Consider the following 144,179-nt stretch of genomic DNA (forward strand, 5'->3'; position numbering starts at 1 on the left):
TGAATGAAGCAGAAGTACAGGGTTTTCAAACCCCTACATTTGGAGTGCTTTAAGAACCATGAGAATAAAATACTAAAAATCATGTTCCTCCACCTGCTTGTGAAAAAACGCTGAAGTTTTAGCTAGCATATAGTAGTTGTATTCTTCTGTTGCCAAGAACTTCTATCACTGAGTCACTCATGTATTTGGTTTATATTTAAATTAATGTCTAATATTACTGGATGTTTCAATATTTTAATTAAAATACTTCAATTCTTATGACAGAAGATGAATACTATAGGATATTAGTGGTTTTCCCTAGCAGCTCTAGTGTATAATTTGATTCTTTCATCTCCGATAGACTCATACAGCAGGTCTCTCATGACAGAGCAATGTCTAACCTGTACCCACAGGAAGGATGGGGCTGCTACTGTGGTGAGTTGTGACTGTCCTTTTCTTCTCTTTCAGCTTGTCTAATCTAAAAGAGGCCTGATGGGTGCAAAGGACAGACAGACACTCCACCCATTTGCTGTTTTTTAAATACAAGGGCTTTTTTTTTTTTTTGAAAGAACAAGTAAAACGAATTCAGCAAGTCATCCACCTTGTCAGATAAATATTAGGCAGAATGTTGTTTTCCCTTTAAATCGAAAAACATGGGTCAGTAGTTCCTTAAAGTGATAAAACTGTAATTTATGCTCAGGTGTAAGGCCTTATATTTGTTTTCAATATATATTGTTTACTTGCTATCTTGGGCAGGCTGTTGCACATCTTTGACGGAGCTGAGATTAAGAAAGTCCTGTAATGTCCCCAAGAACAGAAGTGGGACAGGTATTCAAGACATCCGGACTCCAATGCTAGGTCCACTTCTTTCTGTGCCACCTTCCCATTGTTTTTCTTTAGTATCTGGCTTCAGAAGAGCTAGACAAGGGGTACATCATCTTCAAACTTAACAACGTGCCATATCCCAATGAGCTAGTATCAGCAGGCAAGTGAGATAACACATCGTTTCATTTACAAGAACAAATGCTACTGAGCATTTCTGAGTTGCTTGGACTTGCCTGGTTCTAGTACATAGCCTTGGTAACTTTCCTGCTCCCTTCAGGCAAATTCATCACTGATACGAAGATTAGCACATGTGTGCCTGCTTTTGTTATTCTGGGAAAAAACAAACAGTGGGTTTATGGGATTGCTTGTGTCATGTTATAGTTCTTGTTTTAACTGGCTGACAAAGTCACCTCTTAAACCTAAATGTCCTTAACTTGTCTGAGATTGAGGAATTGGCCCTGACAAGGAGAATGATGGTACGTAATTTGAGCTTTAGAGCTTCTACTGCTAGTGTAAATAGTTAAGCCATGCGATGCAGTAAACCAGGCCTTTATAAACCATTCTGCTGGTTCAGATTTGTTGGGGGGGGGGGGGGGGGGGGGGGGTGGTGTTCAAATCTGACCTACTTGGACTTGAAGCTTCTTGAAGATCCAGTATCACCAGGTTCTATCAGTCCAGTTTATGTTGTTGCGTCAGTTTTTTGTAGTTGGCATCAAAGCATGAATTCAGCACATGCACTGTATGTTCTAGGTAACTGAAATGAAGTGCAATTGAGGCCAGCCTGTGCTCCACATCAGACTGAGTCACTCAGCAACATTGCAAGTGTACAGATTGGCCACTCATGGTAGCAGAGTCCTCAGTGTATTTCCAGCCCTAGTCAGAACAGTGCTTTCTGCCCCCCCCCTGCATTTTAACCCCCAGCAAAAGGGAGGACACACACCACTCTCCTCGGTGCTGGGAGCTGGTGTGACAGCGTCAATCCAGTTCAAGAGACAAGTGTCTCTTGACATAGGTATTTGCTAGAGAGAGGCTATGACAAAACTGAATTTAAATCATGCCAGTGATTTTAAACTATGTTCATGGATGGATGGATGATACTTGTTCATTTCCCAAAGCTTTGTGCTCTGACACTCAGCACTGAGATCTCTCTCCATGTAGGATATTTCTGTTTAAAAATATATCTAGATCAATGGAAAAATCATGACAAACAATGTTATCTACTGGAGACCAGCATCTGCCGAGGTGGTGAGCATGCCTCGGTAGTGCAGTATCACTTTTTAAAAGTTTATAAAATATAACTTTTTTGTCTTCCTCCTGCAGACAATTCCCAGGTCTCTGCAAAGCAGGTTCTTGGCCTCCATTTCCCCAGCATGGAGACTCGAGTGAGCAGTTAGGACTCTGACAAGATTGCCTTTATGATCAGCTGTTGCTCAGCCAACACCTGAGCAGGGAAGCAGCACTTTGAGGACAGAGTCTATCTGAGAGATTTTTCTTCCACCTACGCTTCAGAGAAGGCCAGTCTCCTCTCACATGCTGCTTGAGCTCCCGCAGCACCACACCCTGCTTTGAAGGCGAGGATGTCAAACAGGTTGGCTTTCCCTCCGGGAAGGAGGTGGATTCAGAGCACGACGGCTCCCTCCTCATTGGGTGCTGCCGCTGGTTCTCCAGCAATCCACGCTCCCTGCCTGGGTGATAAATAGATTTCTTAGAGGGCGGGGGGCACCTACGGTGCTGCTCACAGCTTGGCCATAGCGGGGTTGTTTGCTTTTGTTGCTTGTCTTGTACTAGAAGAGGTTTTAGGGACTTCTGTGGTGTTTGGGTGTGATGGTGAGAGAACTCTTTGGACAGAGCCGCTGATTCCAAGTGTCTCCCTCAAACCTTGGCACTGCAGTTGCAACATCTACCATCATTGCCTGGAAAAAAAGACAATCAAGGCACTGCATAGAAGACAATGGGGAAACTCAAAAGTATCCTTCTTCTGTGCCTTGGCTTTCTTCTAGTCTATGTAAGAGGTAAGTGACCTTCACCTTGGCTTATTTCTAGGGCATGATTATTAAAATGAAATAAACACAACAAAAACTTAAACCCTAACCCCTAAAAAAAAAGTTTGTTTATTTAGAAATGCTTGCTGACATTATTTTTGTTACTCGTTTCACGAGAAGCATTCAAGAGTGTTTAGATAAGTACTTCTGCAGTTTCTAAGGAGATACATACCTTCTGGATGATTGCTCATAACAGCTGTGCTAGTTGGAGTCTGTTTATTTGTTATAATTTCTTATTTCCTCTGTAGTGTTGCTGCCCTAAAATTACTGACAAGCTTGGAGCTGAGTATCAACTTTTAAAATGAAAGCTGTAAAATGAGAGGTTCCAAGGGAGTTTGAAGTTCCCAAACAGATCCTTAGTCAACTATTTACTTCATGTTTATACAGCTCTTCTTAGTTATTGAAATGTGTTAGTTATATTGTAAAAACAAATTCTGATTCAGTTTAAAGGATGCTCATACCTGCATACTGGTGCTCATCCTTTAGTAATTATAAATTAATAATTTATTTACCTTAGCCAACACATTCCTGAATATAGAAACTCCACACACAAGCATACTTTCTTTTTTTCATGCAGGGTTAATGAAGAATTGAATATACTTTGTATATATTTTTGATGAATGAATAGCAGTTGGGAAAATATAGTCCTTTCACACTGAGCCATTTTTCTATATTCAAATACAATTTTCTTTTAGCAAAACATTCTGTAAAGCTTTTTTGGCTATCAGACCAAATAGGATCATCCTTGTGTGCATGTGCTACGTAGTACTTGTAATCTTTTCTTTTTTGTACATTAGCATTACTTCAGAAACTTGCAGCGCAGTGTTTGACTGCAGCAAGAAGTCATTTACTAACCACTAGTTCCAACATAGCTGCTGCTGCTCCTCCTCCCACCACCCCCGATTTAAATGCAGTACCTGGGAGACCTTGCAGTGATGGGCAGAGAAAAAACTTGCCTTAAATTAGTGCCCAAGTTCCATTTTCACAAATAAGGAATTATTTAGAGGTCTTCAGCAAGTAACGTGGTGGAGAAACAGCAGAGCAGTAGGACTGTGCTGGGCTGCCCTGCAATATGTTGTGAACAGCGGTGACTCACATGGTCTCTCACCGCTGGTATGCAGACTTTCTTGTTCTGGAGGATTGTCTTGTGTTGAATATTTCTGTTCAAACAATCTGAGCATGGGCAACCCAATTGCCCTACACTCTAGCATTTTAATTACAAGGATAGTCAGCCTAACCGTTCTTGCCTTCTACATGTGATAATTTAGAGCCAGTTCAGGCACTGCTTTGGGGAAGGAATCATTGCTGAAAGACACTGTGGGCTTCGGGCAGTCTTGCAACTGCGGAAACTATTTAAGCCACTTTAAAAAGCAAAATGAATTATTATAAGTCTATGGCAACAGTCACTGAATTTTATCATCAAAGAGTATACCCCTCCATGTTTCAGGGGACATTTTCAGGAATCACTTCTCAGTCCCAATTAAGACATGATATGAGGAAGGGCTGGCCGTGCTGGTAAAAAGCTGGTCTAAGTCCTTATGATGGGAATGTCTGTGACATGATTCATCTTTGTATACGCAGTCCTAATTCTTATCTAACCTTTAACTGTTCTAACTTCTAGAATCTACTGTACCACCACAGCTAGGGCACACTGCATCATTTCTCTTACCATCTAGCATTTCTTTTATGTCCTGCTATCTTCAGTTAGTTGGCTAGATGGCCTTGACAGACACATCTCAACAGAAACGTGACATACCCAAAGACCACACTGCACAGGAAAAGTGTGACCTGATGCAGTTCAGAAACTTACATGCTCGCTGCAGTCTTCCACACTTTTACCTACATTCACTGGCTTTTATTTCCAAGCTTAGGCAGGTTACATGAGATCCCCCATGTAAGCTGAGCTCCTACAGCTAGTTTTCTGAGTGTCTTCTAGACTAATCCAAATGAAAGAAACCTCATAGAAACTTCTTCCACTGAAGTTCATGCTAACACCCCATGTTGGTTACTGCAGCTTGGCCCACATGCAGTGTGGTAAGACACAGTTTAGGTCCTAGCCCCCCAGTAACTGAGATAATGCAGCTGTCTGACACATACTGTAGGTCCTGTTTGGGCTGTACATCTGTGTGCATACCTGCAGTGGGACAGCTGTGCAAAGGGCTCTCTGCTTCCTACACAGCTGGAAAGCAACTGAGACTCTCCCTCAGACATGACTGCTCAGAAATGCCCTTCAGGTTCCCAATAGAGATAAAACCTATACACCCATGGTCTTCAAGATCAAACAATAGATCACATGTTTAGTCAGTAACAAAGACAGTGCAAAGGTTGATGATGTTTAAGACATATTAAGTTTACTTCATGAGGTATTACATGCTTCACAGGTAAAGGGAACAGCATTTATTGCTAACTAGTAAACCATGTACTACTGTCCAGCTGAGGCTTACAAAGATGTTGTAATAACTCAAAACTAATTGTATTCTTGGTTAATTAGCTGGGCACTTTATGGGAGAAAATTACAGACCTGTTTGGATGTGAGACATTATGTGACAGTTTTATGAATAAAGTAGCTTTCACTAGAGTTAAAAGACAGAATAAGATAGATGAAAAACACAGTCCTGTTTTTCTGATACTGCTCCATCAAGCTCCAGTCCTTGCTGTCACCCCATGTGAGGTCCTTTGTGTACGTGCTGAAGCACTCACGGTATCAGAAGGTATATGTCAGACAATGAGTTCTTCTGTTGCTGGGTGCCAAAACTATTTCACTCCCAATACCAGAGCTGCTATGATCTGTAGCAGCAGTAGAACTGTTGCAACACCAGGGCTTGGGAAGAGCTTATAACTGGTGCAGTTACTCAGCTTCTCGAGTTCACTTTTCATACACTGCTGCCACATTGCAAGACTGGTAACAGTGCTCAGACTGCCTGTTTTCAGTGTGCATATCTCCATTGTTTGCAGCAGTGATTGTCAATCCTTTTCCATTGGGTAGTAAGTAAACAAATAAATGCCACAATTCTTTCAATATTAAAAACTAATAAAAATATGCCTTTCTGTGGCATTTTGCCTCGTGGTTAGGAGGAGATACAGATTGTTTTGATTAGTCTTCCTTTGTTTCCACAAGGGGTTGACATGTGTGAATGTTGTGGGAAAATACTATCTAAAATCTCATCTGTAGTACAGTATCTCATAACGCCAAGTAGGCCATCCCAGTTGAAAGAAAGGGCATGCATGGGTTATGAAAATATAACACTCCCACTTCCACTGTCTGAGCTTTGCCTGAAATCAACACATTTTTTAATTTCTGAGGAATTTCTTTTAAAAGCTAAATCACACCAATATATTTTCAAAGGGCAACAATGCTCCAGATCAAATGAAAATGAAGCCCAGAGTAGGCATTGAGATTAGCAGACAAATTAAATCAAAGTCCTTCCTTATGTCCCAGGTCTTACATCTAGTGGTGGAGGAACCAGGGGTACACACTCCACACCAGGAACAGTTCGGAGTTAATGACAACACGATCTCCCAGATCACAATCTATACCACATCAAAACTGTAACTATCAACTCTAACTCTATCAGGTTACCACCAGCAAGGAGCAGAAATTGAGATACAAGATAGGTATTTTTGTTTGCAAAGATCATACAGAACATTTTGCTTCTTTAGCATAATGGTAACAAAAGAAGGCTGGCTCTTTGTTCAGAAATCCAACCCAGATCTGCAGAGCATTCTGCATGCCAAGACTCTTGATCTCTGTTTCCTCTGAAGTCTGTGCCACCAGATCCTCTTCTGAGTCTCCTGCTTTTGAAGTTCAGATACCAGCTGATGCTCAATCACCCTCTGCTCAGGGTCATTCAAAGAGGATTCTTTGTGCACACTGGTGGCATGCGCAAAGGCTTCTTCAGCTCTGTGAAGTGAGCCTGGTTGCTTCTCTCATGTAGTTCAAATGAGATGGGAGGTGGCTCCTAAGACTCCACAGGGACCTGTGGCTGAGCAGAACTGCTTGCTGATGTCCGGCAACTCCTTCCAGCATTATTGTTTTCTAGAAAACATATTCTTGATGGTATGAAAGATAGAAGATGGAGGCCTTGCTTCTTTTTTGTCTTGCATCTTCAACACACAAGCAAAGAATGTGAAATGCCCCAAACGTCCCGTTTGACTTGGCAGATTACTAACCCGTTTGGAAGAAATGTAAATAATTATGCTGATGGCCTATGCTGACCTCAGGGGGCACAGATTAGTTATACAACAGAATCTCTGAAACAAATTCAACCCAATGTTAAGTTGCAGAATAGCCCTACTGACATCTGTCTACCCATAACCAAAGGTATTTTGCATGTATTTTACCAGTGTAGTTGGGATGATGCAGGGAAGAGGAACAATTGTGAGCAACAGAAATAGCAAAGCCTGGCATCTCCCTGACCTTCTGCATTATCTTCAGCTCCCTCTGTTGTCGCTACCCCACCATCTGGGACAGCTTGGATTAGCCAGCTGGTACTTAGGCAGTGAGTGGTCATTGTGAGAGCAGCTGCTGCTTGTGCCACACTATATAGGGCTTTAGGAGAAACACTCATCTTGGTCTCTCGTTTGAACCTATCTCATGTACAGTTCTCATGGAACGTGACCATTGTTAAGCCTGACACTCTCAGACCAAGTAGCTGAAAAGGGCTAGACAGCTTCCTGAACCATGCAGGAACAGGTTGAAGCTCTGGGTGAGCAGCCCATGCCATGGCCTGATCTCTGCTTCCTTGTGACACAAAGCTGAAAACATGAGGTGCTCAGATGAATGGTGCTGCTTCATGGGAGAGCCCTACTTTTTTGCTCTGCCTGTAATTTTACAGCATACAACAGCTTCTTCCGCACTCACTCTGAAGCAAAACATAGAAAATTATGTATGCTCTATTTTATGTATGCAGGATATATCACATCATAAAGAATGACAGCTACCTTTGAACAGCTATTGTTTGTCCACAGCAAAGCAAACACCACAGAACTAGAAGATTTTCTTTCATGTTGGATGAAACTATGCTGCACAGACCTAAAGCAGTACTGCCACTCCTGCTTTATTAGTGCATCTTATTTGCTGGTGATTATTTAAATGTGTTCTTGTATGAATAAGTGAGGGAGACCTTTTCATTTCCCTTGAATTCAAACTGTAAACAGAAGTGGCCTAACAAAAACCATGAAGCCAATTATCAGGTCCATATGCTGTGGTCTACAGACTGGAACTTGGATGCTAATTACAGATTTTAAAGCAAACTCAGTTTCCACCCTAACATCAATGGTCTGTAATGGCAGACATTGTTTATGGGATGAAAGGGCCATGATGGAAAGGAAAACTACAGTAGCCTCATCAGGAAATATGGATCATGAGTGTATTGCATCAAAGAAATAGTACCTGTTCGAGATTTTGTCCAAAATGTCCACTCTAGGGTATAAGCCTTTATGTTCTCCCACAACTTTTCTTACATGAGTAATTTCCTTTAAACAAACAGAGTTCCTGAATAAAGTTGAACCAATAAATGGGTATGTTCTGAATCACATACCTGGGAGGAAACATTCCATTTTCTCATTACAGGGGAAGTATGTCTCATGACTGTATAATAATCAGAAATGATCTCTGCAAAGAATAACTTACCATTTCAGCTAAAAAAAGAACATAAAATGGGTCCCATGAGCAACTTTGGCAACATATTCTTCCTTTTCAGAAAATTTTTGGTCTCATCTGTGAGTCACTCACTTCTTCCTCAGTCTCTGCCAGCTTCATAATGATTTAAGCTCATTGTATTCACAAAGCGATTCATATTTAATCACACTGAAGGGATATTTTTGGTCTTGTTTTAAAATAATGTAAATTCAATTTATTTTTCCTTTCTATCTAGCTCACATTTCTGAGTTAGTTGCTTCTAATTTATTTGTAACACAGGTAGTCTTAATGCCCTCAAAGCCCATAATTTAATCATGTTAATGAAAAAGGGATTTATCTAACACACATGTGCATATATACATTTAAGATGTATGTCCACACATGTATATACACATAGAAACACATTTTCTCATGGATCTTAGTTTCATTCTTAATACCAGACTATGCATATTAAATGCATCAGAAGTTAATTTCATTTGTCTCATAACCTGACTCTTATTTAGCAATATTCATGATGCCCTATTTAAATGTGGGTCATTTTAATAGCCACAAACTGTGTTCATCTTTATCCAGTGCAGGACTGAGCCTGCTTACAGAGATTGTAAAATTGCAGTGTTGCCACAGTAGCCTTTCATCAAAAAACTTTTGACTACATTTGTAATGGTGAATAGGTGACATCCACCTGCAGAATCTAGCCTTCTTCCTCATAAATACTCCTCAAAGCTGTGGGACCTCAGGCCCTTGTCATCAGTCAGCTACACGGGTAAAGGGTGATGGATCCATTTAACATTTAGGTCACAAATGAAACCATAGACAAAGATGCTGCTGTAGGCATGTTAGTGACTGGATATGTGGGACACGTTTTCAGAAAACTAATGTTGTAAAAAGTTTGTGGACATTAAATGCACACGTGCCTGAGGACATGACTTTGTAGAGTGCTGCTTTGGTGGGGTGGACCAGCCTCACTTCCATGATGCTTCAGCAGGATGTGTCTCATATTCAAGGAAACTTATTAAAAGCTGGCTTAGGATCTCTGCAACAAAGAGCAACCATAATAGTCTCCACAGTAGAACAATTAGACTAACAAGGATTTTATGTCACTGGGCTTCCACACACGGTATTATACAGGCTTATAGAAAGTATGGGCATTAGTGAAAGCAAACATCCTACCTGGAAAAATCATGCCTGTAAAAAGAAATCTAGCAACTTTGACATTTAAACTACCATGTTTTGATGTTTGGCTTTATGGAGTCTATTTTCCCCTGACTGGCTGCTACAGAGGTCTACTGTTAGCTGTGTAGGCCAGATCTACTACACAGTTTTTTACTGGCGGTTGGGTGGGGATGAGGGAATTACATCCCAAATAAGGCTGGCAGCGCCAGCAGAAATCCTTCTGGTAGTTTAGTTCCTTGTGTTTGAGCAGCTAGTATAAGCATGATTAAAACAGGTCCTTTTTGCCATACAAACTGTGTATTCATCTGGAAGGCTTGCTTTCTTAGTTCAGTGCTTTCTTATTTGTAGATAAGGACTGCTCTGTGGTGTCAGGCAGGAGCATATAAACATTATTCAGATTCTCTGCTGTGAATCATGGTGGACCACCCAAGAAAAAACACCACTGCAATAGTTCCATTTCTTTGTAAAAACAGGGATACTCCCAGAAGAAAGGCTGGAAGTGTTGCCAAGAAATAGCATACCAGCCCAAAGCAGTAATAACAGATAACTGAGATAATGCCTCCTGCATAGCTAAACCTCTTAATAACTTTATCCAGGTTAAAAAAAAAAACAAAAAACAAAACAAATAAAAAGAAACCCCAAACCCAAAACAACAAAAAAACCCAACCAACCAAGACTACACACACACACACACACACACACAAACCAACAAAAACTGCACACAAAAAAAACCAAACAAATAAAACCCCCAAAGGAACAAAGCTGTTTTCTCCTCACTGAAATTCCTTTCATTCTCATTTTCATAAGTTTCCAGCTGTTTCTATTATGGAAGCTCATCCAAGGAAAAAAAGGGCCATTTTTGTTTGTGGAAAATTAATTTCTTTCAGTCTGTTTGTTCTGTGAAACAGCTTAACTGATCTATTTCCATTGTCATTCATCTTCATAGTTCCCTGAAGTATCCAGTCCCTATTGAGCTAAATATTCTCTGAGCCTCTAAATGTGTTTTTGTTTGTAGACCCACCATTTTGTGGATGAAATCTGGGCTGTTCAGCTATTTAACCATCTGTTATCCTCCCAAATTACATTCTTTAAATGTCTAGGTGCAATGGTAATGAGCATTTAAAATTCAGCTCCACAAAATCTTACTCCTTGAGGTTGTTTGACGTTATTACCAGAAGAAGCTGGGATGGAAGTCCAAGGAATCTTTTGGTTTATTGGAATATCATTTAGCATGGTGCACAGATGTCAACAGACAATTTGCCCATCTGTCAAGGTTTATATTTACACAGCCAAACAGATTTCAGTGTAGATTCCTGTCTTACTCCCAGTCAGTCATTCTGTGCTGGTGTCTGGGGGGTTTTATTACTTGGTTTATCATCAGATATAATTAAAAAACCTCAAACCAATATGAATAATTCCTGCAGATTTTCAGGCTTCTTTTTTTCTATTCTTAAAAATCCTGTAGTTGTCTTCTGTTTCTCCTTTGCAGGCTTAAAACATCACCTCTTGTCTTTTCTCATCTGTTTGATAACAGAGCAGACATGACACACAATAGGGGAGGGAAATGTTGGTATCATACAGAAGGGCAGATATTAGTAACTGTTTCAGTCTGCTGTTTTGCTTTGGTTCTCATATAATTGGGAGTATCTGCGTCATCTTGCTTGAATTCCATAATATCTTTTGATGAGGTCCCTCCTATTTATTTATTTTTTCTTTTCCCTAACTTCAAAGAAATATTTTACCTGGAATTTTTCCAGAGTCTTCCTTCAGAAGACAAACTTGTCACATTCTCTTTGCAGCTCTAGGACCTCTGTAGCTGCTTTCCATATCGTTACTTCCTGCATGTCAGGACCTGCCACAAAGGAGCTGCTCTGGCCAACAGCTCCTTAGTGTTACAGAATGATTTCTCATGACTCACTCGAATGCGCAACGGTTTGAGCCCTGCCGGCTGTGCCCTGCAGCAGCAGGGCTCAGGTCAGATAACCTCTGTCAGCGCTCGGGATGCTGTCGTGGTTTAAACCCAGTCAGGTAGCTTGTTCACTCCCAGTGAGTGGTGCCGAGCTGACAACAATTGAGGTCCGTGTCCGTCTCCCCCCCACACACACACCTGGGCTCTCCCCTTCCCCACTCCCGGAGGAACAGGGAGGAGGATCGAGAGAGTGCAACTCCTACGGGTTGAGACAAAAACAGTCCAGCAACAAATCACCACCGCTACTATCAGCTACAACAATGATAAGGGAAAATAACAAGGGAAGAGAATACGATACCGCCGGCCAAGAAAACGAGTTCCACCCGGAAGCCCCTGTCCTTGCGGGTAACTCCCAGTTACCCCTCACCCCGGGCATGACGTGCTGTGGTATGGAATACCTCCCCGGCTAGCCCGGGTCAGGCGCCCCGTCTCTGCTTCCTCACAGCCTCCCCTCCGCCCTGGCAGAGCATGAGCCTCACAGAGTCCTTGGTCAGGGTAAACATCACTTAGCAACAACCGAAAACATCGGCTTCACCAACACTGTTCTCAAACTGGAAGTCAAAACACAGCACTGCACCAGTTAACACAAAGGAAAAACATGACTGCTACTGCTGAACCCAGGACAGATGCCTATGAAGAATGAAGATTTATCCAGAGGACAAACCCAAAGGACAGTCAAACTTCTCATGTTGCTGGCACTGAAAAAAATGCTTCAGAGAAATATAATTTGACCAGATTAGTAGAGGCAATGCCATGATGTCATCCTGCGAGTAGGGGAATATAGATCAAACTAGCAACCCAGCTAAGGACCCAGTCCAAAGGTTACTGGACTTGGCAAGGTTGGCTGAGCAGCCAGGGCAGGGGAAGGAGAGATTGTTGGATGAGCTGGCACTCTAAGATCAGTTCAATTGTATAAGAGATGAAATGCTACACTGCTAACATTACAGGGAAAGCCTTACTCTGTTATCTGCTTTTCCCTTCCAAGCACAGGTTTGTCATAATGTTTTATAGGGACAGTTTTGCTTTTAAAGTCATTCACTATTCTGCATTCCAGCCTTGTTTTAGCCTTTCTGTAAGACATCAGCTATAATTAAGTTCACAGACTTACATGAAAATCCTCACAGGAATCAAGACATTCCTACTTTATGCTCCCACACTGATTGTTATTTGAAGCTGACACAGTGTTTTGCCACTGACGATTAATCTTCCCAGGAGCTGTCTGACACAGGTGAGAGCTATTAATCAGGAACAGTGATTAGTGCGAAGATGCCATGAAGACAGCACCTGTCAGGGCTGAGCTGAACTCAGAGCGTTGCTGGAGAACCTCTGACAGCCTCTCTCTGTTCCTCAGTTTCCCTTCTTGAGCAATGATGCCTTTCTTGGGGGCTGGAACCCAATGACCTTTAAGGTCCCTTGCAACCCAAACCATTCTATAACCCTTGCTGTGAAGTGTTCAAGCCTTACCAAGAAAAACACTTTATTGAAGAATTAGGTATTAAGCCACTTAGATGGGATAATAAACAGACCCTGATCAAGAGGCTTACTCGATAGAGCACAGTAAAACATTTCTGCTTAGGGAAGCCATGGCACACTGTGACTTTTTGTGGGTTTGTACAGGCTAATCTTGTATTTGGTGTGCAAACACGAGGATGATGAAATTTCAGCCTGGATGAAAATTAATGGGTATGTACTCTGCAAAGAGATGTTTCAGGAAGGCTGGTTAGTAAAGGGAAAGTGGCAGATTGTAGAGAGTTGAAAGTAAAATTCACATGAATAGCTGTGTTTGTTTATTTCAAAATCATATATTTTAGTTTATACATTTTGAATATTTTCCAGTTTCATTTGCCTGCTAACTTCAAATGTCAGGATGCTAGTTGCCCCCCTGTGACATTTAGTGACATCATTGTCACCTAACACAGGACAGGAAGGGCTCTTTTCTCCACTTTCAGTTTTTTTATGGTACAGTAGAAAATAAATTAGGTAAATACATCTTTATAGCTTTTACTTGCTGGCACGTGTTATAAGTGAAAGAGTTATAAGAAAGAATGGATCCATGTTACAAGTGATCACAAGGCAGACTTGCCAGTAAATCTGAGCTAGTAAAACAATAATGAAGACATTAAAAATTCTCACCTAATGATTCTAGTTTGCAAGTACCGTGCTGAATGCTACTTTCAGCAGTCTCCCAGCAATAGACCTTGTGACCCTGTGCCCTGTAACAGGCAACCTGTGTTCTTCAAAGGCATGTTTGCACAGCCACTGAATATGGATAAGAGAAGAGAACAGCACCTCATTGCACTACCTAAACAAGTAGTTTCTTTGCATTAGATCAGCCCATTTCTCATGGTCGTTCAGGACTACACGGTGCTGGGACAACAACTGACATCTTGCTCTGTGCCTGCTCCTGTTTGGATGGGTTTTTGTTTTGTTTCTTACTGGTGTTCTGGCTTTGTCCAGAGCCCTCAAACCTGAAGGTCATGGAACCTGCCCTCTGACTTAGTCTCTTTCCTCCTGTCACTTTCCTCCTAGGTCAACGTGATTTTGATTTAGCTGATGCTCTTGATCACCCAGGTAGGTAAAACTCCTATTCTTATTTTACCATGGCATTTAGACCCAATAATATAACTTAAGTCCTTTTCCTTGAAGACTGGAGTATGAAGTAGCTACTACTGAAGTTAAAGATACAAAGAACTGAGAAACGCTAGAGTTCAATGTTTCTTTCATAAAATTGAAAAATTCTTTAAAACAAACAAACAAGAAAGGCTTTGAAAACATATCCCTTAATTTTTGGCTTCTGCTGTGATACATAAAGGTTTAATGAATGAAGCTGTCTAGATTTGCAGATACCTTCTTTTGTGAAGTTGAAAAAGATTAGGCTGTTATTGTTTATTGGTATATCATTGTGTCCCACAGACGACATAATTACCAGGAAGCCTATAGTGATCAGAAGACCGACAAGGCCTGTGCTGAGTAAGTAATGAAGACAAAAATGGTCATAACTTATTTTAGATAGGTAGAAACTGTCTCCCATGAGATTCTTGATCATGTCTGCTAAAGTGCCATAGCTGAGATCATTTGTGAATACAAACTGTCTTCTATATGTAAAGTAAGAGGGTTATTTTGACAATTACCAATTACATCTCTTCCAGTAAGGAAGGACATGCTGCTTCCAGTAAGGCTTTAGAGTGTAACTGGCCAGTGATGGCATTTTATTTCCTGAAGATCTTCATGCTTTTCCAGCCTGTATTGAACTCCCTGGGCAACTGTTGCCAAACATGGGTAACTGTTCTTCCACTCTTTACTCCATTGTCTTTTAGCATAAATATTCATGCGCTTGATAATGGACTTGGAAAAGAATCAGAAGGCATCTGGGTATTCTTTCTTCTCCCCATGTATTTGCCTAATATTACCTAGTATTGATCACTACAAAGACCTGTGTCAGAAAGGAAAAAAAGGTTCTGAACAGTGGAGAGAACCAAAAGGTTTATAGCTGCAGTCCTGAGAATGATGATTTTCAGTTAACCTCATTATTGTTAAAAAAAAACAACAACAAACTCCAGACAAGAAGAAAACCACACATCCAGTTGTGACGGAATTTAATGATAACAGAGTTTTCATCCAAATTATACTGGAAGAATTTCTGGCTATCAAACAAAATGCCTGAATTGGGAGATGCAGGATAACTTTAGCCCACACAACAGTGTCAGTCTTTTTCTGGATAAAAGTTGCAGTAAGTCTTTAGGTACATGAAAGCAGTTACATTCTCACATGATTCTCTGGCTCACTCTTTGAATAAATGAGCAGCTTTTTGTGAATGTGGCAGCTGCTAAATCCTGTGAAGGTTGCATTTTTCCTTCCCACTTAGTTTTTCAAAGGAAATCTGTGTTTGGCCTAGGTTAGAAGTGTCAGTTGTAAAATACTGCTAAGCCACTGAGCTTACTGTCCTGACTTCCTTCAAAGTCAGTGGAGAGAAATCAGCATGTCTAGGGATGGTCATATCACTCTAAATGTGGATTTGTTCTTATCCTACTATAGACATTTCAAGTAGGTTACTTGAATTGTGCCCTAAAACACTGTCCTCAGTTGTGTTTGCAGGTAAGCTGGAGATGCCAGTATCTACAGTGAAGCTGCCTCAGTCAGGTGAAAACAATTTGATTTTTAGGGACTTTAAAATCTGTTAGAGGTATGACTATGAGATGATTACCTACCTGAGTCAACTTCACTGATTCTTGGGAATGAAGAACTTCATGTTTTCCAGCCCATGTCAGGATCTCTTTCAGCACTGAAGAGGATTACAGGGAGTGTAAAAACAATTAAAACTATTAAAAAAAAAAGTGCTAAAAATCAATTATTGGATTTGAGAGTGCAGAAATATAATACAAAAGTATATCTTAGTATCTGCCTAATGCTGCTTCTTAACCTGAGGGTTTCCTCTATGTCTCATTCAGCCAGTATCATTGAGAAATGAGGCTGGCTGAGATGATGATTTTGGCTCAGCTGAAGCAATTTACTGTAGAGGCTGTGTCCTCCAGGCATCACTTCCCACACACCTCTGCCTGAGATGAAGCTCTCCTGTAGGCACTTGCCATCTAGTGTAACAACATTCAATACAAAATTTAGTAGAAGGTGATGTTTATTTACAAAATCTAAAAAAGCTACCCACTCACATTCTTGCTGCCATTGATTTAATTCAGCCATATGCTCAAACCCACATACTCATGAGTGCCAAGATGTGTGTGGTGGTCTGTTGAGCTGCTGATGTGTGTGGTGGTCTGTTGAGTGTCGTGTGTAGCATGCTAGCTACTGAATACTTATGCCGTCTCTGTGGTTATTCTAGATCAGAAATCACAGACTGGTTTATGTACAGATCTTTTACACCTCTTAAGAGTCACCAACTAGAGGTCATTTGCTTCATAATCTTGTTTATTTCAGCACTCTGAACCCTAGGCCAGGTTGCTGCCTGGTGGTTTTGCTTATTTGGGGTACACAGACTATATCTATATTGTGGGTGGGTGAAAAGGAGAGGTAGTGGAATAGGTGGTATGCTGCTACCTTTGGCTTTAGAGTGCCCTTCTGCTTTTCCTCTGATGACAAGTCATCTGTGCTGTCATCAGAGCACAGGCCTGGTGGTTTTGACAGACACGACACATTCCTCAATTTTACAGCTGGGAAGGGTGACCTTTATTGTCTGTTCCTTTAACCCTTTGCTCAACTGTTTTTCTGGTCCCTACAGACATGTGCATTTCCATTTGTATTTCATAGCAGCCTGACAATTTCTGAAACAAATCTCTGCATGAACCTTCCAGAGCAGAACCCTACACTTTATCTAACTTCTTCATCTTGACAATAAATTGAACCCAGTTTGCAGTTTATTGCTTCTTATTGTTAGCATTTGACAGGTATTTTTGAAATGCAACTTTCTGCTGGCCACATATAGACAGAAGCAATACCTGACAAGAACAAACCCAGTCATGTAGTATGAATTTGATCATTTTCCTGCCAGATTTCCTGGTGACATCAAAACATTTAGAAGTTGTTGCATAACTGAGACTAGATACTGTTCAAAATCAGCTTCCCACTCCCTCTGGATATAAAGAACACAAAAAGGCAGAGTTCTGCTTGGTGTTGTATTTGGATGGATTTTACTGGGTTTTGGGAGTTCCGGCACAATTATAATGGAAAAAAAAAAACAGTTGAGTGTCTATCTAATTTTCTGTGGCAAGAAGCATCGGTATAAAAATTTACGTAGATTTTGCCATCTCTTTTCTTCTGATTCATTCTACCACTCCACATTTATAATGAGAAGGAAAGGGATTCTTGGAGTTATGACATTCATCTAACATATTTCTGCCTATCACTCAGTGACCTTTCAGAGCTCACCGTCATTCCATACACACCTTACCATGTCACCCACATAGTCGTACCCACACCAGCATGTTGAAATGGAGTTCCTCTTGTTTATGCATCTCCAGCTCATAAACAAACTGTTCACTGAATGGAAGTTCCATCCCAGGTACAGTGGAACACACGTACAGTGCTGGGGGAATAGTCATAGCCTGTTTGTTCACTGAGTAACATGCACATGCCAACATCGAAGTATATGTGAAAACCTTTATAGCTCAGCCAAAGAAAAGCAGTCTCCCAGCCAAACTATCACATAAGATTGCTTGAAGCAAAACTTTTTATGTCACCATGACCCTTACAAAAATTAGTTGATTCAATCTCGCTCCCCAAGTAGGTTTATTATTTCCCAGTGTTTGTTCTGAAATGAATAGTCAGTTTTTGCAGTTCTACAAATCGGACTTAAGCCAAACATGCATACACAAATTTTAACAACAGACATCATTGTTAATACTTAAGTATATTTAAAAAAGATATATTTTAATATTTTAACATGGCTAATTTCATTTATGCATTTGCAGACATATTAAAGAGTTATTGATCTTACTTCCATTATGATATTTATTCTGAGCTTATTTAAAGCAGGCAAAAATCTTTTGTATTTTGAGTAGAAAATATTGTTTCATTTTTCAGTTACTGTGTGGACAAATATTAAATTCTATAAGAGTTTTCAAGAAAAGTGTAATGCCTTATTTGCATTTGTGGGTCTGACCTGAAAAAGTTGCTTTTCATTCAGTTGTACATTTTCTACTAAAACTAACATTTCACTTCCTTCAAGAATGGTGTGTAACGCACTTCTCTACATCTTCCTCCTTTTCATTTTTAGACAACGATCTGCACTTAGGAGATGCTCTTGGTGGGGGTGAGTATTATCTTCTTTTCTCAATATAATGAAGGCTTTTTTCTATAGTCTTTTTCAGAAGTCTGCCTGATTTGTGAAAAGAAATTTAGTGATTGGAGGCAGAACTGTGGTAGTGTGAGTCATTACAACTCCTGTACGTGCAGCCCCTTTTGGCAGAGGCCATCACGCAGAGTGGGGCCAGCAGGATGGGCTGTGTTTGGTTGCTAGCAATGGGACCTTGAAGGCTGGCTACCTGTGTGTGCTGAAGTCAGCTCTGGTTTACTTTACCATGCCAGGCTGCCACAGTCATGGCTGGGGAGCGGATGTGCTGCCCATTCAGCTGTGCAGCACCATTCAGGGTGGTGGCCTCTGACAGCGGGTAGAAGAAATCAGGTGATGGCAGTCATTCCTTCGGCTGCCAAAAATGAGTCTAAGGTCAGCAATCAGAGGTAACAGTGGATAGAGGGAGGCATGAGCTTGTTGTAGCTCTGCTGATCAGAAATCAGAAATGCAGGAAGGAATGTATTAGAGATGAGTGTTTATGGCACAATATAGCTAAAGCTTGAAGCACTCAAGCTGTTGTAACATGCTGCCACTTCCAAGTGTTTCTATAACATCCAGACCTGACGTAGGAAGAATTCATGGTGCTGTGCTGAGCTGTGTAGGTATGGGAAATCCTTGACTTGGGGAATTTTTGCATGATATTTTGCTTAGCATGTTTAGAGATATACCAGGGATCTGAAGTACTCTGGTACATTGAAGTTTCTGGTACACTGAAATTATCTAAAATGCAAGCAGCATTGAATCAAAGTGTAAAATTCCACTTGAATCAAGGCTACCCAAAAGAATTACTTCTCAGCACAGATCCTCTGAATTATGATTCCAGTTGCAGTGGTTTGGTTTACTCATGTTTCAGTCTTAGAGAATCATACTATTTACACTATTCTTTCCCATTTCCATGGTTTTCACATTTCCAGGTTCTCCTGGGGCTTTTCATACCTGTGTTTGAATGACATATTAGCCTGCACTTCATAAAGCTGAATCTAATTTTCTTTCTAATTCTTATGTTTATATTGTCATTTCTTCCTGCCTGTACTAATTGTTCCATTCCTGCAAGTTTTTAATGAGTGCTGTTATAAGAGGGTGGGTGTTGATTCAATTGTTAATGAATATCTTAAGTATCTTCACTAAAACCCACCTTTTAATTCAGAGAATGGCAATTGATATTTTCCTTTATTTCTATTTATTTGCTCCAGTTTCAGTTCAGCTTCTTAATTGATATTCATACAGAGTATAATATGATTAATGACATCTACCTCACTATCAATAGTTCTGATATAAAATATCAGATATAAAATATATCTTCTTATAATTAGAGAAGACTGAATAAGTGCTGCAGCACCATAAAAATAATGAATAATGGGATCAGTAGTTTTCTACTTTTGTGCACTGGTGAGTCTTAGTTTGTTACACAGAGACCTGGAAGAGAACAAGTCCCTTCTTCTTTTGAATACAGTTAATTGGGCGTAGTCTGATTCAGCAAAGTTTTAAGACTTTACCTAAAATCTATTGACTGCAGCAGGATGAACTCACACGAAGTTAAGCATGTATCTAAATAATTTACTGAATCAGAATCTAAATAGTACTCCCAAACAGAAGCATTGCATTTAGCAGCTGGGCAAGAAGAAAACATGATAAAAGGGCATGTGGCATGTATTGAAGGAGAAAGAAAGATTCAAGGAGAGGAAGGGAAACTGGTATTTATTTCTGTGACCTAGTTTTAATTTATTCAGAGCTAAATTCACTGTCTGGCTCTGAGAACAGTTTAATATGTGACTGAACTGGCTGAGGAAAGGACAGCAAAAAGGTCCCAGTATGGATACACAGAGTAACAGCCCTGGATGTTAACTTTGTCAGGTTTAGACCTGAGCCAGCTCTTGCTACACCATCACTTTTAGTCCAGTTTGGAAACTGCTATTAGTTATCAGATCTCTCTCTCTATCCGATGCATCTCTTTATAATACCTTTTGTAAAAATTAAGGCCAAATACCAGCACAAAGTCCTAAACAACAAAGCTCAAGTCTGAGTTCATTTTGCACTGTTCAAGAGTAGAAAATTCATCGTGCACTAGACAAATTCAGAATCCGTTAGATGAAACTAATCTGCAAATCTTATTGATACCTGCTGATACAGAGATAACCTGTTGTCTCCTGCCCAGCTTGGAACACCAGCTTCTCTGTCAGCTCTGCTAACTGCACCCCTGACACCTACAATAACACACTGTGCTTCCCAGATGTCAGCATTAAACAATGCTTGCACTTACCAGAAATACAGGAAATACTCTCCTTCAATAGTTTTATGAATTCTTGTGTCATTTTAATTTTGCAAATGTTCTGTTTTCACTTTCTAACCAGTTTTAGTAGCCAGCTATTTGTTGATATGTTGCTTGAGACTTCTTAACTGGTTTCAAGATCCTTTTGTTAACTCACAGGAGGACAAATTAAAAATAGGCATAAAATCTCAGGTTATCATGCTCTTTATTTACAGCTTTCTGTTTTGCCTCTCCAACCATCTAACAATATTAATTATCAGTAGGTGACATCTCAAGAAAACCTTTATACCCACCTCTTCCACCACGACCAGGGAGCCATGGTATTTCTGGTAAGAATATTTTCTTCTAAGAAATCCTAGCACAATGAGCTATTCTGAGTAAATATTTTGAATAGTTTACTTTCTTATTTCTTTGTTAATAATTTTTATCACCACTTCCCTCCATCTGCCTTTTGTTGTCACTGTTCCTGACACAGTGTTTGGAAAGTTTTCCCGAGTTTTAGTGTTGGTACCATAAAGCTTTAGTGGTCTGCCCAAAATGTGGGACACTGACTCCTAAGTGGCATGAGGCTAACACTCATCTTGCTTGCCTTTTTGGTTTGGATATGTCTACACTGAGCCACGCTAAGGTTCAAATTTGACATCTAGCCACAGGGCATTGGTAAGCCTACGTTCAAATCTATACTGAGATATGCATCTGAGATGGCCGTGGGACTGGGGAGGTGGATGTAAGCTGTATTGCTTTCGAGTGTGGTCCCAGACACACACTTAATTGAAGTGGAAGTGGGAGACCTATCCCAGCTACCACCATGTATCCCATAATTACTTCTGGTATGATTGTAGTTGTGAACCATGATCAGGCCCTTCTGGAGTCCTTATGCAGGTCTTCCTGGAAAGGTTCCACTGGCTTCCTGCTCCAGAAACTGCTGAGATCTGAGATGTCCATATTGTACAAGGATTTGTGCCTCTGACAGCCCAAGCCCACACATCCCACAGGTGCCAATACAGATGCAGAAAGGCAGAGCAGCAACAGTTTTAGTACTCCAGCGTTCAGGTGAATTTGAATAGGTGACCATTCAGTGGAAGACCCTTGATCCACCCATCATGTCAAAGCTGAAATTTCAAAAGTCCCTCAGCCGTCCCCAGAACACTGCAAAAGGACCAGACAAGGGAGCAGAAGGGGTTACCAGAGTTCAGACATTTTGCAATAGAGATCCTAATCTTTATCTTGCAGGAGGTTTTGATGACTCAGATCTCCTTGATGGGAAGCCTTTACCACCACACATAACAGGTAGTATTTGCTAATTCTTCTTGCAGCTTCTCCCTAATACTTGTAACTCAGAACTGGCCACTTTCGCTTTAGCAATAGTCTGTCACTGAAGGTGTAGGACAAGACACTGCTGTTTTTATTTAGACTGATTGTCCTTCTCCACAAGCCATGACTTTGAGTCTGAACTCTAGCTTATATTCCTAAACATTTTGTAGCTTTCTGGCATATGCCAGAACCCTGCAGGATTTATCCCTTTGAATTCAGCTAGGACAGTCCACAAGCAAGGGTCTTCTTCTGAGAACTGCAAGCAGATGAACGGTGCCTATGATCTTATGCTAAATCAGCCTGTGAAATCAGCTTGATGTAGGCTGTTAAGTATTATCCTGTTTTAGAGGATAATAGTCTCCAAAAATTGTCAGGGGGATGGATGGTTATTCCTTCAGCCAGTGCAGCTGCAGTTAGGACTGGAAAGGGAGCTCCTCTCTCAAAGTCCTGATGAGCTGCCCCCTTTCACCTCCTGTATGAAATCACACTTCACTGAGTAAAGACTTTGTTGTCAAAACAAGATAAAGCACATTTCTTGATGAAATTTCACCCTCTATTCCAGGAGAAGAGGAGCACAATTTCAATCATGGAGGAAACACGGGTATAGTAAATAATGTATTCTTTATTTTTTTTTATATCATCATAAAATGTTAGTCTTATAAAAGTAATACATACACTACATTAGGCTTTAAGACACTTTTTTCACACCATCTGTAATGTAACATGATTTCTAATATTCTACTTAATTCTATTTAATGAATTTCTAATGTTTCACGAAACAATTCTCACAGTTTGGCAAAAGCATACCTTAGTAGAGAATACACGTAAGTGAAACCATTTTGATGTCTCTGAAAAAGAACTCCTTACTTTTTCTACAGATTCAGGATTAATAGCTGGAGTTACATCTCCTATAATTTCTGCTTTTGTAATACTGGTTGTTGGATCCATAGCAGCCTACTCTGCTTACAAGAACAAGAAACTTTGTTTCAAACCACAGGGTAAGACCAAATCAGTTTCCAGCTTCCCATGATGATTTAGTGGTGGGGTAGATGTGAATTTTACAGACAATTTCAGTGGGAGCAGAAAAAGCTCAGGGCTGAGGGCATTTGAAAATCTCATTCTAAAAACCCTCTGTGGTAAGAGAGAGTGGTAATTTTAATGTTCTTCATCAAGGACAAGTATAGGAAGCCATAATGTGGTCAGAAATTGGATGTAAGTCTCTTTATGAAGAAAATTACATGATGTGAAGTATCTGCCACCACAGAGGTAACTGACTATTGTGGCTCTGTTTGCGCCTCACCTGGGGCACCCCATGTACCTTCTGGCTGGGGCCCCCATTTCAGCTTTGGCCTGGTGGGCATCCTGCCCTTGCCATAGAGGTCAATTCAAACCATTAATTCACCTTATTTGTTCTATAATGGGACTAACAATTATGATATGAGTGAGACACAGGAGGTGTGTGCAGCTCCACAGGCATTACTGAGAGATATGGAATCCCCATGTGATTCAGAAAGACTCAGCCTGGAGATGCCATGGTGGGCTCTGTGCAGCCACTGCTTCCTAGGCGCTGGGGTAAAGCTTGGGAAGGGGAGATCCAGCCAGAGCATGGCCTGAGATGCCCTGGGATAGATTGGTCAGTACTGTGAAGGCTATCATCACAAACAGATTTTTGTGCCATCAGGGTCCCAACAGTTTCTTATTTTCCTTTGTCTGAATGGCCGTGGTTTAAGTAAAGCGTCATGTCAGTAATCCCATGTAACTCTGGAAATGTGAAGTGAGAAAAAATGGGGAGGGCTGTCTATACATATCTGGAGATATGAGGTTCCTGCCTGTTGTCTTACCAGAACTGAGGCAAATAGAGCCCAAAAACCTGGCAAAGAGCATCCATCATGGACACATTGAATGTTCAATCTTCATCTTTCAGGTGGGGCTACAGTCTAAATCACTGGAAGAAGAATTGCCCTCTGATCACAGTCTCCTTTGATGGGTGACATCTGGCCCACAGATCTGACAGTGTTTTTCTACTTTCTCACACGACAAAAGGAAATCTTCCTCTAATGAACGTTTTGTTGAGACCCTGCAGTCCTGCTCCCTTTCATCTGACGTCCCTCTTGCACCCTGAGCTTTATGTCATCAAAGACATGATTAAAACATCCAGGGATTCTATTGAGCTCTCCAACCTGTATTGATTCAGAAGTTATTTCAAGCAACAAAGAAATCAAATTTAATATAAGCTAAAGATGGAAATATTTTGGTTTGGGAGCATTTGAGTCACTGAACAGGGGTTTTTTTTTCCTGATATTTAAAATTACCCAAAATACTTAATACTTCAGATAGAATAGGAATAAGGAAATTGACATTTCCATTAATACATGTTGGGTTTCATTAGTATATTTAGTATATAGATGCCCACTCTGCCCCCTATCTGGAAGTGTTCAAGGACAGGTTGGATGGGGCTTTGAGCAACCTGGTTTACTGGAAGGTGTCCCTGCCCATGGCAGGGGGTTGTAACTAGACGAACTTTAAGGTCCCTTCCAACCCAAACCATTTTATCATTCATCTGATTCTATGATATTTCTGTATTTTCTATAATGTTTAAGTAAAACTGGAAGTTGTATAAAGGATTAAAAAATTGAGTGCCTTTCCTTTATGTTTATGTCTGAATTCTAGCAAAGTGAAAAGGGTTACAGGTGGAAAATTAATTCTTAATTTTAAAATATTGCATGAAAAGAACATGTAAATTGATAAACCACTGTTAAAAAAATAAAAAATGAGAGGAACACTTGTTGATTTTATTTATTTATTAATTTATTTATTACTGAAATGATGTTTAGATTCTCTCAGGAGCTGGAATCTGATGTAAATTTTGTTTCTCTTCTTGAAAACTTAGGCCTTGCTCTAAGAGCCTTCAAAAGCATTAATCTGCCATGGTTTGTTTGTTTGTTTTTTTTAAGAAAGAACCATATTATTCATAATATATGTAAAGGAGAAATAGGTACAAAGTTTTCTGAATCGTTTAGAATGAGTCTGTGACACTTTGTTCCATAAAATCTATGTCACACCAATTTTTAAACTTCATACATATATGCAAGTATGGTTGAGATAGTTTTGCCACAAGGCTGTTTCATCTTTTTCCCTTGTTCTTGATCAGCCTCGCCATGTTAACAAATGTCCTTGTGTAGACAAATCTATCAACAAAAATTAACACTTTTCCAGTCTCTGTGCCTTAATTTCAGTAACTGATTCAAAATACTAGCAAATGAATGACATACAGATGAAAGTTGGACAAACTAGTAGTTCACCAATGTAATTCTGCAATACAGGCATTTTAGAAAACTCTTCAAAGCACGGAGGGACTCCATGTGTTTATATCTCCATTTTATATGTGTAGGATGCTTTTTCTGACAGAAATTCCATTTAGATGGAGGTAAGCATGATTTTGTGTTTATTAAATTATTGAAAGACATCATCTGAAAAATTACTCTTCTCATAAAGTCAAATACCATCTTATTTAAAGTATATATGAAATGGATACATAGCAGTTACTGAGGATATTACCATAATCTTAATTTGATCCTGAAGGTAAGAAATTCTAATATACATCAGTTTAAATACGGAAGCATTTTGACAACACAAAAACCAAATGAGGAACTTTGTGGCTATCACTTTCAACTTGTGAATGAGAACATCTTTTTAATGGGGTTTTCATGGACACTTGATATTTCTTTACTAATTTTGAATGTTGAAAGTTAAAACAGATTGACGTCTATTTTGCTGGGTGGACATAAAGTTTTGATTAATGAAAAGTTAGTGTTGCCACGTCAGTTGTTTAACAATGAAAGTATTTTCTTCTTTCTCTTGAGAATTCTCAATAAACACATACTGTGTTTTATCTAAGATGATCTGAGTTTTGTTTGTTTCATTACTTTCTGGACATATGCCAGCTGATAGCTTTTACATACAAATTCACCTATGTCCTACATAGGGGAAAGAAAAAAATGCTTCAAATTAAGGAATTGGGGGGGGGATGGAGGGTGAGGAGAAAACAGCTGAAATTATTCTTTTTTTTAGATTATTTTTCCCCGCAGGAGCAGTGTCCAGAGAAGGATCTGGATGCATTACCAACATTTTTGCATTTGAAATATTATAATTTATTTAAATTTGTTTACTTTCAGAGGAATTTCTTACTTGTGTTAATAGTATTAACAAAAAAGCAGATTTTGTTATAGAGAATCTGAGCAAACCCCATGAACATGAGTTGGTCAATCCTGCCCACCCAAGGGTTTAAACCTCTGAAGCTCTTTGGTCTAATTACATCAACACACAGTCAATCAGTATACAAGTGTGCAGGCACACTTTTCAGTGTTAATTCCCCTTTTAACTAGGATGATGATGATAATAATAACAATTTTATACTAATTTTAATAATTAACATTACTATTATTTCAGCTAATTGGGGGGGGGGTGGTATGTAGGGAAGTTCTAATGCATTTAAATTGTGAGGGGAAGGAAGGAATACAAACCGGTTGTCAGACCATCAGAAGAACTGTAGCTTGTATTATTGGTTCTGACATTCTAAATCTGTTCTATATCATAAAAAGTTGTCTGGCGTACAAGTGAAACAGAAAATCATCTAAATGTAGACATTGCTTTTATTACCAAGGAAGTGCTTTTGGTGTTTATGAAGTCCCCCAACCGAAACAGATCTGACAGTAAAATTATCCACAACAGAGACCTTGACACTCATAAGTGCAGTTTAGTTGACCTGTCTATATAAACAGATGATGAACACACTTCCCAAAGTTTTTGTTTTTGTGGGATAAGTAAAACTTGATTTCCTACGCATTTAGGTCCTTCCTTCCTCAAACACCTTGCCACTACCAAAGCAATGACATCCTCTTCTTCAGTAGACCTTTAGGATACCTCCAGTGTGTGAGAGAATAAATATTACACCTTGGAATGGCAACACTGATGGCAAGTTGTTGGAAGTAATGGTTTAAATAGTTGAGTAGTATGTGCATTTTCTTTGGTGGCACACTGCCTTACATCGCAGCCCTCTGCTAAGCAGTTACTGATGTCCACAGAACAGTTGGATGCAGAAATGCCCTGGCTGAACCACATTAGCCTAAACTTACCTTGCAGAGAGGCTGTGTGTCTAAATTACATGTAATGGTTACCTCAAAACCACGTTGTGCAAATATCTGTGCATTTACGTGTGTATTTCTGAAAATATATATATTGCCCTCTGAACTGAACAATGTCTCTGAAAACATCTGTTTACTTATCTGGGTGACAAGTTACCGGACTGTGTATGTAGCCTCAGGCTTATGATGGCTCCGAAGAAGCTAAGGGGCAGATTCCCTTAACTCAGGGTGAACCCCATGTGTCTGGGTTACCATAGGTCAGGCTGGACTCATCCTAGTCATGCGCCGACATCTTTTTTCCACGCTCTGCCATTCTCTCCAGTGACGGCATCGGTGTTTTTTTCCTTAAAGGGCTGCACGGTAGAGTATCCCCCAGCTTCTCTCTGGGGAATGGAAGGGGAAGGGGAAAAGCAGAAGAGGAAGGGGAAAAGTAAAGAGAAAGGAAGCCCCCCTCAGCCCCCGCCGTGACGGCAGCACCCCGGGGAGCCACCGCCAGCGCAGGGCGGGAGGGGTGGGCGCTGCAGCGCAGCAGCCAATGGGGCGAGACATCTGCGCCTCACGGCTAGGAGGCGCCGCGATGCCTCATCCTCCCGTGGGGCTGTGAGGGTGCAGGGTGGGGGTTAGTCACGGAGCAGCAGCAGGTGCTGGGGCTGTGGTGGTTGCCGGGGCCTCAGAAGCGGGGCGCTGCGGGAGCGCACCACGGGGCAGCGGGCGAGGGGGGCACGGCCTTTTGCAGTAAAGTCAGTTCCTGGGGGTCGGGATGGGTGGGTGGGTCTTGCCAACCCTCCCAAGCGGTCTCTGCCGCTAATGTCGTTTGTGGGCCGCTGCGCAGGAGCCCCTGCGGATGTAGTTCACGTACCACCGTCTTCAGCAGGAAAGAGGCTAATCCCATCGCGCCACTTAGCGGGCCTGCCGCCAGCAGGTGAGGCGGTGGAGGTGGTGCCGCCGCGGGCTGTGCCCCTGTCCGGCTGCCCGCGCCGGCCGCAGGATGTCCGGTGAGTACCGCGGGCCCTGCCGCCGGGCTCTTGTCTCACGGGCTGCCCTCGCGTGTCCCCGCACCGCTCCGCTGTGGTCAGCCGTGCTTGCGGCGTGGGGCTGCACAGACCGGTTCCCCCCGCGGCCTGCGGTGAGGGCGGGAGGGGGTCTCCGCTGTTTGATTATCGCAGACCGCTTTGCTGTAATTAGCACTCGCACCTTAGGATTTAAACCGTCTGGCTGGTGGGATGGAAGAGCTGAACTCATTTATGTATCCTGCTTGTAGGTACAGGCTGGCCTGCCCAGGCCTCTGTGTGCTCTCCTGAGGCGTCTGCAGGGTGACAGATCAGGGTGGGCCCCCTCGGCCTGAGGCAGGCTCAGAAAAGTCCTTCTCACAGCCCATTTTATGTTCCAGTGGTACTGATTTTATTCAGATGTCCTTAAAGCCATGAGGGACTGGTTTAGAGCTCTAAACCATTTGGAGGTTATCACAGACACCTACCTGGGGCATTTGGCCTTGAGGATCCCGAGTTTGAATCTGTGTACGTGGCACCTCAACACCGTGGGAAGAGACTGGAAACATCTAACTTGAAACGTATCGAGTCCTCTGAGCTGTCCCTGGATTGCTTAGGCAATTTTAACTATTTGTTTTCAAATTGGCACGTTACTGTTTTGGGACTAGCTTTGGGTGCTGATTTGTTACACTTATTTGCATGTTATAATACTGTTGCATTTGGGTTTTCAGAAGGATCATTCAGTCTCTGCTGAAACTGCAGGGTCTTGAAGGAGAATGTAACAGTTCTTATCTGAAATATACATAGCAAAAGCTCCAGAAATTGAGAAATAAGTCCTCTTTCTGTAGCCTTCCAAGATAATAGTTGTAATCCTGTCTAGTAGAATTCAGCATTGCTTTAATAAAGGATAAGAAAGAATCTGGCTTTGGATCAGGCAGAACTTTGTTAGACCAAGAGAAATATTGCATGCCATCAAATGTGAATTTCTATTCTGTAAGAAAAAGGTCTGTGTAAAGTGTTGCTGTACCACCTTCATCTATAACGTAAATGTTTCTACTCTTGGACCCAGGCCAATAGGTAGAAACATTTCTACTTCTAGGGGAAGCATGGGGATTAAAATTGTCATTTGTTTACTAGGGCGAGAACTGCCTCTTTGCTGTGAACTTGTACAATGTTTTTTGATGGTGGTCTGACACAGGTTATTGTCTGGCATCGTTATTCATTTTACGTATTTATACTGCTCTTAAGGTTGTGGGTGGCAGCTGGAGTAAAGCTTTCTGTGCCAAATGCTTCAGTTATGGTTATGCTGGGCCAGAGGTGAGAAGGCCTGTAGCTTTCTGTATCTTTGCCGTAGTCTAACACATCTTCACTGAGATGTGCTTCTGGGCGAGGATACAGAGACCTATGTGTGGGAAGGAGTAACAAACTTGCTAGAGAACATGCAGTGAGTTGGGGCTGTGTTATGTCATTGTCACTCGGGATTTCAGAAAAGCACTTTGGGCTTGGCAGGCAGAGGTCCAGACTGCAGCCTGCCTGTACTGCAGGTTGTGTCTGAAGTAGAAGCAGGGAGGTGACAAAAGAGCAGCAGATAGTACCAAGGAGGAATTTAAGCAAGCAGTTATGCAACGCTTGCATGAATGGCAGTACATACTGGGGACCTAACCAGCCTCTTGGAGGATTATAGCTGTTGATTTATGTACTCTTATGCATAAGAGGGCAATGTGTTATTTAGAATATACTTGCAGGAAAGTCAAAGCATATGACTCTCTGGTCTCCTACTGCAATTTCAGAGTGGACAACTTGGCGTTTTTGAGTCATTACTCCAGGAGCCATAGCTAGAGCACATTTATACTTTCTCTATCAGAAGAAAGACCAAAATATGTTTTAAAAGCTATGTCTAGTGAATTATGGAAATAAACCCTACCCCACTGAAACATGTCTTGAAGCTGGCAGGTGCACAGGTGCATGTGGTTCATTCAGTGCTTGTTACTATGAGTCAGTGCTGATTCTCAGTGGGTACCTAGTGTTTATTCATTCCCTCTCTCATTTCTTTGAACATCAAAGTGAGCACCACCCTGTCTGCTTGCTGGTGCAGATTCTAAGTAAGGCTTTTGGCTGCCCTGGAATTGTTTTTCAGGCCTGTTAAAGAATTTTGTCTCTGGCAGTGTCAGAGGTACTCCTATGAGTAAGTATCATAAGAAGTTGGTGATCCTTGGCTAAAGCATCCTGTTAAAAAGTTTCGTGTAAGATCACCCTGACTGTATTGATTTGTATTACTTTTACTCTCTTGTCTTTGTTGCTATCTGTAGCTGCAGAGTGGGTGCTAAGATAATTCACCTTACTTGCTTGAAAATCCTTGGTTTGTTCCAAGCAACTATTGCTAGGTATTAAAATTGAGGAGCCACTGCTGAGAATAATGATTTCTGAATTTGCATCTTGATGTGCTGTGTGGCATTCCAAACAAGAGAATTGAGCAGATTTATAAATTCATACAACATGGGTTTAATGTGATTCTAATCATAGACTTAGTTTTCTTGTAATTCACTAAGCATTAATGGTATTAGCCATAGGGTTCCACAGCTTGAAAACAATTTGCTTGAAAACTTAATATTGTTCACACTAGGTATTTTCTGTGAAAAATCCAATTGTCATTCAGCACATGGAATTGAAAGTTATGCATAATGGTGTGCTTGACACTTACAGAAAAAAAAAACGAACAAGCAAACAACCCTCAAAATCCAGCTGCAATGAATTTTAGTTTCCTACACCTTTGGCTTTCAAACTTGAAAGATCAAATATTCTTTTACAGCTTAGTCAGTGAGTGAAACCCTATATAGATTAGATTCAACACAGTATTGCCCTTGATTTCAGTTAAATTGGAATTTTCAGATTAAACAGGGTACTTTCACAACTGTATCTGAAAACCTGATCCTTAGTTGTAAGTTATAAAAATAAAACATTTACTTACAGGGTCAGTGTTCCAAAGAACATTATAGAATCATAGAATTATAGAATAGTTAGGGTTCGAAAGGACTGTCAAGTTCCAACCCCCCCCCCACCATGGGAAGGAACACTTCACACTAAACCATGTCACCCAAGGCTCTCTCCAGCTGTTGAACACTGCCAGGGATGGAGTATTCACAACTTCCCTGGGCAACCCATTCCAGTGTCTCACCACCCTCACAGTAAAGAACTTCTTCCTTATACCTAACCTAAACTTCCCCTGTTTAAGTTTGAACCCATTACCCCTTGTCTTATCATTACAGTCCCTAATGAATAGTCCCTCACCAGCATTCTTATAAGCCCCTTCAGATACTGGAAGGCTACTATGAGGTCTCCACGCAGCCTTCTGTCTCCAGGCTGAGCAGCCCCAACTTTCTCAGCCTGTCTTCATATGGGAAGTGCTTCAGCCCCTTGATCGTCCTCGTGGCCCTCCTCTGGAGTTGTTCCAACAGTTCCATGTCCTTTTTATGTTGAGGACACCAGAACTGCACACAATACTCCAGGTGAGGTCTCATGAGAGCAGAGTAGAGAGGCAGGATCACCTTCTTCAACCTGCTGGTCATGTTCCTTTTGATGTAGCCCAGGATACGGCTGGCTTTCTGAGCTGTGGGCGCACACTGAAGCTGGCTCATGTTCATTTTCTCATTGAGCAACACCCCCAAGTCCTTCTCCGCAGGGCTGCTCTGAATCTCTTCTCCACCCAACCTGTAGCTATGCCTGGGATTGCTCCGACCCAGGTGTAGACCTTGCACGTGGCATGGTTAAACATCATAAATGAGGCAAGTCCAATTTTCTTCCTTGAAAATGGGGATTAGATGAAAGAACAATTAATGACAGAATCTTTTTTTATTTTTTTTTTTTTTTTAAATCTCCGTAAGGATTCTTAGGAGGTCAGTGATGCCCCTGTATGTTTTTAAAATGACTAGGATGTGCCTCTGTCTTTGCACCAGGAATATTTTAATGTTGCATGGTTGCAGTCCATAGTTTAATTATCTCTGTAATGGTTCATTCTATTAGGAAGGCCATAATATGTATCCCACATCTGATTCTCAAACCAGACAATTGGCTTCTTTTCTGTGTGAGGTGTTAGCCAGAGTTTCTTAGGAGCTGTATTTTTTGGCAATTTGCTTCCTTGTGGTTCTGACCACAGCCTTTGCCCCAGCAGTACAGGGCATGAAAGTATATGTAGGATGTGGTAATTCACCGTACCAGCTCACTGAACTATTTGATGAGTAGCTTGTGTATTTTTATATGTATTACTTAGGTAAAGATTTAGCTTCTCTAGCTAAAAGAATATGCAGAAGCAATAAGAAGATTATATGTTCAGTTTTGTGGCTGTTATTTAAAACAGTATTTTAAGATTTAAACTCCCACTTATTTAACAGTTTGCTTTTTGTATTAACCCACCTCCCACATTCCTCTCAGTGGCTGTTTTATTACCTTTATTTGGCTGAAGATGCTTGTTGCCAAAAGTGCTTTTCTTTGCTGACTCTTTGTGTCTTTTGAGAATAATTTTTTTGCTAAAGTAGCTTTCAGTGGTTTTGTTTTGCATTGGTTTTTATGTATGCTTAGATTATTTGCTTAACCTTTTGGAAAACTGCAGTAGAAGTGGTTTACTTGCACAACTGTCCTTTTAAAACACTCCATGTAAGCAACTCCTTATTCATTATTTCTGGAACACCCATAACTTGCTTGAGCCATTATGGTAACAGGAGATTTGAAAGCTCCCTTTTTCATTTGCTTCTTCTGGAAATTGTGATTAAAAATGTTGCAGGAGTTTGCTTAGCTGAGGGATCATAGAATCACAGACTGGTTTGGGTTCAAAGGGACCTCAAAGATCATCCAGTTCCAGTCCACTGCCATGGGCAGGGACAGCTTCCACTAGACCAGGTTGCTCAAAGCCCCATCCAGCCTGGCCTTGAACATTGCCAGGGATGGGGCATCCACAGCTTCTCTGGGCAGCCTGTGCCAGGGCCTCACCACCCTCACAGTAAAGCTATTTTTTTCCTACTGTGTAATCCAAAACTCCCCTCTCTCAGTTTAAAGCCATTCCTTCTTGTCCTGTTGCTACATGACCTTCTAAAAATTTCCACTCCGGCTTCCTTGTGGGCCCTTTTTAGGTACTGGAAGACTGTTACAAGGTCTCTCTTGAGCCTTCTCTTCTCCAGGCTGAACACCCCCACCTCTCTCAGCCTGCAAACTATTTTACGGGGTAAAAGGGACCTGTGAACTGGTTTAAATTTGGATGGATGATTCATTCTTTTTGGCCAACACTAGTGGAATTTTCATGAGGTGCAGGAATCTGCTACAGTGTCAGCAAATGTATGTGCCTGATTTGAATTAAGGTCTGGCTGGAGATGAATGGGAAGTAAGGCAAAAAAGGGTGAAGAAGACAGCATACCAGTGGGTCTGTGCTTTGCTCTGGATTTGGAGGACATGTTAGTACCCTAGAGCTTGTCAGCAGCACTCACCATCCTTCACTGCATACCTTGATGTTAAGTGAGAGGTTTGAACATGTTCATTTTGGCAGCATCTGGCTGAGGCAGCCATGAGGTCATTTGCTGAGTTCTCTGCAACTAGTTCTGTGAGATTCTTTCCTAGTGTCTCTCACAGAGCCTGGAAACTGTATGACAGGGTGTTTATGTTGTTGTTATTGTTTGGTTCCTTTAATTTATTTGTCCCTTAAGATGATGGTGGATTTAAACAAGTATTTATTGAAGGTCTGTAGAGCTCAGTGGAATTCCCCTCATCTGTGTGACCAGCTCATCTTGTTCTGGTTAATTTTGCAGCCTAGAATGCTGAAGTCTTCCTTCTGCTCCGAGGAGGCTGTTCACCTTGCTGAATCATAGGTTCTGGCTCTCCCCAGAACCCCAATAGCAGTGGTTCTGTCAGAGGTCAGAGCTGAAGCTGAAGCCCCTGGTGATACTGCCACATGCCTAGTATCTCTGCAATATACATTATGTCTCCTGTCGTGCCAGCTTGCAGCTTGCTTTCTTTTATATTGCAACATTTTTTCCCATGTGTTTCTTGACAACAAGGAACGCTTCTGATTTTCTTAGAGCTACTTGAGGTAGGGATCGTTAGCTTCTAGGTACATTTGAGCCAGCACCAGTTACTCCAGTACAAAGAGGACAGAGCAAAGAATAATGCCTGTTGTGTTGATTTAGTGACATTATGGAAAGAAAGATGTTTCTGGCTATACTTAACACGCAGTTGTTTCCTTAGCTTTTGGTACTATATAAACAGGAACATTCTCCTTATCAGTTGTATTACACTGTGTTAGTTAAACGTAAAATCTAAATATTCACAGTTTGGCTTTTTTGACTGTCACTGTATTTAGGAAATAAGACTCGGGTAATTATTTGTTTAAGGTTAGTCCAAAAACTTCATAACTGTTATTATGTAAATGAGGCAAACAAAACATAATAAAATTCAGAGACATACATTCTGCACTCATATTCACTGGGCTTTCTACTCAGTTGTGTCTTCTGGGGGAGTTTAGGAGGGAAAAGAGCTTATCACAGGAACTGCAGCTTGTTATAAGCTGCAGCCTGTGGGTTAGATGGAGGAGGAAGGAGCCTGCCAAAAGAGATGATCTAAAGTTGTAAAGTGACTCTTTTGAATATTTGCTTACAGTAACGGATCAAGCCTTTGTGACCCTTGCTACCAATGATGTGTATTGTCAAGGTGCTCTGGTTCTTGGACAGTCACTGAGGAACCATAGAACATCTAGAAAATTGGCAGTACTAGTTACACCAGAGGTTTCCAGTGGGTTGAGGTAAGTATTCATGTATTTTTCGAGGTTGATGTTATGAAAGAATAAATAACAGCATAGAAGATTTTAATAGGCTTCCTGTGGATTTCACAGCATTATGCCTTGAAGTTCCCCCTTGGCTAGTGATTTCTGAGAGGAGATCCAAGTAATGTCCATGGTAAGATTGTAATCCTAATAAGAATTCACTTGCAGAATGAGAGCTTGTGGCTGGAAGTTATCTTAAGCCCATAACATAACATAAGCTGAAAGTTTAGGAGCTACAGTTTTCGTGTTTTGCTTTGACACAAAATAAAGGCGCTACTATTCCCCCTGCCCCCCCCCCCCCCCCCAAGTGTTTCTCTTTTAGAAAGAGCAATACATAACCACCCATGACATCAGAACTCCAAAAACCCCATAGGGTCTCAGTTTTAGATGACTAATCTTCTTAAAATATTGATGCATGGCTATCATGATGAGAAATATATATATTTTTAACTTCTTTTTAATCACTTTCCAATTTGGGATGTGATTTTATGGCCACTACGGAATTGCTTATACATAAATCTCAATGGATCTGTTGAACTCAAGCTCTGTTATTTGGAGGACTGTATTGCTTGTTAAAAGGAGCATGATATGCCATAGCTGCTTAAACTCAATTCTGCTGTGGCTTAAGAAGCGTGCAAGTTCCTGATTTTTGTATGCCATGTGAAAGTATTTGCAATTGATCTGGCTCAAGAAAGGGATTTTCCCATTTTTGCTGTGATTAAGTGTGAAGGAATATGTTTCTGCAGGCTTTTTGAAGTATGGATTTTGTCAGAACACTGGAACATTCCTGGGGGAGTACTGTGTACATTTGACACCTGGGTGGATATCAAGACCATCGGGTTCTTTTCTCCCCATTCAGTGGAGAGAAAAACCTTTATAATATATTTTTAATCAAGAATAGCTTTTTTTAAAAAAAAGCACATCACGGAACTATGCTTCTAAAAATCTGTACCTGCTCTTTCCCAGTTAACTACTGCCCTTTGCAGATCAGTCAGACGAGCTAATGACTTCTGCAACCTAGACAATCAGCACAGGCTTTTATTTTTCTGTGTTTATATGACATGCAGGAACTTTAATGTTAAAAGCATAATGTAAACAAATAAGCTGAGTTTAAAAAAGTGTCTTTTGTGTCTTGAAGGAAAATTACCTACTTTGGTGTCCCCTATAAAATTCCCGTGAAAAGATATGCATAGAAAAAAGATGTGTTCCTAGAAGTCTCATTTTAAAGGATGTGTAGTAGTAAACAAGCATATACTGCCTGTTTTAAGAGATACAGTTTTGAAGCTGAGTATACTTGGGCATAACAGGTGTAAATGTCTGTGCTGGCAGTCTGTGCCACATCCTGTGCAATGTGCAGTGAACATAGTAGAGTGCTGTTACTTCAAGTCAATTGTGCAGGATTGAAGCTGCTTTAATTTTCATTGGTGTTTCTCTAGAAGATTTGGTAACTAAAATAAAGACTGGTTTCTTCTCCATATAGCACTTGTCACTTTTGAGTTGTCAGAGCTGTGCTTACAACTCAAAAGTAGAATGGTAGTAGAATGGTTTATGGCCTGATAAATTCCTATCACTTCAGCAGGCTGTTAACAAGAGCTTTTCACATCCTAACCAATCAATCTATTGTTATAATAAATGTAGTGCTGTATATCACTGTTCTCATGCCAGAAGTCAGCTCAACATCTCTCCACTGCTTGCTCTGGTAGATCTGTCCTCCGCAACGTATTTGACGAAGTAATCGAGGTGAATGTGCTTGATAGTGCTGATTCAGTCCATTTGGCTCTGATGCAGAGGCCAGAACTGGGTGTTACCTTCACTAAGCTTCACTGTTGGACTCTTACTCATTATAGCAAATGTGTCTTCATGGATGCAGACACTTTGGTGAGTAGAGCGGGAGCTGTGGAAATGTTTGTGTCTGTCTCAAAGAACTGCTCTTGAGTGTGGGATACTTCCTTGTCAAGCAGCCTGCTGTCCCATGAAGTGACCAGATTTGCTGGTGGTCCCAAGGTCGCAGGAGCTCCAGCTGGCATGTTTTGGCAATGTACACAGTTTTTCTGGCTGCATAGCAATTAATCCTGGTTTGAGAGTAGCCTCAGGACTGTCCTCAGAAGGCATCACAAAATAATTCTGTGCAAGTGGGCTTCTTACAGATGTTTATAATAGATCACTCTCATACATATTTGCTTGAATTTTGGTTAGGAAGGGAGGCCAGTTTTAAAAAGAAAATAAAACCAACCCAGAAATGTTGGTAACTTCTAAAATATATTTTTAAATTACTTTTCAGAAGTAGAGAGCTAAAAATGGCCATAGTTTGGGCAAGTACAGTCACGTCAGCCTTCACTTCGGAAGACTGTGATGCATTTTAATTTAATAAGCTTGTATTTAATAAGCTTGTATTTAAATTAGCAACCAAATTAAGTTATTCTTCTCATGGGCTGAGAGAGGGAGGCCTATGATTTCCTGCTTTAGGTTAAAGTTGAAGGAGGAAAGCATAGTTCCTCCATAGTCACAGGCCGTGGTCGTCGTGGGGGATTTTAACTTCCCTGATGTTTGCTGGAAGGACCACTCAGCAACCCAGCCACAGTCCAGGAGGTTCCTCCAGTGTATGGATGATAACTTCCTCCTGCAAATGGTGGATGAGCCGACCAGGAGAGGAGCGCTGCTGGATCTCATCCTCACTAACAAGGAGGGTCTGGTCGAAGCAGTAAGGGTTGAGGGCTGCCTTGGTTGCAGCGACCACGAGATGGTGGAGTTCAGGATGTTGTGTGGTAGGACCAGTAGAATAGCAAGTAGAATTGCAACCCTGGACTTTAGCAGGGCAAACTTTGGCCTTTTCAAGCAATTGCTAGGGGAAATCCCATGGGCAAGGCTGTTTGAAGGTAAAGGGGCCCAAGATAGTTGGTTGACATTCAAGGACTGCTTTTTCCGTGCTCAAGATCGGAGCATCCCGACACGTAGGAAGTCAAGGAAGAGGGCCAGGAGACCTGCATGGCTAAATAGGGAATTGCTGGGTATGCTCAAGTGGAAGAGGAGAGTTTACAGGTCATGGAAGGAGGGGCTGGCCACTTGGGAGGAATATAAGGCTGCTGCTAGAGGATGTAGGAAGGCAGCTAGGATGACTAAGGCCTCCTTAGAATTAAACCTGGTGAGAGGGGTCAAGGACAGCAAAAAGAGCTTTTTCAAATACATGGCAGATAAAACTAACACCAGAGGCAATGTAGGCCCACTGATGAACGGGATGGGTGCCCTGATGACAGAAGATACAGAGATGGCAGAGTTACTGAATGCCTTCTTTGTCTCTGTCTACTCTGCTGCAGGCAGTCCTGAAGAGCCCTGTACCCTGGAGACCTTAGATGAAGTCAGGTCAAGGGAGCGGTTTGCCTTAGTCGATGAGGAATGGGTTAGAGACCAGTTGAGCAATCTGGACATCCATAAATCCATGGGTCCAGATGGGATGCACCCGTGGGTGCTGAGGGAACTGGCGGAAGTCATTGCTAGACCACTCTCCATCATCTTTACCAAGTCTTGGGAAACGGGAGAGGTGCCTGAGGACTGGAGGAAAGCAAATGTCACTCCGGTCTTCAAAAAGGGCAAGAAGGAGGACCCGGGTAACTATAGACCGGTCAGCCTCACCTCCATCCCTGGGAAAGTGATGGAGCACCTTATCCTTGGTGCCATCTTAAGGCATATCAAGGATAAGAGGGTTATGAGGGGCAGTCAACATGGCTTCACCAAGGGGAAATCATGCTTGACCAATCTCTTAGCCTTTTATGAGGAAATAACATGGTGGATGGATGATGGCAGAGCGGTGGATGTGGTCTACCTTGACTTCAGCAAAGCATTTGACACAGTCTCCCACAGCATCCTCACAGCTAAATTGAGGAAGTGTGGTCTGGATGATCAGGTAGTGAGGTGGACTGTGAACTGGCTGAAGGAGAGAAGACTACAACTTAGTCTACAGGGCTGACTCTAGTTGGAGGCCTGTAACTAGTGGAGTGCCTCAAGGGTCAGTACTGGGACCAGTATTATTTAATATATTCATCAATGATTTAGATGAGGGAATTGAGTGTACTATCAGCAAGTTTGCTGATGACACTAAGCTGGGAGGAGTGGCTGACATGCCAGAAGGCTGTGCTGCCATCCAGCGAGACCTGGACAGGCTGGAGAGTTGGGCAGGGAATAACTTGATGAAATATAACAAGGGAAAGTGTAGAGTCCTGCATCTGGGCAGGAACAACCCCAGGTTCCAGTATAGGTTGGGAAATGACCTGTTAGAGAGCAGTGTAGGGGAGAGGGACCTGGGGGTCCTAGTGGACGACAGGATGACCATGAGCCAACACTGTGCCCTTGTGGCCAAGAAGGCCAATGGCATCCTGGGGTGTATTAGAAGGGCGGTGGTTAGTAGGTCGAGAGAGGTCCTCCTTCCCCTCTACTCTGCCCTGGTGAGACCCCATCTGGAATATTGTGTCCAGTTCTGGGCCCCTCAGTTCAAGAAGGACAGGGACCTGCTGGAGAGAGTCCAGCGCAGGGCAACTAAGATGATTAAGGGAGTGGAGCATCTCCCTTATGAGGAAAGACTGGGGGAGCTGGGTCTCTATAGTTTAGAGAAGAGGAGACTGAGGGGTGACCTTATTAGTGTATATAAATATATAAAGGGGGAGTGTCACGAGGATGGAGCCAGGCTCTACTCAGTGGCAAACAATGATAGGACAAGGGGTAATGGGTACAAACTGGAACACAAGAGGTTCCACTTAAACTTGAGAAGAAACTTCTTCTCAGTGAGGGTCACGAAACACTGGAACAGGCTGCCCAGGGAGGTTGTGGAGTCTCCTTCCCTGGGGACATTCAAAACCCACCTGGACACATTCCTGTGTAACATTATCTAGGTGTTCCTGCTCCGGCAGGGGGATTGGACTAGATGATCTTTTGAGGTCCCTTCCAATCTCTAGCATACTGCGAAACTGTGATACTGTGATAGTTGTTTTCAAATTCAATGAAGTAATCTTTCTCTTAGAAAGCATTTCTTCCCCTGCTTTCCACAGTGGCTCAGACTTTCAGCAGCTGAACAGCTGTCTTCCCATCAACTTTAAAAGTGATCTGGGCCTTCACCTGCTTTGATTTTTCCCACTGCCTTGTGAAGCTTAAAAAACAAATCAAAGCAAACCTCTGAGCTTAGCTTAAGTTAGAAAACTGGTAACAAGAGACAGTTTTTCTTGTACCTCTTCAGTCAGTCTGTTGCTAACTCAAATTACTTGGATTCCCAGCTTTCATTTGGCTCTGCTGTAGTTACTGAGAATAATGGACTATGGGAAGATGTGCTAAGAAAGAAGAAAATTGGGTATTTTTGTGGTACATTTTAATATTTAAAGGGACCTTCTGGAGGGTCTCTGAGGTTTCAGAAATAATTTCACAGGCTTTGTGCTTTTAGCAGTGTCATGGTTTAAGCTATCGTGACTGCTACTGCTGAACCCAGGACGCAGAAAAATCATGGAGAACCACAATTAGTGTTGCCTTATTATATTAAAAGTAGAGGTTCTGATGCCTAGCATATTTTGCGTTGTCATTGGTTTCTATGCTCTGCAAGCTATATACTTGGTCAAACTGGCAATTCACTCCATCGGTACTGGTTTAGCAACTCATGTTCCAGACAAACCTTTGCTCTAACAGTTTTTTCTCTCATCCTACTGCCTCTAAGGTGCTTTGCAATGTTGATGAATTGTTTGATCGAGAAGAGTTTTCAGCAGCTCCTGACTCTGGCTGGCCTGACTGCTTTAATAGTGGTGTATTTGTGTTCCGACCTTCTCTGAAAACTTACAACCTACTGCTCCAGTTTGCAGCTGAACACGGCAGCTTTGATGGTAAGGGGCAGGGCATAAGGTTGAAGTGCAAGACAGACTCCTCAGTAAGCTGTTTTTCCATAGCTTGTGTGCTCTCAGGCAGAATAGAGGAAGGCAGGAGTTCTTCAGGCTTTATGAGTTGTGCCCCCATAAAAGTTTAAGGTGCAGACCTTTGCGCCCCTTACAGTATACTTAAGACCCATTGACTTCTTGTGGACTGTGCTTCCCAGAAAAGGGCAATGAAGGAACATTGTACCTTAGTCTTGCTCAGTAAGTTTTTGCTGTCTGGTTTAGGAGAGAGGAATACAGCTGATCTTCAGTCTTCTGCTCTGAGGAAGACCAAACCCCTTTCCTACTTCTTTCTTCGTATCTTACAATAGGACTTCGTTTACCCTGAACTTGCATCGGAGTGGATCAGGTATTATTCACTTGTACCTGCTCACATGGCCATAATTTCAAGTCCAAGTTACAGTGCCATGAACACACCAGTCTCACTCCCATCCTTGGATTGAAATTTTCATGTAAATTTGAGTGTATGAATAATTGTAGTAATACTGGTTTGTATATTTTGTAGGGGGTGATCAAGGCTTGTTGAATGGCTTCTTCAGCAACTGGGCAACAGCAGATATTGGCAAACACTTACCTTTCCTCTACAACTTAAGCAGCAGTGCTGTATACACCTATGGTCCTGCTTTCAATCAGTAAGTAGTAACACTTCTGACTGACTGTAAACCTCTGCAGTCTGCTAACAAACACGCTATTATAAGAGACAATAATAAAGGCCTATTCTGTTGATTATAAATTACAGTAATCATAGAATCATAGAATGGTTAGGGTTGGAAAAGACCTTAAGATCATCATGTTCAAGCCCCCCTGCCATGGGCAGGGACACCTCACGCTAAATCATATCACCCAAGGCCTCGTCCAACCTGGTCTTGAGCGCTGCCAGGGATGGAGCATTCACAACCTCCTTGGGCAAATGCAAGAAGAGTGTCTGGCATCTGGACACAGAGTCCCACTGTCTCACATGTCTTTTTTCAGAGAAGCTTTTGTGGTGTTTGAACAGATGTAGATTACTTTAGCATTAGGTTCTGACACCTTTACTTTGAAAGTTGTTCCCTTCTTTTCCCAATCAGTTCTATGGGAAAGAGTCAATGTGGCTCTTTTTTTTTTTTTTGTGTTTTTTTTGTTTGTGTTTTTTTTTTATAAACCATTTCTTAAGATATTCTATGAAACAAAAATTGTGCTAGTAATTATATGATTTCTAACAGTGAAGCTGGAAGTTTTTCTGGCAGAAGGCAAGTTGGCTTTAGGGTGTCATGAATTACTATTCCAGTTGCACAAAACACTCTTGCTGGAAAGTGAACTTAGGGTGATGCATTTAGTGATGTATTAGTATGGGTTCACTAATAACCAATTTTCTTGATTCAGTGTTTAAAGTTTTATGTATTTATTTGTGAACAGCGTGTGCAGGAGGACTGTCAGTTTCCTTTGTGATCTTTTCTGCTAGAATCAGCACCTGGAAGCAAATGGCAATGCAGTTTTTTTTCTGTATGCTAAACAAGATCCCTGAGACTAATAAAAAACTATGAATACATATACTCATATTGAATTTGTTGCTGTTGCAAAATGTCAAAATTACCTCACCAGTGAGAGTAAGCATGTTTCTTTAGCAGTTTATATAGGCTACCCCCCAAAAAAAAACCTTAATGTATAGATCTGTGTGTTTAATCTCTACAGTTTTGGTAGAGATGCCAAAGTTGTTCATTTCCTGGGAGCAAGAAAGCCCTGGAACCACAAATACGACCTTCAAACAAAGAAAGTTATGCAGGATGGCACCACTGATGGATCTTTACATCAACTGTCATTTCTCTCCCTCTGGTGGAATATATACAGTGCCAGTATACTGCCTTTGTTAGAAAAACTTCAAAAGATGGAAGAATCAGAATCTGAGGAATGCAAGGTAACTGATGAGACGGTAGTGGGAATATACTGAAATGACCAAAAAAAAAAAGAAATCTGAAAATTATGTGTTTGCTGGAGGAAGGAATTACATGGTGTGGTGGGTTGACCCTGGCTGGACACCAGGTGCCCACCAAAGCTGCTCTATCACTCACCTCCTGAACTGCTCAGGGGAGAGAAAATATAACAAAAAGCTCATGGGTCAAGATAAGGACAGGGACAGATCAGTCATCAGTCACCATTATGGGCAAAACAGACTTGGCTTGGAGAAATTAATTAATTACAACTCAAATTGGAGTAAGGTAATGAGAAATAAAACCCGAATCTTAAAATACCTCCTCTCCACCTCTTCCTTTTTACTGTGCTTCACTCCCAATTTTATCTCCCTACTTTTGATCTCATATATTAATATGCTTTATTTCTTTACTGCACAATTTCTTAAAAATTATTTCAGCTCTGGTAACACAAAGGTGGGAATACCTATTAGATTTATCTCCTGGTGATGCTGGCATACTCATGAGTTCAAAAATGTAAATTGCAACATGCTTTGAATCTTGGACCGCAAATATTTTTGCATTTATTAACTTATTCCACTAATACTGCAGTTCCTCTAAGGAAGCGAAACTGTTTTAAATAAGGTATTGCTTTCTTGCAAAATTGTATTTCAGTGCTGAGATGTTCTTATTTTTGTTAGCACACTTTCAATGGAGTTGAAATTACTCTGAAAAAGGTCAGCCCTTGTGTGGCAAATTCACTGCAAATGCCTGTGCTTCCAGAGCAGATATGCGAAGTAAACTCTGTGGTGTGCTCACCTGAGGAACTAGCTTTCAAAGCTGTAAGTATGTTGTATATTACTATGCACAGTAACAAAGTAAAAGATACACTAAAATGATATTTTTAAATTATGCGTCTGATGTGGGAGATTTTATTTTCTTTACGTTAGCTGGAGGTACTGAAGTTTTTTGCTAGCATCAGGAATAGTCTAAAGAGTATTTCTTAATCTTTAGTGACACATACATGATATGTTGGGAGGTTGAATGAGTTTTCATTGAATTTTTATGAAGAAGCTAGGTATTAAAAGTTATTAGGTAATTAACAAAATGTGATTTTTGTGATTTGGGCAACAGGGAGTCTCTTAAAATAATTCACTGATGAACACTACAGGGGTCCTAGTTCTTTTGTCACAATTCTTGTATTTGAGTGTTTCTGGTGCACTGACTCTCCTTATTTTATGCAGGAATTAAGCTGGACAAAATAGCACAATGTTTCTGCAGGTGTAAGTCATTACCTGTTGTATGACAAACCATGCTGCAGCAAAGTATAATTGGGAGAATATAAAATTAATGTTCCAATGTCATCTGCTGTTGTAACTTGTGGACTATCTTCTAGTGAGATGAAGACAGTTTGGTGCTTCAACCTTTTAGACTATAGTTACTCCATAAAGTAAAACTGTAATCTTTCCCTTCTTTTCTACCCTGAGTGCAGAGAGGCTGAAGGAAAATTGCAAACTTTCCAGCTTTATAACTTAAGAATAATTTATTTGCAAAGGGTATGTTACCTTGTGTGCCTCACATGCTCAAACCAAACAGGGACACATTTTCAAGTTGTTTTTTTTGGGGGGGAGGTAAAACCCTCCAAAATATTTACTTCAGGTAGTTTAATTCAAGTGTAAACATCTTTTAATTACTAGGAATGGTTTATGAGAAGATAGTATTAATTAGAAATTAATATTCTGATTCTCTTACTGAGGAACACCATCATTCCACTTTTTGTTGCTTCGCTTCAGCTTTAGTCTTCTGGGCTTGTTTTGGTGGAAGAGACTGGGGTCTGTGTACTCTTTTATGTCTTGAAATCTGGCAAAGACAAATATTTTTGGCAGTGTTTTTTGGACAATCTCTTTTGCCTCCGTTTTGGAATGCATTGTTCTGTTCTTATTCTATGCATATAAAAGCCTCATGAGTTATAGAGCGATTATACTAAAATGAGATTTTTTTGGCCTTGTGAGTGGAGGCATCTATTATAAGCTAGCTTTCCAGGCTGTCACTGGAGAATGACAGCCACTTTGAACCTATTTTAGAATGAGATGAGATGCCCTCTGGAGGTACTTATCCTAGATTGATTTTAGTAGGAGCTTGGTTTCAATGCCATTTTGATAGCTAAATCTGAGCAAGATGAATTTTGTCTTTGGTGATAACATGTTTCATTCCTTTTCTTCTCATTCACCGCTTTCCCCTACCCCAAGACTAAAATTGATTTGTATTGTATGAGTTCTTATTATAAGGAAACTATGAAAAAAATATTATCCTAATGAAACCTCAGTGGCTGTATTTTAGCAACCTGTATGTGAAGTTGAACAAAGCGGTTTTAACGTCCATCCCTCTGAGCCTGACAGACCTTCAGAACAACTTGTCTTTCGTCCTGCATTTCAGGAAACCTCAGGACTGGTATAAGTAGCTTTCTGCACTGTACATCTGTAGATAATTGCATGCAATTAACAATAACATGCAATTGATGCTGCCAACATCATTTTGGGAAATCTCAACTAATTGTGATGCAATCTGCAAATAAATTCTTTAAGCTTTTTTAGATATGCAATTCTTTAATTGCTTCCAATACTGGAACATGATCCCTTTCTAGTTTTCTTTAAAAAACTTCTGGTTTTCTTTAAAAAACTTCTGGTTTTTCTTTAAAAAACTTCTAGTTTTTAAATGTATATTTTCCTGTGCTAGCCCCCAAGTAATAAATGCATGGTGTTATGCATGTAGCTCTCCAATACTAATATAAGCAAAGCTGTTTGGGATCTTTTTGTTCTGTTTTGGTTTGGTTTTTTACCTGCTGAAGTGATCTTTCCAAGCAAATGGAAAATAAGCATACAGCGAGTCAGGCATGGAGCCTAAGCTGCTAGGCTGTCCTTTGTGATCTTGCACGACATGTATCTTTGGTCAGTGTGACACCAGTGCCAGACTTGCTAGGGGTGACAGGGTGGCAGGGACTTGTATCTAGTACAGTACATAGCTCAACCAACATCTGCTAAACAATACTTATCTCACTGGAGATCAGATAAAATACATGACTAAAAATTCTAGGAACTTATGTTCACATGAAAGACAAAATTTGCACAGATAGATGGTTAACTTTATTGTAGGAGATGCTCTAAATAAGCTATATTTGTAACATTCTTATTATGTTGTTGCTGAGTATGCCAAGGTCTGATTTAAGACAAGTAAAGTAAATGCTTGGTATGTTCAAAGATGCTATGGCAAGTAGTAAAAGCATGGGAAAATGAGATCACATTATCAAACTAGGAATTAATGTTTGAATACTGTTTGTTTTATTGTTTTAACTGGGAGTGTACAAAACAGAAGTTTGACATTTTAAGGTTTAACTTCATAGCACTGAAAAGACATCAACCAATTGACTTTTTCTACTGTTCTTCTTCCCACAGAACAAAGTCGCACATTCCATTTCAGAGCTGTCTATTCACTTCAAACCACAAGAACCAATTCCAGAAGATGAACGGAAGAAATGGGAGGAAGGCCGAATAGACTATATGGGGAAAGATGCTTTTGAACATATCAAAAAGAAATTGGATTCATTTTTACATTAAGATGGAGTGTACTGTAATGGCCATCACAATCCATGTTTCTTTCTTAAATGCAATCCTTGAATACATGGCTATTTTCATAGTTCATTTGACACCAGATTTAGAGGTAGATATGGATCCTCATATATTCTGGCGTAAGATTAACAGATACAGACTCTTTTTTTAACTCTTAAGTGTGCCTCATCTTTATTGTTATGTGTGTGTCATTGTCATTGTTCTCTTGCAGTGCCTTCTGAAGTATGATGAACAGTACCATCTGACCTTGAGCTCTCACATTTATCATTCTTCCCTGGTCCTCCCCATAGCATTCTGCAAAAGCAGTCATGAGTGTGAAATGTTGGAAGTTGAGATTATTTCCCAAATTGAGATTATTTCAAAAGTACTTTTAGAAGAAACTATAAAACTATTCTAATGAAAGCTTTGTTCTTGAAACCAAGTTGACACTTTCAAGGGCAGCCATAGCGTAGCCTTCAGCATGAAAAAGTGAGGAGATGAAATCCTGACCTCATGGGGTCTGCAGCAAAACTTTTTAATTTAAGTATATTTAGGATTAGAGGAAATTCAGACTTCATCTGAGATCTCTAGTAGATGTTCTTCCTATTTACAGGAAACTGTTCAGCTTCATCATCAGTGTGACCTATCTTAAGATATACTGGTAATGTGTGTTAACCTTTTATATTGTTGCTATAGGATAACGTTTTTTTTTATAAATATTGTTAGTTTTACTTGCGAATTCAGTGTTGTGTAGTCAGAGGAAGAACTGCTGACACTATGGTGTAAACCTTCTGGCATTTTATGTCAGTTAGTTTACAGTACTTCAAACTGCAGCTGACAAGGGCATTCTTCTCCTTTAGCATGGTTGCCCCTTATTACAGGCAATTTGAGTGCCACTGAAAGCACAATTGACACCTGTTTTAGTAAACAGGTCCTTTAATCAGATCTTTTAAACAATAGCTGTGTGTAGGAACTAATAAATCTGAGTGTAGTTCCAGAAAAATTTACTCATGAGACTCCATTGTATTAAGGACACTCACGGGAGATTGCTTGGTGAATTTGGGTATTGAATTTGACTAATATTTGCAAGTGTGTCGTAACAAACAAGGAAAAAAAGAACACTTTGAAAGAAAGGAGCTTGACAGACCTGCCAATGTAATAACAGATTTGACACAGTTATTCATAACGCCACTCAATATTAGAATAAGAATAATGTCTTCAGTGCTGATGCAGGGCTCAAAACACATTTCAGTCTTAATATATCACCAGTTTTGGTGTACAGGTAAACCTAATGAAATAACTTTGGAAATCTGTTCAAAAAACAATGATGTAATGTTATGCATCAGAGGGATTGCCATAGATGCTAATGGAGAAATGGGAAGGGTAGGAGGGAAGGAATTTTTGTTTCTTTTTTCTCCATCAAAAAAGGGGTGGGGGAAAGAACTTGCACAAATTAGGAAAGGAAGAAAGTCAAAATGTCCCTTAAAGGAAGAAAAATGATCTTTGAGTATTTTAGAATTACTTCAAAATAGTGGATTTGCTTTTACTTTTGTGGGATATTTCTGATTTTTATCTAGTTCTTTCTCATTTGTTCTAAGCACTCTTAAAGTGGGGCATCTCTTTGATGCATCTGCTGAATTCAAGCTGAATTCAAGCTTCTAGTTCAAGTGAGATGTTTAGGGTCTCTGGAGTCAAAGAGAGAGATGTCCAGAAGATGGTTCTTCTCAATTTCTCCATTGATCATACAGGGACTCTCAGCATCCCACCTCTCCTAGGTAGGTAACCTTTGTGTGATAACACAAGTAGGTGTTACACCTCTTGTGTGTGGCCCAGTGCAGCACCATGTGGAGATTATAGCAGCTGCAGGTACTCCTGCTCATGTAGCATTTCATCTGCCAAGTATCCCTGTTCCTTAGTGAATTTGTGCACTTCTGAGAAAGTTCTGTTGTATAAGCATTATTGCTATTATAATCCAAACAGTTTGAAGACTGTGTAAAACTGTAGTCAACAATATGAACTCGTGCATCATGCAGCTGTACTTTCTACAGTAACTATGAGATCTTACAGGACACATTAATTAGATTATGGGAGAAAAATAATCGTAGCTGAAATGTTTGAAAATAGGCCTATGAATGTAGTAAAAGGAGCTGTCATGGAATACATTTGAAAATGTTAATATATAAAATGGTACTGTGAGTGAATTATACAATGTTCTGTAAAGAATTGTAGTACACTAATGTCATGGAAATAAATAGAAATGGAAAGGACATATGAAGTTGTGTTTATCAAATGGTGCTGTGTTACAGGTTGTTTATTGATGCTGGGAAGTATTATTTGTGACTAGTTACTTTAATGTTTTTTTATTTCATTTTATTAAATTGCTTCTGAGACATTATCAGTACCTGCTGAGCAGAATTAAAAGGTGTGAGTTATAATAACTTATACAGACATATATAATTATAAGCTTTAGGATCTCTTGAATTAGCACAACAGTAGTTGGTTTACGGTATTTCATGGAAAAGTATAGTGTGGTTAAGAACTCTGCCTGAGCTTTTGTGTACTGTCTTCACTCAAAATCTGCTGAACTAGTTATAAATAATGTCGTGTCGGAGTGTATTCTAGCATAGTACTGTTATCACCAGGGTGTGAGAAGGGAGAATCATCATAGAGTCACAGAGTGGTTCGGGTTCAAAGGGGCCTTAAAGATCATCCAGTTCCAGTCCCCTGCCATGGGCAGGGATGCCTTTCACTAGACCAGGTTGCTCAAAGCCCTGTCCAACCTGGCCTTGAACACTGCCAGGGATGGGACATCCACAGTTTCTCTGGGCAACCTGTGCCAGTGCCTCACCAGCCTCATAATGAAGAATTTCTTCCTAATATCTAATCCAAATCTATCCCCTTTCAGTTTAAAACCATTCCGCTTGTTCTGTCACTACCTGCACTTGTAAAACGTTCATTTCCAGATTTCCTGTAGGCCCCCCTTAGGTACTGGGAGGCTGCTATAAGATTTCCCCAGAGCCTTCTCTTTGCCAGGTTGAACAATCCTAGCTCTTCCAATGAATACAGAATTTTCAAGTGCTGTGCTTTGGGCAGCATTCCTCACTTTTCTGGACATTCTGAAATCTTGGGTCCACAAGCATATCGGGGGGGTGTTATGGGCTGTCTGTTGCCATGAACCACAGGTTGGCAAGCTTCACCTAGAATTTCTTCCCCGTTGAAGTGTGGTATAGCCCCAGGTATTTTTAGGGTAAAGAAAGTTAAGAAATGTAGGCTTTTGGTGGCACCATTCCTCCCTAAACAAAATGTATTTCACTTTGGCAATTTGGATGACACTGTATGATAATAACCTGAATGAAATGTGAAGGGGGAAAAATGACATGTTAAAATGAGCACCACTGCAGATCTCTTACCAGCTGGTCTGTGCATGTGTGTGACAGTTTTGTCAGTGTTGTTTAAGCCTTAGCAACCTGAAAAGCAGCTGTAAGGATTTTGAGAGGCCCAACTCTGACCTACTGCTGTGAGGCAGACTGTATTTAAACAGGACAGTTTGTGCTTAAAACATGCTGATTCTTCTCCTGTCATGTGCTTAGAGTTATTCACAGCTAGAATTAGAGGGTAATTTTATTTGCCATACAACAGTTTTACTGGGAGCTCTTTGTGTATAAAGAGGAGATAGTGTGGGTGTGCCACAGGAAAAATTCTTGGAAAATTTTAGACGTGGGTTAATGCAATTTCCTGGCCTACAGGAAAAGGAGATTGTTCTTGAAATATCACTACTTACTGCCTGGTGTCTTGGGGGACCTGTCCAACTGGGTTGTTCTGAAGAAAGAAATTGTCTCTCTTGTTCAGTGAGTTCATAGCAGCTGTTTTGTAAGGCTGAAGGCATTCAAGGCCAGATTGGATGTGGCTCGGACAACCTGATCTAGTTGGATATGTACGTCCCTGCTCATTGCAACCCAAACTATTCTGATTCTCTGTTGGTTAATGCTGGTCATTGAAGTAATCTGTATTTTCAGTATATTCGTTGCAAGATGCTTCAGCTGAAATTCTGCTCATCTTGTTGGCTGGCTCATAAGTAATAGTTTCTTTGATGCAGACAGTTAAAAGGGATGACGCTCAAACAATACATTGCATCCTGGTATAAACTTCCAACTTGTAATAACAGCATACCATCATTATAGCAAAGGTAGTTAAAACAAAAATACTCCCTACAAACAAACAAACCACAACAAAACAAAACCAATGATATATAATTGACTTGAAACATTATAAAACCTAATTGTTAGAAGACTGACAGTGATATACGATGAATAAAGGGGTAAAGGGAGGGGAAAAAGCTTTGCAAGCATTCTTCCTGAATTTTACTCTGATGGTTGTCAGAACCCTTTCAACTTCAATAAACTGGAGGGGAAAAAGACCCTAAAATTCACAAGTTGGAGACTGCGTCTCCTGGATTATTTTGACACTCTTCCCACTTCAGGATGGTGTGACATTAATTGTCTTGGAAAAGTGTTTGTTCCCTTTTATGGTACTGTACGTGGTTCTGAACCATAACAAACACAAGTTCTTTGCCTTTAGATGTGTAATATCATAAACAGGTGATTTATTTTAGAGAAATAAAACTTTCAAAGCCGCCTTATAGTATTAAGTACTTGGAACAAAACTGCTTGTAGTGTGTGTGTGTGGGGGGTACCTCTTTTATGATTTGTTTTGTTTAAAGACTTTTTTTTTTTTTTTAACCTCCATAAATTCTTTTTGTTTCTAAATCTTTTACTTACAGCTTTTGGAGAAATGGCAGAACAGAAGCCAGGGCTGTTTGGAACCTATAGAACCCCCTTTATTTCAGAAACATTGGGTGGGAGGGAGTTAATATTTTTTCTTGTTTTCAAAAAAATCTTAGTAATGCAGTAATTCAAAGACAAACCAGTTTTTTAATAAATTTGGTTCTTACAGCTGTTTAGATGCAATGTTACAACCAAACATTCTACAAAAATTCTGCCATATTTTATTCAGTTTAACACTACATATATGTGTGTGTGTGTATTTTAACCTACAGACTGGTAGTGAGCAAAAGTTTTTTTGTATTTACTCCTCCTTTTTGGTCATTTCACATACATACTTCTCAAATATACTCAGGAGTCCTCGGGAATTTCAAGCTGGATAAGCTTCAAGTTCAATTGTTTTTCTCAGTTTCTGTTACACAATTATTTTGTATCCTCAAAATGATCTGATGATCCATGTGCTGCCATTCTCTTTGATCCTAGCAGGCAGCAAAGTGACGTGTCTGATATTTAAACATGGTGAAGTGAGGTCTGTTAGAATTGTATTGTCACGCTACTGTGAGACTTGACTTTTTTGAGTCAGAGAAATACAGCAATTCCAAATGTCATTTAGTAATGGTCACACTATTTAGGTGCAAGTCAGCTTCATACAACATGGGTGTCAAACATACATACAGTTCAGCCACAGGTCTCTCAGTAAAAACAAACTTTATTTGTTACAGAGTAGTGCTTCCCTCTCTGTAGAGGGAACCATGTTTTAACCATATATAGGCACATTCTCCTATGGTTAACACTGCTTGATGGCTGCCTCAGGTTTTCCCAAGAAGCCATTATGCTGTGATTGCTCCCTTCTACAAAGGGAGAAAGGACAGAATATAATTTAGTTTTTATTCTTACATTCATGTATTTTGCAAAAAACTTACAGATGATTTTTCAAGCAACCCTAGGTACCTGACTTAAGAGTTTATTTATTTCAGTATTATTCAAATGCTAACAGTTTTTTACCTATTGATGCATTTTACATGGAAGTGTGCAGCAGGACAACTGTTCAGTGTGATGCTGGGTTCACCTGCTTTATCAGGAATATACATTTCTGGCAGATGAGTATTATAGATTGTGCCGAGCTTGCATGTTCTGGTTAGACTGTACATGGAAAGAGATCTGCAATCATCCAGGGCTAGGATCTGCAGGAAATGAGTAAATTAATTTCCCTCCTTTCTGTGCTTACTGCTGCACCTTTTGCTGCATCTTCTCAAAATTTGCACCTTTTAATATACATTTAGCTTCAGACTTTGAAAGGCATTTAGAACTGAAAGTAGTCTTTCTTCCTGTCCCGTGTTTTTTGAAGTGAAGTTGTACATCCTATTTGTTGATTGATTTCCCATTACTTTGCTCTCCTCCTCCCTGCAGATTCCCTCCATGTGCACTGTCTGCCCTCCTCCTCTTCCTGTCTGTGGGGAGAGCCCATTTTCCTATGCCTTGTTGAGATCTCTAACGGTTACTTGACAAAAGCCAGTCACTCCTATGCTGCCAAGCCTATTTCCTCCCCCTCCTGCCTGAAAGCCCATCTGGCTTTCCACAGATGCCAGACAAGATTAAATACTCTGTGCCTGGATATCAGGAAGGCAGCACATACATTCACCTGAGTACTTAGTGTCTGGCTTTATATGGCAGTTTAATAAATTTACCTTTCAGAAGAGTGAGATGTTGCTCAAATATTTAATGTTTATTTTTACATAGGGTAATTTTTTTCCTGTGAGGTGAAGGGCAAGCTTGCAAGATGGACATGGTATAAGCCAATCCAATTGCACTTAGCTCATGTTGCTAAATCTTACCCTAAATTTAAAATTGGGTTGAAAGCATTTTCACTGTGCTTGGAGATGTAGTGGAGGGGTTTTGCTGATGGATGGGGCTTCCTAGTCTGTCAATGAGAGCTTGGAACTGTGCTTGCGTGCTGCCTAGGTGCTTGAACACCTTCCCTTTCCCTGGTAAATGCTCTGATGGTGGCCTAGTTTAGGACTGGACATGTTCTTGGGTATAAATGGGGTGGGTGAAGTGGGTAAGTGGGGTAAACTGAGGAAAAGCTTATCCTCATGCTTAACTGATAATGTAGATGTTACTGAACTGACTGGCTTGACTCTAGAGAACAGCTTTTGGCTTTGTTCCCCAATGAGCAGTATGATTTGTTCTCCAGCTCTGAATAGGTCAAACTGTCTTTAAAATGTGTGGTCTTTTATGCTCTTTTCTTTCTGCATGAATCCAGCGAAATGTGGCTGCTCTGCTTTCAGTCCATGTCAGCCACAGAAACGTCAAATCTGGCAAGTTCTTATCAATTCTGATGTGGTTTTAAATGCTGTCAAGCAGTAAGAACAAATGTATTTTTGGATGCTTCTGTCAAGTCTGACACTGATCTGTCCTATCGGTTTATAATTTCCACATAACTTGCTTGGTGACCTTTCAGAGGAATGGTGAAACAGGAAACAACTTGAAGAAATGCCTAGACAGCTTTTTGGAGACTTGCATTTGATGCTGCATCACTGTCACAACCTGTGCTGTTTAGAACAGAGTAACAGGGATTTACCACACTGGTAACATACCAATCGAGGTGGTAAAAGTCAGGAGCTTTCCTGAAAACACTGCAAAAGGTGCATAATCCAGGTACACACATCCATTTTTCCTGAGGCTGGGGAAAAGGGCTGGGATCTGCTGTTGCAACTCAAGAGATGATAGAGCAGTGTGCTGCTCTGGGATTATGAGCTGCTATGGCCTCCTTATCCTTATCTCCTGTTTCTAAAGGAGGCAAATGAAACGTAGGCAAACTTGGTACTGAACAGAGCTGCACTAGTGTGGTTCTCCAGGGTACCTATCTTCAGGGAAACAAGTCACCTGAAGTGCTTGCTGTGCTGCTCTTACCATCCCTTGTTACTTTCAAAATCCTGGTGACCTTTAGCTGTGTGGGAGGAGTGAATACATGGTGTTCAAGAAGACATAAAAGCTTGACTTAAGAGTCTCAGGCTTGATTTAAGGTCTCTCACAACCTACTTGTTTTATTTATTTATTTAAAGCAGAAAATGTAGGAACCTCCACTTAAAAAATGGATTTGATACAAAACTTCTGCAAAAGCATGGTTAGGATTATATATATTAATATAAATTAATACTGAAAGATTAATTTATGCAACTGAGGGCAGCAAGACAGGATTAGAGAGATGAATTCCCTCCCTTTCCCTAATGACTGTATAGAGTACTGACACTTGTTTGACTTGGAGAAGATGACCTGTACACTGAAGTGATTAGTGTGTGCAGTGATTTTTTTGTTTTAACACCTCCTACTGAAAAACAAAAGTGCTGTCTCATGAAACAATGGGGCATAATTGCACTCTCATGAAATCAGGAGCATTGTCACTCAAGTGGGACATGTGGAGCATGAATTGGTCTCACAGCTCATGGAATTTGGGACCCCTCTTGTCAGGGCAGCTGAGTGATGATTTTCAATGCTCTTCAAGTGAGATGACCTAACAACATGGAAAAGGTATGTCAGCAGGGATTGCTGTGCTTTAGCATTTCAAAATAGCTAGATACTTTGCTGCTTAGCCTGAAATGATAACTTTAGCTACCTGTGTTTTAACACATACTTGCTAGTTCAGTATTTCCTGGGAATTATTTTATGATAGATAAATCAATGTACAAATGAGTAAAAAAATTGCTGTAAATAAGCAGCCCAATGTGGTTTAGTGTATTTCCAAATTAAGTGTGCAGTTGTGCTTTTAGATACAGGACAGTTTTTTCATTAAGGTAAGGCCTGAATAGAGATCCCCTCCTGGGCTTAGTCCTGTTGCCTTAACAAGTATATTACCTGTAAAAACAGTGGCAATTAAAGTTTGCTTTCTTATAATTCATAATTTACTTGAATTGAAAATCAGTAATGCAAGACATTTTGTTTCATTTGTTTGGGTATAAGATCTAGAATTATGCACTTGAGGGATAGATTATACAGGTCACCCAGAGGTGGAATACGTTCAGAGCAGTTTTATTTTTTTTTAAACTACAGGTTTATTGAATTTTTGTGGGTAAGAGAAAAGGATGGACAATAAGCAGCAATAATGTCCTTTTGGTTATTCCAGTGTAATCTGACTCATATTTCTCTATGATTGCAGTCATGTGAATGTGAAAACTATCAGCTTTTTTCAGCTGTCTGTACTTTGATTTTCAGTATTAAAGTCTTCCATCTGCGTTGGTGTTTTCTTCCTTATATCTAATCTAAATATCCCCTCTTTCAGTTTAAAGACATTCCCCCTTGTCCTATCCCTACAGGCCCTTGTAAAAGGTCCCTTTCCAGCTTATTTATTGGCCCTGTTCAAGTACTCTAATACATAGGAATTTGCGATTGATGGTCAGAAAAACCAAGGTAAGTAGTCATTGTTTTTCCATAAATATTTGGGCTGAATTCCTTATAACTTATGGCTGTAATTTGGAGCAGCGAGTGTAAAGTGAGGAGAATGGTTCCGATTCTGAAAAAGAAATTTTCTTATCACAGCTGCAAATAATTACTGGAGTTGCAGTGCACCAGGTCCTTGTTAGTTCATTCTGAAGGATGTAGTGATGTTAATTGTAATTAACCTGTGTTGGTGAGCTGAGTAGGCAGCTGGGTTACAGAAAGAGGAAAAAACCCCAACGAAGATGGCAGAAATTAGCACTGATGAAAGCTACAGGGGTTTCACTCATCTCCAAGAGGCAAAGAGGAATATGCAATTTGCCACTGAAGTAGCTCAGACACAATTTGAAGGATGCATGTGAATTTCAGGGCAACACGTTTATAAACGTCTAAGGGAAAGGAAACCTGCTTCTTCAATCCAAACATCCCTCAAACCCATCTGGTAACAATCAATCAGTTTAACGAGCAGAAAGAAATGGACTGTCACTAATAAGCCTTACTGTTCTGTCATACAGGAAAGGACTTTAACACACAGACAAAAGATTCTTCTGGCTTCAGTAAAGGGCTTAATTGATGGGTACTGCCTGGGTGATATCAAGTGACAATGGCTTCATATCTAGCCTGTCCAATAGAAGTAAATAGACAATAAATATGCAATACGAACATGGTATACTTGTAAATGAGCTAAAAGAGACTAAAATGTCTGGCAGCCCAATCAGAAGTAATGGCAGTGGGAGCAAAGAATCAGCTTTTCTGGCTTGGCTGACAGCTGGGCTGCATGGTAATATTTGATTATCCAGTCTTTCATATGCAGAACATGGTCTTGTTTTCAACACCCTTGTCATGAGCACTTGTGGTTCAATGGGGAAAAACTGCAGAAGGGCATACACAGGATATCTGAGCCATGCGCGTGGCTTCATAGGAACACAAAATATACCTTGCACCTGCATATTTCATTGTCTGTGTTACTGGTACTGTGGCCTATTGGAAACTGATCTATAGAGTAGAATAGTTATTGATGGCTTCTATGTCATCCATGCTGTGTTTGTCTGAGGGCTGACTGGGGTTTTGCTGAGGGCTAAGTCTTGTCTGGTCCCATCTGTACAATATTTTTAGTGATTAGAGCATATTAGGTATGATACTTGAGACTGTATTACAGGTTAGTCTCATCTAAAGTTATGATCTCCAAGCCCATTCCACAATGCAGCCCAAAGCGCAATGAGTGGATATACTTGAGGGATATGCTTCAAAAGTACAATTCTGGTCTGAGCTAAAATTGTCACCTATACATACCTTATATAGCCTAAGAAACCCAGAAATTAACAGGTGTTTTTAACCTGAAAATCATTTCTTCAGCTTCATCTTTTACTGGAGTATGCATTTAGCCTTTCACTAGGAAATCATAGAACAGTTAGGGTTGGAAAAGTCCAGGTAGATGACATCAGCTGCTCTACCCCTGCCCATCAGTTCAGTAGCCCCATCATAGAAGGCCACCAAATTGGTCAGGCAGGATTTCCCCTTAGTGAAGCTATGCTGGCTGTCACCAAGCACCTTGTTGATTTTCATGTGCCTTAGCATGCCTTCCAGGAGAATCTGCTCCAAGATTTTGCCAGGCACAGAGGTGAGACTGACTGGTCTGTAATTCCCTGTGTCATCTATTTTCCCCTTCTTGAAAATGGGGGTTATATTTCCCCTTTTCCAGTCATCGGGAACTTCACTTGACTGCCATGATTTTCAAATATGATGGGCAGTGGCTTAGCAACTTCATTCTCCATCTCCTTCAGGACCTGCGGATGGATTTCATCAGGTCTCATGGACCTGTGCATGTTCAGATTTTTAAGATGGTCTTGAACCTGATCCTCTCCTACAGTGGGCTGAAGGTCTTCATTCTCACAGTCCCTGCATCTGCCTTCCAAGACTTGGGTGGTGTGGTCAGAGCATTTACCAGTGAAGACCCAAGGCAAAGAAGTAATTGAGAACCTCAGCCTTCTCCAAATCCAGGGTAGCCAGCTCTCCTGATAGCTTCTGGAGATCTCCTGGCACATTTCCTTCTAGCTGGGGGACAACACTCCTGAGCTTGCAGCAGGTGATTCTTGAATATCACCCAGCAGGCTTGATCCTCTCTGCTTTCTAGAGCTTTACACCATTGAAGCTTACTAAGCAGGCTCCTGAAGAGGCTGAAGTCCACTGACCAGCTCCACCAGCCTCCAGTAGACCTGGCCTCCCAGATTAAGTCCCATGTTCTAAATACCCAAACTCCTGACTATGGCACTACTGTTATAACCATTTATTAACCTGGCCAATCCAGCTGGTCTTCATTTTCTGTATGTGCTATGGTGGACATTTGTGACCCCCGCACAGCATGGGCCTGGATCAAGCAGCCCAGCTCTCTCTCAACTCCCCTGACACCTTTCAGCTACTGACAGCGTCCCGCAGCTCAGCCACCTGCTGCAGGAGGACCTCCACCAGGGAGCACCGAGTGCAGCCCTGCCCGTTGTGCACCCTCCCCTCACCAGACCAGTGCAGGCACTCCCTACACTCCGAGCTCTGCATTGCAGCCTCCCCTCTCATCAGCTCTGTCTGGTGCCGACACTGATTGCCCACATCTCTGGTGGCAGCTTCCTGTCAGTCTCAAAATCACTGCTCTGTCAAGTACTGGATACATAGGGAGAGATATTCAAGACCGTGGCTCAGGTTTCTGCTATTATGGATTCCATGGGCAACAGCACCATGCTCCCCGGGGTACAGGCCATGTCCTGCTCTGCTGCTGAGTGTTAGCTCAAACCTCTGGCCTGGTGCTCTGGCTGCTGCTCAGGCAGCCACTAGCGGTCACAGTGCTTTTGGAAACGAAACCACTGCACGCAGAGAGGGGGCCCGGCGAGGGCTCCTGGTGCTGTGAGCCCAGCTGCGTCGGGAGCTGCCCAGAGCACAGCTCTCAGCCTGCGGAAACTGGGCTCTGCACTTCAGCTGTGAGTGGCTTTTCGTGCAGTGTACGTGGAAGCGAAAGGCGAGGCAGCGACCTGCGCCGGAGAACCTGGAAGCTTTGATTCCATGTTACCTTTTACACGCTCCTCTGCCAAAGCGCTCGCTGAGGGTCCGACGGGCTCCGCGGCGGCTGCTGTGGATGTTGGCGGTGCAGCGCTGCCCCCTGGCGGCGCGTTCTGTTGTCGGCTCTGCAGCGCTCGGCTCCAATGCTGGCTACTGCGGCAGCGCTCACCAGAGAAGGACGGCGCCCGTCCCTTCTGCAGCGGCTTCTAGCGTATTTTAGTCAAGTAAAGGTGCTTCATGAAAAAAAGAGACCATGACAGATAACCCCTAACCAAAACTGATTGCTGAGAATGTCATATTATGGCTTACTCTACAGAATGGGAAGAGGAATAGGCATAGCCTGCTCCACTGGCTTCTGCATTTCTCCAGCTGTGAGAATGAAAAAAACCTGCGTACAGTATCACCATGAATTCATCAACTTACTGTCACATCATCACATACTGTCACATCATTCAGTCACAGAAGATGAAATTAATCTCAACTAACTTTAAGTTAATGTATGTTTCTAAGTAAAAAAATGGGTGGGTTTTGTGTCTGATGTGGTCAGTTTTGGCTGCCTTTTCAGTCAGTGACGAGAAACAGGGTGACTGATCTAGCCTGGATGTGTTAAGCAGAAGGAGGTGAACCACACCCTGTAAACATCTGCATCTCTTCAGTGACTGTAAAACAACAAGCTCAGACCCAGGCAGCTGCATTTGGTCGCACAAATGTCATCCTCCGGTGTGAGCAGGAAGGAGGACTCAGGTAACCAGGCACCAGCCTGTTCTCTTTTACACTGTAATGGAGGGTGACATGAGCAAAGTCTGGGTGCTTGTTGAAAGCTCAGGAAAGTGTTACAGCTGCAGCCAGCTTGTCTAATGCCATGGCTGAAAAAGAATTGAAACAAATAACATAGGACTATAGAAAACAAACTACTGATCCAGATAAAGACCTTATGTGCGTAATTTCTTTTTCTTCAAATCTTGTGCTAAAGCTGATCCTAAATGCTTCCACAGAAAAAGCAATAGAAGCACTGCAATAACAGGGAGATGCCTCAAGCTATGCTACCCAGGAAGCAAAGCCCTTCATCTCAGGTAAGGCAGGATAGCTAACAACAGAACCATTCTGCATCTTGAAGAAGAACTGGGAGACTGAAGCAGTAAACTTACGCCAGATACATGTACACATGCTTTTACATGACATTCTATTGGAAATTAGAGGTCGTTGCCTCATCTCTGATCTGCAGGAGGGGGATGTTTATACTCACTGTCCTTTTGGTGCCACTGCACTGCATGCAGAAACACACCACAGCAGTGAAACATGAATTTGTGTCTGGAGCGCTGAATTGTCCCTTCAGCAAAGGCACAAGGTGTCGATTACCGTGACAGAGAGGATGGACTCTCCAAATTGCTTCAGAATCTCAGCCTGCAGCTGGAGTGTGAGAATACTCACTCTCCACATGTACTGCATTAGGATTTCAAGTCTCATTTCTAAACCAAGCTACTGTTTAGCTAATAAGCCCTGAGATTTTTAATTGTGTGGATGGGTGGAGGCCAGTGATTAGCAGTTACTAACAGTTTTTGCAATTACAGCTAGTTCACACATCCTGCCTGGGGAGATAAGTCACCATTACTGTAATTTTCCTGGAAGTAAGCGATAATCATACCAAAGGCATGGTTCACAGCTTTCAATTTTGCTCCCTGAAATGGAAGTCACTGAAGTCACCGATAGCTCTGGAAGCTCAAGGCTTTGGGGAAGGGAGGAAAAAAGTAAAATCCACTGGCTAACAGTTACACACCACCAGCACTTTTTATGCTTTTTGCTCGAATGGCTTAGCCCCCCCATGCTTTCTCATTTTCTGTAGAGGAGTCTAACACAGATGCTACAAATTGTTTACTATTGAGGAAGCTACTTCTCAGGTACTGGCAGCCAAATGCAGGCCACATGCCATTTGCTCCACCTTCCGTCTCATGAAGAACCAGGCATCTAGTCTTGGAAAGGGCTCTGAATATGCTGCAGCAATGAAGACTTCCCACTGCAATTTCTATTGAAATTGGATTACCTCAAGACAAAAATTTATTTGTTTTAGCTTGATTTCTTTTCCATCCCTCTGGTCTTCTAAATTTGCTTCTCCATTGGCCCTCTTAAAATTCAAAATACTCATTGTTTCAAATAGTATTTCAAAGTGAGAACCATTAAATGATTACAGATATGAAACAATGTAGCTAAACCACAAGACTGCAAGGTGAGGGTCCAGTTAGAAAACAAAAAATTGTAAAATATTGCAGCCCAGGCACCTATAAGACCTTTGCTCTGTTATTCCTCCTATCAGGGGCAGAAATGACAAGTCATTGCTGGAAAGCATTGTAGGGAGCGGCAAACAAAACTTGAAGCTGCGTTATTAGCTCAGCTAATAGATCACCAGCTTAATGATAGCTTATACTAGCTTATTGCTTTGCTAAATAGCACCCGACTTTGCTATGGAAGAGGTGTGTTCATAGTTACAGCCAAGAGGCAGAGCTTGGTTTGAAAGGCTGACAAGGTGGCATGACAGATTATAAACAGGGCAAGTCCAGCTGCTTGTGTATTAATCCTCATGCTATGTAAGATAATGGTATCTCATGCTTTGTTACTCATCAGCAGCTGTTACCATTATTCATATACATGGCTTATTTAATCCTCTTGTTTTTAATATCCTGTTAGCAACTTCAGCAGTGAGTTATACAGATATTTATGAATTACACTGGAGTTTTTAATCTAGTGGGTCATCCCCTGTTCTGCTGTATGTGGACAAAAATAGGAATGCTTTTCTGTAATTAATCTCTAAACTGATATTGTATCTCCTCTTGTCTCTAAGCAGGCATGATTTCTTTGTTGTCCTCTCACACCGAAACCTCCGTATAATCACATTCACCTTTCTTCTCCGAACTCTCCTGTTCCTGATATACTTGTTTTAGGGTAGTCAAAGTGAATCCCCTAGGTTAGGTTCTGAGCTATTCAAGTGAGCTCATTGGCCTTTTTGCATGTGCTACTGGTAAGCAAGCTTCATATCCAGAACTGAAGGCTAATATAACATTTAGGACTGTTCCCAGATGGGATCCCAGATGTATCACACATTGCTTGTATGGCTCATTAAGTAATTTAGTACTAGACAATGTGCATTTTGATGCTGAGCAAGGTCAAGGCACCCAAATCTTCTGTAGGGAAATAACTAATGGGAGCAGTTTTCATGCTTTCTTACACAGTAAGTGCCAAGCTGCCAAAGCTGTCAGAGTGGCTTTTCAAGGTTTAGTAGTCTTAAAGGCAATGTGGAACTAAAAGGGGGTACAAGTGTACTACTGGAGTCCAAGGAAAAGATGAACCGGGGGGGAATATAACAGAATCTGTTCTCTGCGGGTTGGTGAATAGGGCAAGATCTGTTGCTTAAACTGCAGCAAGGAAATCCAAGGTAGGATTGGAAAAAAACTTCACTAGCAGAGACAATGAAAACTGGATTATCTGGGAAATCATTAAAGGTGTTTAAAGAATAGGTTAGAAAATATAGCTGTCAGGAGTAGCTTTGGTCAAAGTGATGCTCTCTGGGGACTGAAAGATGAATCACTGATGTCCTGAATTTGCCTCAACCCTGCAATCCAAGATTATCATCCCAGCACATAGTTTAGTAAATATGGTCTGTCTGGATGTATTTTATTCTATCCTTTTCTTAAGAGGAAGTCTTATGCATGCACACACTACCAAAATTGCCTTTATAGATCCCATTCCACCCACCCAACTGAGAATTTCCTCTGTGAGCCTCTAGGAATCCTCCATGATCAGATTCAAAATAAACAAATGTGGTATTCTTCAAGCCTTCTTTGTCAATAACATCCAGAAGTCTGGCTATAAACAAAGCAAAACATCAAAATTATATCCAGAAATGCAGTCAGACTTTTCTTAGGTGTTGACTCAAACTTCAGGAAGACCAAGTCTTTCTATTAACCTGAATGAGTTATGAGATACCACAAGCAATGCAAAGTATAATCCTACATTAGAGAAATAACAAGAGCCCAATGGAAAACTGCTAAAAGTGTCCAAAATTTGTTCATGATGTCTAGAAACCCAGAAAAATAAAACCCCAAAACAGCTGTAAAATAATATAAACGAATGATCCTTTTATTCAAAGTACTCAGAATACTGTCAGCTTTATGCTGTAAATTCTCTGAGTTAAGGATTGTATCTGTTGTGTAGCCTCAAGCATTCTGAAAAGCTTAAGTAGTGCTTAATAGTGGTGCCTAGATTCCTAATCATCCAAAACTGCTGTGTCACACCAGGAACTGAAAAGGGACTCTGAGATGAGGCTGCACACTACCAACCAAAATCTTCTCTTGATGCCAGTGACAAAAACTTCAGACTGCAGTTCAAACCTAACTTCATAAGGAATGCTTCAGTACTGATAACATCAAATGATTATACAGGATGTGATTTATCTTTGATTGCTTGTCCTCATCAGCTTCTGCATCAAACATATTCACCAAGAACAGCTTCCATAGCTCCCTCTTGTTGAAGCAAAAAGGAGCAACAAAGTGAGGCTTAGGTTTAAAAACCTAATTGGCACTCGAGTCTGGATTTAGACTGCAGAGAGTCTTCATGATGTACTGACTTCACGCAGTTTATCAAGTGAAACTCCATAGCTTTTTAACTTGATCTTTTGACCAAGAAAGAATTCTGGCTTATGCTTCAAAGATTATTATTTGATAAAAATGAACAAGCACACAAATCAGCCACTGTATAATGTAATATCATCAGAACCATTTTGATCTTCTGAGACTAGACAGAGCTGGATGAATGTCATACATTTTGATTAACAGCACGATCAAGCACGTTTGATTGTTTGACTGCATTCAATGCTACAGCACAGGTGTGTGTCCATTAAAGAAAAAGAACAGATCCTCTGAAGGAAATTTGAGCCTTCATCTTAAAGAAAACAAAAAAAAACAACCAACACCCCCCCCCCAAACAAAAAACAAAAAACAAACCCAAAGCAAAGAGGTGTGGTGGTGGTCTGGCATCCTCTGGAGCTAACTGTGTGTACAAGGCAAAAAGAGAATTCTGTGACAACCCCTTTACATTCTTTTTCACATTCAAATGAATGAAGGATTTTCTTCAAGATGGCCACTTACCCACCATCTAGTTCATCTGCTCTACATTATCTCCATTTAGGCCATGCTGGCTTCTTCCCTGAAACTTCTCTGTGGTCATGAGAGGGTTTTGAACATGTGAAAGAAAAACAACAAGAAGAAGTTTTTTTTATGTTTGGTTGTGAAATGAAAGAAAATAGTAATTTCTCTGCTAACTCACTCAACTCAAAGTATAACAGTGATATTGTAGTGACTATCACAATAAAAATTATATTTGTGGTCTAAATCAAAAATTTTTGATTTTGACATCTGTGCAGTTTTGAGGTTTTGGGAGACAAAGTGGATTAAAACACCCCTCAAAGATGTTGATTCTGTATTAAGACCAAAATAGTAATGGGCCTTTTCTCTTTCTTGTTCCAAATTAGACATGTGTAGAACATTAAATAACTGGGAAAGTTCATAGCCAAAAGTGACAGACTCTCAGAAGCAAGGAGAACAGTACTTGCCAACATCCGGACAGGTAGCTCAGCACATGCCAGCTGCCTAACCTAGTGGTGTATGACACAGTCATGATATTATTTCTAAAAATCCTTAAAAAGGCAATACAATTTTTTGTTACCTTTCAATGAATGAAACTGCCTCCTTCAGCATATTAAAACTTTTTTTTTTTCTCTAGGTTTATCAGTTGTTCAGTGATATCGTGGTTTCTCGTCAGGGTGCAGTTCCAGTACTTAGTGAAACCATAGCTGGAGAACCGGGAGATGAAATACAGAAGACCACAGATGGCCAGACATACGATTATTTTCCATTTTACTGAGAATAAATTGGTGAGTTTTCCAATCAAAAGAGTAAGCACTGAAAGGATGATCATCTGAGTATAAAGCCAATATGTATCTTGAAAACTTGGCCAGTTCATGGTCACCTGTGCCTTGACACTTATTCAGAAGGGTGGGAGGTATGCCATAAAAATAATCAAAGCCGTGATTTAAAGGGTTATGGCAGTGATCACAGTGGGATTTGCAGTTCTGACCCATATGCCACTTCCCTGAAAATATAAAACAAAGATCTTCAATCCAGCATCGTTATTCTTGGGTGTGTCTGCCTGTATGCCTAATGGGTTGGCTGCACTCCTTGCTTAAGGTGCAGCCAAGGGAGGAACTGGTCTGGAATGGGGACAAACTCAGGGAACAATTGTGCATTGGCAATTTGTCTGCCTAGAACAGCTGTTTTTCCTCACTTATCTGTTAAAATTCCTCACAGGGCAGTGGTCCAGCTCAGAGGCTTCCCTGAATAAGAAGTTCTAATAATTGATGCTTATTATTTTTCACATTAACGGGTCACCTGATGGGAGAAACCCTTGTGCCAAAACAAGCAGCTAAGCACAAAAATATGAAATAATTTATGCACAAATTCTATCTGACCTTCGCAGTCAAGGAACAGATTCCGAGAAGAAGGTGTACATATTGGCTCTGTGTGTCTATATTCATCCTGAAATGAGTAACAAAAGTAGGCCATTCCAATTACCCAGTACAATTGGACATATCAGAGTATGTCATACGGTGATGATCAACCTTAATGAAGTCATATTACAGAGCAGTGTCATTATCCTGACATTGAAGGCTGGATAGGCTTAGGGACTGTTACCTAGATAAATAACTTCTGAGAACTGCTAACCAGTTCTACACTTACGTATTTGAATGTAGTTTACAGCATAAGCAATAGAAGACTGCAGTGAGCTAGGGAAAGCTCACCACTTTGCGCAAGCTGTTGTGAAGTCAGCATATCACAAAGGCTGACTTCAGTTTAGGAGCTAAATGACACCTCAGTGTGCTGCAGCCAAGTAGAGGTGTGAAAATCATGGTAATTACAATTAAGCACATGACATCATTTACATCAAAAAGTTTAAAAATGACAAGTGATTGAAAGACCCAGCCTTTAATTGCTGTTCAGACAAATTTAGCAAAGAGTGAATAGAATTATTCTTCTTGGACTTGTATTCTGACCGGATTCCCACTGAAGTCAATGCAATTCTTTCAGCTGTTCCTTGTCAGAGTCTCATTTTCAGAAGTAAACTACTTTTAGAGCTAAACTGTGACAACAAACAGGATGTATCAATAAGCAGAAAATGTAGCCAACAGATACGTTTAAGACCAATGTGGTATCTGGGTACCAGACAACATGTTTCTACCATAATGGATCAGTGAACATCTCTGTTCTTCCTAAAGCAATGTGTACTGGGCAAAAAAGATTCTTTCCTTTGCATTTGTTCGTGTTTGCAGTGTACATCTACATATTCCATATATCTCCACGTTGGATTTTTCAGATATGCTGTGCTGACACTGGGGCTTGCGGATGGTGTTATGAAAACCCTGCTGATTTTGAAAGTTATGCATACAAGTAATTCCACTTCAAATGATCCTAGACATTTTGGCAAAGAAAAATATTTACAGCAGCAGCTTCATTTGAATAGCAAACAATAGAAAGGCAGCAAATTGCTATGTCTCTTACCTACAAGTGCTGTAGAATAACCTTGCTGGTGCAGTATCCTGCTAAAAGCAATTTCATTTGTTGGGAGCCCTCCAGAACACCCCTTCCAAAAGGGAGCCCACCGGTCAGTGCAGGATGCTGTGCCTAGGGAAGAACAGCAGTCTTTAAAATAAAAGAAGCAAGATTTCAGATTTTCACTCTTCTCAGATTGAAGCCTATGCATTAGCACAAACAGTTACCTAAGCATAGAGCCTTTTTATAAGCCATTTAGTATGCCCCCAGATTGATTCTGATTGACCCCCAGAACAATGTTTCCTCCAAGCCCTACATAGCAGATGCCTCAGCTATGGTAGTGTGTCTACAAATGGCACTAAGATGGCTGTGTTTGGACATTAGGCATTACAACTGAAGTTCTATCAAAACTTGAAGTGCTATCAAAGATCAAGACCATCTTAAGAGCCTGAACGTGCGCAAGTCCATGGGACCTGATGAAATCTATCCGCGGGTCCTGAAAGAGATGGAGAATGAAGTTGCTAAGCCACTGGCCATCATATTTGAAAAATCATAGCAGTCAAGTGAAGTTCCCGATGACTGGAAAAAGGGAAATATAACCCCCATTTTCAAGAAGGGGAAAATGGATGACCCAGAGAATTACAGACCAGTCAGTCTCACCTCTGTGTCTGGCAAAATCTTGGAGCAGATTCTCCTGGAAGGCATGCTAAGGCACATGAAAAACAACAAGGTGCTTGGTGACAGCCAGCATGGCTTCACTAAGGGGAAATCCTGCCTGACCAAGCTGGTGGCCCCCTATGATGGGGCTACAGAGCTAATGGATAGGGCAGAGCAGTTGTTGTCATCTACCTGGACTTGTGTAAAGCGTTCGACACTGTCCCACACAACATCCTTGGAGAGACATCAATTTGATGGATGGACCACTCGGTGGATAAAGAACTGGCTGGATGGCCGCACACAAAGAGTTGTGGTCAATGGCTCAATGTCCGGCTGGAGACCACTAACAGGTGGTGTCCCTCAGGGATCAGTGTTGGGACCCGTCTTGTTCAACATCTTTGTCGCTGACATGGACAGTGGGATTGAGTGCGCCCTCAGCAAGTTTGCTGATGACACCAAGCTGTGTGGTTCGGTTGATACCCTGGAGGGAAGGAATGCCATCCAGAGGGACCTTGACACACTTGTGAAGTGGGCTGATGCCAACCTCATGAAGTTTAACCATGCCAAGTGCAAGGTCCTACAGCTGGGTCGGAGCAATCCCAGGCACAGCTACAGGTTGGGCAGAGAAGAGATTCAGAGCAGCCCTGTGGAGAAGGACTTGGGGGTATTGGTTGATGAGAAAATGAACATGGGCAGGCAGTGTGCGCTTGCAGCCCAGAAAGCCAGCCGTATCCTGAGCTGCATCAAAAGCAGCGTGACCAGCAGGTCAAAGAAGGTGATCCTGCCCCTCTACTCTGCTCTTGTGAGACCTCACTTGGAGTCTTGTGTACAGTTCTGGTGTCCTCAACATAAAAAGGACATGGAACTGTTGGAACAAGTGGAGAGGAGGACCACAGGGATGATGAGGGGACTGGAGCACCTCCCATAGGAAGATAGGCTGAGAAAGTTGGGTCTGTTCATCCTGGAGAAGAGAAGGCTGCGTGGAGACCTCATAGCAGCCTTCCAGTATCTGAAGGGGGCCTATAGGGATGCTGGAGATGGACTATTTATTAGGGACTGTAGTGACAGGACAAGGGGTAATGGGTTAAAACTTAAACCGGGGAAGTTTAGATTGGATATAAGGAAGAAATTCTTTACTTCAAGGGTGGTGAGACACTGGAATGGGTTGCCCAGGGAGGTTGTGAATGCTCCATCCCTGGCGGTGTTCAAGACCAGGTTGGACGAAGCCTTGGGTGAGATGGTTTAGTGTGAGGTCTCCCTACCCGTGGCAGGGGGGTTGGAACTAGATGATTTTAAGGTCCTTTCCCACCCTAACTATTCTATGATTCTATGATTCTGTATGGATACTGGGGAGGGACTCTTCATTAGGGACTGTAGTGACAGGACAAGGGGTAATAGGCTAAAACTGAAACAGAAGAAGTTTAGATTGGATATAAGGAAGCTTCAAGTTCTTTACTGCAAGGGTGGTGAGGCACTGGAATGGGTTGCCCAGGGAAGTTGTGAATATTCCATCCCTGATGGTGTTCAAGGTCAGGTTCCACAGAGACTTGTGTGACATGGTTTAGTGTGAGGTCCTGCTGCCTGTGGCAGGGGGGATGGAACTAGATGATCTTAATGTCCTTTCCAACCCTAACTGTTCTGTGATTCTATAAAACACAACATTAAAGGAAAAGGGGTGAAAAATATAAGAAGCTTAAATAGAATAAGAGACTTACAGAGTCAGCGGTACCCACTTCTGAAGTGTACAGTTCATGATTACATTTCTCCTTTAGTAAGTCAAAAATCACACCAGAGGAGCTACACTAATTATTTCTGCCATATGTGGTGGCTAAAGTTTTCTGTCAGGAATTTACACGGCTGAAGTAAAACTGTTTTAAACTGTAATTGTGGAGAACTCTTCCATGGTCTGACACACTTCACTATGAAAATTTTGCCAGGATATTAAAGATATTACACTTAATATAATCTTAATACCACTGAACATACAGTGTTGACACGATTTTGTTTCTTTGTGCTTCTACCTCTGGGTGCTTTTCACTGTTTAGATTTTTACCCATTTTTCTGTTGTCATCTAGCCACATTGAGTGTGCTTTATGTGGGGATTTTCTCACAGAAATCAATCACTAAATCAGGTCATCTTTAGTTTTGCCCATCATTGAGATCCCAAATCCTTAGATTAACTGATTCTTAAAGTGGTTTATTCAAAGCGTTTTTTAATAGCAACAATGGCTAGACAATCTGCAGTGAACCATTAGAGAGAGGCCCAACCTGATCTGATAGGGTATCTGCCAGTCAGGAAAGCTGCTTTGCTTGGAGTACAGACAGCAGCTATAGCAATGTGCTGAGAAAGTCTCACTCTGACCTTTGTCAAGCCATCAGTATTAGGGATCTTAAAGAGAAAAATCCCATCTCTGATAAAAATGTATCACACAGAAGTTTGTAGTATCCCACTCCTAGTTTTGTCAAGGACCTCACCATCAAATTTACAAAGCTCTCTGTTTATCTGCAAAAGCTCTATTGCATATTTTTTGAGATACCTTGAGTACTTAGAAATTATTTTTCCATGGATGCATGTGTTGTTATTAATAAAATGAGTGGGCGGGTTGGCAGGGGAAGGCATTTCAGGTCTATCCCATATCTAAAGCTCATGCAACATGGTGAAAAATGATCCATTAATAGATGCAGTACAACACAATTTCCAAGAGTATAATAGGTTAAATGCAGGATATACATATATATGTATATAGATGCACAATCATTCTATCAACTAATCTATATACAGATTGTTGACTTCACTGGGGATAAATATATCACATAAACTGAGCTGTCATTTCATAAACAAGCCTACTGGAATTGTTAGATGATATTAAATCCTAGTCTCAGTCCTTCATATCTCAACCCTGGAGTTGTGGAAACTATAAATTATACGCCTGACAAGTGCAGTGTACAGACATTTGCAAAGTTCTGACTGGATATGCTAAAGATTAGAAATTCAAGAATGCTGCTCAAGCATGCTGAGTAATAACAACTATTACTCCAGCAGGAATTACTGTATAACGTTTATTTTGTACATGATTTGAAAAGAGATTGATCTACCTAAACTAATCCATTATTCATAGAACCATAGAATAGTTAGGTTTGGAAAGGACCTTAAGATCATCTGGTTCCAACCGTTATTAATGTATTTTCTAATACTAAGTGTCATCAGATTTGTTTCACTGAAATTCACCAGGAAGGGAAAATTTATTTTTTGAAACATTCTTACCTTATTGTATCATTGCCATCGCAACCGACATCTCCAATACCAAGATGATTATCCACTATCAGTAAAAAACTGGGCTTTGAATTTGATACATAGGTTCTTGGAAACAAGTATAAAATTAACCAAGTGTTTAGGCAATTCCTGAAATTGAAATTAAAGAGACAGTTTTACGAAAACATTTGTAAGCTTTATAATAGTCTTTAAGCTATTAAAGTCTTATGGGGACTCAGTATAGATGCAAACAGCTACGAAATACTGCCAGCAGATGGAGCTCCTGAATACTTACAGAAGATCTTGAGTCTTCTAAAACCAGCATTACCTATTTATTAGTTTATTTGAATTTGCACAGGAAGTTTGTGTGCGTATTGTGTGCTACACAGAGCATCTGGAAAGTGCTCCTTCAGCCATGGGACCATCTGCAAAATCAAGGTTTCAGCAACGGGCTTAAACTTAGGTTTCTTCCTAGAAGACCCTAAGAATATTTCAGCACTTCTCAGTTGCTGAATGTGTTTGTAAGAGGCAGCTTACAAATGTTCACCGTAAATAAAATACAAATTAAATCTGTAATGAAATGGCTACTAGCGGCTTACTAGGTACCTCAATGTGATAAATGCATAGTAAATGTATCATACTATGTATTATAAACAGGCACAGCTACAGGTTGGGCAAAGAAGAGATTCAGAGCAGCCCTGTGGAGAAGGACTTGGGGGTGTTGGTCGATGGAAAAACGTACATGAGCCAGCTTCAGTGTGCGCTCGCGGCCCAGAAAGCCAGCCGTATCCTGAGCTGCATCAAAAGCAGCGTGACCAGCAGGTCAAAGGAGGTGATCCTGCCCCTTTACTCTGCTCTTGCGAGACCTCACTTGGAGTCTTGTGTACAGTTCTGGTGTCCTCAACATAAAAAGGACATGGAACTGTTGGAACCAGTGGAGAGGAGGACCACAGGGATGATGAGGGGACTGGAGCACCTCCCATAGGAAGATAGGCTGAGAAAGTTGGGTCTGTTCATCCTGGAGAAGAGAAGGCTGCATGGAGACCTCATAGCAGCCTTCCAGTATCTGAAGGCGGCCTATAGGGATGCTGGAGATGGACTATTTATTAGGGACTGTAGTGACAGGACAAGGGGTAATGGGTTAAAACTTAAACCGGGGAAGTTTAGATTGGATATAAGGAAGAAATTCTTTACTTCAAGGGTGGTGAGACACTGGAATGGGTTGCCCAGGGAGGTTGTGAATGCTCCATCCCTGGCGGTGTTCAAGACCAGGTTGGACAAAGCCTTGGGTGAGATGGTTTAGTGTGAGGTCTCCCTACCCGTGGCAGGGGGGTTGGAACTAGATGATCTTAAGGTCCTTTCCCACCCTAAGTGTTCTATGGTTCTATATATACTCTTAAACTTCTATCATGTCCTATAGAAATAGGGTAAAAAGCCTTGAAATACCACTAGGTATGTCAAGTGCTTTCAAATTTCAATTCCTTCAAATAGGATTTGAGTTAGAAATAGCTAATCCTGTATTAGCTGCTCTTGGATTCTCTATGAGTTCATGAGGATAAGGTGATAGGGAAGAGAGATTAATTTGCATTTTCTCAGGCACAACCCTAAAAGACAACAAATGTCTTTTCTTACCATTGTTTGCCCTGGTAAACTTTCTGGTTTCCCCTTGTATGAAACAGGTACACAGATGGCCACGTACATTCTGTTGAGATAAAAATTAAAAAGTAAAAATCAGAGTCCAGTAGCTGTGGTGATCTTGTCTGTGAGGTTGCTCATTACCTGCCCTGCATTACCGTAATCATATTGCAAATGCCTGTGGCTGGCTAGAACAGAGAAGGGCATAACTGCTGGGCCTTGATTACATAGTCCTTACATTCCTAAACATGTGTTTGCAGAGCCTGTTGAACTGACGCTACAAGGCAGAAAGGGCTCTTGTGAGGACAGGCAGGGTCAGATAACACAACAAGCAGTTTTGCAAGTTCTGGCCTGTTCCCTGCTGCCAATGTCTCCAGGGGGACTTGTGGACATTTTTGAAAGAAGGCTAAATGTCTGTGGCTTTAAACAAGTGTTAAAGGTGCCAGTTACTCAATACGTGCACAGAACTCCTGATGTTTACCGCAAGGAAGGTTTTTACCATTTTGCAAACAAGAGAATGATAAGTAAAAATAATATCTCATTTTTACTTAACCACAAATTATCTTTCATAGAATCATAGAATACCACTTTGGGAGGGACCTCACAGATCATCTGGGCCAACTTTTCTAAGCAAAAATGGCCTAGACTAGATGTCCCTATCCAGCCAAATCTTGAAAGCGTCCAAGACTGGAAACTCCATCACAACCCTGGGGAGATTATTCCAGTGGCTGATTCTTATTGTGGAATATTTTCCTCTTGGAGAGATTCTGATTGGACACAAGAGTAACTTGTGCCCGTTACCCTTCATCTTTTCCATGTGAAAAGGTCCAGGAAAAGAATCTAACCCTTATTGTGAGCTTAGAAAATACCAAAGCTACCTCAGAAAAAGCCATCCTGGAAACTAATACTGGCAGTATAATTCTTTGGGAAGAGACTGTAACAACCTTAGGTTTGGATGACATCTAGTACTTTCAAATTTTATGAGTGGAAGCAATTTCTTTGCTGAAATAGAGAGCAAACCTAGTCACTTTGGACAAAGAATGGCTTGTGAAATGCACTCCTTTTCCTCATGAATGGCCACAGACTAAGAGATAACGTGGCACTGGAATCATGCAAACAATCATGCAGAAGTACATAGTAAACTGGTTCCATCAGGGACTGGCATATGCTCATCTTTGTGCTGTACACTGAAATGAATTAGAGATGACATTTATTCCTTCACTGTGAAAAGAGATAAGCACCTGAACTATCCCATCCATGTGAAATGCCCACTTTTCCATGCCTTTTCATTTCAAACCAGCACAAGAACAAAGATGCTGTTTGCTCTATTAAGGAATAGATTGAAGCTAATAACAATATTTACTTGCTGTTAACAACTAAAAGCACGTTTATAAACACAAAGTCTCTTCTAAACAGAGAACTGAAAAGGTCCATCTTGACTTGTTGTTTCGTTTGTTTTTTTTTTTCCCCTCCAAAATCAGCATGTTCTCCAGTGGAAAAATACAGCATGTTCTGAGAGAACGTCTTTCTGCCTTTTTGGTACATATAAGTGTTACAGCTACCTTGCAATGTCAGAGAAATTCCAAACTGGCCAGAGTATATTCCTGCTCTATGTGTTTCAAAGGATGAGACATAGGACTAAAAAATTGCAGATGTTGTTATTCCTCACAGAAAAATAGCATTAAGAGTCAGAACATGGGGTCCATGGATGACTTTTCCAAATAACATCTAGGTGCTTGTTTGCCTATGGCTGATACAATATGGTCTAAAAAAAACAAGAATAGAAAAAATAAAAAAAATTGATTCTATTATTTTCGATAAGGTTGGTCATGCTTCCCCTTTCTATTGGCAAGATCCTGAAGGGCAGTACTGAGAGCTCCTCATTCTCCCTGCCAACTGGCTGAGTTAGAGATTAATGGGGAAGCAGCAAAATCCCTCTTAGCCAAGGCATCAGCTGTTTGAAGCAAGATCTTACTGCTAATGCAGACAAGGCCAGAAGCCTAACGTCATGCTTTGAAAAGCAGGCTGTATAAGTGTGAAACAAAGGACTCACTACTAGGATCTCAAATTTTGATCAGTATGGTAGCAGTACCTCAGAATCACAGCCTGACAGCAGTTCCCCTGAAGCCTCAGTGAACCATAGCTTGTGGTTCCATAAGACAGAGCTAAGGTGATGATCAGGCAAGTGAATGAAGGCATTAACCTGTGAGAAGGAAGAAGTAGAAATGGTTCTGGTCCTTACCTGTAATGGGAATGTCTTTACACTGCTTTAACAATGGAGACAGAGCTCTGCTTTCCCAGCAACCGGTAAGCAGCATTGCATTTGATGGACTTCAGCTGCACGATTAAGCCAAAACTATTGCAATGAAACTGTTCTCAGCCTACACTGAGTAGCTGAGCCATCACAGACTTTGGAAGCTGTAGTGGAGCAAAGGAGCCAGACTGATCCGGACATTTGATAAGCTTTCCAAACTGGTGCAACAGCTCTGCTGCCTTCCACATTCTCTCCACACATTCATGCAGCAGACCCAGCCTGTCACAGCAGGCACTTTGATATTTAGACAGAGAATTTGTCCAACACCTCAGGAAAGCTATGAATTTCTAACCAGGGATGCACAGTGGTGGTATTAAAAGATACTTGGATTTTAATACCATTGGCTGTGCTTCCTGGTTTACTGCAAGTTATTTTAGGAGCTTTCTACTGAAGAAGTAGAAGTACAAACGGACTTGTTTAAAAAAATGCCCTCAAACATCAATACGTATATTCACATTCTTCTGTTAGAGATTCCTTTTAGAAAGAAGAGTTTGGAAAACCTCACTAGGATGTGATGAATCCACTACTGGGCCCCTAGGGCTTGTGCAGGTTCCTTAACTGTTAAATGAATAAAACCAACTTAATTCATAAATCTAATATGAGCTTCTAGATATCAGCAGAGTTTCTTACAGAAATCCCTTCTGTATGCTAGTAAGACAAAATAAATGACCATCAAGACTAACAGAAAAGGCCAACCCCTTTTAACAATGTGCAAAACAAACCCTCATCTCAATTATTCTTGTTCCTTTTGCTCCTTGGCATGCTGAGCAGTCCTAATCCTCTAAGAAGTGCATGGGAGGAAGCAGGCTGGGACTTGCTCCTTTTCCTCTCACTCTCCGTCCTCCCTCCCATCCCTCCTCTTTCATCTGCAACGCAGACTCCGTCTGGGATCCTTGCCAGCAAACTGGAACTGCTGCACAGATTCTACATGAATTCCAGGCAGAGTACAAAGTGTTTATTTTTGAAATACTGGCAGAACATGGCTACTGCCTTGTCTAGCTTCCCTATCCAGTTAATTCTGGGCAGATTTGTATCTCTATCTGCTCTATTTCAATGCCTCAGAAGAGATACTATAAATAACAATTATAACAAGAGGTGCTCTAAGTAATGACAATAATAGCCCTGTCAGTTTGTTTCTCATTCTGCTTTTCCAGCCTTCCAGAGAGGATAACAGGACTAGCTTGTCCTCCCCCTTCTGTCATGTTGGCTTTTCTTCTTTGTTACATTTTCAGGCAGAGTAGACCTACCTGTACTGAAGATATCTAGACAGCATTTTCTTTGCCCACCCCCAAGAACTGAAAGTTTAGTGCGTCCTTCCCCCCTCTTTCAGAACTTAACTCTTACAATAACTCCAAAGGTCTTGTGCAATTACCTGGGGGAGATCTCACCTATTTACTGTCATTTCAGTTCTCCAAGTTACTGGAATACAGTGAATGCTGAATTTAACATTGTGTTCTAGAAAACTCAGTAGGAGTCAGTAAGGTGGAAAGATGAAGCAGCTTAAACTATCAGACTCATTCAATACAGTGACAGGGAAAAGCAGGGTTCTTGGAAGTTCTTTATTCATTGACCTCCTTGAACTTACACCTATATTAACTTATTTTTACAAGATAAAATTTGTCATATTGGGCTGCTTCTACCTATACCTATTTTACCGCAATACTTGTTTTGTATGTCTGCTTACCAACTTGTTATGCTTTGTGGGGCAAAGATATTGGTCTTGAAAAAAAAAAAAAAAATTCTCAAATCACAGCATGCTTGACCCAGTACAGAGGTAACAGCTGTGATTACTTTGTTGTCTTCAGCAGAACTAAGTTTTAAACAAGACTTTTCTGTTGTTTCCCTCCTCCGCCTATTCTTAATTTATTTTTCTTTCCGTTTCACTGTTACAAAGAGAGCTTTGTAACAGAGCGGCAGAAATGAGGTCATTTTTATCTGTGCATTTTAAGCCCTGCAGTATTTCCTCCTCTGCAGCTAACCAGTTTTTCACTGTGCCTGAGCATAGGAAGCTTCTGTTTACTCCCTGCTGCATACAAACAAATTCTCTGCCAGCAAAAACTTACTTTGAGTAATTGTGTGCTATATAGTACCACTTTTTATCTGTTTTTTTCACAGATATGAGAGTACTAAAAGCACTACTGGCATCTATGTAGTCCCTTCCACCTTTGGCAAGCTTTCTGAGTGAACTTACAGTAGTGAAGAATGTATATTGAAAGAAACAGAAATTTGTGAAATTGCTTCTATGTCACCCTTATGAAAAAGCACTAAGAGTTAAGAAGAAAAGCATTAATCAACAAAGCTGGCTGACCGAGCAAGAAGATATTTCCAGGGGTATTTGGCAGGGGGAGGGAAATAATACAAAACAAACTAAAACAACCTTTTTCCATTTACTAAATTCAAGCCTCTAAAGTTCTATAAGCATGCTTATAATAAACTTTGGCTTCATCTACTCCTACACAAATACAGCTGTTAATACTGTTCAAAGCCCTAAAATCTCTGCAATTTCACTGCAAACCTCAGTGCAAAGTAACATCTCCTTAGAAAGCCTGGCTAGGATGACATTGCTGCAGGATTTTTGGTTTGCCTTTTTTGTTTGTTTGGTGTTTTTTTTTTTTAACTAGTATGGGCAACATCCCTTTTTACAAGTGACTTTTTCCAATATGACTCTCAAATGAACCTTGTTTTTCCAGAACTGGCATTGAAATAGTGGCAATTATTAATCCAAACCATTTTTATTGGCATCTCACATGCAATAAAATTGCTTTCACCAAATTAGCATGCACCAGGACCACCTTCCGAGAAGAAAAATCTTTCTAACTGTTGCAGAGGTATTCTGCACATCAACATGTTGTACTTCACGCTGTCTGTGATACTTCTTATTAGTACTCAGCTAAAGCTAAAGGTGCAGGTCTGTTCAAAAAGCTGTTCACAACTTGAAGATGATCCCTCACTAGATCAGATGCGCTCTGTGTTGCTCAGCATCTCCACAATATTTCTGCAGAGATAACAGAGCAGTACAGGAAGCAGTAATGACTGAAACTACTATACTGAGATAGCCTATAGGGGCACAATTACAAACATCTATAGTTCTATGTAGAAGTCTTGTATTTCTTACTGCTGCCTGCTCAGCGGAAGGCTAAATCTGCCTTTGGAGGTTTTTTCCTTGATAGCTGTTTAGAAGTGTAAAATGCATCCAATAAAAGTAGTCAAAACCATGACTGAGAGGATGGTGACAGTGATCATTGAAGATTCACTGTTTATAACTTGAAGCCATTTTTCTTAAGGTTTTAAAGCATAAAAAGAAAAAAAAGAGAACATTAAGGTGGACAACTCAAATAGAGCCTAAGCTAGTGTTGTTTATACCTGTTTGGTAATTAGGTAAGTCAATCCATTTTTCAAGATTATCAACACATTTCCATACACACAAAGATGCTGGGTGAAACCAGTGTTTGGTCAGGTGAATGTCATACCATAATGAGCGATCCCTGAATGATTCTGGAATGAACAGAGAAATATTCAAGATGCTTAGCTACTGAGGTGGAAAGGGTCACATAAGGATGGGTTTTCATTTGCTTTCACTGAGGATCAGGGAATTAAAGTGCCATAACTCATTGGCTTCTTTAACAGATTCCTTTCCAAACTTTCAATTCACAACTTCATTTTAACATAGAGAAGATAACTGTAAGAGCCCCTAAACTTTTAGCCAATGTTAACAAACATCTTGATCGCCAGATTCAGCAAGATGATTTCTCAAGCATGCCTCTACTCCATATAAAATGGAGAAAAGGATATAAACCAACATTTCACTTTATCCCTGGCCAAAACAGAGCAAGTAGACAGAAGATGTTGTCTGCTTAGAAAATATGCTGAATCAAAGCACGCTGAGGTTTGCTGGGTTATGTGATTGTTGAGTAATTACAGACTAGGCCAAGAAGACTACAGTTCATTAGCTCATGATTCAATGCAGCCACATCTATTTCCAGCACTTGGAGATGACAATGCATTTGGTACAGCCAGCCCGAAACCCTCTGGCTTTAAGGGACACAGTGCTTACCCTACCTACCCATTTACTTGAAGAGATCCATTGCGGAGTGTCTGATACTTAACAGTAATAAAAGCAAATGGAAGGGAAGAGATTTTCCATGTTGATTTTTTAAGTATTTGGCAAAAGAATGATGAATCTTGAAACTGCTGAGGTCTGATCAAAGCCACAGCAGGAAAGTGCTCTGGGACAGTGTTTCCCTGACACCTTTGCATTTTGGCTTCATCTGAAGAAATAACCACCATATATCCTTGGGACCTAACAGCCTCATCTATGAGATGCTTGTGCTTTGTGGGTACAAACTTTGTTCTTTTCCTTCTGCATTCTCTTTTTAGCCTTTTGCTACCTAAAGAGAAATGGAATACTGAAGACATTGTTTTTTTTGGAATAATTCCTACATTAGAAAACTCTCACAGTGGACCAACATTTGAAAAATCTTAGGCCAAGCAAAATAAATACCCATTATAAACATGAGACAGTTTTTAATTCTTCCTGTTCTCGGTGCTCTTTACTAATATTACCATTGCCTTAAAACTCTTTAGACTGCAGTATTTTTACTCATCTTAAAAGGGTTTTTTCCTTTTCATCCCGCGTTTCCCCCTCCTGCTGCCCCCACCTTTTGAGAGGATTTGTATCAGTGACAAACGGACCATTTTGAGTGAACACATGAGCTAGTTACATGAATTCCCTTCAAGGTCACACTAAAACATTTTACCTTACCTATGAGCCCAGTCGTATAGGCTTGTTGCAGCAGCCTGGCAAATGTTGTCTTATTAGGAGGGAGCCTTCTTGACCCAGTATTCCACTGCAGTGCTTGGTACCTATTGCTGGACACCATCCCTGAGAAACAGCTCTGTTCATTCCTCTGGGCCTTTCACTCTCTGCTGGCAGAGACTGGGCTGCTCCTGCCAAACTCTACATCAGTAGCTCAACCTGAAGCCAGCAGAGTTCCACACAAGATGTAAAGCCAAACATATCTTGCAGGCACTCACTTCACATTATCCAACAGCATGCATTAAGTACTTCAGGTAGTCAAGAGTCATATTTCAAAACAACTACTACTTGGCACCAGTTTTACCATCAAACTGGGAAAAAAAAATAAAAATAATCAGTGGTGACAGTATATAGTAGGTTTTATTTTCTGCCTTTCTGCGTAACTGTGTTAATTAAGTCTCTCTGTTCTCTATCTAACACAAAGAAAACCAGTTGCATCTCCCTGCCTCAGGGATGTTGCATGAAGTTAGGTGAGAGACAGTCCACCCAACATGCAGACTGATTTTGCATTTAGAATTCAAAGTAGATATCTAATTTTCCTTTATAGCACCTAGTGAAAGATGAATATCTATAAAGTCCTCCCTAAGGCATTCTGGACAAGTGAGGAATGGATCTAGTGGAGTTTTGTGACTTTCTGAAGTGTGTCAGCAATAAAATTGCCCGTTTCTCTTGGGAGCCCTGTTTCAACCCCTTACCTCTAACCATCACCATCAAGAGGGATTCCACCAGTTTGCCCCAGGCTGTGTTGCAGTGAGGAACTGACAGGCATTACTGCTGCTGGCATTTCTCCATACCTATTTATTTTCATCATTTAGATCTCCCACATCCAATCAAGTAAGCCCAAAGTTCTGTCAGCTGGCACAGAGCTTTGTGGTGGAACCTTGAGTTAGAAGCACTGTGGGTAATTTTCATCTCTGTACTTGGATAATTTTTATCTGTATACTTGGATTACTCATTTTAAGGAAAGAAGAATTTTCTATTGCCAGTGTTCCACCTCTCAAGAGTTACAGGGCATTATACTGGTCCTTCCAGAGGACGAATACATTCAGTTAGAGATGCATCAGGAAGGTCTCTAAAGGACCCTGGAAATAAGCAGACCCTGACAACCTGCATCATTCACTTGGGCATTCTTTCCAAGTTGGGGACAAGAGTAGTACTTTCCACCCCTGTCACATCAAAAAAAAAAACAACAAAAAAAAAAACAACCAACAAACAACCAAACCAAAAAGAAAACAAGAGAATGATGAAATCTACTTCTATTCATGTCTGCAGCCCCATCCTAGCACTTTGTTTTCCCATAGTGCTAAATGCTGGATATTTGCTGATCCCTGTGGTAATCCTGCTTGTGGATTAAGATAGGGTCAAGGACAAATTTCTCCTCAGGTAATGTACTGTTTACAGTTTCAAGTCTATATCCTAAGCTGCTATCTAACAATACTTTATATTATAAAATAACCATTTTTAAAGCTCAAAGTGATCATCTTTCAGGAATACATGAAGGAAGAATGCATGAGTTTAGCTACTAAACACTGATAATTCTTGAAAGCAATAGGGCTGAAAGAAGTAGGACATAAAACATGCAGACACATAGATATAAAAATTTTCAGGATTACTTAGAAAGCTATTCTATTTCTGGAAATTGTAATGTTGAAGGCATAGAAAGAGACTTCTACTTGAGAGACAGATCTTATTGTTTAAATACATGAAGACATTAAATAAGTATGTAGTTGAGATAGTCCTAAAAATCATCTGGCAGCTATTATCACTAAGTGATTTTTGCAACATCTGCTTAATGCATCATGTAAGTGCAAAACATTAGGAAATTATAGGTCACTGTATATAATATATGTCACTTTTATTTACAAGACTTTTTGTTTTGTAAATAAATAGCTTTGACAAGCTATTTACAAGGTCTTGTAGCTTTATTGACAATGACATTCAGAGGACAGGTTAGAAACCACTGGCACAAGCATTCAACTGTTGAAAAAAGTCTTACTAAACTATAAAATTTGGTGCCTGTACTTGCCTTAGAATTATTCAAGGTGGTATTATTGTACTCAGTGCACATCTAGGGAAAAGCAGCATTATGAGATTATAGCATACTTCTGTTCAAGAAATCTGCTCTTTCTAGATTTCACTGGTAAGTTACACCTGTGTAAGAGCCTGGTGCCTTAGACTACTTTTCTAAGAGCTTGTACAAAGGGAGCAACAACTTTAGAATGGTGTGGGGCTCACAGTCAGGGAGGGATAAAAAAAAAAGCAGGGGGAAAAGAGCAAAGATGACATGATTTTTAATGGAGTCATATAAATGATTCAAGAATGAGAAAAGTTGCTTTGAGAGAACAAGAGCTTAATCAAAAGACAGTAAAAGATTAATTATCTCATAAATTCATCTGGAGAAAATACAAGTCTTGGGAAAGGTCATTGATTTTGCTGAGATAGAGCCACTATTTAGAAAATGAAGTCAGACAAACAGAGCATGTATTTTCTGCAAGGTGATATATTGTTCAATTATCATTCTAAGCAGAGCATAATACAATCATGACTGTATACCTTAAGTGAAAGAAAGAAAAGTATTGTAAAGAAACACAAGTTGTGGGACTCCACAGAGTAATAGCTGAAATTTAACAGTTCACAGTAAACACGATCAGAGCAACAGTCCGTTATAAACTATGTAGTACCTTGTCCAGGACACACTTCATAAGACACCTTTTTCTAATCTACCTAAAGGAGCTCAATTAAAGCTAATTTTACGATTCTCACCTAAGGAGTTGAAATAACTTGAAAAGCCCTTGACTTGAAGAAGATGCTTCTCAGCAAAACATTTCTATTTCAAGATTGCTTTTCATTCTCACACTAATAACCCTTCTCACTATATAAATTCTGGTTCCTATAATCCCAAAGTTACCTTAAAATACTACTGCTATGGATTGATTAGTCTTTGCACAGACGAAGGGGGCTCTGAATACATGTCACAGTACGAAGTTACTCTCAACAGGACTCTTCCCCAGGCAAAGAATCACTGCAAGCAACTGTAGATTCCCTAGCATCTACTAGAGCTGATGATTTTCAAGACAAAACGGAAGTACAGTCTTGCACTTTATCACCACTAAAGAGTTCTCAAGTTTTATTATTAGCTAAAAACGTTACTTCATTTACAACCAGAAGTGCACATCATCAGTTATTCAACCTAGTACCTCCACATAAAACATCATAGGACTGTTATAATAGTTCAGTCTAAATATTTCTACAAAATGAGTCCAAACCCTCAAGACCCATACAGAGGAAAAACAGACCAGCACAATACTGTGTGGACTATTCACCTTAGTTAAACAATTTTGGTTGCCTGTAGATCTTATTCTCTCTTGGAGCTGATACTACACAAGTGCCCTACCACTTCTTTCACCAACTTCACCAAACATTAACTAAGGCTTAATTGACTTACAATACAATCCATTCAGCCTGCCAAGAATGCCACAAAGCCTTCAGCTGCCTCAGCAGTTACTTGAAGAGATTTAGCAAAATAAGCTTTTGCTTGGTTTATTGAGTGACTGAATTAGGCAGGCCTAGCTCAAATGGATTTGTAACACATCCAGGCAGTGCTATATAGCTTTATCTAGCCAGTTGCCTTATGCAGACCCTGGTTTGGGTTTTTTTATTTTTTTTTTTTTTTTTTTTTTTTTTTTTTTTTTTTTTTTTTTTTTTTTGCTTCACAGAAAGCAAGCTGCAAGCCTGAAACTGCTAGATAATTAGCCACTTTTCCTACTGCAGCTTGGCTCCAGGCAGTTCCCCATCCCCTAGATATTTCACTTGTTGAATATATTCCCAGATTAGAGTCTATTCTTCTTAAAGTCCTGCAGAGAAAAATAGAAGGCAAACATCCACTTCAAAAACACCTGCCCCTAACCAAAACACTTGTTGATGCCAGACATATTCCATGTTTTATCCTTATTGCTGGAAGATTGGCAACATCACTCCTTACAGTGGGAATCCTTCAGAGTTGAAAGGAACTTCTCATTCTTAAAAATGCTAAGAAAGGTACAACTCTAACAAAAAAGATTTGGAATAAGCTCTTGTCAGTTAAGCTAAAAGTCAGTAACCAGACACAACAAAAGAATTTACTTTCATGGTTTCTTTTCTCAGCTTCAGGTACCAAAAAAAAATTATTTGCACACTGATACAAAAATAACCCCCAAACCATTTACCACTTGCATTTAAATAGTGAATTATAAGTATTAGGACAAGCGTTTTCAAGCAGAGATACAGAGGAATGTTGCTGTTTGCCTGTGATCCAAGAATAAACACTCAATTTCAACCTTCTATAAAAATATACTATATAACAGGCTAATCAGATCGAGCATTATATTAAAATGCAATTAAACCCACAGACTTTGGCTTCCATTATGGTTCTTTAAAAAGCACACACAACACATGACATGCAACAGACAATTCCACCTTGTTGTCTTTTTTCTCCCTCTCTCCCATAGCTTCTAGGCATTAACACGTTCAGGAGAGGAGAAACAAGTAGGGAATACAAGGAAGAAAAAGCTTCCAGCTGGCTTGAACACAGTCATTTCATCAATGCTTGCAGCTGGTGAGCAAAAAACAGGTGCTGTTCATCAACCAGAAAACAAGGGATGTCCTTGCAAGAAAGGCAGAAGCCAAAAATCAGGAAATGCTCTGTGGTTTGTCTTTTTTCCTTTCTGTTCTGCACTCTCAGGCAATCAGCTGCAACAGTGGTCACTGGGAGAGCATAGTCCTTACTGTCCTGGATAGTATCAGTACTTGTTACCTGCTACTATGATTACAGCATTGTATTACTACTTCTTGTTGAGCAATGTCAGTAATCAAAACTTTAATGAAAAGCAACCAAAATTTTGTAATTTATTATGGCGATCCTGTTCTGGCCTTGCTGCTGTGCAGCACGGCACCCTGCCTTCAGAGCAACAGCAGAATGGTGTGGTCTGGCCCTAGGCTTTAAATTGTCTCATGCATTTTGACATCATGATTAGCAGTCCCTGATCTAAATGATCTAATTGTGCCTTCTGGCTTCAAACTACACCTCCTGGAACACACTGCTTTCCTTACAGCCAGGGCAAGAGCAATGCACAATTTGGAGACAGAAACAGGGCTGACAAATGAGATTAAAAGGATAGCAACTAGGAGCACTGTTGCTAAAGAAACAGAAGATCAGATGGAAGTAATCTGGAGGTAAATCATGCTTAGCGCACAGATTGTAAAACTGCAGTATCTCCAGCAATAATAATGATGAAAGCGAAACACCTGCCATTCACTACCGACACTCAAAAACCTGGAGTTTTGTTTGGAATACTAAAGAGGGAAAGAATACACAGATTGTTGATTACTGCACCCACCCCTTCCCCCATACACACACTGTAACCCTGCTCACATGTTGTTTCTGCTATTTATGATCTGGTGGATCCACTCACTGGAAGGCAGAGTCTGGGTGCCTCTCAGCCAGGGGTGAGCAAAAGCAGGTGCCAGCAAGAGCAGAGGCAGAGGCTGCCCAAGGAAAGCACAGCTCTGTGGGACAAAGTTCAGTGTTTCTGTCCAGCTTCCTGGGAAGGGTGCTGGATGCTGCCAGGATAGGCACTACCCCCACCAGCAGTACAGCCCTGGGTACTGGTGTTTAGTGCAAGGAATGAGGCATTAAACCCCTGCTCCAGAGATGTGTCAGCTTTGTCTACAGGAAGAAAGAAAAAGTCCTCTCTGAAGGAAAAATAGAGGCCACCTTTACAGATAAAAAACCCAAACCAACCCAATCTTTTACTTAGTCCATGCTCACCCACTGCAGCAGCTTTGTTCTCACTTTTCTCCTCATCCCAGGCTTCTTGATATTTGCTTGTAAAGAGGGGTGTTCAAAACCCTGTCTCGTACATTTGTATCAGAGTAATTGGGAGGTGTCACTCTCTTTTAAAAATCTGCTTTTTCTGTTTGTTTCTTTATAAGCAATTGCATTTTCCCTATATATTTTGACCTATGTACTTGTTAGCTGAAGATACGCTTATTTGACAGTTTAATCATCATCATCCAGTCCATGTAGTGTGCGCTATCTCTCTGCTTTTCTTCTCAAGAAATTTCTCAGTGATAAAGAGAGGTTTGTGGACATATAGACAGAGTTAAAAGGTAAAGAATGCCTGCACTGTTTTCCAAAAAAAAAATAAAAAATCAGATGAAACAATAACTTTGTTTACATACCTATTATTTCATTTGACTTTTTCAAGGAGAGACTTATCAATCATACAGACACTAGACTAACAAATCAGTCTCTGCTCTTCCGCAGATCTGTGTTGGATCAGCTACTATTACAGATGTGGTGATAGCATTTCTTGATGTGTGACTGGGAAACAAACGGGAAAAGCTTAAAACTTCATAGCCAAATGTGAGCTGCACAGCAGGTAAGATCCCCTGGCTTCTGATGCCTCAGTGAAGTTGTTAGTGACATTTGTCATTGTGGAACTTGCCCTAAGCAATACTGCCAGAAGTGGGAAGACTAGAAATTATGATGAGGCATTCCTGCTGGGTAGTGCAGGGTAGAGCAGGGTAGAGAGTAGAAAAAGCCTTTCCGTAGTTCATACATGGGTCAATAGCTCACATAAAGTACAATCAGATGTGACTAATTTGTTAGGCCCATGACTGAAGTGAATATGAAATACTTGCCATAGGTTGTGCTGCTCTGGAAGGCCAGCCTGCTCCTGTCTTTGGCTTCAATCATTTAAAAAGTTTAGGTCTTCTGAGCAAAAAGAATAATTATTTAAGAATAGTCTAGACAATTTTTTTTTACAAAATGTGACAGCTTTAAAAAAATTTCAGTGCTTGAAAAGAGCTAGTGAACATAGAAAATTCAGGCCTACCTTAGCTTTTGGAATGAAGGCATAATATTATCACTAATATAGAGTCAGTCTTACTTTTGAAATCTTGGCTTAAAACATAGCGTTTATTTCTCAGACATGCAAACATCTGGGGCAAATGCCCCAGAAACAAAAGTACATTTGCAAGGAAATATACTTTTAACTTTCAGTAGGTGATGTTACCTTCCTCAGAATGAGAAATGAAGTCCTTTCCATCACCACTGGTTCTACGGTAACTCCTGTTCCTGTGTCTTACAAATGGATAATGAGAAGTAAAGAACAAGCAGACCAAACCTATCAAGGCAGATGGCAGTTTTCCATCTGACTGAAATCAAGCCAGAAATGACATTTGAAGAGTGTAATTAGGCCAGTCATCTGATTATAAAGCCAGAGTTTCACACTGAAGGTTCTTAGCAATGCTGGAGACTAAGTTGTCTGACAGCTATTTACTAAGCTAAAAGGTAGTCCATAAATATAACCAAGCAATAAACCCCACATTTATTTTCATTTCAGTCTTTTTGTTTGTTTGTATTCTTAGAGGCTGCACACCAGCAGAGACTACTGCCATCTTCAACGTATAAGCTATCTGTCCTTCACTTACTGTGACCAACTGCGCCACCAAGACAGCAATTAATTCACTCTCTATTCATGACTTATCACTGGGTCTCCTGCAGAGAGAGAGCAGAAGCCTGTCACAAGGGACATGGGGATTTTCCTAGAGCTGGAACAAGAGCAAGAGCTTCAGACACTTATCGGCAATTCCTTGAAATCTAGCCAGATGCAGGGCCTGGCCCCCGTTTCGTGAAGAGTTTCAGAGGGAAATAAATGAGGAAAGGAGAGACAACACAGACCAGACTGGGGGCACACAGTCTCTCAGTTAGTTCTCAGATACGGCGGTGGAATGCACATTTGTTGCAATGAGGAAAAGATTTCCATCTGGATAAATATGAGGCTCTCAGGGCAGTGTTCCCATCACTGCAGTAACATGCAGCACCCTGAAGAGCTTTCAATGAGCTATTTTTGTTTGGCTGAAGAAAGCTTCTCAAAAGCTGTTTATCCAAACTATCATAAGTAGAGTAAAGCTGGGAGTTATGCAGTCTAAAAGGCCATTGTAGCACTTATAACACAGGGCAAAATCTCACTTACAGGCATTCTCTGTCTTTCAAGGCTACTTAGTCAACATTTTACAGTCCCAATGTAAGTGGTTCACCTAGAGTATAAATTAATGTTTTTTTTTCCTCCTTCTTTTCATGTGGCTATTTAATTCTGGCACCATTTTTGTTGATGTGTTTTGCAAAGCTTCAAAGGCTCTTTGCTCCAAGGACCCGCAATCCTGGATTATTAATATCAGAACTAGTGTTCCTGAGAATGAAGGTAACCTTGAGTAGCATAAAGCTTGGGAGCAGTAGTATTCACTGGTAGTATTTCTATCTAATGAAAATGCGTTAGTTTATATAAGACATAAGATGCCCATTGTGTCAAGATGGATGGTTTGGCTCAGTGAAACTAAGTGTTGCGTATGTGATGACCTAATTTGTAAATTCCTGAGGCTAGCAGAAATCATATGACTATTTCACATATATGAAGAGTCTGTTAAGCTTAATTTACTGTGGAGTGAACAGAGCACTTAACTTGTTATCTCCCTTTTTTCTTTTTAATATTAACTGTATTACTTATGACCTGGATTACTTTCTACTACCTGATTAGCTCACAGTCAAGAGCTCAAATGCTCCACCTGAAATTAAGCATTGTAAATATTAACTGATAGATCTTTCCATTTGCAAAATAAATTTGGATGCTCTCTTGACATGGCAAAAAACTGGTAGACCAGCAGTGAGAAGCCACAACTCTCAGTGCCATAACACCACCACGATAAATGGAAAGGGGGATAGCCTGAAGGTGAGCAATTACTCTGAAAAAAAAAGGCTTTCAAATAAATTGATGGCAAGAAGAGGTTAAAAACTGCAAAAAGAGAAACCAGTCCCACGGTATTAATAGAATGTACAGGAAACTGTACATTCTTTGTAAGTGAATATGACTACGCTAAATACCTACCTTAATCATACACTTCCTGTTCAACTGGAAAACAGTCTAACAGACTCCTAACAGTGGCAAATATTATAGATGTTAATTATACTTACTGTCGAGGAGACTATTCTGATGGACTATTTGGTTTTTACCTAAAAAAAAATGCCATTTTGAGTCTATTAAAACTGCTTGTATGCCTACATCACATTCCTCAGACTACACAATACATGTGAATACTGATACATGATACAGGGAGAGAATAACTGGCTAGGCCAGTGTCCTCTGTGTGTGTGTCTGTGTCTTTGGGATACATGTTCAGCTTCACCACTGGTTGAACCAGCAAAGGGAAAAGCAGCAGCAGTGTCCCCAGTCTGAACACAGAGCCCAGGTTTCCACACACCCAGCTGGGCTCCAGCAGCTGGGCAGGAGGGTGCTGGGCTGGGCTGACTGGAGGAGGTGGCTATGCTCCTAACGTCACTTAGTATAGACAAATGTAAGGTTATATTTCCCAATATTTCCCAAAGGAAAAGGAAATTAAACATATTTAAAAAGGTTGATTTTCTGTTGCAGCTGCACAGGAAAGCAGGATACTATCATCTGCTGACTACCCAAAAGAAAGACAGTATGGTTTTGTCAAGGCAACCTTTATTATTGTCCATGATGGTTCCACACGTAATGTCCTGAATGTTTGTTGGTCCCATGGCACTTTGCATGTCAGCAGGGCCTGATGGCTGGGCTTTCATGGGCAAACACCTCTGCCCATGACAAATTCTGGCTCAGATGTCTTCCTCTATTCTGAAGCTCCAAATGCATATCCAAGTGCTATGAAGTATTTCAGTGCAAGAAGACTGGTTCAATCATATGAACAGGTATTTCCACATATTTTTAAAGGTGTTAAAAAGTTGATGGGATGTAAAATCAAAGATACTAAACTGGCTTGAGAATGGCAGTGAGATTTTGGAAAATGACTGAGAAAATTGGAAAATTCCAGTCTGATTACAGTAATTTCTGGTAAAGAAAACACTGCACATTGAATATGAAAAACCTTTAAATCTAGCTAAAGAAAGTATCAGTGAAATCGAATACATTCAAATGAGAAATAAAGTACACACTGCTAACAATGGAGGAAATAAAACAGCAATCCAGTGCATATGAATTGATGGATTCAGTTAATCTCTTGAAGTTTTCACAGTAAGACTCAGTCCTTTTCTCATCAATAGCACTGATGGAGTATTTTGGTGAAGTAGTCTGTGAAATGCATGAAGTCACAGCATAAAAGAAAACCTTGCTTTTAAGCTGTAGGGCTTTGTTTACCTGCAGATTTCCTGGTGGCTGAATTGTGGAAAATAGGAGGAAAGAAAACCAAGATAAAATAAATACATATCAAAGGAGATTAACAAGATAAAAGCGTACTAGCAGAATAGAAAAATAGTAACAAATGTGAAACGAAGTGAATAGGCAAATTATATTGCCAGATGCCTTTTTCATAGTAAATTAGAGTTTGTTTTCATAACTAATATTGGGCATCTTTCTAAGAGTCTTTTTCTGAATTTGCTACTTGTTAGCAGGAATCAATTATAACAGATACTGGCAGCAATGTGCTCAAGTGGCTCAACTTGTCAGCCTGGCAATTCTGTGGCTCTCAATGACACTATGCCCTTGCCAGTGCTGCTGAGGGAGCTGGGTGCAATGGGACCTTTGGAAAGGGTCGTTTCCCTTTTGTGTTGTCCATCGAAAGAGGCTGACTCCAATCAGAGGAGTCCCATCCTTCCCAGAAATTGCAGACAGATGTTATCCAGCTTGTCATGTTTCCATGCTTTATTCCTCACTCAGGTAATTTCTTCTGACTCAGAAGCCTCACACTAAGCAGCTGCCATTATAACTGCTGCTGGAGGGACTAGATACAAAGAAAGAAGAAAGCTACTTTTGAAGCAGATTCTGTGAGGAACTGTGGGCAAAATTATATTTTAATTGTTTTGGAAGCCCTAGTCTGCAAATATTTATTATAGGGGCATCTTGTGCATGGCAGTAAGAAAATTAAGGGAGACCTTAGTCCAGGAACAATAAAACAAAGCAAAGCTTCTAAGTATATATTAATGAATAATAAAACCAAAGTTATATCATTACTTGTACAGCTCTAATCTTGGTCTGCTTCAGTCCATTTGAACTATTCAGTTAGTTGTCAGCAGATGCAAGTTAAAACACCTCTTCAGATAATTCTTTCTTTATCCCACTCTGAGAGTGTTCAGACTAAAACCAACTTTGACAAATACTGTGCCGTTCGATGGAACAATTCTCATAGAAAGGCTTTGTTAAAACAAACAACTAACCCACCAATCAACACCCGTAAAGAAAACACTCTGGATTTAAAACACTTTTGAGGAAGTAACTGCTCTTTCTTTTATAGGTTGGCGGGTTTATTGTCACCTTCCTTATCACACCAGCAGAATGGGAATGTCCCACAGCATGGCTGAAGCCACGGCTTCCACACGACATTGTACACGGAGAGCTGCTCTGGGACAGGAGTCAGTGTCCTGCGATGCTCTTCTATGGCTCTTCCAATCTTCTTTATTACAGTGTCAAAGAGGGGCTCAGTGTCAGCTGACAGAGGTTTGGCTTCAGAAGGGTCTTGTGAGAGATCAAACAGCAACGGAGGGTCATGATGGGTCACACCTTCCCCAAAACACGGACAAAATCCCCTATCATAACAAGCCCCAGCCCCGAGAGGACGAAAGATGGGAGTCACATAGTGAGCCTTCCAGATGGCTCCATCTGTCAAAAAAAAAGAAGACTTGCAATGATACTGGTGGTTATCACAAGGTACTAGAAGAGTGAATGTTTTTCTAGAGCTCATTTCTGGTTGTACTTCAGCTCTATACTTATTAATTGATATAATATTGCAATAGAGTTCATTTCTGGTTGCACTTTGGCTCTACACTTATTAGTTGATATAATATTGCAATTTCAGTTACAGTTAAGTGCAGCAAAAATAAAGCAATATTGTAAAATGATTTTTGACATTTTGAAATTTCTCCAAAATTTTGAGCAAGTATCAGTTAAAAAACTTTGTTTTTTATGAAGACATGTAAAAAAGGTTTGGAGTTTTCATGGCTTGCTTCCTTGTTAAGTGAGCAGAAGGACAAAGGGCTGAGTCAAGGACTTCTCCATAAGACAAATAGGGCATGGGCTCCTCAGGCCTTGCATTCATATGGGGAGGTGGATGAGACCCACCTGAGCTCCAATGGCCTGCCTAGCATGTCCTGTGTCTTGAAGCCATGATCAAACTCTTTGTGCCATACAGTGCAGACAATGCTTAGTAAGTTCTTTACAACTTTACACATGGAACTACTCAGAAAGCTGTGATCCCAGAAAAAACATGCTAGACAAATGTGCCCTCCCATAAACAGAACCTAATTCTTGGAAAAGAAGTTCTGTACTCACTGTCCTTCTGATGCCACCTTGCAGCGTGTAAGTGAATGCCACAGTAATGAAACAGGAACTCATGCTCTGAGTGCTCAACCATTCCTCGCAGTAAAGGCATCAGATCCCGGCCGTCAATTACCCTAACAGAAACAATGGAGACCATCAGACTGATGTAAGCTGTACAGGACTGTGTTCTTTCAGCATATCTCTTGCTGGAACTGGGAACTCTGAATGAGGAAAATGCTTGTAGAAGATTGCACGTAGATGGTGAATCTCAAATGCAGAGAAGAGGTGACTGGGCTCTGGTGACATTTATGAGTCTAGAAAAGGAGCAGCAGTGGAAAACAAAAATGTCAGACTCTTAGAATGTGTTTCCAAACTCGATTTTCCATCGTTATGGAGTGAAGGAAGAATAAAGCCATGGGTTTATACCTGTCTTGTGGTAGTACTCCTCCAGCCAGATTAACTACTGTAGGATAAATATCCATAAGGCTTGTAGGTTCATCGATAACTTTGCCTGCAGGTAAAACTCCTGGCCACCTAAATATCCCTGGGACACGGATTCCTCCTTCCCAGCCTCCCATAGCTTTTCCACCTTATATTAAAAAAAGAAAAAAGTTAAAACCATTTATTTTAAAATAAAGAGAAATGTTACTGTGTTATCATAAGTTAATGTTATCTTTATGAGCTTTCCTTTTGTTCTTACCACTAAGCTACTTCTCTTCAGCATCAGTGGAAGTGTGTTCACTATATGAGACCCCTTCAGTGACCTCACACACTCTTTTCTATTGTTTTACATACTGCCCCTTCAGAGCTCATTGTGAACAAATTTTTCAGGCACAAAGTCATTTCCAAGCCTAGTTCTCCTCTTTCTTTTACAATCCTATAACACACCTGTTGTAGCTAAAGCAAAGGTTCAGATGTAAGATACAACTAATATTTAGTGAGAAGTTACACAACCTTAATAAAAATTAACTTGCGATCAGTTGCCTCCGGAGGAAATGACAGTTTGAGAATTCATGCTTATAAAGAACACCTGCACAGGCTAGAATTGCCCACATTTTTAAATGCCTAATTAGAATGAGACAGATTTGCTTCACAATGATAAAACACTATTACTCCTTGAGCGTACAGTCTTACCTAAGCTTTAGGGGTGTCCTGAATACTTTACTAGTTGTCGCAGGGTTGTCAGCAAACCTGACAGCTCTTACCTCTGTATATTCCATTCCAGCCACCCAGTTGTCTTTGGCCTTCTTGTCTTTCCAGCCACCCACCATGATCAGAGGCAAAGTAAACTAGTGTAGTATTTTTCAAGCCTTCCTTGTCAATAACATCTAGAACCTGGCCTGTAAACACAGGAACATGTAAGTATTAAAACGTAAAAATATCACTTACACTGAATAAATTTTAGCCTCTGAATTGTAAACATTCATCAATGTAATTTTTCATCTGTGTAGGGATGGTCACTGTTTAAAAGAAGAGCAATGAGAAATGAGGTAAAAATGTCATGTAAATTATGATGTCTAGGCCACAGTCAGTATTTGTATGAAATTACTGGATGGATGTAATCCAGTTCTTTCCATATGTGTACCTGATTCTTATACCTTTTGCAAATGTGGCTACTTTTCCTCTGCCATGACTGGGTGATAAATAATTCTCCTTCCCCTTCATAAACCAGGCTGAAAAATAACATGAATCTAATTTCTGGGGGCATACCAATTAACATTTGGGAACATTTCTGGATTTATGAATGGGGCTAAAAAATATTCACTGTGCTCCTGAATGCAGCAGTCACAGAGAAATAGCAAGGTGGTTTGCACATAGATTTAATTCACTTGACAGTTTCATCACCTTCTGATGTGTCCTACTTAGAAACAGGTAAGACATAAGAGGCTGAAATTCCCTGATCTTTAATAATCACAGAAAACTAAATAATTCTTATTTATCTAGTAAGAAAAGCAAGAATGCTCTTTGACAGGAGCCAAGGGGACATGGCTGTAAATATGGGGATATGGTTAAAACTGGTAAACACTAGACTGAAAAAAATGAATGAACAGAAAGACTCATTTGGTCCAAAACTGGAGAAAATAAAAAGCCAACTCTGTGAGCCAACAGTGCTCATACAAGATTGACAGATGTTCATGAAAACTTTAGGACTTTTTTCCTATTTGTTTTTAATCTCTTCCTCATTCTTTTAATAACAATATTTTTATTATATATTCAGACCAAGGTATTAGGTAGTTGAAGACATCATTATTTGGTATGGTGACTTACCCACCATCCAGTCCATTTCCTCTACATTGTCTCCATATAAACCATGGCTGCTCCTCCCAAGAAACTTCTCTGTGGTGATGAGCGGGGTGTGGGAATGTAAAAAGGAAAGAAAAAGGAGGAATGGCTTGTGCTTATTTCTAAAAAACAGAAATCAATTCAATCAACACTTTGTTATTTGTGTAATCAAGTAACTGGCAGCTCAGCAGTGGGTTTACCAGGCAAACCACCACTTCCAGAAGAACATGAGCTAAGGAGATTAGAATTTCTAATGAAACTGTACATATATACATAACTTTGCTGATAATAATATCTCCATATACTGGGTGAGAATAAAAGATTTTGTTTCATAAATAATTTTGACATTTACTTGTATTTCATCAAATATTTAAAAATTAAAGCCCTTTGTTATTAGGGAGGAAGGTTCGCAATACATACAGAGGTCAATCGTAATGGAAAATGGTATTATGATTTGCATATATACACATTTCAAAAATCACTTCGGAAACATCTGACTTTGTAAGAAATTAAACCACAATGATTAAGATCTGGCTGTTAAAATAATGTTTAGCTGATATAAAATGACCGTCTTTTTTCCCTGAATCATAGCCAAAAAATTCCAGATTGAAGCTCCACTTTCTGCCATTGCAAACCTCAACTGTGCTACTGAAACAAAGGGAGTAAGTTCATCTCCTGTTAGCTGGTCCCTACAAAGCAGTCCATATGATAAGGCTACTTCACAGCTCTAATTCTCCTTCCCCAACCCACACATGTATTTCTGCCATCAGCTCTTATCACTTCAAGCTGCAATGTTGGTCTCATTGACAGAAATACATATTTACTCAATATAGCCTAGAAATATTCAATCCAACCCCTGGAAATTTGGAAATGTTATCAGCTTTAGTGAAGCTGTGAATAACAGACATCCTTAAAGCATAGTTATTTTTTTTGTTTGTTTAATAGCATTATATCATTAATAACATTACTAATAGTACTTATATAATATTACAAAATTATAAAAGACTTCACATGGAAAAGTGCCATTTAACAGCTGACATGCAAGAACCAGAAAAATTGTGATCAGTGGAAACATACTTTACCTTTCAATGAATGAAATGGACTCTTTCAAGATATGGGATGTTGTCCTGTCTGTCACCATTGGCTGCTCAGTAACTTCATGGTTTCTCATCATAATGCAGTTCCAGTATCGTACAAATCCATAACTGGAGAACCAGCATATGAAGAACAGGAGACTAAACCCAGCAAGGCAGGTGAGCATTTTCCAGCTGACTGAAATCAAGCCCGTCAGTCTTCCCAGAGCAGCGGTGAGTATAGCTAGGCCAATCATCTCAGTGGAAAACCAGAGCTTCCTTCTAAAGGCTCTGTCCATCTCCGGTGTTTCTGTTGGTTGGCAGTCACTTATTAGTGTAAAAGGCATACCATAAAAGTAGTCAAACCCGTGTTTTAAAGGATGATGACAATGGTCAGTGCGGGATTCACAGTTAACGCCTTGATGCCACTTCCCTGAAAATATAGGTTATTGAAATGTAAAGAGATAATATTAAAAAATGTGCTTTTCCTCATACAATACATTTCTGAAAAAAAAATAAAATTCCCTACCTGTAATAACTTCTTCATCCTACACATATACACTCTGTAGTAATATAATGGGATACATGTTATGACTGATGAAAGTGAACTCCTACAGATTGTAAATTGGTGCTCTATACACATATTCATGCCCTCTAGCTAGCATAAAAACCTGGACTATAAAGGGAATCATAAACTGGGGAAAATCCAGGTATTCAGAACCGAGCAAAAATGTATGGCCTTCCTGGAGATTTGTCAGGTATGTAATAGGAGGAAGAAGTCCTTTGGTAAGCACAGGACAAAATAACATTGCTCTATTATTAATGTACTATGCAGGCTTTTTTTCTGGAAAGTTTTGAATAACTTAATATCAGGACTATGGCAACAATCAGCAATGTGTTGGTGGCAGACTAATAAGGGAAGCTAGGGATAGTATATTCAAGCAACTGGCAGGTCAGTAGTGGGATTGCCAGGCAAATCACCAGTTTCAGAAGACCATGAGCTCAGGAGATAAGGATTTCTTATGAAACTGTACTTATGTACATAGGCTTTGTTTATAATAGTATCTCCATATATTAGGTAAGAATAAAATATTTGTTTTGTGAATATTTCTGTCATTTACTTGTATTTCCTTACATTTTTAAAAGTTAAAGCCACCTTCTTTTAAATCCTGAAGCCTTCATATATCAAAAGGAGCATCTCCTGACCTTTTGAGATACGGTTTGTTCTTTATTATGAACATATGTCTGCTATTATGATGAATGGCATATAAAAACCATGCTTTTGCTTCACTTCCTGTCTATTCTAATAGACTGGTTAAGCACTTACATGGAGACGTAACAAATTGGCTCATCTGACTTAAACACTGAGGCTTGTGAATATCTGAATCAGGTGACCAAATCTACCTCTTATCAGAGAGATGAGTTTAATTGCATTTTATGATCTCTGATGTAAAGTGGGTCTTGAATACCAGATCTATAGACAAAAATGAACATTTGGAATTTTACTTGAAAACTGATTTGCAACTAATTAATATTGTGGACTAAGGAACTGTGCACTTACAGAAGGATATTAACCTAAACAAACCATTCACACACACACACACACACACAGAGTATGCTAGAGATTGGAAGGGACCTCGAAAGATCATCTAGTCCAATCCCCCTGCCGGAGCAGGAACACCTAGATAATGTTACACAGGAATGTGTCCAGGAGAGTTTTGAATGTCTCCAGGGAAGGAGACTCCACAACCTCCCTGGGCAGCCTGTTCCAGTGTTCCGTCACCCTCGCCGAGAAGAAGTTTCTTCTAAAGTTTTAGTGGAACCTCTTGTGTTCCAGTTTGTACCCATTACCCCTTGTCCTATCATTGTTTGCCACTGAGTAGAGCCTGGCTCCATCCTCGTGACACTCCCCCTTTATATATTTATATACACTAATAAGGTCACCCCTCAGTCTCCTGTTCTCCAAACTATAGAGACCCAGCTCCCTCAGTCTTTCCTCATAAGGGAGATGCTCCACTCCCTTAATCATCTTAGTTGCCCTGTGCTGGACTCTCTCCAGCAGGTCCCTGTCCTTCTTGAACTGAGGGGCCCAGAACTGGACACAATATTCCTGATGCGGTCTCACCAGGGCAGAGTAGAGGGGAAGGAGGACCTCTCTCGACCTACTAACCACCCCCCTTCTAATACACCCCAGGATGCCATTGGCCTTCTTGGCCACAAGGGCACAGTGTTGGCTCATGGTCATCCTGTCGTCCACTAGGACCCCCAGGTCCCTCTCCCCTACACTGCTCTCTAACAGGTCATTTCCCAACCTATACTGGAACCTGGAACCATTCACGATGTTACCAGTACATATACTAGCAGCCAACCCTGAGTAGGTTTCAATAGAATCTCCATGCATTACAGTAGGAGCAGAAAATCTACTTCAGAGGAAAAAAAATGCTGCTTTTTGGATATAAATAAAAAGGAAGAGTGAAAATTCCACTCTAGGTAAATGAATTGCTTTCAGCTAAAATTTCTGCTCAGATTACCCCTTCAAACATTTAAAGCCAGCTTTAGAATGAAACAGGTTTATAATCAACGCACAGATGCATTGGTCATAAATACAGGTGCAGCTAAAGTGTTGTTGGACTTCAGATGTACTCCAACACCTAAATTGTCAGCTGAGGTCGATAGAGGCTTCTGACATGCTACGAAAGTTGAACTCTCCAGAAGATGAAATAAATGTATAATTAAGATAAATTAATCTCTGAGGGCATATGCTACATAACATTGGTTTTCTGACCACAAAGACTGCAAAAAGTTTCCCTACAAAAAATTCTTATTATCACATCAAGCTGCAGGTTATTAATAGGGTTTAACTTTTAAACTGTTTGTGCTCAGAGCAAAACAATCACAAACTGTTCAGGTGAGACTATTTAGTACTCATTCAACTGTGGTGACATAGGTAGATGTTGCATAAGATCTCTTGCTTCATGAATTGAATGTAAAGTTCTTATGCTTGGGTTTGTTGTTTTTTTTTTTTGCCACTTATCACTAGTGCTTTCCATCATCCCTTAGAGTGCAATTAAACAGAATCTGTCAATTGGGTTAAACTAAGTGACGTTTATATTATATTAGTGGTGTCTATAGTGTGGTTTTAGCTGAGATGCCTACAGGGAAAATGTCAGCCCATTTTGCTAGCTATCTTCTAGGAGGCATGCAGCACAACCTCCCTGCAGTGCAATTCCTTTCACAAAGTGGAGACAAATCTGATTGTTTTGCTAGTGTTAACATCTGAAACCAAGCTGAAGCACGTGGCTAATAGACATGGTCTTTTTTATAAGCTGATTAAAGCAACTAAAATTGTATCGGAACAAAACTAACATGGGAAGATTCCGTAATACAGAACCAAAAATTGTGGAGGCCTTCATTTAGTGTTGTCCTTATGGTTTTTAATTTATTCTGCTGAATGAATAAAAATCCATTTCTGCAGACACTTCTATTAGCAAATTCAGTTTATTTATGTAGCCAATATTTTTGTGTGTCAGACATAGATTCTGGATATTGATATTTAGATGCTCAGAGAGGTAGGGCAAATAGCTGAAAATTCATCTCAGGAATACTTGTGTTTTATCAGTTTGTGGAACTATGTGACGTGTAAGATGAACAATTATTTAAAATTGGAACATGACCAAAAGTTACAACTGTATAAGAAAAAAAGAAGTCCTATAAAATCTAAAGTAAAATTGTGTTTGTATTAATGCTGAAGGAGGCAGTGTTTTACGGGCTGTGCTGAAATCTTGGTGAACTGTAGTGGCATGCTGTAAGTAAAAAAAAAATACTGTTTCTGTGTTTGAAAGGACAAATGCTGTGACATTATGAACTGGCTGTTGGTTTAAGTAGCAGCTGTTCTGTTTTGTTGTGAATCTGCTCTGAGCTGTGTAAAGCATCACCATGCATATTTAAATGGCACTAATGTTTTTTTTTTAATCACATTGTATTGGAATAGTTACCATATTCCTGATAGAAAAATACTGAAGAAATATTAACATATTTTCCATTATTTATTTTAACAACCACAGCTGTGCCTGAAGGCAGGTCAGCAGTAAAAATTGTTCTCTTTATCAGATGCCTGTTCTTTCAAGAGAAATTGTTTTTGTTCAGGGTTTCATCTTACAGGATATTCTTAAATCAGGAAATAATAATATTACAACTGAGGTATGAACAGTTGCTTACTATAACAAATAGTTTGTGTGAGAAGTGCAGGACATTTTAGGCTGTCTTCAGGAGCGTTCCCATACCTATCAGTCCTGTGCTGTAGCCTTGCTGCTGCAGTATTCTGGCAAAAGTGGTTTCATTTGGCGGAAGCCCTCCTGAGCCACCATTCCAAAAGATAACACGGTAATTGTTTACAGCATCCATCCCTAAAAATACAGTAATAAAAATCTTAGTAAGAGTAGCTGGTATTTTTATGAAATACAATTTCTTGTTTCCTGGTTTTAGTGATATTATAGTGTTAAATATTTATCCTAATGCTGTTTGTTTGGAGAAATGAATCTAGGACTCTAGTCAAGATTAAGGAGTTAAGACTCCCCATTATGTAACACCTGTTCTTCTTTGTGTCTCATACTGAGACATTATATTTCATTGTATTTAGAATGGCCCAGTAGCATCCAGGCTGTGTGACCTGCACTTAATTATCATGACTGTCTGCACAGGGAGGAGGGTAGGGAGACTTCAGCCCTCCATCAGCCTCAAACTCCAGCTTGCAGAAGGCTGCATGGGAATTCAGGTTTTCCCTGTGCAGTGGCATGGCTGGTAAGTGACTTCTGAAACCCACAGGGTAGCTAGCTAGCACTGCAATCTTCTCTTCCCCTGCAGGTTTACGCCCTGCCATTGAGCATTATATAGTGGCATGACCCCATCGTATAAGACCATGTGAAGTACAATCTGTCATGGAAGTGTTGAATATCTCTGGCCCCATTGTTATAGTGGGAGGGAGTCTGTACAAGCTCATGTGCATTTTCAAGCTATCTATCTCAGTGGGAGCTGTCATGACAAAAGCAGGATGACATGTCAGCTTTAAAATGCCTTGTGAAGGAATGGATTGAAGATCATTTGCAACAGAACAAATGTTAGAGAGTTGCTGTTAGAAACATGCAGAGATTTTTATTTTTCATACCTCTTCATCTCAGGGATGTGGTTTGACAGGATAGCATTTTTTCCTCAGAAACAGAACTGGGAAAAATAATATAGCTGTCAAACTGTTATTTCATAGGACGGATGAATTCTGACACATAGGTAACAAAACTTTCTTGTAAATTACTCGTTCTGCACCTTGACTGGAGGGAATGGCTACACATCTACATACATCTAAGCTGCTCCCTGCAGGGCCAAGCCATTTCTGATATACGATGAGAAGTCATCCATGACAAATTAATGTAGCTAGTGCTTTAGAAATGTATTATTATTGTTCATATTCTCTGCCATGACTGTTTTTGAATGTAACAATTTGTGTTAACTCCATTCTGCTTGCAATCTGTGCAATAGAGCACCAACAGGCAACTGAAGTTGTGAGCTGAGGGGACCAAGCTGCTCTGCAGGGCTGGTTATTCTGGGCTCTGCCTCCCCCAGGTCGATTCATTGTACCCCATAAATATAGTTGTCACCTCAAAGGTACTAATCCTAACTGGCGTGTTTTTGTGTGCCTCAGGGAGGGATGACATATCTGTGGCACCCCTTCTATTTGCATACCCTCATTTCTTTTGTTCCCAATGTATGACATTGTTTCTTTCAGCAATAAAGCAATGCTTAAAGGCTGCTTGGTTTTGCAAGGCAAACCTGATCGGAGGGGATATCTGCCAGTGAGGAAAGCTGCTCTGCTGGGGGTGCAAAGTGGAGCTGCAGCAATATGTTGTGTCAGTTTCACTCCTTCCTTTGCCAGGCGATCAATGTTTGGGGTCCTAAAAATGAAACCAACACTGTCAGAGAGTCCTTGAGGGAATAAAGATGAGGAATAATATACTTATCCTCATTTTGCGAAGCTTATTCTGTTTCTAGATGGCTAGGAAATATTTTTCTTATTTCATTTTAAATTCTTCAAGTGATGGGAAAATATTTCTTTTCTTTCTTCATTAACAATTTCTACCTGGATACATTTCAAGCCAATCATTCCTTCATGTTTCCTGAGCCCTGTGAAGGGCCTTGCAGAAATATACCTCACTGCTCTTGAAAAGAAAACTCATGTCTTGAGCATGTTGCTGTACTGAAGTGGAGGCCCGGCCACGCAGAGCCCCATCAGCTACCTGTGATTATCAGCTATCTGTCAGAAATTTTCCAGCTGGTACCAACTAGGGTGAGATTCTGAGTACTTTGCTGGCTGAGGGTAGTGATTGTACCAAAGAAGAGACAAGCTGGTAGGAAGCCAGGAGGCAATACCACAACATGATTTTCAAAACCAAGGCAAACTCTATGTCCTTGGGTCTGAAAAGAGAAATATTTGCTAGTAACATAGCTTGTTAAAGTGGTTTATACTGTATTTTGATTGGAGACTGGGAAAGAATGGCAGAATAAAGTTAAATGAGGTACTGAGGCCTGATATGTTGAAGGAGGGATAACATTTCTATCTTTGGGCACGTGCAAGAGCATAGCTATTTCTCAATGTCAGGCAATTAAAAAATACACAAGAACAGTTGACATACACCCACAGTAAAGCAGCTCTGGAGAGAAAAGCTGGCCCTGGGAATACTCTCTAGGCTGTGAGATAATCCTGGTAGTGCTCTAAATTTACCATTAGTAGCACCCATGGGAAACCCTCTGATTCCTCCAGGAAATGAACTTGAAGACAGCTTGAATAGCTGATGATGTCAACCAGAGGCAGAGAATTGCAGCCCTATGTTAAATAACACACCAGCTCTGTTCCCTGTTATGCTTAGTTTCCTTACCTGATGGTATAATTCCCATAGCAACCTACATCCCCTATGCCAAGATCATCAGCCATGAGCAGGACAATATTTGGTTGTGTGATGATGGAAAGCTGTGCAACTTGAGTCTGCAGAAGTAGACCGAATATCAGGGATCTGATCAGGGATGTCCTGAAACAGGAGAAAGAAACAAGCCGATGACCTGGTCACTCCCCAGTACTACTGCATGTGGCTGAACACCTTCCTGCATGAGCTTGGCGGCAGACCAGATCACTCTCTATCCAGGTGTCAAAGAAGTGTTAAGTTTTAATCATTGACCCAAACAGATTTCATGAAAAGGAAAATGTCAGGACCATAACTTTAAAAACCTGCTTTTCTGATTCTCGCACTCTGTCTTGGGAATTTACATGTGACACAAGACGTATAAATGTTGTTGCTTTAGTGGCTTGGGGTGTTTTTTAGGAGTTGGTCTGAGAAGCTGAGAATGGAATCAGCTTCCTCTGACATCCTTCTTTCCCAGACTGGAACCTTTGTGTTATGAAAAAGTTATGAATAAGAAAATAACCCAACCAACCAAACAAAAATAACATTGTGAGTATACTTTATAGATAACACTACTTTTTTATAATACAATATTATGTCATTATTAAACTTTGCTCACTTTAGATCTAAGTACATAGCAATAAATCATGAACTTTTTTCTTACCAGCAAAATGTTAGTTGCCAAATCATTTCTGCATTTGGAGTGTTCAGATCCCGGAAAGCCAAAAGAGAGAGCACCTTATCATGTTTGTGTCTGCCTAGTAGTCGCTGCAATAAAAATGGATAAAAAACTTAATCAAAGCCTATCAACATTCTCTGTTTTATTTATTTCAGTGCATTGTAGATCATACCCTAAAAGAAGAAGGGTAAAGGCAGTAGAGAAGTTTATCTTAAAATAGTAAAATAATTCTCTTTTCTTACACGACTCAGCCATATGAAAAATACTTACTGTTCAGAAAGGGAGAGAAGAGCTTTATAAATCCAGTCCTCAATATAATTCATTTTTCTGTAATCACAGAGAGAGTAGCAGACTGCTGCTTATTCACGTGCCAAGTTTCCTTTCAGGCTTTTAAAAGTTATCTTTAGTTGCAGGAATTCTAGTCATCCTCTTCCAACAATGACATTTTCTTGGAACACATTGAATCTGTGACCTCTTGTTGTTTGAGCTGAGCCTTTTCCTTCTTCGTATGCGTCAGATTTTGGAGTGTGATTCTCCTTTCCCCCTCTCTGCACAGCTTTCTGCAAGGGTTTCTCTGGGGATTTCTCTTACTGGCAGGGTGAGACAACTGTTTAAAGGCTCTCAACAGTGGGCCAAATGCCCTTAGTTCAAAGGCTTTAAAATTGACTGCTTTCAAATTTATCCCTTATCTGATTAAACTGCCCCAAGAGTCCCAATTTCATAAATTATGTTGGGTTTACATTTTTGAAATGATAGTATTTAGCAGCTTAGTTAATATCCATAGTTATCACATTTTTTTTCATCAATACTGCAAGCCTCAATGGGAAAATTTAAATTTCTATGCTTAGGAAATTGTCATCCAAACAGCTCTAAACACTTAATTATGAACACCAATGCTGATGCAGCATCACTGTTTACAGAGACATTCAGTTTCCTGCATTTAGATTTGTGCTTTTGCTGCATCCTAAGTAGGTATAGGAAAGATACTGGAGGACACCTGAGCTGTTGTTTACATCCTATGTGCTCCAAAAGTGCTGAAATAAATGGGAGTTGGAAATAGTAAAATTCAATTCCGTAGTTGGTTGTCACTAACTGACTGCACTTCACAGTAGTGATACACTGATGCAAAGCACAGCCTGGAGCTCAAGGCTGAGCTTCCTCAGAAGCTGCCTGTAGTATAGAAAAAACAACTGACATTATCACTGTCAAGCCATTTCCTTAGTGAAAGGTAATGGGAATCCAGTCAGAGAAACTTTAGCAGAGAAACCCTGGTGGGAGCAAGAGGGGCAGTGAAAGCAGCTTGCCCTGTTCCCTTGCTGAGAAGTTGGGGGGAGCCCAGCTTCCCACACAGCCGTACAGCTCCTTGCTTGAGCCCTGGCAGCTGGGTCAGCAGCAAGCATCTGCCTGATTCACTCACAAGCAGTTTAGAGGATGCCTCTTTGGGACCACTTTTGCCCAAGTGGCACTTAAGGCATGCTGTAAGCAGAGTCCCCTTTCTTATCTGAACTGAATCCAGCTTCAGCTTAAAGCAAAACTCTTTTCTCCCTCTCCCATTATTTAATTCTTCCATAGCAATTTAGATTTTATCCCTTTCTTCATTCATTTTAATGATTCGGGGGGTATAGCTTGCATATCTTTCATATTTTGCTAACTCTTTTCCTTTACTAACAGGAATGTTTTAGTCTGTCATTACTTTTCTATCAAATACTTAAAAGATAATGAAATCTCCGTTCAAGCCAGTTTGCATTAGATAAAATATTCATCATTTTAGATGCACTCAGATACACTTTTCACAAGAATAGTACCAACTGTTCAGTCTGTGAAAATGTCTTTTAAAAAAACGTATTTTGTAGACTTGATATAGATAAAATAAAAGCCACACTCATTATGACAAATTGCTGCAACTCTCACTTTATACATAGGCTTGTATGAAAGTAATGTTATTGTAACCAAAAATACCTTTTAAAAAGTTTCTCAAGATATTTTTATCTACAGAACCAAAAAAAATAAAGCATTTTCCAAATGCCCACTAAAATTTTCCTGTGCATTCCCAACAGAGTAAGGGAGGAATACTGTACCTGGTTAAGTTTTGCTCAAAGCAGGCAGCTGATAATCTGGAGGGTGAACTTATTTTCAGTTGACTTAAAACTATTCCAAGTATTCCAGCACAACAACTGCTGCTACAGCACAGTGTCTAACATCTGTTGTTGAAGGCATTCCTTAAATCTGCCCTAGCTGTTCATGCGCAGTCTGCACAGGAAAGTCATGTTACACCAGAGCTTGCAGGCAGCTGGGTGTTCTAATGTATCCTGGAGATCCTAAAGCTGCGCTTCCCACTGCCGTTTGCACAATGTGACTTTCATAAGCCCAGTGAGGGCCAGGCTGGGGAGCATCACAGATGTAGCTAAAACACTTTCTGTCCAACCACTGTTTTCTCAAGGGGAGGGAAGGACCTCCTTCAAGTCTGAGACACTCCCATGAAAGGCACTATAAATAACAGCTTCCTTTAAAGCTCCCCAGTTTTCCAACGCAGAAACAGAAAATCACTGTACTTACAAAGCAGCAATTCTTTGCCTATAGAAAAAAAAATGAGCAAATATCTTCACTTCATGGCAGCCCCGAGTGCCTACAGTGATGGCGAGGTTATCTCTGCACACACAGTAAGAAACTGTTTTAGGATGTGGGGAGGAAATGCCAGCAAGAGACCTGAATTTGTTGTTCCTGAAAATTAGTCATTTGGCTTCACTTGTGAGTGCTGTCTTTTTTTTTATTCATCACTCAAAGGGACAAATTAAGACTACATGCTGGCTAATACTTGCTTTCTTGATTTTTTCTTTGAGTCCTGTTGTATCAAGTGTTTTGGGACAGCATGAAATACTATTAAACAGAAATCTTGTTTTATTGACAGAGAATTTCCTGTTTTCATATCTTAGAAGAGAGATGTTGTGAGTTGGTGGTTCATCACGAATTGCAGTGCTCAGGTTGGTTTGCTAGTGGAGGTAAATTAGAGAACCATAGGTGATCCCTCCTCTGCTGTCTCCCACCCCAACGTTTCCATGCTGGAGTGGTTACACAGAGGAGAAACCATGTGTCTGGTTTTACTTCTCTCAGTGCTTGCTTCATTATCCCCATCCATGTTACAGCATCTCAGTCTGTACCTTTCCAGTTCTCATTCCCTTTAGTTGTGCATTTAGCCCTTCAGGATTCTTTAAGGTATATGGGATTTCTTGTTGTCTGATGCCCTCTGCTGCTGTGTATTTTCTAATAAGAAAGCACCTTCTTTCTGAGGTGCTGGGGTTTCTGTCTGGGTTGCAATCAGTTCCAGCCAGGTTCTTGCAGATGGGGTCTGTGACACAGCATTCGTATTCTTGTGTTTCTCTAGGACTTCTTGCAAATTCTATGATATTTGTATCAGAGAACCACAAACTGTAATTTCTATGTTATTACCAAATTTAGAGTATAGCAGAAAATTTAATGCATGTGTACAGTTACAGCGCATGAACACTTCTTCGTTGTTTTGTACATAGCCTTCTTCTAGCACAGAGAGAGCCAGAGCAGATCACCACTGTAAATAGTACTCATTGAAATCTGGCTTCTGGGAATTACCTCATGGGCACATTTATGGTGCAATGAGGATAAAGGAAGGAGGGTAGTGCCTGTGGTCTAAAGACTTTCCTCTTACACTGACAACTTGTGCTTATTTTGGCATTTGACCTTTGAAGGAGGGAAAAGTGAACGGCCTCTCACTGACTCCACTTAAAGACAGCATTTTTAAAGGGACTAGGCAAAGCTAATTCTGTTCCCACTAACTGGGTCTACCTGTTTTTCTGTGTGGAAATCTTTAGAAAGCCTGTATTTGTTTAGGATGTGGAACGGATGGGGAATTTTGCAGAAGTGCTTGTCCTTCTCCTCATTTTCTTTGAACTGAGTACTGGAAGAAGTAGTACTGACCCTATTAAAGTACTTCAACATCTAAGAACAGAAGGCCCAAGTTAGCAGCAGTTTAATACTAGCATATGATGATTAAAAGGCTCCCTCTAGTGACTAATTTATTTTTGAAATCTTATTATTTGTAATTTGATTCACACTCTACCTTTCTAAAAGTCTTTGCACATTGATCTAAAATGGTTTTATTTCTTTGAACTCTGACTTATACTAGATCTTCAAGGCCTGAATGCCCAGGAGCAGTTGCAGAGCCTTACCTGTTGTCCTGGAGCATGTAATAGAGGTTTGTGACACTGGCAAGGAACCTAGCTTGTGCACTCCAGGACTGCTTTGCAACATTTGCCAAAGTGTGGTAAGTGGGGGTGAGTGGGAGAGTCACTTCCAAAGTGCATTCCTGGCCCGGAGTAAAGCAGTAGTTCAGATGCCCCAATTCCTGCCTAAGGCTCAACTTGGAAGGCTGCTGCTGACAGGTCTTAGAGAATGATACAGATTACCTGCACACCACCTAACCTCTCATAGAAATCTAAAAATCAGTGTATATTTCCATTTAAAAAAAAATTACTGTGTTGTCTAAGTACAATTCTAGCATGATAATTTATAACATAATATAGTGGAAAACCACAAGCCATCAGTGTCACTAAATAAAGACTAGATAAGGCACTCAACAGGGTATCACAGATTTTCAATGTTTTTATAAACTTGAGTAGTATGAAGTCAGGAATGCCTTTGTGCTATTTTACTTCATCAAAGATTTTCAGGATGAAGTATAGGAGGCTTTAGTTTCTATTGCTTATTAATTAGTAATTAATAATAATGGTTATTAATAATTGGACATTATATAAATTTCTAGTAAAATAAACAGCCTAACAACTTGGAGTATTTCATATTCAGGCCATTTTTTCTGTCTACTGGAAAGTGAACATTGAAACCCATGACACAGGAAATGGAAGCCATACCGTAGACCAAATGTTGGATACAGATTGCATATACCTTGCAGGGTTCAGAACAACACTCATATTTGTCTGCAAACAGACCCAAAGGCAAAGTCAAAAAGACACCCTGGAGTACATTTTGGTAATGGTTATTGTTTTAGTTTTATGGACATGTTGCTCCTTGTTACTACAGTTCACAAGTTGACTTAAAACTCTCATCAGTATTCTTCTGGCAACTGCCATAAGCGGCAGTTTTTGAGTTTAGCATTTCAAAAGCCATGACGTATTTTGATTTCAAGCCTTCAAATTGTAATTGTTACCACTAAAAAAAACAATGGAGATAAAAAAGGAGAACAGTGACTTGTAAATGCAGAGGATTAAAAATAGTTCTTGCTAAATCAAAGTCCCTTTTAATAGTAATTTTGTATTACAAACTTGCAGAAGAGTGCTTGTCTTTCAGAACTGGGGATCGCCTTCAGAGTAGATCCTCTTGCCTGCTTAAAATCACAAGTCACATAAATTGTCCATCGCAATTACAACAGTTGAGCACCCAAATGATCTCAGCACTGCAGAAAGGAGATGTGCAGGTTGATCACAGGGATATTGTTTGCAGTCTCATGGAATGCAGTTTTGCTCCAGAAATCAGCAGTGGGAACATTCCTGATAAAGCCACAATGAAACAGCTTTGCTGTGGAGGCTTACATAGAACAAATAATGGATTAGGAAGCCTGAAATATTTTTTTTTCCACATCTGTAGGCTTGGGAGGAAGTGAGTAAACAAACGTCAAAATACCCTTGGAATTTTAGCTTATACGTTACATGTTGTGATCTGGAATGCAAATACTATAACATCTGTAGCCTTATAAAAACACGGAGTACTACATTTTGCTCTCTATATACCAATTACCTATCAGTTTATGATGTTAAAGATTCAATTCCTTTCCCCCCATGTGAACATTTAATGTTAATATGTCTGGTTTTCCTACCCGTTCCCTCCCTCTAGGCTTTTTGTGGTTTGTAATTAAGTACTGCAAGCCCTCCTTTTTAAGGGCCAGTGAATTAAATTCTACTGCTAGTGTAGCTTGAGGAAGGTCACCGCTACAAAATATGCCCACAAATGCAATTAGAAAGTTTCTTTTGCTCCTTGTATGTATGTCTATTGAGTCAATAAGAAATGTCTTGACATTGTGAATTCTCTTTAATTTTCTTGTTACAGAAGTTTAAGTAGTGACTTTACAGCTGGCATTTGTTTCAGCAGATTTTCAGAAGCAGAACTACAGTTCTCTTCTTCCATTTTGAAATAAACAAGTCTGTAGTACTTGGCAAAACATTTCCAGAGAAAATATACATGCCACATATTTACTAACAACAGCACTCATTTAAAAGTCTCTTTATTTTCAGTTTTATTTTAGAATTTACCAGCTTGGGTTTACCAATGAAGAGGATTATATTTCCCACAAACTGCAGACTTCCTTCCTTCCCATATTGTGTTACAGGCACTGGCCATTTTCAAAATATTCAACCAAGAGTTTCCCCTGTAGTTTTATAACTTGACTGCTCTCCAACCCAAAGTGCTCAGCAATACCAGGTACTTTATTTCTTTATGTTGCCAAAGTCAGCACTTGTCACTAGGGCTCTCTGAGTTTTTGATCATCAGCAATACAGGCTACATCTACATCCAGGTTTATCAAGAACCCAAAGGTGCTCCACGCTCTTCATTTTCTCCCCTGCACACCCTTTCTCCTCTTGCCCCACCACAGACCAACAGCACTCCCTGACACAAGGCCCTTTGTTTCGGAGCCTTTACTAATCCTAAATGCTCACTTCGCTACAGAAGGCCTGGAGATTCATATGCCTCCTGAGCAGAGTTTTGACCTTTTCCAGCTCCTTCTTCCTACCCATGCCCCTGTGTGGGGACACCTTTTGGTGTTTCAGAGAGCTTGGCCTTCCCACCCAGCTGCTGTCCTGGTATTTGCTAAAATGTCTGGGACCTAACGCCCACTATGTCTGCTCACATTGCCTTCTGTCTCTGCCAGCACTGAGGCTGTGTTACATATGTCCTCTCTCTGCCTTCATCCATTCTTTTCTAGTCTGGTTAAGAAGGAAGAAAATTATGCTGTGGTTTGAAGCTCAACTTCTTTTAGATAGGTATAAAAACACTGCAAATATCACTTTGAGGTCAGCAGACTCAGCTCTGACGTCTCCAGTTCCCCATGTCATTCCTGGAGACCACCCAGGAGGTTGCCCTCACTTTTAAAAGCAGAGACAGGATTTTGAATGACAGAACTATTCACTTCTGTCCTTTACAGACTCTGCATTAGGGAAATTACATCTTAATATCTAAGCTAATTTACATTTCTTATGCAGCTATGAGAGTGAATTATTTTTCATTTATTTCATTATGGTACATTTGTGTATCTATTTGTCTATGCATGCAAGAAAATTAAAAACATAATATTAACAGTGAAAACAGGTCCAAGATGCAGTAATTAGGACAATATTTGTTATGCCAGAGAGCTAATTAGGTTGTTAATGGTATGGAAAATGTATCTGAAGAAATTCTAATTACCATAGCCAAACAATTTCCTGTTTGGAAGACAAGATTATACAAAGTGTTCAGTATTATTCAGTCTGATGAATGGACAAAAGCCTTATGTATAATCTTCAAGAAAACAAGCTTTTTAATAGAAAAAAACAAGTTTGCATTTTCCCATTTGTTGGGTTGAACATTAGGGTCAAATTGTCTGGGTAGAAACCACATGCCTTGCATAGACCATAACTTTTCCTGCCTCTCCTAACAACGTGTTGCATATGCTTTACACTTTCAACCCGAGATTCATAGTTAAAGTACTCTGCTAACTAAGTAACAAGCAGTTATTTGAGTCGTGCCTCATTTTCTATTACTAATGCACACTCTCTGCAGCCCTCATTCCAGGATGGGTTTATTGACATAGACACTTCAGAATTTGTGAAATCCTATTACATTTTGGTACCTTAAGTACTTTGGTTTCTTATTTTAACATAAAAGTAACTTTATCTTTCATTAGGAACTTCCAAGTGCTAAATATCTTCTGGCTAAAATCCTGGTGATGTTTTTAAAACCCCGAAGTTGTTTTCTGAGTGTATTTTCGCCACTAGAGGGTAGACGAATGCAACATTGGCCATCAAGCAAAAATGTCCTAATCTACAAGAAAAATAACTCTTTTGTTGCTTTTAGGATCCAGAGGCTTCTCCATCATTCTTTCAAAGTGAATGTTCAGATGGAGTAAAGTTAACAGGATACACCTCCTAGGCAAAAGGTGCATAATCAAAACCAGATAATTACCTTGATTGCTTGCAAACAGTCTTTGCAATTTGAGTGTCAGGGTTCACTTCAACTTGTGTGTTAAGTTTGCAACACTAAGCCCAGGTATTCTCTAAGGCTGGAAAGCTGAAGTCTAGCTATGCAGTAGGTAGCCCAGAGTACTAATTAAAGTACTCAAGTACTTTAATAAGTCTATTTTCATAAGGCTGGTGAGATTTTTAATTGGTACTTGTCCTCTATATCTCTGCTTTGCAATCCAAATCTCTGATCATGATAGCCATTTCTGTGAGGCGTTTTAATAGCCTCTCAGAAAATTTATCTGTATGCAAGAATACAGAATCTGGGGATAGACAGGTGTTTAAAATACAATTAGGCTGGTTTCTAACCATCCGGTGATAATATATGGTATGTGGAGTAGTATATTACTGCAGCATCTCAAGGTTAAACTCAGCTTCTTGGTTAAACTTCTCTGAAGGTTTATGCAGTGCAATCAAAGCATCTGTAAACTACAAAACAGACAAGTACATTCTAAGACAGCTTTTTTTGAATGAAATGGAAGGTGTTTATATATCTCCTTTACCACTTAGAATATCTTTCTAACATAACCAAATAAAGATTTTCTACTGAAAACAACTGCAGGACAAAAAATTTGTTGCATACAGCTCAGGCACTTTCTGGAGGATTCCTTAGTTCTGTAGAAACATAAATGGTGTACAGGGCTTTACACAGCATCCCTGGACTCAGGGTTTGTTCTATATGACTGTCTTCCAATTTCAGCCTATACATGTTTCTGTTCTTTCATCAGTCTGAAGGGTACTAGCTCTGATGTACTGGCTATATTATAATTTGAGTCATTATATATGTTGCAGAATTAAAATCCCCACCTGACTTCCTGGCTAAATTAATTTTTCCTAAAGCAGTTTAAAATGCCATATCACTTGCAAAAGAAAGACTTCAGATGTTCCACGGATTTAGTTTTACCTTTCTCAGTGATACCACTCACAGATGGCTGATGCTAGAACACTTATCAGTGGTGTTTTGCTACACCATGTTCCTCTTTGACAGACTTCATAGTAGGATTCTCTGGTAGTGCTCTGCAAGGGATTTAGGGACTCCAGTGGAGTTTAACATATCTCAGATAAAAGAACTTACTCAAAAAATGAATACTAGATGTCGATAATTAGGCTGTCAAGAACAATTTATTAGCTCTCAGCAAGATACAATAACTGGACAGATTTTTTTTTCTTTTGTTTTCACTAATTTCTTTTTTTTTTTTTTCATTTCTGTGGAGTAAAAAACCTGCTCAAAAAATAACATTTTTCTCTTCCAACAAATCATTAATTGCTCTGTGACTCCTTAGGTAAGAAACATTAGAAATCAGTGAATTTTGTTTTAGAAGCACTCCTATAATGGAAAGATTGAAAACAAATCCCTCAAATTGTATACAAAGTAGATGAGAATCAGAAGATAAATACAGCTTTTCACAAAGCTGAATTTTTATATATACAGAACAGATTTTGACTTCCTTAGAGTTTGCTAAAAGCATTAGATGAAAAAACCCCACTTTATTTAAAAAACATCTGCTGCAAAGAATTCCTCCTCTAAGCAGTCACCTTTCATTTCCTGCTGCCATACATATCAATAGTTTCCCTTTGGCTGAAGCTGAGACAAAGAAAAACAAAATGGGAACTGACACAGGCCCAGTGTAAATGAATGGCCTGAACTTGTTTATGCCTTCTTATCATAGAATCCTTCGGGTTGGAAAAGACCTTTAAGATTATGGAGTCCAATCATCAACCTAACACTGCTGAGCCCACCACCAAACCACATTCCTAAACACCACACCTATGGGTCTTTTAAATACCTCCAGGGATGGTGACTCCATCACTTACCTGGGCAGACTGTTCCAATGCGTGACAACCATTGGGGGGTGGGGGTGGTGTGTGTGCTGTGTGGGAATTCAAATATGCAATCTAAACCTGCTCCTTGGTACAGGCTGTCTGATAAGGGCATATATATATATGAGTGTGTATGTGTGTGCGTGCGTGCATGTGTGCGCACCACTACCCATTGCCAGAGTACCATCTATAGACCTCGCACCCAATATGGCTGGACTACCCCCTATAGCCCTATCAATTATAGCCCTGACTACAGGTGCACCGGGGAAGAAAGGGTGATCTTAACCTACCACAGCTGTGAGGAAAAGCTTATTCCCACCTGCTGGGTTGAGGCAGCAGCACTGATATCAGGCCTACTCCTGATGAAGAGCCAGAGGAAAGCAGGTGCTCTGTGTTGGGTGTGTTAATGGTGCTGGAAATGAAGCAAAGCAGCATGACACAGAGGCCGTTTGGGAAGGAAGACAAGAGTGTTTTTGGCTTTCTTGTAGTCTGAGCCTGTGGATAAGGAGATGGACTCAAACAAAGCTGAGGATTTGCTCTATTCTGTGCTTGTTGAGGGTGTGTGCTCACTGCAGGCACCATTTGTGTGATTGGCATCCAGCTTAGAGTTTGTATATTAGTCTTTGATTCAATTACTGTTTCCTCATTAGTAGCACGTTCTTGTTATTGTCATTCTTATGAGCTTAAGCCTCTAGGAGATGCATTCTCTGTACTGCAATAGAGAAAGTGATCCACGTGAGCTGTGGGTGGTGGAAGTGTGAGAAGTGCCCTTTTCTGAGCGCACACAGAAACTGTGAGGGATGCTGGAGGACCAGCAGCTCTCAAGCACAGCTCATCTGTGACTTTTTCACAAAATAAGCAGCTTAGTTATTGCCCAAGCTGAATGAGACAATTATGCAGAAATACCATACCTTCTGTCTGTCTTGAACTGAATGCTGCATTGAGTACATACTTGAATGGGTGGCAAAGGAAATCTTTAGCATAATGCCATGCTTTGAAAATAAATACTGGTAATACCAAGGAAGTCTCAAAAGCTGGGAGAGTGGTGATGATGTTTAAAATGCACAGGAAGATTGATCTGAACAAGCTTGATCAAGGTTAGTTACACTAACATGACCTGTCAAACCAATCTCATGCTTTCCTGTGCAATTACTAGTTTTGAAGGTGGTGGCAATCATGCATTGCAATCAACTTATGGCTTTGAAAGCCTTTATATAACATAGAATGAATTCTAACTGGTATATTGTTGGTGAGAAAATGTTATTCTAAGTCTTGTGTTTATATATAATCTTCCTCAGATCTAGTCCCATCCACTTTGCTCCTTCTGACTTGGAGCAAAAACTTACTGCTGAAGCCATTGCTCCAAGGACTGAAGACAACTAAGTAATCAAGACAGTCCTACACTGGAATTTGGATTACTTAAGACGAGTCATTTTGACAAAGACAGGGCATTCATATGCTGGACTGTGAAAGGCAAGTTATCAAGTAGGGAGCATATCCTGGGAAGAGTGGCTGTGAAAAGAGACTGGCAACAGTGTCCTTTTAACTTGGCAAGAATTGCCAGAATTAACCTATAGAGGAAGGATTATGTGATCATTGAATTTATACACACATAAGAGTAGCACAGTGCTAGGCAACTGTTCTTCTGATATCTGCTTTCTCAGAAGGGCTTTTGAAACAATGGAAGAGACACAGAAAAATAATTTTAGAGAAAAAAAAAGACTTAATTAAAGAAAGTACCAAGAGGTGATTGCTCACAAACATGCAGGTTTCTTAGGGGTTGGGGTGCATGGATAATGTATACTAGAATCGCTAAGATATTGATGTGAAATACATAACAAATACCGGTGGCTAGCAGTAGAATCTGGATAGATGCCTTCAAACAAGAAATAAGACACTATTTTTGATCACAGATTGGAGCTAACTATTGATGAAGGCATAGATTTGTCTCTTAACATGTTCAGCTCAAGCTTGGATGCCTTTCTGGAAGAATAATTTTAGCCAAATAGATTATTTGGCTTAATACAGAAATAAGTGAACGAAATGTAAGGTCTTTTGATATCTTGCAGGTCAGATTAGATGATGTAATGGGCCCTACTGACATACAACTCCCTAAAAAGGCTGTTAACCCGTGTTCTAGCAGTTCAGTGTAGACAAGACAGTCTAGACTGAAGCACACACCAGGAACCAGTGCTTTTAAGTGGTTTTGCAGGATACCTTTTCATTATAAAATACAACCCACTGGTTCAGTACAGGAGAAAAGCCAAGCTGGCCTTAAAGAAGGAATTACCTCCTTGGACCGTTTGTCCTTGGCAGACTTATAATAATGCCTAAATAACAAGTAAGGTGTTGTCTAGTCAGGGAGCAATTGAAAGCCACTGCTGTTCTTCTGAAATGGTTTTCATTTTGTTCTTCCAACATTCTGAACTTTTTTCAGCCAACTGTGGTTTGTTCCTGAGCATATGAGAAAACAATTATGCCATATTTCTCATGCCAATACAAAATGTTCACTATTAAAACAGCATATATTTTGTTCTTCATTCATAAAATCAACCTCTTCCCCATGATTGATTCTGCAGATTAGTACAAATATCTCCAGTTTGGTTTCAAATAAATTTCTAAAGTCTTTCTCTTTTTTTTTTTTGTATTAATACTAGACTTTAAATAATCTAGTGTAGAAAAATCGTAGTGAATCATTTCTTTAAAGTGACTCCTATATCTGTGCATGTGTGACTTTATGTGAACTATATAAACCCTGTTACATTAGTTATCTTTTTAAAATACTTTGGCCATGGTTTTAAAGGGCTGCTCAAGAAGAGGATATACCAACTCACATACAGAACACTTCTGCCTTAGGTTTTACAAGATGCAGTCAACACTGTTGAATACCTAAATTCTGAGGGCATAGGATTTTCTTAATGAGATCATTTTGTGGAATGCATTTTTTTTTTTTCAGGGCTTATAAGTCTAAATCCTCCATTTATTTTCAATATATGTACCAGGTTTGTGTGTGTAAATAGAGAAATTGACATAACCTTTCAACCATCTGCTGATATAAAATGCAAGCACAGTTCTAGCTTTATGTATTGTGCTGGTGTAAAGACATCATGCAAAGGGACTCCATATTTCTCATGCTAATCCAGTTCTCATACAAATCCATGTTTGCCCAGATTTTGTGATTTAGGAATCTAATTTTCTGTGGATAGACTAATTCCTTGGCTTTCCTCCAGGCTCTGACTCCTCTAACCCGCATTTGTTTCTGCTAGTTTCATTGAGCATATTCTTTAGGCAAATCTGAGTGCACAAACAGAAACACAGACTGATGCCAGTGCCATTGTGGCCTGTCTGGCATGGCTGAGCTATTTCACATGACTGCAAGTGTCTGGTGGTTTATTATTAGAGACCCCAGACAATCCTCAAATTTAAATGCTTGGAGATTTTAATGTCTGATTCTTTTTAGACGCCTGACTGAATAAATGGTTCAGTTGTCAGAGGTCATGAGGTTTTGCACCTCCAGTTGGTGTTAATGTGGCAAAACAAGCTTTATGTAGTTTCAAAACAAGCTTTATGTAGTTTCAAAACAAGCCTTGAGTTCCTCTGCCACACTGTTTATAGCAGCAGCACTTGCATATGCTTGTTCTTCCATTTTAGAAGCTGCAATTTCTATCCCAGCAATGATGCCATGAAGCAAAATTTATGCAGAAATCTCAGCCAATGATCTAGTTAGCTGGGAAGTCATAGAAATAGTTTGATTGATTTAAATGTTGTCTTGAAATAAGGCTTGGTGAGAAAAATAATAGTAATTCTCCCACACACACACGAGGTTCCACTCTTCCAGCCAATGTTTTGCCAGGTGCTTTGCTATTTATTAACACTATTGAGTTGTAGCTCTGTGAGACTTGTGTTATTTTGTTATTGTTGGGTTTTTTTCCCCAAGGAAAATTTTGACCTCCAGAGGAGTTGTTAGTAGCAAAGTAAGGGGAACGTATTAAATTGCAAGTCTGTCCTTGCTATTTAAGTGCTAACACTGCATTAACAGTATTTTCACTGGAAACAAGCATTCAGAAAGCTATCGTAGAGTTTAGAGACAGCTACTCTCTCAATTTGACATTTTTAAATATCTTTGCAGCCTGACAAGAAAATAGTTGCATTCTGCAAGGATTCTCCCATCCCATGTTCTGTGACACTAGCTCTCTTCTTTTAGCTCTTGTTTTTAAGTATCATGAAAATGGTGTCCCTTATTTTGTTCCTCCTATGTGCTGGTGCAATAGGTGTTATTTAGAAATGCTGTACTTCATTTACCTGTCACATTATTATCTGAAGAAAGAACAAAGACAAATGAAAGACAGTGTAGAGGGGGCAGTAATTGAGCAGCATTTTTTTTTTTTTCCTGCCTCAATTCCTTCGAGAGATGTGTTTTCCTCCCTATTAGACATATTTTACTTCTCTCCATATGGTAGAATTTACGTTCACCCATTAAGAAAAATACAGAGATGACCTAGGGTTGTATGTGGCAGCAGTGAGAAATAGTTTAGCCATGAGATCATATCTGAAGAGAAGTACATTGCTGCTGGAAAATGTTCTGGTAGTGTTAGGAAAACACTGGTGCATTTGTATTAAAAGATCATTATTGTGATAATGTGGAGTAGTTAATATGTTAGTGAGCATGTGGATGAGAAATAATCAAAATTAGGAAATGACTTGTTACCAACAGCTGATGATGAAGTTATACTTGGACTGAGACTAAAAATTACTTTGACAGCACATTTCATTTACATGAGTGCTGAATTAATCATTGCCCTTAGCTAATGCATTTCCCAGACTCTGTGACAACATGGATGAAACCTAGATTCCTTTGTGTTTTTTGTCTTCCTTGCATTTACATGGAAAAATGTATTATGTCACATGAAACTCTCAGCTCAGCCAGTCTGTGGTGCCAAAGGACTTACAGAACATTCATACATTCATCCCACCTTCTTCAGGAAGTTATCTACCAAATTTTACGTGATTTCTTACTGATGAAAGTAACAGAGTAGTCACTTGGCAGTTTCTTCTTTGTAATTCTAGAAATACTCTGAGGAATACTGAGATAAATAAAAGATAAACGCATCAAGGAACCTGAAGTGGGAAATAAGATAACATGAATTATGTTCTTTAAAACAGTCATATGAGATGGCAAGGCAATAGAATATAGCACCATCTAAGACCATTTTATGAGAGGAAAATGACATGCAACCTGCATTATCTTGTATGGAAACATGAATTCTAAACATACCATGATACAAACTTCTGTATGAAAAGTATCTTTGCATCCTTAAAGTAAAGGGTAAAATTTGGTCAAAACCCCAACTGTAAGACTGTATAGGCACTGTTTACATTGGCAAGGATCAGGGACCAACGTGCCCATTGCTTACTGGACCTGCAGCATGAGGCAGTTGGTGCTGCAGCCTCACAACACACTTGAGGGGTTATTGTTTTTCACTTCAAACTGCTCCCAGAGACTGAGTGCTGGAGCTGCTGGAGTACATTAGGTGTGCTCCTGCAGTTTATCTTTCAGTTTAGTTTCTCCTGAAAGAAATCCAGTTTGTACATACCAGCTCTACTGATTCTACCATGCAAGCCAATGCACTGTGTGCATGAAAGTATGGGGGGAATTGCTTCAAAAGAGTAGACACATCCATTAAAAGCAAAAGCATGACTTGATCCATTTATGACTACAATACAGAGAATGTAGTGCTTGCCAGTAGCAAAACCCTATATCCTTTAATATGCAGGAGGGTTTTCTAAATCAATGCCAAATGCTATGATTTAAGAGCTACAACATACTTACAACTTCTGATGTGTTCACTTAGGGTTCTGAGGGTATTTGGAAAAAGTACTTTTTACAGATTGCAATCTAATGTTGTCAATTCTTCTGTCAGTTACATGATTGCCTTTTGTAATGCTAACTAAAACAAGAAGCCTAAGTAAAATTCACTTCTCTTAAATATGTTAGTTCAGAAGTATCTAAAAACCAGCTAAATGCTGAGCTATGCAACTTCAGGCCACAACTTATGTCAGGTGTGCTTAGGTGGGGCTTGACAAACTCCAGCTTGTCCCACTTGCACTCAGGGCTGCTGCACACCCACCTTGGAGGCAGACAGCTTCCTTAAGCACACAGCTTCCTCAGCGTGGCCCTGGGCGCTGGTGGGGCCAATCTCCTTGAACACAGGTAATCTGGCTGGTTACAAACCTCTGCTGAACTGCATAGCATTTGGGTCAAAGCTGGCTCAAGTTCAGCAGCCTCTGAGCACGAGATGCTCAGGGTTCTTTAAGGGGTTACCTGCACCTGGGTGGACAGGTATGCTCCCATGCATGGGCACGCCCATCTAGGGGATCAGGATTCCCCAAACTACCAATGAAAGCTTGGTTGGCAAAGACAGTACTGTTAATAGATTAGAGGGCTTCTCCTTTGAACAAACGCTGTGTTGTGGTTGCCACGTTCCTGAGGACACTGCCAACCCTCACTATCCCTGCCCAGTCTCCCCAGGGCTCCCCTGATCCTGCCCAGGACACAGGACCCTGTGTCAGGATAAACAGTTCATGTTCATGATTTGAACTTACTGCTCATGTCTCTCTGCAGTTCTATTTTATTTTATTTAATGACTGTAATTCATTATTTGTATACTAGAGTTTTCACTAAGCTCTTAAAATACAGGTATATAAAATGATGAGTAACTCTAGAGTCAAAGCATTAAACATCTCAAGTTTACAGTAGAAAAACACAAGCTGCACAAGTCCCTGTTTTGTGTTTCTCTGCAAGACACCTGAACACAACAAAAATGGGAGAGAGATAATTAATTATTTTTTTTTCCAGAATTTAAAATCCTTATGTCTGGGTAAGATTTCTCCTAAAAGTTAAAGTTACAGATAAAGTGTGGTTAAAATTTTAAATGAAAATATTTTTGTTCAGAATCAGGATGGTGATGCTGACCAAACCTTATTTTGGCTGCTCAATGAAGTCTCAGGCCAACAGAACCTGCTCTTCAGGGATGACTTCAATTACCCAGACACTTTTTGGGAAAACAACACGGCAGTGCACAAGTCATCCATCAGATTCCTGGAACACACTGAGGGCCACTTCCTGCTACAGATGCTAGATGTGCTGACAAGGACAACTCATTGCTTGATTTGCTGCTGATAAACTGAGAAGACTCAACAACATAACCACCGTTGTTAGCTTTGGATACAGCCAACACTGAGGAGTTTAAGATCCTGCTGAGCACACTAAATACCAGTAGTAGGACAGACACAGGATTTTAGAAAAGCCAGCTTCAGTGTGCTCAGAGCCCAGCTGTGTGAGGTTCTATGACTAGCACTCATAGAGGGCAAACATACCCTCCAAATCTAGGCTGTTCTATAGTCTGTGCTTGTTACACCTCATCAGCTGAATACACTGTATTCTGTAATGCAAGGCACGATAAGAGGGAGTCTTATTCTGAAAGGGTACAGAGAATGACTAAAGGATTTCCCTTATAGAAAACAGTCTCTCTCCCTGCTGTCAGCTTTCCTCTGTTTGGAACTTTGCATTGCTGTTGGAGAAGAGTTTATGCAGTGAAAACAGTGAGCTCTGAAAGTCTGTGCCTTGGCCTGGAGGATGAGTTGGCCTCAAGCCAAACAAGACGAAGCTCCCCTGCATGTAGAGGGACTATTGCTGAAGGACATTACGTGCTACCTAAAGAAGTCTAAATAACTGCTCATTGCAGAACTGGAGCAAATTAGTAACCTCATGTCACCAAGGAAAAATCATACTCAAAGGAGAAATGCTGTAATTATGAGAACTGATACATTTAGAGTTTGTCTTTCCCTGCTGTTTTATGTGCTTTAGCACAGTCTGATGCTGGTGAAATTAGAGCATGGAATGAGGGAGGGGAATCATTATTCTGCTTTATTTTAAGAGTGCCCAGTGAATGCTGTACCTTCTGATGATCAGTGAAGTATCTACAACAGATAAGAAGCAATAAAATAAAGGAGCATGACCATAGAATGCTATTAGGATTGAGGAATGGGCCCATGAGAAGCTCATGAGCTTCACAAGGCCAAATGCAAAGTCTGACAACTGGGTCAGGGCAATCACCATTATCAATACAGGCTGGGGGATGAATTGACTGAGGGCAGCTCTGAGGAGAAGGAGCTGGGGATACTGCTGGATGAAAAGCTAGGCATGAACTGACAATGTGCACTTATAACACATAGATCCAGCCATATCCTAGGCTGCATCAAAAGGAGCAGCAGGTCGAGGGAGGTGATTCTCCCATTTACTCCACCCTCATGAGACCCCACCTGCAGTACTGTGTCCAGCTGTGAGGATCCCAAGATAAAGAAGGGCATGGGCTTTTTGGAGTGAGTCCAGAGGAGGGCCATAAAGATGATCAGAGGGTTGGAGCACCTCTGCTATGACGACAGGCTGAGTTGGGCTTGTTCAGCCTGGAGAAGGTAAGGCTCCAGGGAGACCTTAGAGCAGCTTCCAATACCTAAAAGGGGCTTAGGAGAAAGCCAGAGAGGTTTTTTTTTTACCAAAGCATGTAGTGGCAGGACAAGGAGCAACAATTTTAACCTGACAGAGGGTAAATTTAGATTGGACTTCAGGAAGTGTCCTGAGTTCAGCAGTAGCAGTCATTTTTCTCCTTAGTAGCTGGTGCAGTGCTGTGTTTTTGACTTTCAGCCTGGGAACAGCGCTGGTAACACCGATGTTTCTAGTTGTTGCTCAGTAATGTTTACTCTGGCCAAGGACTTTCTGAGTCTCATGCTCCACCAGGGAGGGGAGGAAGCAGAAACAGGACACCTGACCCAAACTAGCCAAGGAAGTATTCCATACCACAGCACATCATGCCCAGGATATAAACTGGAGGCAGTTACCCGGAAGGGTTAGACCACTGCGTGGTTGGGCTGGGTATCAGTCAGCAGGTGGTGAGCGGTTGTATTCTCTTCCCTTGTTATTTCCCTTTTCATTATTATTATTGGTGGTAGCAGCAGTGGTTTGTGTTATACCTTAGTTACTAAACTGTTCTTATCTCAACCTGTAGGAATTACATGCTTTTGATTCTCCTCCCATACCTCCGGGAGCAGGGGGTAGGAAAAAGGGAGGGAGTGAGTGAACAGCTGTGTGGTTCTGAGTTACCAGCTGGGCTTAAACCACCATAGGAAGACATTTTTTATGATGAGGGTGGTGAGGCACTGGCTCAGGCTGCCCTGAGAAGTTGTGGATGCCCCATTCCTGGAAGTCTTCAAGGCCAAATTAGATGGGGCTTTGAGCAAACTCACCTGATGAAAAAGATTTCCCTGCCCTTGGGCTATATGATCTCTACAGGTCCCTTCCAACTCAAACTCTTCTGTGATTCTGTGATACATGATTTGACTCCTTCATTTATTTCTTTACTATTTTGAGGGAGGTTTACTTTTCAGCATGAATATCTTATTTTGAAGATTGTGTAGAAGAATCCAAGAAAAATAAGAGGCTTTTTTACTCAATAGACAAACCAGTATGGAAAATAATAGAGTACAAACTACAAAGAAGCACCAGATATTTATTGAACTTTATTAAATCACATGGATACAGGCAATGAAACTTATTATATTTACACTGTAATAATAATAACTGTTAATATTATAATGATGAATATTAATATCTTCTATTAATATAATGCAGATTAATGCAAATGTAATAATAGATGGGATAAAAGAATGCCTGTGCTTACTGGTACTCATGTAAAATGAGACCACAGACAATCCAATTACAGCTTTGGCTGATTTCTGATGCTGATAAACAGCTGATGTAGATGTGGCGTTAGTCAGTTACTGATGTTGTGTTGCCATGTAAAGGGGAGAGAGTGGATCAGAAAACTGACTGTGCGAGTTGCAGTGTCAAGGATCAGCACTAAGTTTCTGTCTCCCAAAGGTAACTTTTGATCTAGAGGCTGAAGTTTCAAGTTTGTTGAACAGAAAGGGTATATTGCCCTATGAGCTGTTTCTGCAGGTCTAACAGCTGAAGCATTTCTTAAATATCCTAAGTGTAAAGTCCACAGCCAAAAATAGGATTTTCATACATAAATCTAGCTGGTTTTAAGAGAATTTATGCTCTTTTTCTAAGCTTTTTCCAACTTCATAGTGAGCATTTAACCTTGTGTTTGCTTGAGAGTGTTGTTCTTTATCCATGCACTTGTATGATAGAACTGTAGCCAGGCAAAGATAAAGCATTAGGTTATACTGCCTGTTTGGAGAAAAAAAGATCCAAAAGATCCACGGCAGACCCTGTGGATCTCACACTTTGACACGTGTATAAATGCCTAGGGGCTATGATGCATTTTCTGCCAAGCCCTAGGAGCCTGAGTGCTAGTTTTGCCAGGTCCTGGAAAGGCATGTCCTCTGTCAGGCTATAATCAATCCTGATCCTGTAGGACACAGGTGGTGCGAAACAGCTAACCCTGGGCAGGCTCCTTGCCTATCTGGCGCGAAACAGCTAACCCTGGGCAGGCTCCTTGCCTATCACACCTGTGTAGCAGCTGTTATTGCTGGACTCTATACTGGCTACAGATCCTACTAATTAAAAATGGAACATGTTACCCCTGCTTCAAGGCAACTGAAGACTTTGACTACAAAAGCTCTATGCCAAGAAATGCTATACAGTGGAAGTTAATCTCCTCCTCCCCCCACCACAAAGAATTCAAAAACTATTTTACCACTGCTAATTTAAAAGAAAATTAAACTGCAACCCTTGGAGACAGACCTTAGAGGCTACACATTTACAAAACGGCACTTAAGATAAATAGATATTTTTCTGAGGTCTGCTTAGAAAAAATTATAGATTTGGATAATTATGAATCATCCATTGAAAAACTTGTATTTCACATGTGGCTGCACAACTTCATGGCCTTCTTACACAGCGATGCTGCTAACGTATTAGTTGTAGACTGTGACTTTCAACTTTGAATAAAGCAATTGTGGATAAGAAATAAACATTTTTTCACTCCATTTCATTCCTTTGTGTTTCTGTGAAAAAAAAAATGTTGAAAAAATAAAGACAACACCTCAAATTATTTTTAAAGAAAAGATACACAAACGCTGTGACTGGAAAAGTCTGGGGTTCTTACTACCTCGTGACATATAGCATTATTTTAAAGAATAATAATAATCTCTTCACTGGAATATATTGTGGACAGCCTGTTTGTTGCCTAAATTCCCCAAGTTGCATTAGATTGACTTTGATTACACTTTGGGTTGACTGCACTAGCAATGAAACAGTTACTTTAGCATTTCCTTCTGCAGCTTTCCATTGCAGTCTATGTGAAATCCAGATGTATTTGTTTTCTTCCAAAGAGTTACCTTGGGATACAAAATCACTGTTAATGAATCTGAATGTGCTGGATCAGATCCCAGTCCAGCTCTCTGGGAAACCCAAATTCCATTACCTCAAAAAACTAAGCCTCGAATACATTCAAAATGCTTTATATATGAAATAACCATGCTTGTTGATCGTACCAAAACCTAGTGCTTTTGCTCGACAGCAGAAGTTAACACAGATGAGACAGTAGTGGAGTAATAAATTGACTATCTTTAAGCTCTACCTCTACATTTAAGAGATAGTTAGGAAAAAATAGGCTCTCCTGAACAGAAGATTTTGTAAGTAAAATTTTATCCCTTTATGCTCCATCAAGTTTTTTCTCCCTGCTAAGTTCTAGTTTAGACATTTGAAAATAGACCCTTACAATGGAAAAATCTGACTAAATCCTAGCTGTGTTGTGACACTGCCAATGCAGTATTATATTGAAATTAGTTTTAAAAAATGTAACAATTTAAAATGGAGCTGCAAGAGGTAAAGCTAGAGATAAGCCACTTAATCCTATCTAAGCGAATTATAGAGGTAACAGCAAACTTACTTCCCCTCCTTTTTCCTCAAGCAGCACAGAGGATCTGCATTTGTCTCCTCTGTGACCAGTAGTGAAATTTTGCTATTGCTGCTTTGATCAACATGGACAACTCTATTGCTGGTGCCATAGTACTAAGGACCCCTTTCCAAAGAAGAACTGCCGAGACAGCTGCTTCCAGTTAGCAGAGACAAAAGTTCAGAGCATGATTAAACTCTAGCATGTACTCAGCAGGTAGAGCTGATCTGCTCCTCTGCCTCCCTTCCAATATTCTTATGTTTCCAAAACATCTAGATATTGGGTTTTCCAAGTAATATTTTCCAGAGCAGAAACAGTAAACCAGCTAAAAAGGCATATGAAGCATCTTCTTCAGCAGTTCTGGAGCATACAGTGTCTTCTATTACTTGATAGGAAGTGGTTCATGCTGAACATCTCAGTATCTTTCAAAACAAAAGCCTTAATTTATTTTATACCACATCTACAGTCATTGTGCAACCAGTCAACCAGTCACTTTTTCTTCCAATTCCACTAACCTGTTTACCACTTTCCTATAGGGAACCATAGGATTTTACTGTCTTGCTATAAAACATATTAAAGTCACTGAAGATTTATTATTATATGATATTATTATATGATATTATTTATTATTTTTGATCTTATTTTCCTCAGTGATGCTATAATATTTATTGCACCCCTGTGGAAATCAAAAGCCAGAGGCCATATCACTCCGGTGAGTACAAATGACTATACGCCAAGGAAACTTAGAGATCCAAAGACCTATTCTAACTACCCAAGCAGTGATCTGGGCCTTCTGGGTAACTCCCCAGTTTATATACTGGGCATGACGTGCTGTGGTATGGAATACTTCCTTGGCTAGTTTGGGTCAGGTGTCCGGTCTCTGCTTCCTCCCGGCTTCCCCTCCTCCCTGGCAGAGCATGAGACTGAGAAGTCCTTGATCGGAGTAAACATTACTTAGCAACCATTAAGAGCATTGGTGTTATCAGCATTGTTCCCAGGCTAAAGTAGAAAACACAGCACTGTTCCAGCTACTAAGAAGGAGGAAAATGACTGCTACTGCTGAACCCAGGACATTATATATCTTAAACCTTATTTTAATTTGCAATGTCTGTATCCAAATAGATTTTTCCTAGAAGCAGCATATTTATTATTCCCACAGCTAATTAATATTAGAGGACTTTGCAACATTGTGGCTTTTGACTGTCTGGTTAGTTTCATTTTTTTTTTACAAGTAAATGGCATATTAATTTCTCTTCAAAGATTCTTTTAAAAAATATGAATGTATACTTCATCTGGGCTGAGGAGGGTTTGTGGTACTAATGAAACGTATAGTCTACAGTACATTTTTGTAATGTATGTGTTAAACTTTTGCAAGACAAGTAGCTCCTACTGTTTAAATAACTGGAAGAGAGCATGTAACTAGTTGAGGTTTTTAAGGTGAAGATTAGAAGAAAAGAGTTGACACATTTTAGTTGAAAAGGTACAAGATGAAAAGGTGTTACACCTCATAGTGGTTGTTGTTATGGGAAAATTTTAGAGCTTTCATCATTATAATTTCCTTCCAGAGAAATTTCTTAAACAGAGGAACATGTGAGGTAGCATTGCTATGTTGCAAGGTCTTGGGACTGAAAAGGCTTAGTATCGGCTGCTGCTCCTCCAGCTTTCAATCCTCTGCTCCAGTGCCTGTGAGCTACCTGTCAGTTTGCCTATGAACAGCAGAGTGCAGGAGGGCATGGGTGTCATGTAGCAGAATTTTATGGGGCCTTCCTGATAAGAGAAATAAAGGAACATCTAAGGTTGACAAATGAAGAAACTTTGGGGCTTCAGTCTGAATGAAGGAACACCTTCAGCTGCCTTATTCAGTTTCTAGGCCTTTCTCTGGAAAGGTATCAGAAAGTGACTAGACCTGAAGAGGAATAGATAGAGCATAAACTGACTTCATTTGTAGCCTGCTGCCACTTTTTTGCTCAGTCTCTAAATGCTGCTGTTTATAATAAAGTGTCTCTATTGAATTCCAGCATAAGACAGCCCTGTGTCAACTGCATGGAAATTTGTGAAGACTTTCTTTTTAATTCTTTCAAGTCCAGGGTTAGCGGGAGCATGTCAGTAAACTCTGAGAAGTTTACTTATTCTGGTCCTGAGTCCTATGTCTGGCCCTGGGAAGAAACACTGGAGCTCTGAGTTCCCTAACAGCAGGAGAAAAAACATGGCAGTTGTTGTCTGGCAGAAGACCCTTGCTGGTCTCTCTTGGACTTCAAAACAACCACTTCCATTTCTCTGTGTGGGTCATATATAGAGAATAAGCTTGTTGCCTTACACTTGAAAAGAGGCTTGTGGTAGCTGCAGTGGGAAAATTCTTTTGGTTAAAGTTACAGATAAGAAACATATTTTTATGAACTAAAAAAGCATAAACAGTAAACATAAGTTTTAACCAAGATTACTGATACCAGAGAACCTGATAACAAACCCAGCCTTTCTGGCAAGTGGAAATAGTGCTCTTTAAGGTAGATTTTTCCAGTTGTCAATGGCTCTCAAATGCTGCTGCTCATCAGCATACTTTAATGGAGGAGATACAGGCAGTTTAATGGCAAGTTTGTTTTGGACCAGGATGTTCTGAGGTGGGGAAGTAGGAAGGGAAGGCTACTACACATCTGTCACTACCTATTTCACCACATTTCAACAATCATATTTTCGAGGACTTAAACTGGCATTTTTTGTCATTATTATTTTGGTGAGTGAAATACTCATTATTCCTAGTATTGGTCAGGTTTTCATCTGAGGCACATGTTACATTTCCTATTCCAAAGGTCATTTTCCTTTGATTTTTAGATCTTCAAAGTATTTACAGAGATGCCCCCCTTTCTATTCCAGTACTGAATGTTGCCTACGTCTCAGCAGTTTCTGCCATTTTTCTTTTGTAAGGGCACCTGGGACACAAGAGCCCCTGCTTCAGTAAGGTGATCTGATCAAGGGTCTTTTCAATGAAAAAGGGGATAACAAGTAAAGGGAGAAGTAATGAGATCGTACAGAGACACCTCTGTACAGCAAAGGTAATGGAGACAGTGAGAGGAAGCAAACCTTTTTGGTCACACTGACTGTGTCCAGTGTCTCATAATGGGGTTTGGAATCATCATAAAACTGCCCCCAAAACCTTCTGAGTCTTTGAAGACAAAAAAGTGCTTTCTGCATATCAAACCTTTTTCCTATTGACTTTGTGGTGTGACAGCATGATGAAAAACAGAAGGGTTTGCAACAAACTGAGGAAGCACTCAGTTTACAAAGCATGAAAAGGATTTCTGGTGATTGTGCCTGTTATCCCAGTCACTAAGCTGAAGCCAAACAAGCACAGTCCTTGGAAAAACAAGTTACTTTTCAGGTATGGCTGTTCCAGTATCATCCCAGCTTTACAGCTAATGAAAGATGATCTTAATTCAGAATTAAAAGATAATTGCACATCCAACTCAGTTATGCAACACTTCTCTTTATAAACAAAATGAAAGTATCTAGGTGGGGCAGCTTGCATTTTAAACTATATTAGGGACAAAAGTTTGATATTCTGGAGTTTAAAGCTTGTGTGTTTGGGAGCAAGATTAAAATTTTTGCTTATTATTTGTCCTGTTTTTAATCCAGTGTCACTATACAACTACAGTAGAATACGGCAGAGTCAGTGCTCAGATGCTCACTGTATTAACCCACTTCACATGCCTGCATACTGAACTGAAGGTATTGGAATTATGGAAATCAGATTTTAAAACTGTTTTCGTGGTCAAGACTGTGAGAACTGCTACTCAAAAGCTTGGTTTGGATGACAGAAAAAATGTTTTTTTTCCATTTGGAACAAAAATCTTACAGGAACTCATTCAGATTTTTATTTCCTTGGCACTAAATTGATTTACAAGTGAATGGTGTTTTCATTAGTAAAAGATATAAGACTACTGGAGAGCCTAGGACCCATTTTAAAATACTCAGGGCCTAATGCCATAAGTTTTTTAAATCAGTGAGAGCAGAGAATGCTTGGCATCCCTGGAATTATGCAGTGCCTCAAAAATTATTTAAAGTACAGTGTTTCTTTGTTACATTCTACATGTAAAGCATTAATTTTGACTAGGCTTTCTAAAGAAATGAATGATAGCATGGGCTGATGGTTAAAAAATACAAAAGGTATCCAGCTTTCCAGTTGGCTTTATCTTTGAGTGCTTTTATATTTTCTAAAACTATGAATAAAGCAATGCATCTTAAACCCCAAATTCTATTAAAAGAAAACCCCAAAAGCCAAGTTTTATGCTTTTAAAAATTCTGTCTGAAACTTCAATACTTGGAAGCCAGCCTTTCACCCTGTCAATCTTCATGAGCTTCTCCTTCTCTGTTTTAAAGAAATGTAATTACTCTTTGCATTCATTTGTGTTTAAACAAAGCACTTCAGGAGGAAAAACCTACATTGAAAGGGGTTTTATTTACATGAGAAACAGATCTAGCTGACAGCCATAGCTTAATGACTGGCAAAGAGCCCTTCGAAGATTTGTCTCCTATAAAACCAAACTGCACTGTATTCCAGAAAAAAAATATTTTCCTCCTCAAATGACCTGCCGTTTGTGCAAATTAGTGTCAAGGACGGATTTCAGCTCTGCAGTGACAGATTTGGCCCACGTAGTGCAGTTTACATGTCAAATAAAATCATTTGGACATTCTTCACTTTCACATTCACAAAACTCAGGAACATCAATAGATTTATAGCCTGCGGAGTGTGAAGATGTTTTGATGAGCTGTGTCATACTGGGTCACTTATCCTGAATAATACTGTTTCATATCTGTGCCACAAACAAATCCAGCTCAGGGCAAAATGAAACGTTACACTGACTGCTGCTGGCCTTCCATCCAGAAGGGCAAAGAGAAGCCATTAGACCTAGCTGGCTTCATTTGCAAAGTAATCAATGTAAATTAAATATTATTAAAGATCCCCCACAGAATGGGACATGTGTTTCTGCAGTGAAAATATTTTGTCATCCTTAGTCTGGTGCTTTGCTATTTGGAGATCAGCTGTGATTTTCTGCCACAGGGTATCCCTAATAAACAGAAGAAGAGGTCAGTAGAAATGCAATGTGTTGCACTGTTCTTTTATAAGATGTACACATCTGTTTTTAACTATTATTTTGTTCATAGAATCACACAATCATTTAGGCTGATAAAACTCAGGTCCCACCTTTCACATCAGCCACCTCAGGCTGGTGAGGTTAGAAGCACCTTTGATGGGAACCAGTGGTGCAGGGCTTAGGTTCAACTGAGGCTTCTTTCATTTAAAGAGCATCTCCCCCTTCTCTAGCCAGGGAAATATAAACCTTAGAGATTTCATATTCTAATTTACTGACAAGAATGCACAGCTAAGTTACAATATTATCACTGCTGTTTTATGCATATAGCAATGTGAAGTACTATCTTCAACAGGATGATTTTAGGGAACTGGAGAGATTCTTGGGGATCCCATGTCTTCCCTTCCTTTCTTCCTGCAGTGAAATTGGTCTTTTGTTACCAGCCAGTCCACTGTCACAGAACGGCAATATGAATATCCTTGGGTTATCTTTACATTTCTTTGCTATAAAATTATTAAATAACCCCTCAAGTAGATAATTATTTTTAAAACATGAAATTGTTAAGCTTCAAAAGGACTTTTTCCTCATCTCTTTTTTGTTTTTGTAATGATAGGAGACAGACTTCCTGGACTGTGAAGAACCACACTCCTCCAAAATTTTGGATTTGCTAACCTGGAGTTCACTTTCCTAAGTGAAAGCGCATGAAGCCATGGTTGATTCTTGCAGCTAGTTGCAAAGACTCTTGTGGAAATTAAGAAGTTGAATGAAACAATGTGAATACAGTACACAAAAGTACATAAACAACATAAGATTCCATTGTGCATCAAAGATAGTTAAATGCTGTTAACACATTGCAGTTGAAACTTCAGTGTGCACTCACGAGCACATCTTTTCTAATGTGTCAGTGGCTTCTGCAAAAAATTAGGAGGTCAACTTCCGCCTAGAGCTGAGGTTCTCAGCCATCACTGCCTCAGAATCACGTGGCGTCATTTTGGTAAAATCAGATACCCCAGCCATGTACCCAGCTTCAGCAACATCAGAGGTTGGACTGGAATTGCATCTGGCAGGTCTGATACTGCCATCTGAGTCCTGCTTTTGAGGCTAAAATAATATTTAAAATGTGCATTTTATTTTCAAATCAGAACCATTTTTTGAAAACTTAAAATGTTACTGAAGATCAATACTTATGATTAATCGAGGGGTATCAGGAGATAAAAGAATATATTTATAATTCTTCTCAAGACAGCTCACTGTCCTTCTTATCATCATATCCCAATTTGTAGGTGGAGGGGTATAAAGCAATCGTGCTGTGTTGATACCTCATAAAACAATTTTATCTGCATGACATGGTTCTTGGATCACCACTAGACTGTACAACAAACACAAAGAAGGTCAGATGAAAAGACATACCCTATGAAAATTGACGTACACAAGAGTCTTACTCACCAATAACAAAGTATGTTTCGTTTCTTGTGCAAAAAGAAAGCAGCTTTGGAAAAGGCAAACATTATACCTGAGAGATTTTGTGCATAACTGAAAGATTTATATCTGTTTATAGACTGGATTTATTTTAAAAGAAACACACTTCATTTTCTGCATTATCTGGTAACTCATCATATATCTAAAATGAAATATTTAGATAGTTTGCATGAGCATCCAGGTACTCACAAACAGGCTGGCCTTCTGCTATACTATACTTTTCAGATGCAACAGTCCTTGGAACAGTCCTAAACATTACCATACATGTAGAAAACAAATACCATTTGGTTGAAATATCACACATAGCTAACCTGGCTCTTTATTGTCCCTCTTAGACCAGATTTTCCTCCAAAGCAGTGACCTCAAAGAAGACGCAACAGTTATAATAGTTACAGATTAGCCTGCTATGTCAGGAAGAATGCATCTGATGGTCTCATTTTCTTGCTCTGAGAACTCTATGAGTGTACACATGCCATGTGGGCTGGAGAATTCTCTAGCAGCCAAGGGGAATTGCTGTTCTTAGGTTTGTTTATTTTGGAAGGGGGGGGAGAATGAGTAGACTATAAATCAGTCCCTTCCAACCCAGCTCATTTTGTTTGTTATTGTCCCCATCTGGGTCCCATTAGTTTCAGAGAACCAGGGCTGCAATCAGCAAAGTATGGGGCACTGCAGAGCTCCTTACCACTCAGCCTCAGAACAAATGGTGTCAGGGGAAATTAGGTCATAAAACAATTTCCTGAACCTGTATTGTAGAAGAAACTGGAAGCAAGAATCTGTTTTAGAACAGAGCTCTGTTATGATGAGTTTCATTTTTTTTTCATCTCTCTTTGGTAAAATAGTGTTGAATTAATTATATTTTAAATTCTGTAATTGATATCAAGGCTGTATTATAACAGTGTTTTGTAACTGGGTTTGAAATGTCTATTGTTATTGTCTACAGTAATATTAATGATATAATCAGATGTTGTTGGTGTCTTAGCCATATTCGTATTGTATGCTTGGATTTCTAATCAGATGCATTAGCCAAGAATACAAAAATCTCATTCAATCTAAGTATGTAAGTAGAATACAAAAAGGAGTGCAGAATAGCTAATATTAATATTCACGTATAGTGTTTCACCTAACTGAATGGCAAGCTGCAATATTGTTCTTATTTGAATCTAATCAACTGAGCTGGCTCTCATAAGCCTGGGGTCAGTCAGGGTTTGAGGAAGGACATTATTCTACAAAATGCACACAGTCACTGAAAAATTGCATCTGCAGTAAAATCACTGTAAGCTGTTGTATGCTATCAGACCTTGTAATTGTGCCTGCTGGTCTTTTGGCATGCATTTGAACAAGAGCACCTGATTTTGCTGAAATCAGTTAGCTGTAGAGTCACTTGGAAGGAAACCTTGGAGGTCACCTAGTCCAGCCTACCAGAAATGTAGCACCTGCATGAGGTCCTCATAGCGCACCAGCACTAACCACATGAGTTTAGCCATAACTTTGTCTAACCAGACCTCAAAAATCACCAGTGTTGGAGATTCCTCAATATTATTTCCCAGTGTTGCACATTTCATTCATGTGAATTAAATTTTTTATCTTAATATTTGACTTGAACCTCCTAAACCCTTCAAAGTCCATCTTGCAGACAGGGCTCAGATGCAAAACTCTGAAGCAGAAACAGTCATCTGTCTTTTTTAGTTTTACTGGCACTATGGTGATATTGTGTGGCAGGCACTTAGTTTTATGTTTTTTTATTTATTTGTGATGTATTATAGTCTGGTTTGTTGTTTTTCTAAAATGTTATATATATCAGAATCATCATGCATTCTGTTCTAGAGGAGCTGAAAGTATTTTATTTATGAATCAAACATGAATCTTTATGCCTCCAACTTGGGAGAGCTGTTCAGTTAAACAAAATCAGAGTTTGAACTCAACTGGTTGGATAAATACCCAATAAGGCAACTCTTGCGTCAGTACAATGTATCAGAAAGGCGGGTGGTCACTGCCAAGTTGTACTGAAATAAAACATAGAAAAGAATCATGGAATCATTTAGGTTGGAAAAGACCTTCATAATCATCAAGTCCAACTGTTAACCTATCAGTGCTAAGTCCACCACTAAATCATGACCCTAAGTGCCATATCTAGATGCCTTTTAAATACCTCCAGGGATAATGACTCCATCACTTCTCTGGGAAGTCTGTTCCAGTGCTTGACTACCCTTTTGGTGAAGAAATTTTTCCTAACATCCAATCTAAACCTCCCCTGGTGCAGCTTGAGTCTGTTTCCTCTTGTCCTATCACTTGTTACTTGGGAGAAGAGACTGACCCTCACCTCACTACAGCCTGCTTTCAAGTAGTTGTATAGAGCGATAAGGTCCCCTCTGAGCCTCCTTTTCTCCAGAATAAACAACCCCAGTTCCCTCAGAAGTTGTTCATAAGACTTATTCTTCAGACCCTTCACCAGCTTCATCGCCCTTCTTTGGACTTGCTCCAGCACCTCAGTGTCTTGTGGTGAACTGAACACAGCATTTGAGGTGAGGCCTCACCAGCATCGAGTACACAGGGATGATCACTTCTGTATTCTTGTTGGCCACACTATTTCTGGTACAAGCCAGGATGCTGTTGGCCTTCTCGGCTGCCATGAACATGACACAAGCTGGCTCATGTTCATGGCTGTTGACCAACACCCCCAGGTCCTTTTCCTTCAGGCAGTTTTCCAGCTACTCTTCCCTGAACCTGTAACATTGCACGAGGTTGTTGTGACCCAAGTGAAGGACCCATCACCCTAGCCTTGTTAACTCTCATACATATGGGCCATCAATCCAGCCTGTCTAGATCCCTTCGTAGAACCTTCCAACCCTCAGAAAGATCAGCACTCCTGCCCAACTTGGTGTCATCTGCAGACTGATAGAGGGTGCATTCGATCCTCTGGTCCAGATCCCCAATACAGATGTTAAACAGAACTGGCCCAAATACTGTGCCCTGGTGAGCATCAATTGTAACCAGCCACTAACTGGATTTAACTTTATTCACCAATACTCTTTGGACCCAGCCAGTTTTTTTACCCAGAGAAGAGTATGCCCATCCAAGACATGTCAGTATAAGTAAATAAAAAACCAAAAATACATATTTGGAAATGTCACAGGAATATAAAATACTTCAGTGATTTAGCCAAAAACTTTCACATTCTCTAGCTTTTCAATAAATATGGATATTTCCAAGGAAAATGGAAGCACTTCAATTAGAATATTAATCAAATACCTAGCAAATACTTGGGTAAAAATCAGTATTAACAAAAAAATAAAATTCAGACACCTCAAACAATTCAGTATGATTTGCTATAATAAAATGAGAAATTATGCAAGTAGAAATAAGATGATTTTGGTGATGGCAAAATTTATTTCCTCATGCTTTTGCTGATTTTTGTAATGATCACTAGAGTCTGGAAATCTGTGCAATGAATGAAATACATTTTGACTATTGTAATAAATCGAAGCTCACTTTAAAATGTAATTTAGAAAGCTAATATTATTTTATTTTCTGTCAAGGCAATCTGTAGCAACTTTTAAAACTGAGATAAACATATTTTAAGCTAATCTTAGGGAGTAAATATTACAAACTGGAAATGTCATGCTAGACTTACTTTGCTATCTAAAGCTGTAGAAAGAATGAAATAGTTTAAAAGAACCTCCCATTGCTACTTTTTCAACAGAAAAACTATAAATCCCACCCCTTACCAGGCTTTTGGATGTAAAACTGGTAATTAAAAAATATATTTATTCCATCTGAGTGCTTTCTGTTAATTTTTTTTTTTTTTATTCCAGATGGATATCATTATTTTATGGAAAAACAATGGCAGTTATCATGTCAGTAGTGGAATACCCAGAACTATGATTGATGTTGTGTCCATAAAAACCTCTCAGCTCTGAATATTATATCAAAGAGCTGCAGGACAGAACCAGACCAAATTGGTATGTTGCCATTAATATGTCCCATTCCAAAAGTCAGAAAGATCTGACCTGTGTGTTGTTAATATGGAATGGAAAAGTGAAGTGTATGAATATCTATTTATGGTAGTGGAAAAGACTGAAAGTAGGACAAGGTCATTTTGTTCATAAAAAGAGGAGTGTGAGGAAATGCACCTCAAGCGCTAGACAGGAGACTCTGAACTGGCACGTGCTCCCTGCCAAGCGGGAATGCATTAAGCATTTACACTCAGTTCCTCTTGCCCAGTTTTCTATCCTGTATATCTGTCACATGAAGTGTTATTTTTGGAGGTAGCTCTGTGTATTTGTGTAATGAAACTTTTCTTTAAAGTTTGAATTAGTTGGCACTTTTTAGACTTCATCTTATTATTTAATTCTGCACATATTTTTATACGTATGTTTTTCAGCTTTCTCTGACAACATAAGTGTTATTGGAAAGGGATTATGGGCATGAGCTGAAAAGGCATGCTAGGTAACGACATGCACACATACACGTTCCCAAATTCACTACTGTTACACAAGCTAACTCTGAATTTAAAGTTACCCAAGTCAGACAAACTAGTAACAACCACTAACCAGAAGATTATGCATTAGCAATAACATGATAAAATGTTTGGAGGCATATGAAGAGAATAGGGTATCTGCTTTGTCAGTACCAAAACTGTCCATGGTGCACTGATTGCTCATAAGGGCTTTAGGTAAAAAATGCAAAAAAACATAATGCTAGCTTAAAAGGATAGGCTAAATCCTCACGTTATGCTGAGGTTTTGATCTCATAGGAATTCAGCCTTTGGGTGTTTGAGGATAACTTTTTAATATGTGATCTGAAGAGAAACTAGAGTATATGAAATGAGATATAGGAAGAAGGGTCAGTGATAATTAGTATCCCCACAGGAAAGCTAATTTATTAAAGCCTGAAGACATTTTCTTTTGATTATTTGGAAAAGTTATATTTCACAATCTGTTTCTGCAGTCTTCTTAGATTCAAAGCTTGCTTGTTTAAACTATTTTAAAGAACGTTTAATGAATGCTTAGTCTTGTCTGCTAGTGGCATTCAGTTCTGTTAATTTCTTATGCTTGCTTGTTTAACTAACAGTACTCAGGTATGGGAGTACTGCTTTACGAAAGCCCACGAAGAAGCAGAAATAAGAATAGTTGAAACCGGCAGACGTGTGTTGTTTTGAAATACGGTTGATTTGAAAAAAAAATGAAATATAAAGATTTCATTCAGGATTTAAAAAAATCAAGAGCAGATGACATGCTCTTGAACTGACAAGTTCATAAATGGTCCCAGTCCACTGACAGCAAAGCATGTGAGGAAGAAAGCAAGCACTGGATTTCAGTGAAATGGGTGCAACAGAAAAGAAGAGAGGAACTAGGAGCCTGACACAGGGCAGCAGGGAGGAAGAAAAGCAGATCAGTGCTGAAATGATATAGCAGTTTGTTCTAATTAAACCCAGATGGGCATAGTGATCAAAATAGACTTAAATTTCACTCTCCTTTTTTATTCTTTTTTTCTTTTTTCCCAGATCTTAAGTCAAGAGGAATGAAGGATCTCCTGAGTTTGACATCCGAATTGAATACATCATGCAATCAGAGGATAATGGGATTCATATCTAAAAGTTCACTTCCATTTCATTCTAATTTTCCATGGTTTTGTTGGAGCAGCACAGGCCCTTCTGCCTAAGGTGTTTTTTCACCACTTACTTTCTCAGTTTTTTAATTTGCAGAGTTTCTTTTTTTGAAATGGAATCATGTTTAGAACATGTTTCTACTTTCATCAAACTCTTCCATGCATTAACCTTTATGTTATGAGCACAGAACTCCTAGTTAATAAATGGAGCCATGTGCTGTTGCAAAGGTAACATCAAGGGGCTGAATTTCACTGGAGCTTGCAGCAGCCACAGACTGCCAGGGTGTAAGGCTAACCCTCCTGCCTCCATCCCACTGTCAGAAGCAAGAAACTGCAGTCTTTCTGATTCATTCTGCTCTGGTTTGGGATCTCCAAGCAAATTGGTTTTTGGATATACTCTTAAATGTTGTCCAGTTTCTCTCTGATCCCAAGAATACATCAGGGATTAGCTGAATAAATCTGATCCTAAGCAGCATTTTAGCAGCGTCCTGTGGCAGTACATTGTCACTCCAGAGCTTTTTGTTTTCCGGAATAGATCAGTCAGATCCATCTGATTTCCTTATGATTTTACAAGGCCACATTTTGCAAGTCCTGGGGCCACTTTTTGCTTTAACCTGTCTTCTCTAGGTCTTTAATTAAGAGTAGGGTTTAAAATACCTTTTATGGAAAATATGATTGATTTTAGATGCTACACAGGGGAAAAAGCAAACAAACACATAAGCCCCAAGAAACTACAAGAACACCAAAACCTTAGCGAACAGTATTAACAAAAGTTCTGCATAGCTGTCCTACAGATGGGCAGAATTAGACAATTTTATTTGAAAGTAATACTTGGCAATTGAAAAGTTCAACTTGTTTGGACATTTTCTTTCAGCATAATTCTAGTGCTGCTTTCTTATTGTAATAACTAACATCAAATTGCTAAAGAATATAAAGTTTATTTCAGGAAGTTAATTCAGTCTTGTTAATGGCAGCTTAGAGACAATTTTGGATTTTTGATTACTTTTGGCTATGCTCTTGTAGAATCATTGGTCTTGTTTTAATGGTAGTTATGACAGCTACCTTGAACACAACCAGAAAGTGTTGCAAAGATCCACTGTTAATTGCAATATCTAACCACCTCGTAAAAGAAGCTCACAAGTGTTTGAACGGCTCTAACAACAGCAGAAATATTTCTGCTCAATAAGAGTCCAGACTCTAGCGGACAGCTCACACCACTGAAAATTTCAGGGTGAGATATCGGCTTTTCAAGCTGTGGAATAAAAAGTGATACGTGCTTCCCAGGCTTTGAATCTGTGCAAGCTGCCTCTGCCTTTTGTGTCCTTCCTGTGCTGTGTGAAGCATGCACCAAGAACAGGGATTTTCTTGCTCCAGTGAGTCACTGGCCTGTAGGTATCAGACTGTATGTCAAGAATTATGAGTTTGTTTTTCTTTGCATATTTGCATATTTGGAGAACTGTGGGCATATTTCAACTGTAATCTAATAGAAAACATTCCATACACATCCCGTTTTACAATATGATTTGTAATGGAAATGTTACTATAGCAACATTAGTTTCTAGCCAGCTGGTAATTTTATAACTCAACATTATGGGTTACTACATAGCATAGTGGATGAAATACCATCATCAGTAAATATTTATGCAGAAAGAAAATAGGACATTATAGGCTACTGTACAAATATCACTGATGTTATATATATAAATATACACATATATACACATAGATGTTAACATATGGGGGGGGGAGTTTATGAAACTTGAGTAAACAATTTCAGCACTTAATTCCCATTTTTTTAAATGTAATGTATGCAGATGGGGCTTGATGCCTTGGTGGATTTAGGCATCAGAACAAAAGCAAACTTTCTGATTCACCATGGAACCCAAAGCCTGGAGTAAAATACTTCGGCATCCTTATGGCACAGGTAGAAAAACGGATAGCAAAGGAACCAACAAAATTTGTCAGAAAATAAAGCACATAGGTTGAATGTGTTTTGAATATTTTGCGTTTTTTTTGGTGTTGTGGTGAGGTGGCCCTAGCTGGAAGCTAAGCTCCCATTCAGTCATTTGCCCACCTCCCTGCAGTGGGACTGGGGAGAGAACTGGAAGGGCAAAAGCAGGAAAAACTGTTCCAGTTGTGTCTCCTCCCAGATTCTTACTCATGCCTAGTCACTGGTGGGGTAGAAGGCTTTGCCACTGTGCAAGCACTGCTTAACAATAGCTAAAACACTGCTATGTTATCAACACTGTTTTAGTCACAAATCCAAAACACAGCACCATACAGGCTACTATAAATAAAGTTAACTCCATCCCAGTCAGACCCAGTAAAGATGTTTAGGTACTTCCCCCATGACACTGATTTCTGTGATACACAGACCTGAGCCCTTTCCTGGAGGTCCCATGTCCTTTTTCCAAATCAGACCAGAAGTATCCATGCATTCCTTAAAAATCAGCCTGTACTGAGAGTTTTTAAGGTAACAGTGGATGATTTTTTAACGCCTATTGTAGCTGAACAGAACTGTGTACAGTGCACTTGTGAGGAAACCAGTGTGAAAATCCACCCATCACACAACCACAGTCAAGAGGCAGGATGCATGGAAGAAAGAAGATCCCTATTAGATTTTCAATCTGATGATGCAAGAAAATCATTGCAGGTATTTAGTGATATACTTAGTTTCTTGCGTTACCTAAAAAGGAAGTGAATATATTTGGAAACCTTGTGAAACCTGAAGGTCTGTTTTCTGTAATTACTGTAAGTAACTGAGCAGGTGACTTGTAAAACCCAAGGTGCCTCTGACAGCAGGCCCTGGAAACTGCTTATTTAAGATGTTGAGTGTTAAGCCACAAAGTTGTCCTTATATGAGGAAGTGGTAGACAGAGTATGTTTTCCATGTAAAATGTGGTACTGGATGAGTAGGAGCAGCGATGTTGTAGAATTGACTTTCTGCACATATAAACAAGGCAACTTTGGAGGGTAAAATTGTAGCTTCTATTTAGCTAACATGCTTTTTGAAAAAGCAATTAAGTTTTTGTCCCACAAGACTTGTTTGGATCTCAAACACAAGCAGTAGCATTCAAGTTTGGTAGAGTTGGTGAGCAATCCTTCCAAGTCTAATTTCAGCTGAGCAGAGAGCTTGAAAACGTAGGAGCCAGCGTTGCAGCTTGCCCTGATGGGGGGAGCAGTTTCAGGCAGCCTGTGCCCTGTGTGATGGACAGATCTGTCTGGGCAGATACTGAGAGAAGGTGTTGGACTGGGGCTCTGCAGCCCTTCAAAGTGCAGTGAAGTATTTTTGAATGCAACCCATTATTGTGAATTGCTTTTAGCTTCATAGAAAGATCTGATCTTTACTCAGATTTTAATTACTGTGACTTTGTTTATGAGAAACGTCTGTGTTTATCACTGAGAAACAAGCTCTGCTTTGAGCTATAAGCCACAAAATAACCTTTAACTGTGGAACTTCCAAAGTGAATTAAAGTGCATTGGAAAGAATAATACTTAGCTCTGGATTTATGATATCTGCTCTGGACTAGTTTATCTACTACATATGGTAGACTAAGGACATCTTTGGGTATTCTTTTTTTTTAAGTAAAGTTTTAGTATATTTTTAAGTGTATATGAAGAGAAGGAATGTTTAATCTCACTTAACTTCGGCTGTAAGGAAGTAAGTCACCTAGCCTCCTCTGTGGTCAGTGGAGAGAAATGCTCCTTTGACTTGTGATTTATTCCCTCTGCACTGGGTGCAAATATTTAGAGAGAGGAGATCTCTGACTCCTGGAGCTTGGTTTTGAGGGTAGGTAAAAAGGGTAAAGTCAGTTGAAGACCACTGTAAAAACACAGATGTAACTTTCATCTTCTTAATGTCTCTTCTATGAAACTGATCTCTTTTCCTGACTTGCATACATCTGACTGTGCTTATCTCAGGAAAAAGGATCAATGAAGAAATTAATTTATTTAATAATGACGGTTATGAATAGAGTGGTTCTAAGACATTAAAAGAAATGAAAGAACCAAGTTCTGTTCTGAAATCCTGATTCATAACTATATGCTATTCAAACCTCTGTAGAATTTCTTGAAGAAAAATGTGGTTGTATTGTACTATCTTCTTAGCACTACTGAATGATAGTTGAATCAGGATGAAATTTCACTCATAATTATATATATGTTATTGCTAAGTTTTAGAAAGACTTCTTTCCCAATCCCATCAAGACATTTGCATGCACATATGCAAAGTCCTTCGATACCTCATCCTCATCTAGGCTGGACAAGAAGTAGAAACAATTAATATACATAAGATTATATATTAATTAATAGACAACAAAACAAAGATACGATGACAACATGCACTGCTATCCCTGTGTAAAAGTTATCAATGGGGAGCAGTAATAATGATCCACATATGTTTGAACGTACTAACAGGTTTCAAACTATACAAATGCTATTTTACTCCTAGTGTAACCTGAAATATTTGCACCTTCATACCTATTACCTACCTGAACAAGGTACATTATGCTGGTGTACACTAAAATTCCACCTTTGTTTTATAGATATGATATTAATATACAAAACCCAGAAAGACTTTGATTTTCTTCATCCCAGCTATTCATGAATATGAGTCAAGCTCTCCAAACCATGGGATTCCTTTAAATACCATCAGTTCTAAAGATAAGATATTCTGGGCTTTTTTTCCTGCCTTTATATTTTTTTAGCACTAGAATCTATATTTCTAGATTCTTCCTCAGTCAGGAGAGGAGAAATGAACTGCTACTTTTAATGAACACTGAGATACACAATTGAATCACTTTGAGGACCTGTGACTATATCGCAGGAGGTTCGGGAGATGTTTAATATCTGATTTCAAAGAGTGGTGAATTTAATAGTCTGAAAGGTTGGTTAACCTAATTAAATTGCAGATGAATGATAAAATCCTGGACACTAATTACCTTTCGAAACTATAAATTTTGCAGAACAGCAATCTAATGGTGGTTTTGTGTATTGATATATATTCATACCCTGTTATCTTTCAAATTAACCTTTAACTATGCTTTGATTTAAATATATTTGTTAAGGTGTACTTTGAAACATGTGACCAGTTCAGCATTTACTGGATTATACTGGCGTTATAAATGATTGATTGTACTGCTTTAATCAACACTCAGTCCCTTCCTGTAAGGAGACTATGGCATAAAGCTAGAATGGACATTAGAGAGATAAGAATGAGTTTAATATAAACTGTAGTCACAGGATGTGGTAAGGAATATGGGTGCCCCAAAATAGAGTCCACATCTGTTCAGGTAATAATGGCAGAAAGAGAGAAAGGGAGAGGGGGAAGGAGAGAAGGAAAGAGAAGAATTCAGGAGTGCTTCCATAGTTACTTTAACAGGAAACTCTGGATCTGTTTTTGTTGTTAATTCAGGAATTGCCGATATATGAGGAGCTGTGACAGAACTTTAAACAAGAGAGAGTGAGTGCTGAATTTTGTAGTGACATTTGAATTTTCACAGCAGTGAGCAAGCAACCTTTCAAACACCTTGGGAGCAGGACAGAGCGGAATTTCAGCAGATTAAACATTGCATATGACAAATATGAATGCTGTCAAAGAAACATTTTAATATACCAGAAATGGTGATGACAAGCTTTCCCTATACAAGGAATACTACTTCTTTGGAACTTGCAAATTGTATGCTGATATTTTGTGATTTTTTTTTTTTTCATTAATATTATTGATCAGCACTGACTTGAGTCTTCACTGAAATCCAAAGGACTTTTACTATTGATTTTATTATTAGTCCTGTTGTATTGAAAACATGTGCTACTGAGTATCACAGTCTCCTAAAATGCCTTGTGTAGTTTTCATTATATTGAAAGATCTGGTCATTTACTGACAGAAGGAAAACATTTTCTATGAATTGTTACTGTTTTCTTCAAAATATAGATAAGACCATATAAATAGCCATAATGAATCAGACTAAAGATGATCTAATTTTTCAAATTTATATAAGTGGTAATAAAAGCTGTATAGGAAAAAATGTAGGAATGGAATGAATAGCAGCATAGTTTTTCACCTCCACCAGGGATTTCCTGAGCTTTATAGTTAATTTGTCCTGAAAAAGATCTTCCCTGAATTTGATTTATTTTTGAATTCATGTAAACTATTAGCATCCACAATAAACTATCTAATTATATTAATTTCACTTCTTAGTTTTGGATATGAATCTGACTTTAACTGCTGGCAAAACTATATTAACTTGTTCTTATCTGCAGAAAGCATCCCAGATGACACAGGGAGATTGGTCTCAGGAGCACATATTAAACAGAAACATATTCAACATTAATACTGCAATAATATACCCTGTTTTCCAAAGAGCTTAGTGATATCATAGACATCTGTGCTCAATCAAGTCAGACGTCTGAGCTGTGAACTATTCAAATATGAAGATTCAAAGGTCTCAGAGTTATGACACCAATGCATGGAATTTCATGGATGACTTGTTTATATACATTTTCATTCTCTGAGTGACAGTAAAACAAATAAAGAAGAAAGGTGCAGATTTCCAGAACAGATTTGCCTAGAAACAACACTGTAACCTCTATATTAAAAAGATAAGTCAGTCTCCAGGCTGATTTAAGACCCCTAGTAAAGCAAGTTGCAAAAGCAATTAAGTGAAGGCCTACATTACTGCACTTAACTTTATGAGCATATAAATCTCAAAGATTGGAAATGTCATTTCAACATAGCTATTTACCAGAGATAAAATATGCCCGTTCCATGCATAGACTTTGATTTGATTTTGTGATTCCTTAGGATTTGATGGTTGTCTTTGTGATGACTGGCTCTGAAAAGTGAAAGGTATGGAAGACTCAGGTGTTTATTACTGCTGACAAAACAGGCCAAATACTTTTTAACTTGAGTTAAATGCTCCATCCCTGGCAGTGTTCAAGGCAAGGTTGGACAGAGCCTTGGGAGACATGGTCTAGTGTGAAGTGTCCCTGCTCACAGCAGGGGGGTTAGAACTAGGTGATCTTAAGGTCCTTTCCAACCCTAGCCATTCTATGATTCTATGATGCTATGAGTATGTCCAAGAAAATGTAATGGTTAAATACCCAGGCAAAATAAGAATGTAAGAAATAGTTGAGACTTGGCTGTAAGAAGAGCAGACTACAAAATACATCTCTTTTATTGACATTTTTTCTGCAGATTGGGTAATTACCAGAGTGACATTCAATATCAACTATTGACATATTCCTCTCAAAGTATTCCATTTACAGCTGATTAGAGCCTCAAATTCTGTGTTGCTGAAAGTTTGAAGTATAAACCAAAAATAAAAATTGTGCAATTTTACAAGGAAAATAAAATAAAAAAGGCTTGGAAAATTGTTCTGGTTCCTTTCTTTTTACATGAGAAAACTAGGAAGTAGCCAACTATTTCATTACTGAAGCAGTATCCTAGAGTCAGGACACTGTGTGGGGCAGCCCCAGGGGATCAGATGCAGCCTGAGGAGTTTCACAGAGCCAGGAACTGGCTGCCTCTCAAACCTAGAAGCCATGGTTTAAACTAGGAAACTTTTGGAGAAATCCCTGAAGAAATATAAAGCTGCAAAGTTTCACTGAAGAATTCCTTATCACTTTGAGCAGTTTTTTCATCATCATACTTACGTAGCATAATGGAGGATGGTTTAAAGTTGGTGTTACTTACATATGACATAACATGCAGCTGCAAATACACATGTAGAAGTAGATTTTCAGCTGTATTTAGCAGCTAAACAGAGGCAAAGAGTCACAGATTTTTAGGACCTCATTAAAACATTCCAACTGAAAT

The 144,179-nt window shown here is 39.9% G+C and overlaps 4 protein-coding genes across 8 annotated transcripts; 2 read left to right on the forward strand and 2 right to left on the reverse strand.

Annotated features, from left to right (window-relative positions):
• Positions 1-2,122: 2,122 nt before the first annotated feature.
• Positions 2,123-25,888, forward strand: XG (Xg glycoprotein (Xg blood group)). Its single transcript, XM_062628665.1, has 9 exons — positions 2,123-2,816; positions 14,159-14,200; positions 14,543-14,599; positions 18,357-18,392; positions 20,967-21,032; positions 21,937-21,993; positions 22,580-22,618; positions 22,896-23,015; positions 23,942-25,888. Exons 1-9 carry the CDS (start codon positions 2,756-2,758, stop codon positions 23,956-23,958), a joined length of 495 nt encoding a protein of 164 aa, XP_062484649.1. The 5' UTR covers positions 2,123-2,755; the 3' UTR covers positions 23,959-25,888.
• Positions 25,889-27,774: 1,886 nt separating this feature from the next.
• GYG2 (glycogenin 2) lies at positions 27,775-48,613 on the forward strand. Of its 3 annotated transcripts, none has more exons than XM_062628669.1 (9): positions 27,775-28,156; positions 34,790-34,931; positions 36,656-36,830; positions 40,645-40,807; positions 41,361-41,487; positions 42,527-42,749; positions 43,443-43,583; positions 45,068-45,192; positions 46,194-46,420. In XM_062628669.1, coding segments are annotated over exons 1-9 (1,104 nt in total). In that variant the 5' UTR covers positions 27,775-28,149; the 3' UTR covers positions 46,195-46,420. The 3 variants fall into 3 exon arrangements, with proteins under 3 accessions (XP_062484653.1, XP_062484651.1, XP_062484652.1); XM_062628667.1 differs by having other exon boundaries at positions 27,777-28,156; positions 45,082-45,192; positions 46,194-48,613; XM_062628668.1 differs by lacking the exon at positions 45,068-45,192 and having other exon boundaries at positions 27,778-28,156; positions 46,194-48,613.
• Positions 48,614-58,524: 9,911 nt separating this feature from the next.
• LOC134168705 (arylsulfatase H-like) lies at positions 58,525-78,943 on the reverse strand. Its single transcript, XM_062628712.1, is given in 7 exon segments — positions 58,525-58,815; positions 58,924-58,978; positions 64,325-64,371; positions 64,373-64,607; positions 64,609-64,750; positions 66,214-66,354; positions 78,826-78,943. Coding segments are annotated over 7 exon segments (1,029 nt in total).
• Positions 78,944-89,715: 10,772 nt separating this feature from the next.
• On the reverse strand, positions 89,716-104,885 carry LOC134168690 (arylsulfatase D-like). Of its 3 annotated transcripts, none has more exons than XM_062628671.1 (11): positions 104,747-104,885; positions 102,176-102,279; positions 101,491-101,640; positions 100,388-100,509; positions 98,848-98,970; positions 94,574-94,997; positions 93,477-93,613; positions 92,414-92,548; positions 91,635-91,797; positions 91,221-91,342; positions 89,716-90,551 (listed from the first exon to the last, which is right to left on the reverse strand). In XM_062628671.1, exons 2-11 carry the CDS (start codon positions 102,199-102,201, stop codon positions 90,181-90,183), a joined length of 1,773 nt encoding a protein of 590 aa, XP_062484655.1. In that variant the 5' UTR covers positions 102,202-102,279; positions 104,747-104,885; the 3' UTR covers positions 89,716-90,180. The 3 variants fall into 3 exon arrangements, with proteins under 3 accessions (XP_062484655.1, XP_062484654.1, XP_062484656.1); XM_062628670.1 differs by lacking the exon at positions 104,747-104,885 and adding an exon at positions 104,269-104,555; XM_062628672.1 differs by lacking the exon at positions 104,747-104,885 and adding an exon at positions 102,461-102,749.
• Between the last annotated feature and the right edge of the window lie 39,294 nt (positions 104,886-144,179).

The sequence above is a fragment of the Pezoporus occidentalis genome, unplaced genomic scaffold (assembly GCF_034315485.1).
Source record: "Pezoporus occidentalis ecotype Australia unplaced genomic scaffold, CSIRO_AGI_Poc_V1 ctg32, whole genome shotgun sequence".
In the NCBI taxonomy this organism is placed as follows: domain Eukaryota; kingdom Metazoa; phylum Chordata; class Aves; order Psittaciformes; family Psittacidae; genus Pezoporus; species Pezoporus occidentalis.

What these genes read in the sequence shown, in the direction of transcription:
- XG (XM_062628665.1), top strand. Translation starts at nt 2,756, where the DNA reads ATGGGGAAACTCAAAAGTATCCTTCTTCTGTGCCTTGGCTTTCTTCTA. An exon ending in TCTTCTAGTCTATGTAAGAG is followed by an intron (nt 2,817 to 14,158) that starts GTAAGTGACCTT and finishes CTTTCCTCCTAG; the next exon opens with GTCAACGTGATTTTGATTTA. An exon ending in ACCGACAAGGCCTGTGCTGA is followed by an intron (nt 14,600 to 18,356) that starts GTAAGTAATGAA and finishes TTTCATTTTTAG; the next exon opens with ACAACGATCTGCACTTAGGA.
- GYG2 (XM_062628667.1), top strand. An exon ending in TATGGTCCTGCTTTCAATCA is followed by an intron (nt 41,488 to 42,526) that starts GTAAGTAGTAAC and finishes TAATCTCTACAG; the next exon opens with TTTTGGTAGAGATGCCAAAG. An exon ending in AGGAACTAGCTTTCAAAGCT is followed by an intron (nt 43,584 to 45,081) that starts GTAAGTATGTTG and finishes GCTGTATTTTAG; the next exon opens with CAACCTGTATGTGAAGTTGA.
- LOC134168690 (XM_062628671.1), bottom strand. Translation starts at nt 102,201, where the DNA reads ATGATTTGGCAACTAACATTTTGCTG. An exon ending in TATGGGAATTATACCATCAG is followed by an intron (nt 100,510 to 101,490) that starts GTAAGGAAACTA and finishes TTTCATTTTTAG; the next exon opens with GACCCCAAACATTGATCGCC. An exon ending in AAGGTGGCATCAGAAGGACA is followed by an intron (nt 90,552 to 91,220) that starts GTGAGTACAGAA and finishes TTTTTTTGACAG; the next exon opens with ATGGAGCCATCTGGAAGGCT.